General features: G+C 45.5%; 2 protein-coding genes and 1 long non-coding RNA gene across 5 annotated transcripts in view; all 3 read left to right on the top strand.

Moving 5' to 3' along the window:
* The first annotated feature begins 9,993 nt into the window (after nucleotides 1-9,993).
* Nucleotides 9,994-61,799, top strand: csf2rb (colony stimulating factor 2 receptor subunit beta). 3 transcript variants are annotated; one of them, XM_067974578.1, is made up of 15 exons: nucleotides 9,994-10,300; nucleotides 16,718-16,869; nucleotides 28,234-28,393; nucleotides 30,448-30,595; nucleotides 32,979-33,148; nucleotides 33,310-33,467; nucleotides 35,357-35,552; nucleotides 37,653-37,791; nucleotides 40,417-40,574; nucleotides 44,790-44,926; nucleotides 45,719-45,902; nucleotides 47,473-47,557; nucleotides 51,866-51,935; nucleotides 54,263-54,375; nucleotides 56,185-61,799. In XM_067974578.1, the coding sequence occupies exons 3-15, from the start codon at nucleotides 28,315-28,317 to the stop codon at nucleotides 57,416-57,418; spliced, it is 2,871 nt and encodes a 956-aa protein (XP_067830679.1). In that variant the 5' UTR covers nucleotides 9,994-10,300; nucleotides 16,718-16,869; nucleotides 28,234-28,314; the 3' UTR covers nucleotides 57,419-61,799. The 3 variants fall into 3 exon arrangements, with proteins under 3 accessions (XP_067830679.1, XP_067830678.1, XP_067830677.1); XM_067974577.1 differs by lacking the exon at nucleotides 16,718-16,869; XM_067974576.1 differs by lacking the exon at nucleotides 9,994-10,300 and having other exon boundaries at nucleotides 16,471-16,869.
* A 2,622-nt stretch (nucleotides 61,800-64,421) lies between these two features.
* Nucleotides 64,422-90,243, top strand: LOC137305676 (cytochrome P450 2J2-like). The gene is made up of 9 exons (XM_067974579.1): nucleotides 64,422-64,678; nucleotides 67,038-67,200; nucleotides 74,777-74,929; nucleotides 77,024-77,184; nucleotides 81,782-81,955; nucleotides 83,231-83,372; nucleotides 85,645-85,832; nucleotides 86,967-87,108; nucleotides 89,151-90,243. Exons 1-9 carry the CDS (start codon nucleotides 64,463-64,465, stop codon nucleotides 89,348-89,350), a joined length of 1,539 nt encoding a protein of 512 aa, XP_067830680.1. The 5' UTR covers nucleotides 64,422-64,462; the 3' UTR covers nucleotides 89,351-90,243.
* A 10,902-nt stretch (nucleotides 90,244-101,145) lies between these two features.
* Nucleotides 101,146-144,179, top strand: part of LOC137305436 (uncharacterized) — a 46,465-nt gene continuing 3,431 nt past the window's right edge. The window contains exons 1-3 of the long non-coding RNA XR_010958712.1: nucleotides 101,146-101,222; nucleotides 110,027-110,101; nucleotides 114,531-114,561. This is a non-coding gene — a long non-coding RNA (uncharacterized lncRNA). The remainder of the gene's footprint in view (nucleotides 101,223-110,026; nucleotides 110,102-114,530; nucleotides 114,562-144,179) is intronic.

Here is a 144,179-nt window from a genome sequence, read left to right on the forward strand (position 1 = left end):
ATGCAAGTTGTTGTTGGTTGTCCAATCCAGGGCCCAAGTCTATAATCTAAACCAGGTATCCACTTTGGAGCTGATAAAAACAAATGGAATATTGTCTAAATGGTGTGAATCTAGAAGCTGTGGAGGAGCAAAGGGGGATTTAGATGTCCATGTACACAAATCACTAGAAGCTAGTGCACAGGTACAAATAGTAATCAAAAAGGCTATTGGAATTTTGGCCTCTATCGCATAGGAACTGAAATACAAAAATGTGGAAGTGATGCTTCAGTTGTACAGAGCCTTGGTCAGGCCCCATCTGGAGTATTGTGTTCAGTTCTGGACAAAGGACTTGAGGAAGGATATGTTGGCCTTGGAGGGAGTGCAGCACAGATTCACCAGAATGATACCAAAGCATAAAGGGTTGAATTGTCAGTATAGATTGCATAAACTTGATTTTGGAAGGTTAAAGGGTGATCTAATTGAAGTGTTTAAAATGACAAAGCGATTTGATAAAGTAGATTATATTAAAAAAATCAGCAGTAATTATACTCTTAATGGAAGTAATGGTGTTTGGGAAGAGGAGAGCAATTTGGGGATACAAGTTCAAGGGACATTAAAGGCAGCATCTCAGATTGATAAGACAGCAACCACAACTTGCATTTATATAGCGCCTTTAACACAGTAAAACGTCCCAAGGCGCTTCACAGGAGAGAATTTCAAACAAAATTTGACCCCGAGCCACATAAGGAGATATTAGGACAGGTGACCAAAAGCTTGGTCAAAGAGGTAGGTTTTAAGAAGCATCTTAAAGGAGGAGAGAGAGGCAGAGAGGTTTAGGAAGGGAATTCCAGAGCTTAGGGCCGAGGCAGCTGAAGACATGGCCGCCAATGGTGGAACAATGAAAATCGGGGACGCACAAGAGGCAAGAATTGGAGGAGAGCAGAGATCTCAGAGGGTTGTAGGGCTGGAGGAGGTTACAGAGATCGGGAGGGACGAGGCCATGGAGGGATTTGAAAGCAAGAATGAGAATTTTAAAGTTGAGCTGTTCCCGGACTGGGAGCCATTGCAGGTCAGCGAGCACAGGGGGTGATGGGTGAATGGGACTCGGTGCGATTTAGGATACGGGCAGCAGAGTTTTGGATGAACTCAAGTTTATGGAGGGTGGAAGGTGGGAGGTCGGCCAGGAGAGCATTGGAATAGTCAAGACCAGAAAAAAACTGATGGAATTCAAGGTTTCAGAGTACTGTGTGTGCTACTGGGATCCACAGTGGTGGAAGGATATCGAGGCTTTGGAGAGGGTGCAATGCAGACTCGCGAGGATGCTGCCTGGTATGAGGAAATACAAATACAAAGGAAGATTTGGAAAATTGTTTCTTTTCGTTCGGGCAACACAGATCACGGAACAATCTGATAGAACTGCTCAAAATTCTGAAAGGATCATAGAATCATAGAAAGGTTACAGCACGGAAGGAGGCCATTCGGCCCATTGAGTCCGTGCTGGCTCTATGCAAGAGCAATCCAGCTAGTCCCACTCCCCCGCCCTTTCCCCGTAGCCCTGCAAATTTTTTCCTTTCCAGTACTTATCCAGTTCCCTTTTGAAGGCCATGATTGAATCTGCCTCCACCACCCCCTCGGGCAGTGCATTCCAGATCCTAACCACTCGCTGTGTAAAAAAAAAAAGTTTTCCCTCATGTCACCTTTGGTTCTTTTGCCAATCGCCTTAAATCTACGTCCTCTGGTCCTTGACCCTTCCGCCAATGGGAACAGTTTCTCTCTATCTACTCTGTCTAGACCCTTCATGATTTTGAATGGGATGGGGTGGATAGAAGCAGACTGTTTCCAGGAGTTGAAGGGTCCAGAACGAGGGGCCACGGATTCAAGGTCAAATGTAAGAGATTTCGATCAGAGGGCAGGAGAGACGTCTTGGCAGAGGGTTGTGAGGCCGTGGAATTAATTTCCAGGGTTAGTGACCGATGCAGAAATGTCAACATTCAAGATTAGAATTGAAAAGGGGAGAAAGGGATGTGGGAACAGACTGGGTAAATGTGATTTGGAGAATTTGGAGAGAAAATGTCAACATGGACTGATTGGGTTGATTGGCCTGTTTCCATGGTGAAACTTCTATAAATTTCTATCATTTAATTTTCCCTTTTCTTGATATGTATTCCACTCTTGTGGGAATACAGGAACAAATATAGCAAAACCATGTACAGTGCACAGGAAAATAGAATTGTTATCTGCAGGAAAAGCCTGCCCATGGTCTGACAGCACTAGAACTGCACAGCAGTTATGGCCCCAGGTCTTCTGAATGGTAAGAACTGCATCCTGCTCTGCAGCAGAGAGATACAGGAAGAAGGTTTCAGCTGCATTTTCGTCCCGAACAGGGGTCGAGAGAAATGGTGCAGAAGAGGACAAGGAAATGCCAAAAACTGCCTTAAAGTCGCAACTTTGTCAAAAATTATTTTGGGGTAGAAATTGGTATGGCCTTCAGCCCATTTTTCAGATGTAAATTTAGCAGTGGGACAGCGTATGCCCAATTTGTGCAGTCTTTAGGCCCCAGGCTTACATATAAAAAGGGGCTTTCAGCAACAAAGATTGTTGAAGGAACCCTTTGACAAAATTAGTCACCCTTGAGCAGGGTAGGCCTTGGGCCTTCCCCACTCAGGCTTATTCAGCGGCCCCTCCGGCCGCTAACCACAGGTAGGTTTCTTTTTAATTTTTCCGTGCCCCACTTGACTCCGCAGTCTGAGCGGTGGTCGCCCCCCGCCCCCCGCCCCCCCGGTTGCTTCGCTCCAAACCTCCTCCTGGGACTTACCGGCGGGCACCGCTGCCGGCGAGGGCAAGCTGGCCAAGGTTCAATCCCGGAGAAGGTGCGAGAGGCACCGGCAATGCACTCGGAGTTACTTCAGATGTGGCCTGAGACCAATTTTCAGCCAGCCTCGGGCCTCTCTGTTCGGGCTGTGTCCGGGCCCGAAAATGGGCCCAGGCTGATTTCCACCCCTTTGTTTTGAAGAAAGATTTTGTAGAAATCCCAGGAATCCCTTTTTTTTTCCCAAATAAATTTTCTGTCCTCTGCTGTTGCCCCCAACCTCCTTGTTTAAATCATATTCCCACTTTCTGGAAAGTACTTTTTGCACAGATTGATAACAGCTCCGTCGGGTGACAGGGTGTGTAACTGTACCGCCCGGTGTGGTACCGAACTGCCTTTGATTCCCACTCTGTGCTGATTTACCTGATCTCCGCTGGAGCAGTAGTCGACATGTTACAAGACGCTGCAGTGCTCCCGGGCCGGAAAAGGGGGGCAAAATAAAAATCGTTCGCAGTTCCTGCTCCTGATCGATAGCTGGTGGTTGTCGTTCCACAGTGGGCTTTGATTTCAGGTGGGATTGGGCCTGCCTGTGATTGCCAGCAGGGTGGGTTAGCCCGCTGATAAGTATCTAGGCTCACACTTAGATGGAACACTTAGAATCACAGAGAGGTTACAGCACGGAAGGAGGCCATTTGGCCCATCGAGTCCGTGCTGGCTCCGTGCAAGAGCAATCCAGCTAGTTTCCCACTCCCCCGCCCTATCCCCGTAGCCCTGCAAATTTTTTCCTTTCAAGTTCTTATCCAGTTCCCTTTTGAAGGCCATGATTGAATCTGCCTCCACCACCCCCTCGGGCAGTGCATTCCAGATCCCAACCACTCGCTGTGTAAAAAAGTTTCTCCTCATGTCACCTTTGGCCCTTTTGCCAATCACCTTAAATCTATGTCCTCTGGTCCTTGACCCTTCCGCCAATGGGAACAGTTTCTCTCTATCTACTTTGTCTAGACCCTTCGTGATTTTGAATACCTCTATCAAATCTCCTCGCAACTGTTTCTGTTCCAAGGAGAACAACCCCAGCTTCTCCAGTCTATCCACGTAACTAAAGTCCCTCATCCCTGGAATCATTCTAGTAAATCTTTTCTGCACCCTCTCTAAGGCCTTCACATCTTTTCTAAAGTGCGGTGCCCAGAACTGGACACAATGTTCCAGTTGTGGCCGAATCAGTGTTTTATAAAGGTTCATCATAACTTCCATACTTTTGTACTCTACGCCTCTATATATAAAGCCCAGGATCCCGTATGCTTTTTTAACCGCTTTCTCAACCTGCCCTACCATCTTCAACCATTGTGCACATAGACCCCCTTGGTGTGGTGCGGTGGTGGAGTGATAATTGTGCCTGTTGAACTGTGTACTCGTGTCAGTCAGGAAAGGGGGATGGAAAACATGACCTCAACCACCTAGAAGGACAAGGGCAGCGGACGCAAGGGAACACCATCACCTGCAAGTTCCCCTCCAATTCACACACCATCCCGACTTGGACATACATCGGCCGTTCCTTCATCGTCACTGGCTTCAAAATCCTGGAACTCCCAACCTAACAGTGTCGCGGGAGCCCCTTCACCTCACGGATTGCAGCGGTTCAAGAAGAAGACCCACCACCGCCTTCTCAAGGGTGGGATGGGCAATAAATGCCGGCCTTGCCAGCGATGCCCGCATCCCAAGAATGAATCGGATAAAAAAAGGAGGAAAGATTGAGAGAGATGAGAGTTGTCATCCTGTGTTGGCCTTCAAGCAATGGAGGGTTAACTTATGGTGTGTTTATCTTTTCATGTTGGACCTTCACCAAACTTCTCACACCTCAGTGTCTGAGTTGTTTGGGACTTTACAGTGGTTGACAAGAAGGGTTACCTCTTGTTAGATTTTGTCCCGATTATAACCATATATTTACATATCTCTGACAAGGAGTGTGAACTGTCATTACCATTAACCACTTCCTCAAAACAGTCTTAATACCCTTCAATGTTCTTCTCCACTTATTTAGTCTCTTTTTTTTCCCTCTCCAATCTCTCTAGATTGTCCCGCCCATTGCCAAATGGGTAACTAATCCCTTTGCCGAAGCTTCTACCAGCTACTACGTAACACGCTGGACCAATAGGCTGCTCTCCCAATTTGTCATTCGTCTTGCCGCCTTATTACATTAAAAAAAAGAAAATCTTGGAAGTTACACATTGTCTTATCACGTGCCTCAAAGCACTTCACCTGCGATGAATTACTTTCAAGCGTGGTGACTACTGTTGTGCAGGCAAATATGGTGGCCATTTCGCACGCAGCAAGATCCCATAATAAAATGGAAGTAGGCTTCTTGCTGAGTTTCACAGGAACAGGAGTAGGCCATTCAGCCCCTCGAGCCTGTTCCACCATTCATGGCTGATCTGTATCAATCCAAGGTTGGGTTACTACATCTGGCCTCACTGTGTTGGCTTGAAATGGGAATGTACACACATTTATTGCCGTGTTTCCTACGTTACAGCAGCGACTTGAAAAGTACTTCATTGGCTGTAAAGCACTCTGGGACGTCCTGAGGTCATGAAAGGCGCTATATAAATGCAGGTCTTTCTTTCTATCTTTATAGATGGCATCACAGCCCAGCCCTATCCTATCCTCATACACAGAGTTCCCAGAAGACACCTCTTGAGGACAAGACACAGGCTCATGTTCGTCACGAGTAGCCGAAACCTGACTGATCTCCCCCACCCTCCCGCCCACCAAACCCAGGATTGCTGAGGGAGATACCAGCACTCCCAACTGCTGCTCTGGTTAAGTTCCGCCAACTCAGCATAGACCAAAAATTGCTAGAGGACTCTTTGAAAAATTGGGTCCACGAGTCTGCCCGTGCGGAAAATAGGAGTCGGAATGACTTCCAGGCAGACTCGTGGACCCAATTTTTTGTGTCGCTATTCCCAGCCAGTGCTGAACGTCTCCGCCACTGGCCAGCTGATTCATAATTAACAAAACTATTCTCTGTTTCTCTGTCGTGACAGGGCTGCACCCCAACCATTAATGTTGCTCCCATGTGCTGACTTCCCGTTTCGCTGGCCCTGCCTACAAGTTTCTTGCTCTGCGCTCTTGTTAAATGCTCTCGCGTCCATGCATTGCTAACAACAGTAACCACAACTTGCATTTATCTAGCGCTTTTCAGGTAGCGAAACGTCCCAAGGTGCTTCACGAGAGCGATTATCAAACAAAATTTGGACAGGTGACCAAAAGCTTGGTCAAAGAGGTAGGTTTTGAAGAGTCAGCAGCGAGTTATTCATAATACAGCAGCTTTCTGTTAATAGGAAAATGAAAAATATTAAACTTTACTTTTCGTTTCCAGTTCTGTCACCTAGGAGGCAACTTTTTATTCCTGTTCCTTTCATTTTTACGGTCTCTCGATCTGTCCTTTCATTTTGTTTCATTGTTACTCTTGTTCTATTGTGCGTTATTTCAGGGTTGTTGGAACTTTTTGTTATTATGGGTCATAGTTCATACCATGGAGCCTCAGAAGATTCCAAAAAACTTTGTCTACGCTTCCATTAATTTCTCTCAAGCTGTGGATATCAACAGATCTTGATATCCTGATTTAAGATATATCTACCAATATATATCCTGATTTAAGATATATCTACCAATGAGGCAACTTCCTGAAGAACGCCCCTTCCCAAACCTCCAGGCCCACATAATTCAAGGAAAACAAACCAGCGAATAAGGAATATGGGAGCAAACAGGAACTCTGTGTTCCTCCGACTCTGGCCTCTTGCGCCCCCCCACCTACTCCCTGCACCCCACCATTGGTGGCCGTGCCTTCGGCCGTCGAGGCCCTAAGCTCTGGAATTTCCTTTTTAAACCTCTCCGACTCTCCACCACCCTCTCCTCCTCTAAGACGCTCCATTTTGACCAAGTTTTTTAATCACCCCTCTTAAAATCTCTTCCTTTAGCTCGGCATCCATTTTGTCCGGTTACGCTTTTGTGAAGCTCCTTGGGACGCATTTCCATGTTAAAAGGTGCTATATAAATGCAAGTTATTGGTGTAGGACTGAGTTGCCAGGGCTCTGAGAGCTGGTTGCCATGGCTACAGCGGGCCTACGGTCTGCGGTTTGGATGTTCCTGCTCTGTGCTACCATTTGAATCTTTATTTTCTAATTTGGGTTTTGAACATAATTGGCCATGAGCTCCCTTGCGATTCCTCCGGTCTTGCATTGTAACTTCGGCCCGACAGGTCCATGCCAACGATTATGCTCCACACGAGCCTTCTCCCCTTTTTAATGTAGTATTACATCCCAAGGTGCTTCACAGAAGCGATTATCAAACAAAATTTGACATAAGGAGATATTAGGACAGGTGACCAAAAGCTTGGTCAAAGAGGTAGGTTTTAAGGAGCATCTTAAAGGAGGAGAGAGAGGCGGAGAGGTTTAGGGAGGGACTTCCAGGACTTAGGGCCCAGGCAGCTGAGACCCAGCATAGTAGTGGTAGCCGGTACTCCCACTAAGATGAGGCCTAGAGTAGACGACATTTTTAAAGAAAAATTCGGCCTGATCAGCCCCTTGGTCAGGGCCAATCGGGGGCCAGAGTCGGAGCTGAAGGACACGGCACTGTCAACCAAGCCTGAAATATGCGTTAGGGCCCCCCGATCTGCATAGCCAATGGGCCTAAGGTCTGTTTCTGCCCCAGACAACTATAGGGAGCCCTAACCAATATGGCATGCGGCGGACTGAGCACGTGCACGCCATATTGGACCCTTCACTGCCCGTTTTTCACGTTTTCTCGGCATGTAAGCTTGTCCAGGACAGACAAAGATTTAAAACGTAATTCAAGTTTAGAATAAGTAATCACTTTTAATTAAAATTTTGAATTTAATTAATTCGCAATCTGTGATTCTCTGATTCACTGCAGCTCTGATGGAAAAATCAATTCATTCATATTCTATCTCTTTTTTATTTCCCTCACTTTCTCAATTTTTCCCTTTGGTTTTGTTACTTTTCCTAACTCTTCCTTTTGGCATGTCACTCCATTCTTGTATCTCAATCACTCTCAGTGTCACTTTTTATCTCCTTCACCTTTGCCTGTCTGGGTTCCTTTTCATCTCTTTCTCCCCAGTACCAATTCTTCAAATATCATTCCCTCTCCCTCTGCCTCTATTTCTTTCTTTCAAACCTTTTCTCCTCCACATCAAGTCTCGTCAGCCGTGGCTCTGTGGGTAGCATCTCGCCTCTGAGTCAGAAAGTCATGGGTTTGAGTCCCACTCCGGAGACCTGACCACAAAATCTAGGCTAACACTTCAGTGCGGTACTGAGGGAGTGCCGTCTTTTGGATGAGACGTTAAACCAAGGCCCCATCTGCCCTCTCAGGTGGACTTAAGAGATACTTGAGCACAAAATCTAGGCTGATACTCCAGTGCAGTTCTGAGAGAGTGCTGCACTGTCAGAGGCGCCATCTTTCAGATGAGGCCCCATCTGCCCTCTCAGGTGGACTTAAAACATCCTACGGCACCAAGAGGAGCAGAGGAGTTATCCCCGGTGTCCTGGCCAATATTTATCCCTCAACCAACATCACATTGCTTTGTGGGGGACCTTACTGTTTGCAACTTTGCTGCCGTGCTTCCTGCACTTAAAAAGTACTTCATTACCTGGTCGTCCTGAGGTCGTGAAAGGCGCTATATAAATGCAAATCTTTCTTTCTTTTTGTTCTTTTCCTCCTTCTTTGTCTCTCTGTCCACAATTACTCCTGCTCCCTGCCTGGTTATGTGTATCTGTGTCTCTGTCTCTTTGCATGTGTCTCTCTCTGTGTCCTATGTCTCTCTCCGTCTCTCTCTGTCTGGCAACCAGTAGCCAGTGGTGTTCCGCAGGGATCGGTGCTGGGTCCCCAACTCTTTACAATCTATATTAATGATTTGGAGGAGGGGACCGAGTGTAACGTATCAAAGTTTGCAGATGATACAAAGATGGGAGGGAAAGTAGAGAGTGAGGAGGACATAAAAAACCTACAAGGGGATATAGACAGGCTGGGTGAGTGGGCGGAGATTTGGCAGATGCAATACAATATTGGAAAATGTGAGGTTATGCACTTTGGCAGGAAAAAACAAAGAGCAGGTTTTTATCTTAATGGCGAGAGACTGGAAAGTACTGCAGTACAAAGGGATCTGGGGGTCCTAGTGCAAGAAGATCAAAAGGTTAGTTTGCAGGTGCAGCAGGTGATCAAGAAGGCCAACGAAATGTTGGCTTTTATTGCTAGGGGGATAGAATATAAAAACAGGGAGGTATTGCTGCAGTTATATAAGGTATTGGTGAGACCGCACCTGGAATACTGCATACAGTTTTGGTCTCCATACTTAAGAAAAGACATACTTGCTCTCGAGGCAGTACAAAGAAGGTTCACTCGGTTAATCCCGGGGATGAGGGGGTGGACATATGAGGAGAGGTTGAGTAGATTGGGACTCTACTCATTGGAGTTCAGAAGATTGACAGGCGATCTTATTGAAACATAAGATTGTGAAGGGGCTTGATCGGGTGGATGCGGTAAGGATGTTCCCAAGGATGGGTGAAACTAGAACGAGGGGGCATAATCTTAGAATAAGGGGCTGCTCTTTCAAAACTGAGATGAGGAGAAACTTCTTCACTCAGAGGGTAGTAGGTCTGTGGAATTTGCTGCCCCAGGAAGCTGTGGAAGCTACATCATTAAATAAATTCAAAACAGAAATAGACAGTTTCCTAGAAGTAAAGGGAATTAGGGGTTATGGGGAGCGGGCAGGAAATTGGACATGAATTTAAATTTGAGGTTAGGATCAGATCAACCGTGATCTTATTGAATGGCGGAGCAGGCTCGAGGGGCCGATTGGCCTACTCCTGCTTCTATTTCTTATGTTCTTATGTTCCCTATGTCTCCATTTCTCTGGCTGTTCCTCAACCCACATTTGATCCTATTCCCTGACTGGTGAAGTGTCTTTGGCTCTGTCTCTCTCTCTCTCTGTCTTTCCCTCCATCTGTGTCTCTCCCTATGTCTCTGAGCCTCTGCCTCTCTTGCATTTCTCATCTGTTCCAGCCTCTACGACACTGCCTGTCACTCCACCCACATTCAGGGAACACCCTTTGGTCATATGTCACTGGTGTTTCTGCCAAACCCTTTCCTTGGAATTTCCCAACTTCTCAAAAAGTACAGTCAGTCCGTCTTATTTCCAGTAAGTCACATTGGCTTCATGTTTTTAATTAATTTTCTTCAGGAGAATTTTAAACTTCCCTACGAAGCCAGGGCTTTCAGACAAACCTAGTGAAAATCTACAGCCAAAACAAACTTCTAGCAAAACACACTTTCCAGTGTACAGGGAAAGGTTTTTATCTGCAAAAAGGCAAATTGGAGAACGCTGACAAAACTTCCAGCCACTCAGTGACATACAGAGGCGGAATTAAAGAGAAATCAGTCGTCTGGCTGATCACCACAAACACATTTGTAGAAGTAAAAGCCCCAAAGTGAGACTGGAAGGTAAGCATTTTTCGATTTGTTTCAGCTTTCAACTTGAAGAGTTTTAACATTAAAGAGAAATCTGTTTTGTTCGCTTATGTTTGGTTTCCTCGTTTAAACTCTGTACAGTATCACTAGCTGACCAGATTTCTTTCGAGTATTTTCAGAGCATAATGTGCCAATAACAGTGCATTGGTTAAAGAATAATGTTTAAATTTAAATAATAGAACCGAGGGGTGAAAGGGGCAACAGAGTGGCTGCATATGTTTTTTAATGTTTAATAGTGTAGGGGCTAATAAATGAAATTATAATAAACTAGGGGCCAAAAATACATGATAGAGACCAAAAAATCCAATAGGGAATTCAGGAGAAACTTCTTTACCCAGAGAGAGGTGAGAATGTGAATAACATAGATGCATTTAAGGGGAAGCTGGATAGGTACATGAGGGAGAAAGGAATAGAAGGATATGCTGATAGGGTTAGATGAAGAGGGATGGGAGGAGGCTCGTGTGGAGCATAAACACCAGCATAGACCAGTTGGGCCGAATGGCCTGTTTCTGTGCTGTAAATTCGATGTAATGTTACAATAATAAACCTATTCCTGATGTATCTGTGGTTTTATTATTGTAAAATGAGTGCTTTTAGTGCTGCAGTGCTTATTTTTGAATTGTTTCGAAAATAATTCAATTTACGTGGCAACTGATTTTGAAACGCTTACTGTGATTATCATGAGCAAAGTAGACATAATGAAAGAGAGACTCTGTATTCATATAACGTCTGTCCCATGCTCAGGATGTCCAAAGTGCTTCGCAGCCAATGAATTACTGGTGATTATGTAGTGACTGTTGTTTTGTAGGCAAATGAGGCAGCCGATTTGCACACAGCAAGATCCCACAAACAGCCAGCTAATCTGTTCTTGGTGGATTTGGTTGAGGGATACATGTTGGCTAGATAGGTATAAACGCCGGCATAGACCAGTTGGGCCGAATGGCCTGTTTCTGTGCTGTAAATTCCCCAGCTGTCAGGAACATCCTCCCTGCATCCAGTCTGTCTAGTCCTGTTAGAATTTTAGATGTTTCGATGAGATCACCTCTCATTCTTCTAAACTCTAGTGAATATAGGCCTAGTCGACCCAATCTCTCCTCATACATCAGTCCTGCCATCCCAGGAATCAGTCTGGTAAATTCGATGGAATTCTATGTAATATTACAATAATAAAGCTACTCCTGATGTATCTTCCTGCAGTTATACATCTTACTGCAGTTATACAGGGCCTTGGTGAGACCACATCAGGAGTATTGTGTGCAGTTTTGGTCTCCTTATCTGAGGAAGGATGTCCTTGCCATGGAGGGAGTGCAACGAAGGTTTACCAGACTGATTCCTGGGATGGCAGGACTGACGTATGAGGAGAGATTGGGTCGACTAGGCCTATATTCACTAGAGTTTAGAAGAATGAGAGGTGATCTCATCGAAACATATAAAATTCTAACAGGACTAGACAGACTAAATGCAGGGAGGATGTTCCCAGTGGCTGGGGAGTCCAGAACCAGGGGTCACAGTCTCAGGATACGGGGTATGCCATTTAGAACTGAGATGAGGAGAAATTTCTTCACTCAGAGGGTGGTGAACCTGTGGAATTCTCTACCACAGAAGACAGTGGAGGCCAAGTCATTAGATGTACTCAAGAAGGAGATGGATATATTTCTTAATGCTGAAGGGATCAAAGGATATGGGGAAAAAGTGGGAACAGGGTACTGAGTTAGACGATCTGCCATGATCATTTTGAATGGCGGAGCAGGCCCGAAGGGCCGAATGGCCTACTCTTGCTCCTATTTTCTATGTTTCTATGTTTCTATCTGTGGCTTTATCATTGTAAAATTAGTCTTTTTTAGTGCTGCAGGTAGGTAGGGGTTGGATGCCTGATGGGCGGCCTTTCAATCAAGAGCTAATGGCATCATTGTCACATTATAAAAGTCTGCGGAACGCCAAGAATGAGAACCAGATAAACCGAGAGAAACTGCGGGTCATTCAGAACTTGAAAGAGAACCGTAGGCAGAGACCATTGATCCAGAGAGGGCTGGATGAATTTTGCAAGATGAATCCTATCTCCTCACTGGAATAGGTTCCCCACACAAGGAAAACCAGCGCAGGGAGCCGAGCCAATCGCATGACTATTCCGGGGGGGAGTGGTGGGAAATCTATTGAAGGGCTGCTACTGATCGTGAAAAGGGAGCAGATATTTTTGTTCTGGATTCTGTTCCGCAGGAAAAGTTGGCAGCGCCATGGCGGAAGACACTGGGGTCGATCTTGACTAAGTGTAAAATGGATGGCAGCGAGTCGACATTTCGTTTTACATCGCTCCCCGATTTTTACTTCCATTGTGGAATGTAATGTCAAACGGGCCGCTGACTCGCCATCACCCGTTTTACACTCTCACACCAAGTCAAGATCGATCCCGCCGTGTACAGCAACAAAAAAAAACAACTTGCATTTATATAGCGCCTTTAATTTGGTAAAATGTCCCAAGGTGCTTCACAGGAGCGATTACCAAACAAAATTTGACACCGAGCCACATGAGGTATTAGGACAGGTGACCAAAAGCTTGGTCAAAAGAGGTAGGTTTTAAGGAGCGTCTTAAAGGAGGAGAGAGAGGCGGAGAGGTTCAGGGAGGGAATTCCAGAGCTTAGGGCCTAGGCAGCTGAAAGCACGGCCGCCAATGGTGGAACGATGAAAATCGGGGATGCTCAAGAGGCCAGAATTGGAGGAGCGCAGAGATCAGAGGGGGGATTGTGGGGCTAGAAGGGGTTACAGAGATCGGGAGGGGTGAGGCCGTGGAGGGATTTGAAAAGGATGAGAATTTTAAAATCGAGATGTTGCCTGTAATTGTGGAAAACGCCATGTGGATGCCTTGAAGGTCCTGCTGCATGAGGTGCAGTAAAGGAGAATGGCTCTCGTTTGGAGCTGAATGCCATCCTACTCTGAGAGCAGAGGTTCGAGCTCCTTGGACCGAGGTTAAGCTGAGAGAGAACGAAGTAGTTCAGGTCCATAGGACCTGAGAGTGGGGGACGTCTTGTGGCATCAGGAGGAGTGCTAGTGTAAGCGGACCCACCTTTTACATGTATTCACATGTTTTGGGCCATAGCTTTGCCCATAAGCCAAAACAAAAAACTGTGAGCAGCAGCAACGTCAAGGGGGAAAAAAATGCAAGATATGCTGGCAAGCTTGGCCTCTGCTCTCCTCACTCTTTTATTTCATGAAGCGACTTTCCTATAGGGCAAATGAGTAACTTTCACTGTAACACAACATTGCTGAGAACCAATACTGCCTCCAAACCTGTTACAGAGTCTACAGCACAGAAACAGGCCATCCGGCCCAACTGGTCAATGCTGGCGTTTATGCTCCACACGAGCCTCCTCCCACCTTACTTCATCTAACCCTATCAGCATAACCTTCTATTCCTTTCTCCCTCGTGCTTATCTAATTTGCCCTTAAATGCATCTATGCTATTCACCTCAACCACTCCATGTGGTAGCAAGTTCCACATTCTTACCACTCTCTTAAAAACTGGTCAAGAAGTTTCTCCTGAATGGCCTATTGGATTTATTAGTGACTATGTTATATTTATGACCCCTAGTTTTGGATTACTGACTATTTTATATTTCTCCCACGATTTTATATCTTGTATTTATATTGTGGGAGCACAAGTCAGCCTCCTTCCTACTCTGAGAGGCTCAAAGTGACTGAAAGTAGCCAGTGCTATCTTATTCCTACCCAGTCCAAAGCAATACTGATTTATTTTTCTAGTTGTTTGGGTGCTCTGTCCATTGGCCATTCTTATGTGTGCTTCCAAGAAAAGACTGCTCATAGCCGCCATGCGGGATGTGCACTGTCAAGGGACCACCCGATGTCAAAGAGTTGTCAGGATTTGAGGAGACAGCCCAGATCATTTCTCATCCAGAGTCTGTTGAGCACCTGAGGACAGAGGGACCAACTCCAGATACAACTTTCCTCATAAACTGTAGCTGCTGAGATTTTAGGCCTCCAGCTCATGTCGGTGCCGGTCTGGGCAGGCTGAGGGATTGGCTCGAGAGGTCCATGTTGGCGGGCTACTCAGTGGAGCCCTTCGGTCTGCCTGTCACGCAGTTGATTAGTGGCATTCATCGCCAAACGAGGACCATTCTCCTTTGCTGCACCTCCTGCAGCAGGGCCTCCAAGAAGTGGTGCACGTCAGGAGAAGGGACAGATGACCATGCGTCTGTCCAGCCCAGCAAGCACCTCAAGGGATTGGAGGAGTGCCAGTTAGCGGGCAGATGAAGCCTTGGAACTTCAAGCCTACTGCCTTAAACTCATTGCTAGACACTTTTTTTTAAACATTATTATATAGTCTCCAGTTATACTTTGAGGTTTTAGATAAAGAAAAACTTTCAAGATCTCAGGACATCCCAAAGCGCTTTACAGCCAATGAAGTATTTTTGAAGTCACTGTTGTAATGTAGGAAACGCAGCAGCCAATTTGCGCACAGCAAGCTCCCACAAACAGCAATGCGATAATGATCAGATAATCTGTTTTAGTGATGTTGGCTGAGGGATAAATATTGGCCAGGACACCGGGGAGAACTCCCCTGCTCTTTTAAATAGTGCCGTGGGATCTTTTACGTCCACTCCTGAGAGAGCATACAGGGTCTCAGTTTAACGTCTCATCCGAAAGACGGCACCTCCGACAGTGCAGCACTCCCTCAGTACTGCACCGGGAGTGCCAGCCTCGATTTTGTGCTCAAGTCTCTGGAGTGGGGTTTGAGCACTGTTGCCTCTTCTGACTCACAGGCGAGAGAGCTACCCACTGAGCCAGAGCTGACACTACAATCGTGCAATTTGCTGTTCGAGATTTTCTGAGACAACAGCTGAAGGGATTTCACATCACCCGAAAACTGAGAAGAGGTCGTATCCTGCTTTTTAAAATGCTGAGGGGAATGAATTGTATAAACGCCAGTCGATTATTTAAATTGAAATACAATGAGAGAAGCTAAAATATTGTAGGATCCTGCATGACCCCATGATTTACTCATAAGAAATAAAGAAGGAAAAGACCTCGCCTTTATATAGCACTTTATTAAGTCTTCAAACACCTCAGAGTGCCTCACATACCTTTTGGAGTGCAGTGACGTGTCGGCAAAAAATGATAAATTAAACAAATATATGGATGAATATCAAAGGATAAGTACTTTCTGCTGTAATGTATAATATAATCTGCATTACATAATGTCCTTTTCAGATGTAGTGCAATGACCGTCCTCTCTACCTCCCTCTCCTCCTTTAAGACGCTCTTCTTTGACTAAGCTTTTGCTCCCCTTATGTGGCTCAGTCTCAAATTTTGTTTGATAATCGCTCCTGTGAAGCGCCTTGAATCTTCTTCATTAAAGTCGCTATATAAATGCAAGTTATGATCCGGCCAGCATGTTGTGGGGCTTGATGGACAGGCTGGCCTTTTCCTGCCTGTCAACTTTGTACGTTCAATGTAAAAAATATTCTATTTATTTGACTTCTAAAATCACGTTACTGTTGTCCTTGGATTTCCAGCCTCACTTTTATTTCTGTATTGTTTCTGCAGACACCCAACCACAGTTAAAAAATGTGGGGTTCCCAGTAGCAGAATAGTCTGTGACCTGTTAGATGATTTCAAACTGGATGGTGGGGGTGGAATTGTTACTAGTATCCCTGGATTTTGGAGGAGATAAAAAAAAATTAATTTCCTGCTCCTGGTTGCTGACCAATTAGAGAGTGTCCATGTGTGTAGCCAGGAGAAGATGGGGGTGAGGCTTCTACAGTGGAATACCCTATCCGGGCTCACAATCGTAAGAGAACCACTTGGGAAAGGCACTGGAGGCCCATTGGATTCCGTGTTTCAACACGAGTTCCAACTTGGAAATATATCGCCGTTCCTTCATCGTCACTGGGTCAAAATCCTGGAACTCCCTTCCTAACAGCACTGTGGGAGAACCTTCACCACACGGACTGCAGCGGTTCAAGAAGGCGGCTCACCACCGCCTTCTCAGGGGCAATTAGGGACGGGCGTTAAATGCCGGCCTCGCCAGCAACGCCCACATCCCATGAACGAATAAAAAAAAAATGAGTCGATATGTAAATCAGAGCAGGTGAGAGCAGCCAACAAAAATTCTCAGGTCACACATGCAGTAGTGGAAACTGTCAAAGAGGGGGAAAGAGAGAGAAGTGGGATAGTCTCGGAGCAATTGTGTGCTGGATCACTGCCAGCTTTCCAGGAGGATGGTGTTGTAATATTTGCCTCACCCAATGGCCCTCCCCTTCCCTGAGGTTCATTTATTTATACAGTCAAAGCTTAGGCTGTGTTAGCAAAGTGGAGAAGGATGTTGTACAAGGGACTGTTTTAATTGCTCGTTCCAGGAAATCTTTTTCGTCCTAGCTGTCGTCGATATGTCGATGAATTTGTGCAGTAATTCACTTTGAGAAAACCTGATGCAAAGTCTGATGTACCTCAAGTCCTACATCATAACAGCAATGTTATCCTGCATCTGCATCTTAAAGTGATTGTAAAATCAACACGGCATCAGAATGGTAAGAAAACACGCAATCGTATGTTTGTGTTAGGAATAGAAATGGATAGGGGTGATCCCACAATCTCCGACTCCCAGCGGGCAGCAGGAACTGTGGGGTCGGGGCTACATATGTTGTAACCTTATCTCTAGCCCGTTCTCCCTGTCAGCTTGCTTTCCCTACTGGTAACGCAGGAACCAGAATCGCCCTTGAAGTCTCTTAGTGCGGTAAGGCGGTGATCGGTCTCGGGATGTGGATACAAACCATCTCAATTAAGCGACTGACTTTTAATTCACTCCATTCTAGCGAGGAGTTCTTAGTCCCAACCCCTAGCCAAGCACTCATATCTTGTGTGACTTTTAAACCAGCGCCTCGGTTGAGACAATAGTATTGTCAGGAACGAGAAAGGAATAGAAGGACACATTGGCAGGGTGAGATGAAGTAAGGTGGGAGGAGGCTCGTGTGGAGCAGAAACACTAGCATGGATCTTGTGGGCCGAGTGGCCTGTTTTTGTGCTGTAAAATTCGATCTAATCCTCAATGTTTGATGCCTCTGTACTCGCGTTCTCTTGTTTGGTCCTTTTAAGGGGTGTGACCAAGAGGCAAGCTTTCCTCTGCTTGCTATATGTCGGTAGTATTAAATATAGCAGAAAGATGTTCATATTTTAGATTGAATAGAAATAATGATAATTGGAGATCTATCCAATGTCCCTAACAATTAGAGGAAAGCATTTTCCTTCCTTCTCAATCAATATCTGAACTAAGGGAATTCAGCTCACGACTAGCCAGTGGCTAAATCTGGAAATCTTTCTCCACAGATGCTGCCTGACTTGCTGAGTGTTTCCAGCATTTTCTGCTTTTATTAGCCAGTGGCTAACTTATGTTCTATTGACAAACCTAGACAAAAAAAGGGACAAAGGCCCGTACCACAGGACTGCACCAAAGCTGAACAGTCAGAGAGAAGATGAGGCGAGAGGGGATGATAAAAAATAACAGTTAAAAAAAGAACGAGACGGAGTGAGAATGTTGAGAATGTCTGGCGTCCGCCTCAGGACCATAGAACATCTCTGTGGGACTTGGGCTGTCTAAGAAATGTCGTTGTGTAGTGTCCCAAGCAACCTACCCCTGGTTACTACTTTCCAGTGTTAGCTGAACTGAGAGAACAAAGGAGAGTCATTTTGAAAATAACATAATTGTGTAACACTTGACTTCAGTGATAGCGCAAAAGGGACGATGGTGAATGGCTCTCCGCCCCGCTCTCTTTTCCACTCATGTCAATTTCACCCCCTCTGCCTCTCTCTAAATCCAATTATTCCTTGTTCCTCTCTCAGATTTCCCACTGGATCTGACCCTATTGCAGTTCTCACCACCCTCCACTGACCAGCAGCTCATCTCATACCAAAAAGTGAATTTTGTCTTATCTCTCTATTAAAGGTGGACTTTATTATTTTTTTTTGTGTGATTCACGTCCTCTGGTTGAAGGTCGAGTGAACATTGTTGCAGAGTGAGGAATTGTCCACGTCCCAACCTTTGGACCAAGCGCAGTGCAGACCCGGTGTAGCTGAATTTCCTCGGAGCTTCTCCTGATGTAACTTTGGCAGAATTGCGGTGCAAACCCCATTGATGCGCTTAAGTGGGATTTTCGCCGAATTGCTGCAAGGCTTAGCAGAAGGGAATTCAGCCCCAGTGTGTTTGCCTAACGTCACCAAGTCGATAAGTTTCCTGTCAGTTAACTGGTATATGTGCGTTTAACCCCAAGTTTACTGAACTAGTCAACGGCAGAGAGCAGTTTACTTGCTACTTAATCATGATGATTAACAAATTACAATCATACAGCACAGAAGGAGGCCATCCATCTCTTTGAAAGAGCTCTCCAATTAATCCCACTCCCCTGCCCCTTCCCCATAGCCCTGCAATTTTTTCTCCTTCAAATATTTATACAATTCCCTTTTGAAAGTTACTATTGAAAATTAGTTGCTAAACTAACCAATTATAAAGCAGGACGGAGCAGCCTGATCGCACAGTGTAAAACAAAAGCAGATGCTGGAAATCTGAAATAAAAGCAGAAAATGCAGGAAATACTCAGCGGGTCAGGCAGCATCCGTGGAGAGAGAAACCAGAGTTAAAGTTTCAGGTCGATGACCCTTCATCAGAACTGGAAGATGTTCGAGATGAGCAGTTTTTAAGCAAGTGGCAGAGTCGGGGAAATGGGGGGGAATGGCGGGAAAAGTTACATCGAAACTACAGCAGAGAAACAGGCCATTCGGCCCAACCGGCGTTTACTCTCCAGACGCGCCTCCTCCCTCCCAACTTCATCTAACCCTATCAGCATACCTTCCAGCCCTTTCTCCCTCATGTGCTTATCCAACGGGAACTGGATAAGTACTTGAAAGGAAAAAATTTGCGGGGCTACGGGGATAGGGCGGGGGAGTGGGACGAGCTGGACTGCTCTTGCATAGAGCCAGGGTGGACTCGATGGGCCGAATGTCCTCCTTCCGTGCTGTAACCTTTCTATGATTCCATGGTCTAGCTTCCCCTTAAATGCATCTGTGTTATTTGCCTCAACTACTCCGTGTGGTAGCAAGCTCCACATTCCAACCACTCTCTGGACAAAGGAGTTTCTCCTGAATTCCCTATGGATTTATTCGCGACTATCTTATATTTATCTTATAAGAGAACAAAAGGGAAAGGGTGGAGGGCAGGAGTGATTATATGATGAAAGGGGATGATGGTGCAAGGACAAAAGGGAGTGATGATGACACAAGCATCGAAACAAAAGTTGGGTTTAGAGCCAGTATAACTGGTTGCAGCAGAATGGCAGAGTGCCAAAGAGGAGAAGGCTCCCGTGAGCCAGGTATGTGAGCGGAAGGAAGGCAGGAGTGCGGACTGTGTGTCGATAGCGGGCCCCCCCCCCAGCCAAGGACCAGCCCCACACCTCCTCCACTCCCAGTAGCTCTGGAGCCACCCTCCATTACCAGCACCTGCCGTCCGAGAGAAAATGGGAGGGTGGTTAAGGTTTAATGTTGTTATGCTCAATGTTAAGGCTGTTAAGTGCCTAGTGGAAGGTAATCTATTGAGTACCTGAGGCATAGGGTTCAGGAAGATCTCGGGTTAAATCCCCACCTGATCTCAACTGGGATGATGGTTAGAGTTGGCCTCTTCATCTCTGGGTTCGGAAACAGAAACACCAGAGATTCACTACTGATTGCTAACCAGTGACCCCTGCTGGATGTGCACGTGTGCATCAGGAAAGGATAGGATCAGACTTGACCTGTTCGTCCCACTCCAGACACTTGAGCACAAAAATCGAGGCTGACACTCCCAGCGCAGTACTGAGGGAGTGCTGCACTGTCGGAGGTGCCGTCTTTCGGATGAGTCGTTGACCCGAGGCCCCGTCCGCCCTCTCAGGTTGACGTAAAAGACTCCATGGCACTTTAGTGAAGAAGAGCAGGGGGGAGTTCACCCCGGTGTCCTGGGCCAATATTTATCCCTCAACCAACATCACTTAAAAAAAAAAAGATTATCTGGTCATTATTTCGTCGCTGTTTGTGGGATCTTGCTGTGCGCAAGTTGGCTGCCGCGTTTCCTACATGACAACAGTGAATACACTTCAAAAACACTTCATTGGCTGTAAAGCGCTTTGGGACGTCCTGAGGTCGTGAAAGACGCTATATAAATGCAAGCTCTTTCTTTCTATAATGTTGGTTAAGGTTGACTGAACTGCTAACACAGTCAATACTCACATTGAACTTAGGAACAGAATCTGCTCATGTGGAGGGTAAACACCGACACGGACTAGTTGGGCCGAATGGCCTGTTTCCACGTTGTAATTTCTATGACTTATAATGTGATACAAAAAAAAAACTAATTACATATCAGACCAAAATTCCTTTGATAAGTATTTGGATTTGTGGGAAAAAAAACGCATTAAATTCATTAGAAGCGCATAAATAATAAGACAAAACTGAAAATATTAGGTTAATCATGGCATAATCATTAATATCCTTATGCAAACAACCTCATTGATTCCGAGGTTAAGGCAGTGTGTGTCCCACACAGGTGAGAGCTGAGAGTTTGGATATAGGCGGAGGTGTCCATGTGACTGCCAGTGATTGATCTATATTTATTTCCTTATTTGCATAACCATTGAGGCTTGAATTTAGAAAGGTCATGAAAGCGCAGGGAAATCCTGTTTAAACTCATTTGTTTATCGGAGTTATGAATAGCAGTCCTTTGCACTCGATTCCAGTTGACGGTGACATCGACTTGCCCAGGGAATGGGTAACCCTGCTGACATCTGGGCCCCGATTTTCAAATGAAATTTTGGGTGCGTTTGGGTGGGTGGGAGGGGGCGGAGTTTGCGAAAATCGGGAAAATCCCAAGCGGGTGACCCGCCGCCTTCCGGGTTTCCCACGGACGCTCCTGTCTGCGCGTGCACTGCGGAGGTCCTGCTGGCAATTAAAGCCATCGGGATGATAGTTAAAGAACCAAATGTACCTCCTTGTTTCTGACATCGTTAAACTGATTTTAAACTAACCTGGGCGGCTGTCCCACCCATTCCGATTCGTGAAGGGCCTGATCAGGCAAACATAAAGTAAATAAATTAAATAAAAAACCCTTGCACAAAGTTTAAAAAAAAACAAAATAAATCTACCTTTCCACCAATGTTACCTGCACCCCCACCCCCGCTCCGATGTCCGATGTCCCCCTCTCTGATGTCCTTCTCTCCCCCCGATGTCTCCCTCTCCGATCTCCCCCCTCGATCTTCCACTCTCCCCCCTCGATCTTTCCATCTCTCCCCTCGATCTTTCCATCTCCCCCCTCGATCTTTCCATCTCCCCCCCTCGATCTTTCCATCTCCCCCCTCAATCTTCCCCTCTCCCCCCCTCGATCTTCCCCTCTCCCCCCCCCCGATCGTCCCCTCTCCCCCCCCCCGATCGTCCCCTCTCCCCCCCCCCGATCGTCCCCTCTCCCCCCCCCCCGATCGTCCCCTCTCCCCCCCCCCGATCGTCCCCTCTCCCCCCCCCCGATCGTCCCCTCTCCCCCCCCCGATCGTCCCCTCTCCCCCCCCCCGATCGTCCCCTCTCCCCCCCCGATCGTCCCCTCTCTCCCCCCCCCCCCGATCGTCCCCTCTCTCCCCCCCCCCCGATCGTCCCCTCTCCCCCCCCCCCGATCGTCCCCTCTCCCCCCCCCGATCGTCCCCTCTCTCCCCCCCCCCCGATCGTCCCCTCTCCCCCCCTCGATCTTCCCCTCTCCCCCCCTCGATCTTCCCCTCTCCCCCCCTCGATCTTCCCCTCTCCCCCCCTCGATCTTCCCCTCTCCCCCCACCCCGATCTTCAGCCCCCCCCCACTCTCTGTTCCAGTGCCGGATGACGTCTCTCCCTCTCTCTTTCTCTCCCCCCTCCCCACCCTCCGCGTTGCAGGACCTGTCAGCAGCCAGCCTGTTAATCTTCCCCCCCCTCCCCACTACCATCCCACCACCATTTTAAAATTGAGCCCCTGGAGTCACTTGAAAAGGAAGGCCCAAATTTCCTTTTCACCTGACCCCAGGTCTGATGCGTGGCCACATATTGGGGACAATTTCCTCCATCCACTAATGTTAACAGGAAAAAAAAGTCAGAAACCCACTTTATTTTCACGCTGACTTTTTCCTGAACAGAGTGAAAACACATTCCACCATTTCCTCCCAAGGCACCTCACAGACAAAATTTGACACTGAGCCACATAAGAAGATATTAGGACAGGTGACCAAGAGGCTTAGTCAAAGAAAGAGGTTTTAAGGGGCAGGAGGAGAGACTCAGAGGTTTAGTGAGGGAATTCCAGAGCTTAGGGCCTAGGCAGCTGAAGGCACGGCCGCCAATGGTAGAGCGAAGAAAATCGGGAGAGAATTACAGAGGTAGCGAGGGGTGAGGCCATGGAAGGAGAATGAGAATTTCTAAATTGATTATTTGTTATTTCAGAAATTCCTTTGTCTAACTTGTCTAAAATAAAGGACTGTGTTAAATGTTGGTACACGATTATCCCACAGCATATGGGACCACTCTTTCCAGTTCCTTCCATTCCTCTCCTGAAGGTGTAGACTCTCGCCGAGGTACAGTTGCAAAGATTGTTATCAACTAGCCAATTCTTGTTGATGGAGCCTGAACAGCGAGTCAGCAGGCTATTGAGGCATGGGGGGGGCGCGGGGAGGGGGGAGTTGAGAGCGTCACGGCCTGAGCCTCTTTGAGGTCCACCGGGAATCACTTTCCAAATCAGGAGTGAAAATCCTGGTTCATTTTTTGTCCGCTCTCTGATTTCGAGAACTTTCAGGCCCAGTTGTGATACCTTCACTGTTGATCTGGCTGCATTCAGCTAACTCAAGGCAGGCAGGGGATTGGCCTGTATGGTGTGGTTTGATGCCACTCCACGGCCATTAAAGCTCTCCTCGGCCTTCTCTTTCTTTGACAGCTGCACCACGCATTCCTACATTTTAACAACACTGCTTTCCGTATCTATTAACTGTCCGATTTCCTCTCCCCCACTCCATCCTCTGTGTTCAGATTCTGTTGTGCACAGTGCTAAATGTAAGTTCTTTCTGATCTCTCAGATGTGCAGTGTATGCTTAAAGCCTTCTCATTGAGCTGTGTATTAAGCATTTAGGCAAGGCCGCTGATATTTCCATAAATTACAATGAGTCCTTCACCACCAGTGTGCTGTGTACTGCCCAGTAGGTTGATGCACTTGGCTTAGATACAAATAATAGTCTCCACGACTATCTACGGCCACCCAATGCATTTAACCAAAGGATACTCAGGGCGAGCTGTAGGTTGATGAGGAAAAAATTCACTCTCTAGGTGAAACTTTGCTCATCTACAAAAGGTGCTTGAATAAATACAATAAACGACTGAAGTGCTGTTGAGAGGATTTAATAAGAAATATCTGAAGTTGGGAAGCTTAGTGCAATAGTAAAACGGGTGATAGCGAGTCAGCAGGCCGTATTACATCTCTCCCCGTTTTTATTTCCATTGCGGGAGAGAGGTAAAACGAGCTGCCGACTCGCCAGCTCCCATTTTACGCCATCGCGCAAACTCAAGGTTGACCCCATTGTTTACATCTTTGGACTGGGAGGGGAATTTTATAAGATCAGAAGTTTGTTTCCTCCGAACAGGGCAGGCCATTCCTTGGACGGAAAAGTCTCAAAGTCCAATTCTTCCTGAGCCAGTGGGAATTTGCCATTAAACCTGGTCAGCACAACAAGAGTCCCAACAAGTGAAAGGTTTCTCAACGGACAGCCAGTGTGTACCCGAGCCACACAGATCAGAGTGGTTCCAGGCTCCAGGTTCTATTCCTGCTCCGTGCTGGATTTAGCTGGCTCCTCTACCAAAACCCCTTATCTCGTCTTCATTCTTGAATTTCATGTTCGGCATGGTCAAGGACAATATGCACCTTAAGAAGAAGCAGCTCAGAGTCCCTTAGCTCAGAGGGGAGAGTTTGGGCTACTCTCCAGAGACAGAGAGTGAGAGACCGGGCTGGCCCCACCCCAATCATAGAGCAGAAACACTTTGTTATTTAATATCAAGTGAACGAAAACTCCCCAAATGCCCATAATAACCAGCATTAACTTCAGAATTATATCAAAATTGACCTCACTATGTTACAAAAATGAGTAAAATCAAGCCTGTGAACTACGGTAACTCTTCAACAACTGGTAATGGCTGGATTAGTTGAATGGGGCCAAAGCACCAATGAAGACATGGAGTAAGGACGCTTGTGAATAGAGAATGCTTAATACAAAATAATTTACAATTCAACCAGATGTTAAACGCACAACAGAAAATACTGAACATGCAGTTTTTGAAAGACAAAGATAGTTTCGTGTTTTGGGTGGAACATTCCAATTGACTTTTGGAACAAAGTACCTCACCAGGCGAGGGTGAGGGTTGGGATTTTGTTTGACTCCTTGCTCCTGTAGATCCTGCGTAGGAAAGATTGAACCTGGAATCATCGCAATCTGCGAGACAGTACCACACATCCATCTAGGAAGCCCTCTGTTTAAATTTGTTAACTTATTATTTCTTTCCCCCTGCTTATTTTCCATCCCCTAAACCACCCACCATTCATAGACTGAGTACTTCTGTGGTCTTTATCTCCTGAGACAAACCATCTGCGGTGGACCAGGGTGGACATTTCTCTCTCCTTCTCTGAAAAAAATATCTCCCCTCCAGTCAGTACCTTCTACTTGCCTAAGAAAGCAACCTCCCTTGTTTTTGTTCGAAGTAATGGTATCATTTTAAGCCTGAGCTTTCATCATGAAAGTTCCCAGAAACGTTAACCTTCCTCTTTCCAATGAGTGACTTAGAATGGTACAATCATAGAATAATACAGCTCAGAAGGAGGCCGTTCGGCCCATCGTGCCTGTGCCGGCTCTTTGAAAGATCTATCCAATTAGTCCAACTCCCCTGCCCCTTCCCCAGAGCTATGTACATTTTTCTTTCTCAAGTATTTATCCAATTCCCTTTTGAAAGTCACTATTGAATCTGCTTCCACCGCCCTTTCAGGCAGTGCGTTCCAGATCGTAACAACTCGCTGCGTTAAAAAAATTCTCCTCATCTCCCCACTCTGGTTCTTTTGCCGATTATCTTAAATCTGTGCATTTCCAGCATTTTCTGTTTTCGTCTCCTGAGAGGTTGTCAGAATGAACAGGGGTAGTTTTCAACTGCCAACCGCCTAGCTCTCACCTCAAAAACGGGTGGCCAGGCAGATGAAAGTTGAGGGGGGGGACAGCTCAGCCATCCTTTGGACACTCGAGGCCCACCCCGATACAATTTTCAGGCCTGTTTCCGACAGGAGGCTGACCAAATGTGCAAAAAGTGGTCCTATGCCCCCTATCTACATATTTGTAATGCAAATGGCTAGAAAGTGCACCAGATTCTCACTGCCCCATGTGTACTAAGCAGTGAGCGGCCTAATCAATGGTCCTTAAAGGGACCACTGGTGGTGCCGACCACACTAAAGGGCCCCAGACCTTTTCTCTGTTCTTTTTGTGGGGCCAGAAGGAGTAAGGGTGCTCTTCTGGGCCCCGCGAAAATGCTGCAGAATGCTGGCAACCCGCGCTCGCCCCTCGACCCCCGACCCTCCCCGATCTGAGACTCTGAGGTACAGATGAACCATGGGTCAGAAGGTCGTGGGTTCAAGACCCACTCCAGAAGCTTGAGCGCGTCCTCCAGGCTGACACTCCCAGTGCACTACCGAGGGAGTGCTGCACTGTGGGAGGTGCCGCCTTTCAGTTGTGACGTTAGACCGCGGCCCCGTCTGCCCCCTCAGGTGGACGTAAAAGATCCCATCACACTATTTCGAAGAACAGCAGGGGAGTTCTCCCTGGCGTCCTGGCCAATATTTACCCCTCAACCAATATCACTAAAAACCAGATTATCTGGTCATTATCACATTCCTGTTTGTGGGAGCTTGCTGTGCGCAAATTGGCTGCCACATTTCCTACATTACAACAGTGACTACACTTCAAAAGTATTTAATTGGTTGTAAAGCGCTTTGGGACGTCCTGAGCTGGTGAAAGGCGCTGCAGAAATGCAAGTCTTTTTTTTGCGATCTAACTGAATGGCGGAACAGGCTCGAGGGGCTGAATGGCCTCCTCCCGTTCCTGTGTCTAATCCGAACAATTTCGTGAGGCTGGCAGCGAAGCAGCAAAGAGGTAGACTTGACAGCTCTGCAGCCATCTGTTATCTTCGCTATAACTGTGTCGGCTTCACTCTGAACCAGGAAGCTTAGCTTCAGCAAGATTACAAGACATTCATCAAAAGATACCGCATCCAATGCGCAACTTTTTATCAGCATTTTACTTCTGTTCATTATCAAGGGTCTTGTCCTAGTAATGCCAACTTATCTCTAATCACAGGTCTCAATCTGCTGTGAGAAGGTTGAAAGTAGTCACAGTCAATATGAACAAAATGCATCTGTTTCCCTATCATTTACATTGCCTTCTTGTGACGACAGATTTTCTGCAATTATTTATTTAGCAATTGCAAACATGTTCATTTAATTTACGGCTGATATGATTCCCAGTTTTACCCGCACAATTATCCCACAAGTGCAGCTCCAACAACGTTCAAGAAGCTCGACACCATCCAGGACAAAGCAGCCCGCTTGATTGGCACCCCATCCACCACCCTAAACATTCACTCCCTTCACCACCAGCTCACTGTGCCTGCAGTGTGTACCATCCACAGGATGCACTGCAGCGACTCGCCAAGGCTTCTTCGACAGCACCTCCCAAACCCGCGACCTCTACCACCTAGAAGGACACGGGCAGCAGGCACATGGGAACAACACCACCTGCACGTTCCCCTCCAAGTCACACCCCATCCCGACTTGGAAATATATCGCCGTTCCTTCATTGTCGCTGGGTCAAAATCCTGGAACTCCCTTCCTAACAGCACTGTTCAGGGCAGGGCTGGAGGACGTTACAGTGGTAGGGAGAGGTGAGGCCATGAAGGGATTTAAACACAAGGGTGAGAATTTCAAATTTGAGGTGTTGAGGCAGCCAACGTAGGTCAGGAGTGAGGGACGAGCGGGTCTTAGTGCAGGATAAGATACGGATACGGAGTTTTTGGATGAGCTGAGGTTTATGACGATGGAGAATGGAAGGCCGGCCAGGAGAGCGTTGCAATATTCGAGTATAGAGCTACCAAAGGCATGGAGGAGCGTTTCAGCGACACATTCGCCGAGGCGGGGCGGAGACGGGCGATGTGGTGGAGGTGGAAGTAGGCGGTCTTTGTGATGGAGCGGTTATGGGGTCGGAAGATTAGCTCAGCGATAGATAGAACACTGAGGCTGCAAACAGTCTGGTTCAGCCTGAGACAGTGGCCAGGAAATGGGATTGAATCGGTGATAAGGATGAGAGTTTATACCGGGGGCTAAAGAGTGTTACTTCTGTCTTCCCGGTGTTTAAATGGAGAAAACTGCAGCTCATCCAAGATTGGATGTCGGACAAACTGTCTGTCAGTGCAGAAGGGTTGAGAGAGGTGATGGAGAGGTGCAGTTAGTGTCGTCAGCGTACATATGGAAGCAGATCCCTTTTCTGCGGATGATGCCCAAGAGACAGCCTGTAGATGAGGAAATGGAGGGGATCAAGGACTCGAGGTGTGGTGTAGGGTGGGAAGACAAGCCATTGCTAGAGATGCTCTGGCTACGATTGGACAGGTAACAGAGTGACCAAATGAGGCAAGTCCCATCAAACTGGACGACGGTTGGGGGAGGGCGGTGCAGTCGGCCGTGTCAAAGGCTGCAAAGAGGACAAGAAGGAATAACGCTTCCTGGCCACCATCACACAGACCTTGCTGCTCCCTGGAGTTGTGAATTGAAAGTTTGTTTCTTCTTCTTTCATCACTAGAGACAATGCGGGGGTGAGAACGAGAGGTTTAACGCCCTGAAAGAAAAGATTTGAGAAAAGAAACCTACAGCAACTTTCAACATGTTTGGAAAAGAAAGAACAAGCTTTTTGTGTCTGACTTCTGCTTTGGTTCTTATCACTGTTCACTGTGCTGAAAAGGGTAAGCAAGATTTTATGTTTCGAAGCTGTTCCTTTTTTGCCTGAATGTAAATCGGAGCTGAGATTGCTTGAGAAAGGATGCTACTCAAAATCAATCATATTGGTATGTCACTTATTGGTCCATAATGTCCTGTCAATCAGTTATGGCACCATCTTGTACCGAGCTAGAAAGAACGCCACACTCACCTCAGGGAAATGAGTCTGAGATTGGCTCATATCGATGAGGTGAAACTTTTCTCTGATGATGTTAAGGGTTCCCAGTTGAGTTAGACAGAGTCAATCTAACTGTCTGCGGCCATGTCCACACAGCACACAAACCTCCATCACTGGCATTCTGCCTTAGAAAGGTTACGCAGAGGCATCGGAAATGGAACTGTCAGCCTGGTGTTGTAGTGTGGCTTCTTCTGGAGACCATGAGACAGAGCAGTGCAGAGGCAGCTTTACCTTAATCTCATCTGCATTTGGTAACTGTTACTCTTGTCCAGCACCGACAGCCCATATTTTGATGAATACGCAGTTTCATTCCCTTCTCTCCAGCACATAAAATAAACAAAACTAAGATTCATGATTACTTCACAGAAAGGCCATTAATAATCTCGAGTGTGATGTAAAGTGCCTTTTGTGTTGTCAGACTGCTTGTCCAATTCCAGTCGTGGATGTGCCGCGATTTCCTCCAGCTAAACCTTTGTAAGATCGAAGCCATCGTCTTCAATCCCCGCCACAAACATTGTCCCCTCGTCTCCGATTCTAGCCACTCCCTCGGGTCGAACCAGACTGTTCGCAACCTCGGCGTCCTATTTGACGCCAAGCTGAACTTCCATCACAAAAAATGCCTACTTCCCCCTCTGTAATATCACCAGCTTCCATCTTTGCCTCAGCCCATCTGCTGCTGAAATCTTCATCCATGCTTAGTGGTATAAACTGGGCGACATGGACATGTTGGGCTGAAGGGCCTGTTTCCATGTTGTAAACTTCTATGATTCTATGCCTTTGTCACCTCCAGTCTCGAATATTCCAATGTTCTTCTGGCTGGCCTCCCATCCTCTGCGCTCATAAACTTTAGCTCATCCAAAACTCTGCTGCCCATGTCTTATCCCGCAACAAGTCCAGTTCACCCATCATTCCTGTCCTCGCCGATCGACATTGGCACCTCTAGTCTCCCAAAACCTCAAATCTAAAATTTGCATCCTCTTGTTAAAACTCCTTCGTGATTTGGCTCCTCCCTATATCTGTAACCTCCTCCAGCTCTATAACCCTCCATAACTCTATAGACAGACTGGGACTTTTTTCCCTGGAGAGTAGGAGGTTAAGGGGTGATCTTATAGAAGTCTATAAAATAATGAGGGGCATAGATAAGGTCGATAGTCAAAATCTTTTCCCAAAGGTAGGGGAGTCTATAACGAGGGGGCATAGATTTAAGGTGAGAGGGGAGAGATACAAAAGGGTCCAGAGGGGCAATTTTTTCACTCAAAGGGTGGTGAGTGTCTGGAACGAGCTGCCAGAGGCAGTAGTAGAGGCGGGTACAATTTTGTCTTTTAAAAAGCATTTGGACAGTTACATGGGTAAGATGGGTATAGAGGGATATGGGCCAAGTGCAGGCAATTGGGACTAGCTTAGTGGTATAAACTGGGCGACATGGACATGTTGGGCCGAAGGGCCTGTTTCCATGTTGTAACTTCTATGATTCTATGATTCTAACTCTCCATTCCTCTGGCTCTGGCCTCTTGTGCGTGTCTCCTCCCTTCGCCCCCACCTTTCGTGGCAGTCCCTTCAGCCGTCTAGGCCTCACCCTCTGGAATTCCCTCCCATAACTCCTCTGGCTCTCCACCGCCCCCTCCTCCTTTAAGGTTCTCATGAAAACCCACCTCTTAACCCGCTCCTAATGTCTCCTTCTTTGATTTGGCGTCCATTTTTGTTTGATTACATTTGTGCAAAGTACCTTGGGACATACCTATGGAATGTTATACTTATTAAGGCTTTTAATTAGACAAGAATGCAGCTCAAAGGATTTGTTTATCACTCATTTCTGATACTTGGTTTTCTTTATGACTATAGGACACGACATTACCAGCAGCTTGCAATGCTACACTGACTACATCTCCAAGATAGACTGCCAATGGGCTGAAAACACAATGGCAAGACATTACATTCCAATGGACCTGTATTACGAGAAAGTAGTGCCAACTGCATTGACAAATCACAGGTTAATATTACATGAGATTCTTTTGTGCAAGATATACAAATATTTCAGTTTTGTCCTGAAGTTGCTGACTGCCGCCATGGTGTTTGGTTCCACAAGTGGCTCAGTGGGTAGCACTCTTACCTCTGACTCAGGAGGTTCTGGGTTCAAGTCCCACTCCAGAGATTTGAATCTAGACTAACACTCCCAGTACAATACTGAGGGAATGTTGCACTATTGGAGGTGATGTCTCTCGGGTGAGATGTTAAACTGAGACTGCCCTCTCAGGTAGACGCAGAAGATCCCATGGCACTATTTCGAAGAAGAGTAGGGGAGTTCTCCCTGGTGTCCTTAGCCAATGTTTATCCCTCAACCAACATCACTGAAACTGACTAGCTGGTCTTTAACTCATTGCTGCTTGTGGGATCTTGCTGTGCTCAAATTGGCTGATATGTTTCCCTCCATTGCTGAAGTGACTGCAATGGGAACAGGAGTAGACCTTCCAGCCCCTTCAGCCTGCTCCACCATTAAATTAACTCATGGCTGATCTGTACCTCAACTCCATTTACCCACTTTAGTTCCATTCCCCTTGATACCCTTCCCTAACAAAAATCTATCAATCTCAGCCTTGAAAGCTCTAATTGTCCCAGCATCCACAGACTTTTGGGCAATTCCTTCTACCCTTTGTGTGAAAAAGTGTTTCCTGATTTCACTCCTGAATGGCCTCGCTCTAATTTTAAGATTATGTCCTCTCGTTCTTGATTCCCCCACCAGAGGTAATAGTTTCTCCATATCTACCCTATCAAATCATTTTAAACACCGTGATCAGATCACCCCTCAATCTCCTATACTCAAGGGAACACTAGCCAAGTTTACGCAAGCTTCCACTGGTTCCCCCTGGACCACGCACACCGTCTCAACAGAAATGAAAATTCCAGCGGCCTGGTCTTGGGTGTCTACCAGCACCGCTGTGATTTGGACATAAATTTAACCTCTAACCCCGGTATCATTCTGGTGAATCTGTGCTGCACCCCCTCCCAATATATCCTTCCTGAGGCGGAACGAAGTATTCCAGATGGGGACCAAGGATCTATACAACTGCATAACGTCCTCCCCTTTGTATTCCGGCCCTCTTGAGATAAAGGCCAACATTCCAGTGGCCTTTTTGATCGCCTCTTGTACCTGTCAATCAGCTTTAAATGATTTGTGTACTTCATTGTCTGTGAAGTGCTTTGGGACGTCCTGAGGTTGTGAAAGGCGCTATAGAAATGCAAGATTTTTCTATCTCCCTTTTGGTGTCCAAATCACAGCGGTGCTGGTAGACACCCTAGAACAGGCCGCTGGAATTTTCATTTCAGTTGAGACGGTGTGCATGGTCCAGGGGGCACCAGAGGAGAAAAGTGGAAGGGTGGGAATTAGAAGATAAATACCCTCGAATCAAAGTGGTGCTGAGGCCCCGTTGCCACGTGGGATGTAATCAGTAAAATCAGACCGCAAATCGAGTGTGGGGCCTAGCTGGCTCAGCACCGCACTACAAAGCGCATTCCTCCATTCAGTCATCACGCCCTACCCATTTTGAACAAAATACGTCCCAAAAAAAAAACACCACTTCACGAGCAATAGGACCTCCCCTCCTGTGTCGGTCAGTTCCACTCTGTCATCAGCTGCTGGGAAGTGTCCAGAGACTGGGAGGAACTTTGTAAGCTGATAAACAGTAGGAAGCAGTCTACATTGCCAGCAAGAAAATACAAGGGCTAGAAAATTGAAAGAGTGCACAGGGACTGTCGTACAAAACACATTGAGTTATTATCATCAGTAGTATATAAAAAGGAGATAGAGGCATTGGAGGAGGTGCAAAAAAGATTTACAAGGATGATACCAGAACTGAGAGGTTATAACTATCGGGAAAGACTGAACAGGCTGGGGCTCTTTTCTCTAGAAAAGAGACGGTTGAGGGGTGACCTAATAGAGGCCTTTAAAATTATGAGAGGGTTCGATAGGGTAGATGTAGAGAAGATGTCTCCACTTTTGCAGAAGTCCAAAACCAGGGGCCATAAATATAAGATAGTCACTAATAAATCCAATACGGAATTCAGGAGAAACGTCTTTACCCAGAGAGTGGTGAGAATGTGGAACTCACTACCACATGGAGTAGTTGAGGCGAATAGCACAGATGCATTTAAGGGGAAGCTGGATAAACACACGAGGGAGAAAGGAATAGAAGGGTATGCTGATAGAGTGAGATGAAGTAAGATGGGAGGAGGCTCGTGTGGAGCATAAACACCGGCATAGACCAGTTGGGATGAATAGATTGTTTCTGTGCTGTGAATTCTGTGGATCGAGCCTATAGGGAAGAAATATCAAAACGAAAAATTCTTATTTTTATGCTTTCTACTTTATTTTTCAGCCAAGAGAAATGCATCTTGAGTGGAGCACCAGAGAATGTGTCGAGCTCTTACCTTAATTGGTGGTGCACCATAAAGGAGAACAATTATGTCGTCGCATTTAAATATAATTATACCTTTAAACCAGAAAGACCCGTCAATCTGGGTAAAACCTTCAGACTTTTGGAAAACAGTAAGTTGGTTTTGGAAACGATTAAAGCTTGAAGTTTGTTTTTCCTGGGCAGGTGAGACCCGATGGGCTCCCTCATCTATTAGATCCGAAATGAGATGCAAATCTTGCCCTCCATTACACGTGGCTAACCTACTTTTCTTGTTTGTCACTTCAATTTTCAGTCAAGCCTCAACCTCCGCGGAATCTGAGTCTTACCGTTATGGAGAAAGGGGACTATTTACTCGTATGGCAGACAGTTTATACGAGAGACCCACCCAATATGCTCTTTGGAAAGTTGCAATATGAAATTAACTACAGACGAACCTGGGAATCATGGGAGGTACAGACAAGCTACGCCTTTTCTTAAAGCTTTGTGAATAAACAAAATTGCACAGATCGGGGCATGTGGAGGTTGTCAGTATCGTGACTGTGGAGATGGGGCAGCATTTATACTATGAGGCTGATAATATAACGATGATTTGAATTAAGTAATGATCGAGAAGGTGCAAAAACAATTTACAAAGATGATGCCAGAACTGAGAGGTTGTAAATATCAGGAGAGACGGAACGGGCTGGGGCTCTTTTAGAAAAGAGAAGGCTAAGGGATGACTAATAGAGGTATTTAAAATTATGAAGGGGTTCGATAGGGTAGACATAGAGAAGATATTTCCACTTGTGAGGGAGTCCAAAACTAGGGGTCATAAATATAAGATAATCACTAATAAATCCAAGAAGGAATTCAGGAGAAACTTCTTTACTCAGAGAATGGTGAGAATGTGGAACTCGCTCCCACATGGAGTAGTTGAGGCGAATAGTATAGATGCATTTAAGGAGAAACTAAATCAGTAGATGAGGGAGAGAGGAATAGAAGAATATGCTGATAGGGTGAGATGAAGTAGAGTTGGAAGAAGCTCGTGTGGAGCCAGCATAGACCAGTCGGGCTGAATGGCCTGTTTCTGTGCTGTACATTCTATGTAATTCTATGAATGCCTGATACACCAGCTCCCCATATTACTGGACACCCAAAGCAGATGGCCAGCGCGAAAGGCAAAAAGCTCGGTAGAGGTGCAAAAAAAAGTATTTAAATTCGGGTGCCTCCCCATAGTGCATGCAAGCAGAGCTGAAGGGGAGGACAAGCATATCATTTTTTTTTGACCTAGCTGGCCCTTCCCTTTAAATGGGAGGCCCAGCTTGTTGTACTTCAAAAGGCCAAATTGCTGTGCTGGTGCTGCCACCCTCCCCTAGAAAAATGCCACAGGCAGTCAGCAACCCTTGACTGACCATTTGCTCCTTACCAATAACTAAAACAGCACTCACTTACGACTGAGCTTCTGCTTAAATAACCTTTAAGTTCAGGATTTTTAGTCAGAACCGATCCCCCCGCTGATTGGAATAATGGTACAGTCCTTCCAGGATTTCCCCTCCTTTATTTAAACTTTTTTCTGCCATTTTTTCTGTTTGTGTTTCCCCCTCAGATATACGTAAATAATAGAAACACAGTCCCACCATCCACTGGGAACACACTTTAAAATGAACGCTAAACTGGGGTAAAATTTCAACTGCAGCTTCACAACTCAGATAATATGGAATGATTGAATTTTGGTACCGGTCAGAAGGACTGCAATAATCTTTTCCAGTCCTGCTTTCCAGTCTTTCCCAATTTTCTTAGGGAATGGTTCCATTGCAGTTAGTAATCTTGCAATTCCAAATGTGTGAGCGTTCATAATGTAGGGATGGACTATTCAACTGCGAGGGCATCACAAAGACGCCGGATATTGTCCTCCCTTAACATTCAGAGACCTGTATTTTCCAGCAGAGGCCTCTGGATAATGATTAGGGATGGGAGCCCTCGCTGTTGGCAGTGTCACCCCAGCTTAAATCAGCAAACAAACCAGAGATCAAAAACTATGATTTTTTCTGTCCCTAGGACTCAGTACCACAGCAGATGATACATTTACCTGCCTTGTGTATGCACTAGTGCGATGTCCTTTAATACAATTTGTGCCTGCACATCATGTGCTACAGAAATCTTTGCCAAAACTTATTTTTTCCAATGAAATTGGCGCCTGTTAGCAACTGTGTTGTCCTTTAAAAAACATTAAATAAATACCAGTATAAATATTTACACAGATTTCCCTACTGAATGTTATTAAATTGAGCGCAGTTGCAGACTTTAAACTGACTGTAGTGTATGAGCTGAAGGATTTTTTTTTTGTTGTCTCCCTGCAGAATTCTGTAACGGAAACCGTGTCAGAGGACAATCAGCAGTTTCAAATCCGCAAATCATTTCTGGCGACAATGAATACGTACATTGCACGGGTACGGGCAAAGCCACAGCAGAACAGTAGTTATAGGGGCCACTGGAGTGAGTGGAGCACCGAGATCCAATGGAACACAACCCATGATGCCAATGTCTCTCAAACAGGTAATTAAGACCATAAGACCACATGAGATAGGAGCAGGAGTAGGCCATTCGGCCCCTCGAGCCTGCTCCGCCATTTAATGAGGTCGTGGCTGATCTGATTTTTACCTCAACTCCACTTTCCCGCCCTTTCCCCATATCCTTTGACTCCCTCGCTGATCAAAAATTTGTCTAACTCAGCCTTGAATGTATTCAATGACTCAGCCCCCAAAGCTTTTTGGGGTAAAGAATTCCAAAGATTCACGACCCTCTGGGAGAAGAAATTCCTCCTTATTTCCATCTTAAACAGGCGACCCCTTATTCTGAGACTATACCCCCTAGTTTTAGATTCCCCCATGAGGGGTAACATCCTCTCAGCATCTACCCTATCGAGTCCCCTCAGAATCTTGTATGTTTCAATAAGATCTCCTCTCATTCTTCTAAACTCCAATGAGTATAGACCCAACCTGTTCAATCTTTCCTCATAAGACAACCCTTCCATACCCGGAATCAACCGAGTGAACCTTCTCTGAACAGCCATCCAATGCAAGTATGTCCTTCCTTAAATAAGGGCACCAGAACTGTCCGCAGTACTCCAGGTATGGTCTCACCAGCATCCTGTACAGTTGTAGCATGACTTCCCTGTTTTTATACTCCATCCCCCTTCCGGATTACCTGCTGCACCCCTGTATGTTGACTTTTTGTGTTTCATGTACGAGGACACCCAGATCATGTCATAGAAATGTTTGATAACCTGCAATTGGTGGAGGAAGGCACAGAAGCAGATTTTCATAGACCTGCTGTATTAGTACTGAATATGTAAGCAGCAAAACTGTGACATGGAGATGATGAGAATATAAAAGGATCGTGCCATGATTTTTAAAAATTCATTCTCGGGATGTGGGCGTCGCTGGCAAGGCCGGCATTTATTGCCCATCCCTAACTGCCCTGATTCAGCTGAGTGTCTTGCTAGGCCACTTCACAGGGCAGTTAAGAGTCAACCACAATGGTGTGGGACTGGAGTCACATATAGGCCAGAATGGGTAAGGACGCCAGGTTTCATAGGAACAGGAGTAGGCCATTCAGCCCCTCGTGCCTGCTCCGCCATTTGATAAGATCATGGCTGATCTGTGATCTAACTCCATATACCCGCCTTTGGCCCATATCCCTTAATACCTTTGGTTGCCAAAAAGCTATCTATCTCAGATTTAAATTTAGCAATTGAGCTAGTATCAATTGCCGTTTGCAGAAGAGAGTTCCAAACTTCTACCACCCTTTGTGTGTAGAAATGTTTTCTAATCTCACTCCTGAAAGGTCTGGCTCTAATTTTTAGACTGTGCCCCCTACTCCTAGAATCCCCAACCAGCGGAAATAGTTTCTCTCTATCCACCCTATCTGTTCCCCTTAATATCTTATAAACTTCGATCAGATCACCCCTTAACCTTCGAAACTCTAGAGAATACAACCCCAATTTGTGAAATCACGATTTTTCGATAGAGCTTAGGGGACATCTCAATCTCAATATAACCAATATTTTCAAAATACTCTTCACATATTTGTAAAATTTTGTATAAAACGGGGTTAAACTTTTATTTCGGCAAACTGGGCATTTAAAGCCATGCTCTGCTTGTGAATCTCGAATCTGGGCAGACTCGCAGCGGAATCAATATTCTTACACCACAGAATTTAGTTGGGCTCGATGCAAAGATTAGCCTTGAGGTGCCGCAGAATTCCAGGGGCCTTGGTTAAGGGGAACCTGATGGAATGAGAGAGAATAAAATTTGGGATACAAGTTTCTCCTCAGTGGTCAAATTCCCCACACGTATTATTATAAGCAAACGTCCGGTTGATTATATAAATATCTGGCACTCAACCCCCCCAGTTATACCACCTCACTTGCCAGGTGAGACAGCTAGGTTTTAAATCAGCACAGAAGGAGGCCATTTGGCCCATCGAATGGGTAACTGCTTGGTTTCCACTCGGCTCTTCCCCATGGAGGAACTGTTGAAATTGTGAACTCATGTAGATCAAGGAAGCAAACTCGATGAGCTCCACTCATGGTGCAGTGAACTAAGGTTCCTGCTCTATATTTCGTTTCTAACCGTCTGCCTTGAACTTTCACAGCTAAAACTGAGGTAATGCCTCGAAATCTGCAGTGTGCCTACGATGGTGTCCGAGAGATTGAATGTACTTGGGAAGTAACAAGGGAGTCCAGTCGATATTTTGAATTCAACCTCCACTATGGAAAAGCCAATAGCCCTGAGTAAGTAACGGAAAAGTTCCAAACAAATTAGGAATCAATACTTGAATTAGGACTCTACAGTGTGACTAGAACGTTCAGTTAGATTATTACTGTCCAGTGATTTCATAGGTCAAATATAGTAGGCGTTAATGTATGATATAAACCTACATGTTTAGAACAAGGCAGTGAATCAAAAATATTAACATACCAAATTCCCAAAAGGCACTCGTAGCTCATCATTTGAATAATAGACTATTGGAAAACATGACCAAGGAAAGCAATTGAGGTTAGTGCTATAAATGTGTCCAATGGAAACCAGAAATGATTTTGAAGAGAGAACGGATTGATTAATGTGGTGAAGAAGCTAGTCGGTGGGTTCCAATCAATCATTAAGGGGACGACTTGGCCTAAATAGTCTTTCCTCGCCTAAAAAAAAATCTTAATTTCAAAAAATATAAAGATTTCTAATGAGTCTACGAAGACTCCTGGGTCTTTTTTAACTTCATCCTTTATTATTTAAACACCATTCGTGGAGTCCCTGTGTTGTTTATTTTTTCTTTTCTATGTGCAGTACTTTATATTTCTCTGTTAAAGTTTGGTATCATCTGCAAATTTGACCATTTTGCATTGAGTTTCTGAACTCAGTGTGGTCCCTCTGTGCTCAGTTTTGGGACCACTGGCAGTGGGAGCACAGAGGGACCCCACTCAGTAATTCCTTCCACTTTGACATAACTCCTATAACAAGACTCAATGGGGGTCATTTTGACTTTTGGCGATATTGGAATCCCCCCCACTCCTCTACACTTGACAGGATGTACAACGGGCTGGCATTTTCACCTGTTTAACACGATCGCCAAAAGTTAAAATTAACCCCATTGTTTCCTCCCCTTTGTTAATTGTATTTATGTGATTTATATCAATTAGTGTTAATTGTATCCAGGTGGTGGGTATCAACTGGGGACTCTCTTGTATCCATTTTATAAGGGAGCTGATCTAGGATGTGGTGTGGGTAATGTGGAGCTCTGCGAATAAAGGCTTGGAAGCAACTGAAGATTAGGCTCTAGTATTCTATTGTTCATCGCCTGGCTATCCAATTTATAACACTCTTGAGCCAATTTCTTATTCATTTGCAGAGTTTACCATGAACCCCCACAGCTTTGTGGGTTAACTAAGAGCCTATCACAAGGCACTTTGTCAAATGCCCTCTGGAAGTGGTCACCCAAAGCCTCAGATTTAAGATTCTCATCCTTGGGTTTAAGTTCTTTCATGACCTCACCCCTCCCTATCTCTTTAACCACCTCCAGCCCTACAATGCCCCAGCACTGTGTCTCTGACTCTGACCTCTTGTCCAGCCCCCCCTCCCTTTGACCAACCATTGGCAGCCTTCAGCTGCCTAGGCCCCATACTCTGGAATTCCCTCCCTAAACCCCTTCACCTCCCTCTCCTCCTTTCAGACATCCTTAAAACGCACCTCCTTGACCAAGCTTGTGGTTAGCCCTCCTAATATTTCCTTTCTTGGTTTAGGGTCCATTTTTTGATTACACTTTGGGACATGTTCAAAGGAGCAAGAAGGTTGGTCAGGCAGAATCTTACCCTTCTGAATCCATTTTGACTTCTATTAATTAAATTCTAATTGTACAGTTTATCTTCAAGTTTACACCTGATAATTGATTCCAATATTTTACACAATATTGAAGTAAACTGCCCCTGTCTGATTTGTCGTCTTTTTGAAAGCGGACGTCAAGTTGGCCTACTTTTATTCCCCAGTGTCCAGTGACTCCCTCATGATTGTTAATACCTCACAAATCCCACTCTATAGCTCCTTTAGCCACTGTGGAATAAATACCATCTATCTCAAGAGGTTTATTGGTTTTGAGCCCTATTTTTTTTAAAAAATAATTCTGGGGATACGAGCGTCGCTAGCAAGGCCGGCATTTATTGCCCATCCCTAGCTGCCCTTGAGAAGGTGGTGGTGAGCCGCCTTCCTCTTGAACCGCTGCAGCCCGTGTGGTGAAGGTTCTCCCACAGTGCTGTTAGGAAGGGAGTTCCAGGATTTTGTCCCAGCGACGATGAAGGAACGGCCGATATATTTCCAAGTCGGGATGGGGTGTGACTTGGAGCGGATCTTTGAGGTGATGGTTTTCCCAAGCACCTGCTGATCTCATCCTTCTAGGTGGTAGAGGTCGCAGGTTTGGGAGGTGCTGTCGAAGAAGCCTTGGCGAGTAGATAGAACACACTGTAGCCACGGTGCGCCGGTGGTGGAGGGAGTGAATGTTTAAGGTGGTGGATGGGCTGCTCATCAAGTGGGCTGCTTTGTGTTGGATGGTGTCGAGCTTCTTGAGAGTTGTTGGAGCTGCAACCCATCCACTCTGGAACTTCCAGCTCAAAGTCATATTGAAGTCACTAATTTTGCCTTCCCTTGTGAATATTTGAAGGAAGTAGTCATTCAGAAACTAGTTAATTCAGCACAGACCAGGAATCGAAACTTGTACCTCCATGGTCTATTTGTGCAGCGGGCATCAATGTTGATGATAAATTGAAGAGGCGAAATCGGCATGCTCGTTCCTCCCTTGTCTTGTTCTTGTGTAAGTCTATTCAATAACGGTGACTAGCCTTCCATTAATTTTTACTTTTTTCACTTTTCAGAACCAAAGAATGCAAGCCATCGGTGATAGTCAACACTTTTTCACATCTCACAGTTCATCGCTGCAACATACCTGTGGATGGTCAGGAAGCCCTGGCTGACTATAAAGTGCTCCTGAAGCTCAGCGAGCCAGCAATAACATTTGAACCATTTCGAAACAGTGAGTTAGTTTTAGCACTGTTTTCATATTTATTGCACCAATGAATTTTCACTCGGAGGGTTGAGAATCTTTGGAATTCTCTACCCCAGAGGGCTGTGGATGCTCAGTCGTTGAGTATAGTCAAGGCTGAGATCAATAGATTTTTGGAATCTAACGGAATCAAGGGATATGGGGATCGGGCGGGAAAGTGGACTTGAGGTCGAAGATCAGCCATGATCTGGTTGAATGGCGGAGCAGGCTCGAGGGGCCGTATGGCCTACTCCTGCTCCTATTTCTTACGTTCTTATGTTCTTATCTCAGTTTGTCAAGAAATGTTAACTTTGGATCAGAATTTCTGTTTAAATTTCCTGGGGTGGGTGAGGTTGTAAGATTGCCTCCAGATCTGCCTGGTTTCTGCCCCAGTGATGTTCTGTCCTAAATTCCAATCGGCGGGCCAGTTCTTCTGCCCTCCTCCCCCTACCCGCCCCCCCCCCCCTGCCAACCATGTCCACAGCCAGCTTTTGGGGGATGTCTTGGTCAATGCTGGGTTGTCTTTATAGGTAACATTTGGTCCATGTGATCTCCTGGACTGGTTTCAATCGCCTGAGGGGCTGGGAGGGGAATTTTCCTGAGTATTTTTTCCCTTATTGGCCCTGGGTTTTTTCTCTGTATTTGTTTTGCCTCTCCCAGGAGATTACATGGCTGAGGGCGGAGGGGGCAGAGGGAGGAAGTGTCGAGTGATTATGCACCAGCCATCATGAGTGTGTGGCAGGCTTGATCAACCTGCTGGTCATTTCCTGCCCGTCAATTTCATATGTTCATATGTGTCCTTCTTATGCCCAATCGGTAGTGGTTGTTGGAGGCCAATCATCTCAGCCCCAGGGCATTGCTGCAGGAGTTCCTCAGGGCAGTGTCCAAGGCCCAACCATCTCCAGCTGCTTCATCAATGACCTTCCCTCCATCATAAGGTCAGAAATGGGGATATTCGCTGATGATTTCACAGTGTTCAGTTCCATTCGCAACCCCTCAGACAATGAAGCAGTCCAAGCCCGCATGCAGCAAGACCTGGACAACATCCAGGCTTGGGCTGATAAGTGGCAAGTAACATTCGCGCCAGACAAGGGCCAGGCAATGACCATCTCCAACAAGAGAGAGTGTAATCACCTCCCCTTGACATTCAACGGCATTACCATCGCCGAATCCCCCACCATCAATATCCTGGGGGTCACCATTGACCAGAAATTTAACTGCACCAGCCACATAAATACTGTGGCTACAAGAGCAGGTCAGAGGCTGGGTATTCTGTGGCGAGTGACTCACCTCCTGACTCCCCAAAGCCTTTCCACCATCTACAAGACACAAGTCAGGAGTGTGATGGAATACTCTCCACTTGCCTGGATGAGTGCAGCTCCAACAACACTCAAGAAGCTCGACACCATCCAGAACAAAGCAGCCCATTTGATTGGCACCCCATCCACCACCCTAAACATTCACTCCCTTCACCACTGGCGCACCGTGGGTGCAGTGTGTACCATCCACAGGATGCTCTGCAGCAACTCGCCAAGGCTTCTTCAACAGCACCTCCCAAACCCGTGACCTCTACCACCTAGAAGGACAAGAGCAGCAGGCACATGGGAACAACACCACCTGCACGTTCCCCTCCAAGTCACACACCATCCCAACTTGGAAATATATCGTCGTTCCTTCATCGTCGCTGGGTCAAAATCCTGGAACTCCCTTCCTAACAGCACTGTGGGAGAACCTTCACCACACGGACTGCAGAGGTTCAAGAAGGCGGCTCACCACCACCTTCTCAAGGGCAATTAGGGATGGGCAATAAATGCTGGCCTCGCCAGCGACGCCCACATCCCATGAACGAATAAAAAAAAAATCCAGGTCTGCTGAAAGCAGGTGTGCATTCCATACTGGGCATTAAGAAGACCTCAAACATCTGAACGAGGAAAAGTAATCAATTTCAGAATGGATCGATTGCCTAATAATGGCCGACTTTGTTTCTCTGTGGGAAAGAAACCTTAATCTTTGGCCCGGTGTAAGGACTTCTGGCTTCTCCCCATCGGAGCGATGGAATTCTGCTCCAATTTCCTCCGGGCATTCGAGGCAGGCACCTCTGTAGTGCCTGTACCCCCGGCTCCCAGTGGCTGTACCCATTGGCTCCCAGTCCGGCAACGCCTGATTTTAAAATTCCCATCCTTGTTTACAAATCCCTCCGTGACCTCACTCCCTCCCTATCTCTGTCACCTCCTCCAGCCCTACAACCCTCCGAGATCTCTGCGCTCCTCCAATTCTGGTCTCTTGCGCATCCCCGATTTTCATCGCTCCGCCATTGGCGGCCGTGCCTTCAGCTGGCTCGGCCTTAAGCTTTGGAATTCCCTCCTTAAACCTCTCCGCCCCTCCACCTTTAAGACGTTCCTTAAAGCCTACCTCTTTGACCAAGCACCTGTCCTAATGTCTCCGTATGTGGCTCGGTGTCAAATTTTGTTCGATAATCGCTCCTGTGAAGCGCCTTGGGACGTTTTACTACGTTAAAGGTGCTATATAAATGCAAGTTGTTGATGTTGTTGTTATACAGGCATGGGCCACCTGTTCCTGACAAATTAAAGGACCCCATTCCCACAATTTGGGACATGGTCAACTCTGTGACACAATGGCAGCTGGAAGTCCCACCATGCCACACTTTCAGTGGCAGAGCGGGGACCCCAGAATTTTGGGCCTTAATTTCTTCTCTTCTCTTCACCCCTCTTTTCCTGAAGGTACTGACTTATGGTTCGATGTGGTCTCACAGATGCCAGCAGCCCTCTGTTGTTTTGTAGATTAATTCAGAAGCCATTTTGCAACCAGCAAGATCCCAAATCTGGAAACTAATGATCAGTGAGTCCGATTTTGGTGGTGTTGGTCAAGGGAGATCTCCTCTACTCTTCCTCAAATTGTGCCTTAAGATCTTTAAAATCTATCTGGACTGCTGGAACAATTAGACAAGGCCTTGATTTAACGTCTGATCTGAAGGACGGCACCCTCAGTCCTGCACTGGAGTGTCAGCCTAGATTGTGTGCTCAAGACTCTGGAGTGGGACTTGAACCCACGATCTTTGGACTCAGAGGCAGGAGTGCTACCCACTGAGCCGAAAGAACAATGCGTCGCTCAGTGAGATTGGAGCTTTGAAGGAACAAAAGAAGAAAGCTTAGAGGGGACTGACCATAGTAATATTAACGTTGTCTCCTTTGATTCGTTCTCCCAAGTTACTTTCTCTCCTATGGCGAACTATCTCTCCTTTTGCATATCATATCACCCATGTACAGCAGTAATCAGGGCTGGCATCATCAAAAGACTGAGTTCCTTTGAAGGCTCATTTTGTAAGTGCAGTGTGGAACTGAGCCATTCACTGCAATTATCCTCAGCTTCGCTGGGCTAGAGAGAAGAAAACTCTAAGTCTTGATGGCTGTCCAGCAAACCTAATGGAAAATATGTAGGTGTGGACTTTGGATACATTGGAACAAGGCTTCTTCGACAGCACCTCCCAAACCCGCGACCTCTACCACCTAGAAGGACAAGAGCAGCAGGCACATGGGAACAACACCACCTGCACGTTCCCCTCCAAGTCACACACCATCCCGACTTGGAAATATATCGCCGTTCCTTCGTCGTCGCTGGGTCGAAATCCTGGAACTCCCTTCCTAACAGCACTGTGGGAGAACCGTCACCACACGGACTGCAGCGGTTCAAGAAGGCGGCTCACCACCACCTTCTCAAGGGCAATTAGGGATGGGCAATAAATGCCGGCCTCGCCAGCGACGCCCACATCCCATGAACGAATAAAAAAAAAATAGGAATGTAGGCCATTCAGCCCCTCGAGCCCGAAAGGAAAGGATAAGCATTGGCTGTGATGCTCTCCATGTTTCAAAAGCCTATCAATACTAATTGCCCAGGCTCACACATGAATGAGGTACCAGGAGGTCCCAAGAAAAATCAGTACCTTCCACAGGACAGGAAGGGAGACAAGGGGAGAAAATTATCTGTATTAGTACAAATTAATGTAACAGCCGTGTGGAATTTCCAAGTCACGCAACTGATTTACAGCCCAAATTAGCGCAAGGTGAAACGAGGAGGTGTGGAGAACACAAAAGTTTATTGCCCCCATTATTTATCACAATCAACCCATTAGAAATCAAAGCCGCAGTGCATAGTGAAAATGCTTTCATTTTTGTCTTTTGTTATTAGTTAAAACAAATGCCCCTTTCAACTTGACCATAAAACAGCTTCCTGACAGGAGATATCAACTGAACTGGCTTACCGTGGAAGCTAAATACCAGTCAGAATATGAAATCTATTACAAGAAGGATGAAGATTCTTGGGAGGTAAGTTTTGATCATACATTAGTGACAGCCTTCAGGGCAATCTTTCCTGTGTGTTGGTGTTTGTAAGGTGTGTTTTTTTTATTCATTCATGGGATGTGGGCATCGCTGGCAAGGCTGGCATTTATTGCCCATCCCTAATTGCCCTTGAGAAGGTGGTGGTGAGCCACCTTCTTGATTGTATAACTGAGTGACTTGCTAGGCCATTTCAGAGAGCAGTTAAGAATCAACCACATTGCTGTGGGTCTGGAGTCACATATAGGCCAGACCGGGTAAGGACGGCAAGTTTCCTTCCCTAAAGGGCATTATTGAAGCAGATGGGTTTTTACAACAATCCAGTAGTTTCATGGCCACCATTACTGGTACTAGCATTTTATTTAATGAATTAAATTTAAATTCCCCAGCTGCTATGGTGGGATTTGAACTCATGTCTGTGGATTACTAATCCAGTAACATAACCACTATGCTATTGTACCCCATGTGAGGTGTATGTGTATGTGTGTGCATGAGAGACAGACAGCACTAGAGAGTAAGGCTCACAAAAGCAGGAAGTTGGAAAATACTAATCTGAATCATTGCTGGTTTTGGATTGAATGGGGTTTAAGTTACAGTTAGAATTATTTTGCTATGAAACTTCAAGTGTAATTTTTAAGTTAAGGGCTACCCACAGTTGTAGTCACAGTTAAACTTCAGAAGCCCCATTATTTCTCTGCAAAAAACCCTCACAAGATGACAGACTCAAAGAGCGTTTCATACCAATAGAACATAACGAGGTATTGTATTTCCTCTTGCCAGAATTCCAAAGTGAAGAAGCTTCCCCAGGAAACCAATTCATACTCATTCCCAAAGGATTCAATGGACGCTTCCAGTAGGTATCACATAAGAATGAGAGCAAAGGTGAGATGTCGAGGTGATCCCCATTGCTACCGTGGGCCATGGAGTGACTGGAGCAAGATGGTCACATTGAAAACTGACCCTGGTACGTAGGCAAAATACAACTCAATCCTGATTGAGTTTCTTCTTACACTGGTGATTTTCTTTTCATCAAAGTAAATAAGCAAAGTGAGAATTGATAACTTTCAACGTCTTGAAAGAAGAATGAATTAGGTATCTCATGGCCTTCAAAGTGTATCCTGTTTATACAACAGGTGTAGGATCATTTACTCTGATCTACTGAAAAAAAATTATTAATTTGCATCATTTACTGTGTTCATCTCCAATATCCTCTTTGCACCATCAATATTCCCTATTGTTCATGTGAACTGCCCCCCTCTCCCCTCTCCAAACATAGCTAGCCACCATCTTGGAAATCCCATAACAGGGAATTATGGGTGGTTTGGACTTTAAACATCGTTGTTTTTCTTTTTTAAGGAATCTCTAATTTGTTTCCCCTTCCACCTCTCTCGGTCTTCCACAGCTAAAATGGTAACAGGGAACCTGGTATCAGGCTTCTAGTAATGAAGTCCAATTACAGGCCCCAAAGAGGTGGCCAACAGGAACCTCTCTGAACCGTTCCCTTCCGCTTTCCCCGTGAGAAAGCATACGGTCTGTGCTTGGAGATGTGCCGTGTGCCGTGGCTAAGATCAAAGCTCCCCATGTAAGGAACCATGGCGGGTAATTTTAACGTTTGGCGATAGTGTTAAATAGGTGAAACTGGATCATTGCAGTGGTTCTACCTCAATGGAAATAAAAATTGGGAGAACTGTATAATGACAACACCAACAACTTGCATTTATATAGCGTCTTCAACGTAGTAAAAATGTCCCAAGGTGCTTCACAGGAGCATAGTCAGACAAAATTTGACACCGAGCCACAGAAGGAGATATTAGGACAGGTGACCAAAAGCTTGGTCAAAGAGGTAGATTTTAAGGATCGACTTAAAGGAGGAGAGAGAGGTAGAGAGGCGGAGAGGTTTAGGGAGAGAATTCCAGAGCTTAGGGGCCTAGGCAGCTGAAGGCACGGCCGCCAATGGTGGAGCGATTAAAATCGGGGATGAGCAAAAGGCCAGAATTGGAGGAGTGCCGAGATCTCGGAGGGTTGTAGCGCTGGAGGAGGTAACAGAGATAGGGAGGGGCGAGGCCATGGAGGGATTTGAACACAAGAATGAGAATTTTTAAATCGAGGTGTTGGTGGCCCGGGAGGCAGTGTAGGTCAGCGAGCACAGGGGTGATGGGTGAACGGGACTTGGTGTGTGTTAGGATGCGGGCAGAAGAGTTTTCGATGAGCAGAGTTTGAACGGGCATCCAATCCAATATCGCCAAATGTGAAAATGACCCCCCCCCCATGGATCTAACCCACACTCTACCATTCCATGGCACAGTGTATTCTCCATGTGAAACACATAAATATAAATTGTTCATTTTTTCTACACTATTGTAAGCCATTGTCTAGCCAAGTCTTCCTAAAACATTGCGTACAGTCAAGGCACAGAACCAGATCCCAGAGGGCAGCGTAAACACTACACAAAAGCACAGCTCGCTTATAAAACTGTTTTAAAAAAATGAGTTTAATGAAAGTTTCTTTCCTTACTTTTCTTTGTTTTTTTTTAGATACACAGATGTTCGTGACCTTGATGTACGTTTTTCCGATAATTTTAATCACATTGATTCCACCCCTTTACTGCCTGATAAGAAGGTAAATTGCATTCGTCCAAGCAGAAACTATCTGAGCCCTCGATTAGTGCCATAGTAGGTACAGCACAAGTGAAGGCCATTCTGCCCATCGTGCCGGTGCCGGCTCTTTGAAAGAGCTGTCCAATTAGTCCCATTCTCCTGCTCTTTCCCCATAGCCCTGTAAATTTTTTCCCTTCAAGTATTTATCCAATTCCCTTTTGAAAGTTACTATTGAATCTGCTTCCACCGGCCTTTCAGGCAGTGCATTCCAGATCATTACAACTCGCTACGCCAAAAAATGTTTCCTCATGTCGCCTCTGGCTCTTTTCCCGATCACCTTAAATCTGTGTCCTCTGGTTACCGACCCTTCTGCCACTGGAAATAGTTTCTCCTTATTTATTCTCTCAAAACTATTCATGATTTTGGATACCTCTATTAAATCTCCCCTTAACCTTCTCTGTTTTAGAGAGAACAACCCCAGTTTCTCCAGTCTCTCCACATAACTGAAGTCCCTCATCCCTGGTACCATTCTAATAAATCTCTTCTGCAGCCTCTAAGGACCTTGACATCCTTCCTAAAATGTGGAGCCCAGAATTGAACACAATACTCCAGCTAAGACCTAACCAGTGTTTTATAAAGGTTTAGCATTACTTCCTTGCTTTTGCACTCTATGCCTCTATTAATAAAGCCCAGGATTCCATATATTTTTTTAACAGCCTTCTCAACTTGTCCTGCCACCTTCAAAGATTTGTGTATATGCATCCCCAGGTCTCTCTGTTCCTGTACCCACTTTAAACTTGTACCATTTAGTTTATATTGCCTTTCCTCAGTCTTCCTGCCAAAATGTATCACTTCACACTTCTCTGCATTAAATTTCATCTGCCATGTGTCTGCCCATTTCACCAGCCTCTCTATGTCCCCCTGAAGTCTGTTACTATCCTCCATATTGTTTACTACATTTCCGAGTTTTGTGTCATCTGCAAACTTTGAAATTGTACCCTCTATACTCAAGTCCAGGTCATCAATATATATCAAAAAGAGCAGTGGTCCTAATACTGACCCCTGGGGAACACCACTGTATACTTTCCTCCAGTCTGAAAAACAACCGTTCACCACTACTCTATATTCTGTCCCTTAGCCAATTTTGAATCCAAGCTGCCACTGTCCCTTTAATCCCACGTGCTTTAATTTTGCTAACACTTCTATTATGTGGTACTTTATCGAATGCCTTTTGAACGTCCATATATACATCAACCGCACTACCCTGATCAACCCTCTCCGTTAATTCATCAAAGAACTCAATCAAGTTAGTCAAACACGATTTTCCTTTAACAAATCCCATGCTGACTTTCATTTATTAGCCCATACTTTTCCAAGTGCCAATTAAATTTGTCCCGGATTATTGTCTCTAAAAGATTCCCTAAATTAAAGGATACTCAGATGATTCTCTGACTGGAATTTAGTTGAGGAGCTCGGATGGTTTATGTATAAAATAATGGATACCTCGGAGTGAGTTAGGTTCTGGAACTTAACCGACCACCGACGTTAGGCTGACTGGCCTGTAATTGTCAGGGTTATCCCTCTCCCCTTTTTTGAACAGGTATCCAATATTCGATACATGAAACACCTAAATGCCTTGATTAAGTTCCAGAACCTAACTCACTCTGAGGTATCCATTATTTTATACATAAACCATCTGAGCTCCTCAACTAGATTCCAGTCAGAGAATCAACTGAGTATCCTTTAATTTATAGATAAATACGTGAGCTCCTCAATTAGATTAAATCTGGCAAATTCACGGGTATCCATTATCTTACAAGTGAACCATCTGAAATCCTTGATAAAATGAATGACTTCTAATTATCTTGAGGATGTAAATGTTCTCCAGGTATCCACTGTTGTTGTGTAATCACTTTCAACTATGTATGTAATCCTTAGGTATTCAAAACTAGAGGTCATAAATATAAGATTGTCACTAATAAATCCAATAAGGAATTCAGGAGAAACTTATTCACCTCAACAACTCCATGTGGTAGCAAGTTCCATATTCTCACCACTCTCTGGGTAACATAGGAACATGGGGCTAAAAGGGTTAAGTTATGAGGACAGGTTGCATGGATTAGGCTTGTATTCCCTTGAGTATAGAAGATTAAGGGGTGATCTAATTGAAGTGTTCAAGATGTTTAATGGATTTGATAGGATAAATAGAGAGAAACTATTTCCTCTGGTGGGAGAGTCCAGATCAAGGAAGCGTAACCATAAAATGAGAGCTAGGCCGTTCAGGAGTGATGTCAGGAAACACTTCTTCACACAAAGGGGAATTCTCTCCCCCAAAAAGCTGTTGAGGCTGAGGGTCAATTGAAAATTACAAAACTGAGATTGATCGATTTTTGTGAGGAAAGGGTCACGGAACCAAGGCGGGTAGATGGAGTTAAGATACAGATCAGCCATGATCTAATTGAATGGCGGAACAGGCTCGAGGGGCTGAATGGCCTCCTCCTGTTCCTATGTTCATATGTTCCGATGTTAGCCAAAGAACGGTGAGAATGTGGAACTTGCTACCACATGGAGTAGTTGAGGCAAAATACGTAGATGTATTTAAGGGGAAGCTAGAAAAATACATGAGGGAGAAAGGAATAGAAGGATATGCTGATCGGGTGAGATGAAATAAGGTGGGAGGAGGCTCGTGTGGAGCATAAACACCGGCATAGACCAGTTGGGCCGAATGGCCTGTTTCTGAGCTGTAACTTCGATGTAATTCTGTGCATTCATTCTTTGGTAGCATTTCAATTCATGTCTAATTTTTTGCTTGCATGCTTTTTTTGGCAGACCCAAATCAGGAGCATTAGATTTGAACAGTTAGTACCACAAAAAAAACCTGACCGCCATCGTCGAGTGATATATGTACTCTGTTTGGGGGTAGATTTTGACTTGGTGCCGTAGTGCAAAATGGGTGATAGCGAAACCGGCTGCCAACTCGCTATCTCCCGTTTTACTCTATCGCACAAAGTCACAATCTACCCCTTTCTCGTCCAGTGTGCGGTTCCCACTCTAGATGCTGGTGATCAGTGCACGTCATGCTTTCTATTCTCAGCACATGTGAAATGTATCAGGCCCATATGCTGCTGCTGCTGCAGCAACAACAACAACTTGCCTTTATATAGCGCCTTTAACATAGTAAAACGTTCCAAGGCGCTTCTCAGGAGCGATTATCAAACAAAATGTGACACCGAGCCACAAATAGAGATATTACGACAGGTAATCAAAAGCTTAGTCAAAGAGGTAGGTTTTAAGGAGTGTCTTCAAGGAGTAGAGAGAGAGGGAGAGAGGCGGAGAGGTTTAGGGAGGGAATTCCAGAGTTTAAGGCCTAGACAGCTGAGGGCATGGCCGCCAATGGTAGAGCGATGGAAATCGGGGATACACAAAAGAGGCCAGAATTGGAGGAGTGCAGAATTGGAGATACACCTGCCAGTTCCATCACATCATCTATCAGTGTTCATCTTTGCCTGCTTCTCCATCTCTTACCATCACTTTTTCCAGATAATAACAGTCACGACAACATTCCTGAATAATTTTCCCACCTTTCTTATGGTAATTAGCCTCATCACTTGTTTCTTATCATGTGTTAGTTCAAGTGTCCTCGCCTCAGTCATTCTCCTGGTACTGTTTACCTTCAATGTATGTATTGAATGTTAAACTTGTATCGAACCTTGGTTTGACCACACTTGGAGTACTGTGCACAGTTCTGGTCTCCATATTACATAAAAGGATATAGAGGCACTGGAGAAGATGCAAAAAAGATTTACAAAGATGATACCAGAACTGAGAGGTGATAACTATCAGGAAAGACTGATCAGGCTGGGGCTCTTTTCTCTAGAAAAGATAAGGCTTGATAGAGGTCTGTAAAATTATTAAGGGGTTTGATCAGGTAGACATAGAGAAGATGTTTCCACTTGTGGGAGAGTCTAAAACTAAAACATAGTCACTAATAAATCTGATAAGGCATTCAGAAGAAACCTCTTTACCCAGAGAGTGGTGAGAATTTGGTATTTGCGACCACATGGAGTAGTTGAGGCGAATAGGCATTGATGCATTTAAGGGGAAGCTAGATAAGTATACGAGGGAGAAAGGAATAGAAGGATATGCTGATAGGGTGAGATGAAGTAAAGTGGGAGGAGGCTCGTGTGGAGCATAAACACTGGCATAGACCAGTTGGGCCGAATGGCCTGTTTCTGTGCTATAAATTGGATGTAATTCTATGTATTACAAGAACTCAAGTCTTATTACTTCAATACTGATTTTTTTGTTTGTGTGTTCTATGTGTTAACAGGCAAAAGAGATCCTGGTTGGATAGTATTCCAGACCCAGCAAAGAGCAAACTTTTCCGTAAAGAGTGCCAGGTAATGGTTTCTCATTGCTCTGGTGTGAACTCTACTGGTTGTGTAATGTAAAGGCACTGATTGTGGAGACTGCTACGTTTATCTGTTAAGATAGCGAAAATCCATGTAAAATATAACCTGGTGATATTGCATGACCTGCTTCATGAATTTAACATACTTTCAGGTCCTACATCATTGATACAATACACCCTCAGGCCTTATATCGTACATTTGATAATATCATTTGTCCCATATCAACAACGAGGCCACTAAGACCAATTGTATTATTCCAATTGGTACCAACTGAGATCAGCTAACCAATTTAGCAATGGCAAAGTGAGAACATCCCCTAGTATTCAAGAGACCTCACTTGCACAGTAGGCACGGTCATTCCTGAATATCATGCCAATAGTGAAGCCATATCACGTGTGCTACATCATGACCAATGAATGGTGGTGGACAATTAAACAACTAACGGGAGGAGGAGGCTCCGTGAACATCCCCACCCTCAATGATGGCAGAGCCCACTACGTGAGTGCAAAAGACAAGGCTGAAGCGTTTGCAAGCACCTTCAGCCAGTAGTGCCGAATGAATGATCCATATCGGCCTCCTCCCGAGATACCCACCATCACAGAAGCCAGTCTTCAGCTAATTCGATTCACTCCACGTGATATCAAGAAACGGCTGAGTGCACCGGACACAGCAAAGGCTATGGGCCCCGACAACATCCCGGCTGTAGTGCTGAAGACTTGTGCTCCAGAACTAGCCGCGCCTCTAGCCAAGCTGTTCCAGTACAGCGACAACACTGGCATCTACCCAACAATGTGGAAAATTGCCCAGGTATGTCCTGTCCACAAAAAGCAGGACAAATCCAATCCGGCCAATTACCGCCCCATCAGTCTACTCTCAATCGTCAGCAAAGTGATGGAAGGTGTCGTCAACAGTGCTATCAAGCAGCACTTACTCACCAATAACCTGCTCACCGATGCTCAGTTTGGGTTCTGCCAGGACCACTCGGCTCCAAAGCTCAATACAGCCTTGGTCCAAACATGGACAAAAGAGCTGAATTCCAGAGGTGAGGTGAGAGTGACTGCCCTTGACATCAAGGCAGCATTTGACCGAGTGTGGCACCAAGGAGCCCGAGTAAAATTGAAGTCAATGGGAATCAGGGGGAAAACTCTCCAGTGGCTGCAGTCATACCTAGCACAAAGGAAGATAGTAGTGATTGTTGGAGGCCAATCATCTCAGCCCCAGAACTTTGCTGTAGGAGTTCTTCAAGGCAGTGTCCTCGGCCCAACCATCTTCAGCTGCTTCATCTATGACCTTCCCTCCAACATAAGGTCAGAAATGGGGATGTTCGCTGATGATTGCACAGTGAGCAGCTCCAATCGCAACCCATCAGATAATGAAGCAGTCCGTGCCCGCATGCAGCAAGACCTGGACAACATCCAGGCTTGGGCTGATAATTGGCAAGTAACATTCGCGCCAGACAAGTGCCAGGCAATGACCATCACCAAAAAGAGAGAGTCTAACCACCTCCCCTTGACATTCAACGGCATTACCATCGCCGAATCCCCCACCATCAACATCCTGGGGGTCACCATTGACCAGAAACATAACTGGACCAGCCACATAAATACTGTGGCTACAAGAGCAGGTCAGAGGCTGGGTATTCTGCGGCGAGTGACTCACCTCCTGACTCCCCAAAGCCTTTCCACTATCTACAAGGCACAAGTCAGGAGTGTGATGGAATACTCTCCACTTGCCTGGATGAGTGCAGCTCCAACAACACTCAAGAAGCTCGACACCATCCAGAACATAGCAGCCCGCTTGATTGGCACCCCATCCACCACCCTAAACATTCACTCCCTCCACCACTGGCGCACAGTGGCTGCAGTGTGTACCATCCACAGGATGCACTGCAGCAACTCGCCAAGGCTTCTTCAACAGCACCTCCCAAACCCGCGACCTCTACCACCTAGAAGGACAAGGGCAGCAGGCACATGGGAACAACACCCCCTGCATTTTCCCCACTTTCCTGACTTGGAAATATATCGCCGTTCCTTCATCGTCGCTGGGTCAAAATCCTGGAACTCCCTTCCTAACAGCACTGTGGGAGAACCTTCACCACACGGACTGCAGCGATTCAAGGCGGCGGCTCACCACCACCTTCTCAAGGGCAATTAGCGATGGGCAATAAATGCTGGCCTTGCCAGCGACGCCCGCATCCCATGAATGAATAAAAAAATTAACTGCAGACACTGCATGCGACACATGACATGTTAGCTGTACCTTTCCAATTCAGTCTTTACTCCTTGTTGACTTGCATGTGATTCTTTATCCTTTAGGAAGGGCTTCTCGGACAGTCAGCACTTGTGGAAATCATAGTTTTTGATGAAGGCAATATCTGTCAAGTTGTGACCAATGAGTCAGCTGATGCACTTTTGCAGGTCATTTCAAAGTAAGTCCTTTTACTTTCCCCAGGTTCCTGACAATGTTTCTTGGTAATTACTTCACTACAAAGTGCATGAGAGAGATTGAGTTTGACTTGCCCCTCAATGTTTCTTCTCCCCCATGCTGCTATTCCAGGGTGTGGTAGGGACATCATACACTGGAGGTTGATGACCATGAACCATAACATGTCACACTACACCATGGTGCAACACAATGGAAATTAATGCCTAGCACAGCTAGGTCACCTCGCCCCTCCTTTCTCTATAACCTCCTCCAGCTCTACAACTCTCCGAGAACTCTGCGTTCCTCCAACACTGGCTTCCTGTCTTCCCTCCCCCACCCCTTCCTTCATACCAACCGTTGGCGGCCACTCATTCAGCTGTCTCAGCCCTAACCTCTGGAATTCCCTCCGTAAACCTCTCGTCCTCTCCAAATCTGTCTCCTCCTTTAAGACCCTCCTTAAAACCTACCTCTTTTTTACCAAACTTTTGGTCACCTGTCCTAATGTCTCCTTCTTTGTCGCGTTGTCAATTTTTGTCTGATTACACTCCTGTGAAGTGCCTTGGGCCGTTTTACTATGTTATCTGATTTTGCATTTATGTTGCAGATTAATAGAATGAAGCTCTCAGTCTCTCTCTGCCGCTTTGTAGGATCCTCAGTGCAATGGGTTTGTGTAGTCACAATTCCAGTACACACCTCAAAACTGGCCATCATTCAGTAATAGATTGGTACTAGTTTGGTAATCTTACTCATGGAAGCCTCAAAATCAGCAAGCAGAGGAAACAAAAAATTCTGGAGGGTGCAGTAGTGGATATTCTTTTGAGCCTAGGATCAATGCACGTTTCTAGAGCAGGTTAGACCCTGGTTAGACCGCACCTGGAGTACTGTGAGCAGTTCTGGGCACCGCACCTTCGGAAGGACATATTGGCCTTGGAGGGAGTGCAGCGTAGGTTTACTAGAATGATACCCGGACTTCAAGGGTTGAGTTACGAGGAGAGAATACACAAATTGGGGTTGTATTCTCTAGAGTTTCGAAGGTTAAGGGATGATCTAATCGAAGTTTATAAGATATTAAGGGGAACGGATAGGGTGGATAGAGAGAAACTATTTCCGCTGGTTGGGGATTCTAGGAGTAGGGGGCACAGTCTAAAAATTAGAGCCAGACCTTTCAGGAGCGAGATTAGAAAACATTTCTACACACAAAGGGTGGTAGAACTTTGGAACTCCCTTCTGCAAACGGCAATTGATACTAGCTCAATTGCTAAATTTAAATCTGAGATAGATAGCTTTTTGGCAACCAAAGGTATTAAGGGATATGGGCCAAAGGCAGGTATATGGAGTTAGATCACAGATCAGCCATGATCTTATCAAATGGCGGAGCAGGCACGAGGGGCTGAATGGCCTACTCCTATGTTCCTAGTGTGGGTGTGAGCTTTGCTCTGCTAATAAGCTATGCTGCATCTGACCTCGGGGCTCCCTCCCGCTGATATCCCTCACAATTCACCAACAGCTGCAGACATTAACGAACCACAAGAGCAAAGCTTGAGCAGGTACAACTGCCGTATACAACCCACAACTCTGCAAAAGGTAAATTTGACAAGGGCGCACTCCCGGGGCAGGGCTTGGTCCTCCCAGAGCACATATCAGGAATTTGAGTGAGTGGGCGTCCCGCAATTGTCCGTCCGGTAAAATTAACGGACAGAAAATGATGGAGAGTGTGCATTTGTAAAATTTACCCTTTATGTCTCAGAAATAAATGGAACTTGATGGCTGAGGTATTTTATGACTAATATGTCTTGTGACATTCCTACAACAGGGAGAAAGCAGAATTCAACCAGGAAGAGGAGAAACTGGATATTTTTTCCCTGCTGATGACGAGAGATAGCATTGATCAAAAGCAACCAAATCAGGAGGTTGTAACAACAACAGAAACAGAAGCACCTTCTGGAGAAGTATTTCCTAACTTTCAGAATGAGCCAGCTGATTACAATGGTCCATATCTGTTCAACTTTCAAGATTTACCTTCTGTGCCAAATTCCCTTTCAGAATCAAAGAAGGGATTCAACAAAAATGAATGTTATAGCAAACATGGCCAAGAGGCTCCAGGATATGTGAAACTCCCACAGGACTCATCTGAAAGTCTACAAGAGTTGAATCAGACAAACAGTGAACAATCACCGTCTTTGCCTACTTCTGCCTACGTTCTGAGTCCTCCGCAGGCTATGTTCAGTTCACCATTGCCATCAAGTGCAACTGGTTATCATATTCACACTGACAATACTGCAAGAGCTTCTTTAAGCCAATCAGTATTGGAACAACCTTTCACTTCCAGTTATGTCTTGTGCCCCCCGCATACAAATTCAGTTCCAACATCTTTACCGGAGGTTTTCACTGGCTATGTTCACACAAAAGACACAGATATCCCCTGTTCAAGCCAACCAGTTCGAGGTTCAGACACATTTGCAACCCCTACAGTTAGCCAACAATCAGCAGTTTCCGATTGTGGGGCCGACCCGTTGCTGGAGTGCATTATTCCAAAGGTGAATGATAAAAATACGCAAGACTCACCAAGCTTCTGCAATGTCTCACGAGAAGATCCCGCAGGCATGCCAGGTTGCAGTGGTTACGTGTTAACTCCACCTGGAGAAGAAGTGGTCTATTCAAGCATTCCTCCCGAGGTGCCTAAATCGAGCAAACATGAAGACCAAAGCCTTTTAGCTGATCAGCAGCAGATCATAAGCCCTGAGGCTTTGATTCGGAAGATGACCACAGAATTACCTTACCTTTCTAAGCTTCAAGTGGACACCCAGAAACCTACAACTAAAGAACAGGACCTATCACTTGCAGATATTATGCAGAATGAAGCCCCAAATGTAATCCTGTACCAGCAAGGAGCAAAGCCAATTCTGCTGCAGCAAGTCGGAGATTATTGCTTCATTCCTGGATCCCATTCTTCAAATATAAATGGATTCACAAAATGGCATCTCTCACCGTCATTGAAATATAATCAGCCAGCTAATAAGCAGTCAGTCATCCATTGCATAGCATAGGAGAAGGAACAGCAACTGATGGACTTTTTTGCTGGTGGTTGGTAACTAGCCCCCTTCCTCAGATCCTGACGCCATTTTGACTTTAGCGAGGCATCCTGCCATTCTAAGCTACTTGGCGGTTAGGATCTCCTGCACTTGTTTATCTTCCTTCTACCAGATGGCGGACCAGACTTGGCCCTGCCAACCATGAAAGCCTTGCATGCAATTGGCTTGATGCCCAGATTATTGGTCCATTGCCCTGGTCCAAGAGCTTGGACAGTTCATTGACCCAATTGCTGACATTCTGCCAATGGTATAACTGGAGCACTGCTTTTCATTGTTTTTTCTTTCTTATGAGCCAAACCAGAATTCAGAATCTCTTCCCCCAAATGAACAGTTGAGGCTGGGGCTCAGTTGAAAATTTCAAAACTCGCTAGGCAAGTGTATTAAGGGTTAGGGAGCCAAGGCGGGTAAATAGTGTTAAGATACAGATCAGCCATGATCTCATTGAATAGCGGAACAGGCCCAAGGGATTGAATGGCCTGCCCCTGTTCCTATGTTCCTACAGCAATGAAACACAGCTTGGCTCCAAGCGTCTTTAATGGTTTATTTCGGAAATTGCAGAGTGATATTTGTTTTTGCAAGCTTTTAATTCACAGAATATGTTGAATAGTCACCATAGAAAAGATACAGCACAGAACGGGGGCCATTCAGCCCATCGTGTCCGCGCCGGCTCGAAGAACAACCAGGTGCCCATTCCAATCCCACCTTCCAGCACCCGGTCCGTAGCCCTGCAGCTTACAGCACTTCAGGTGCAGGTCCAGGTACTTTTTAAAAGAGTTGAGGGTCCCTGCCTCTACCACCAATTCGGGCAGCAAATTCCATACACCCACCACCCTCTGGGTAAAAAAGTTTTTCCTCATGTCCCCTTTAATCCTTCGCCAATCAGCTTAAATCTATGTCCTCTAGTTCTTAAACTCTCCGCTAGGGGAAACAGGTACTTTCTGTCACGATGCCAGTTAAAGCTAATGATATATTTTTTTGGAACTTTTATCATTTGTAGATGCAAAGGTTTCAGTATTTTAAAACCATTGCAATATACTATTGGAAATTTATATTTTGCAAGCTGTAAAAACATATTTATAAAAGGCCTTTTGCTTGACTACAATGCCCTATATTTATACCTTTCGCCTAACAAAGCAGCTGAAATCAAGAATTCACCATTCACCAATTGAAAATTAAAGGGCATGAGCCCATGTCGTGCCCGACAGTGTTTAAGGCAGCTGGACTTCTCCATCTGATGCCATTGTTAAATGTTTTAAAATTGTTATTGTCTCTATATCCTTCTGACCCGTTCATCTTGCTGAGAGGCAAGCCTGCCGATCGAAGAAATCTCCATGGGTTTCAACATCACCCTCTGTAGGTGGTGGTGGGAGGAGGAGACATTGAAGAAAGAGATGATTTTGCAACTCCTCCCAAAGTTGAATCGGAGGAGGCAGCTAAGAAACTACAAAATGTGGTAGACAAACTATGTAAGTGGGTAGATCGACTTGCAGACAAGTGTAAAAGAAAGACTTGCATTTCTACAGTGCCTTTCATGACCTCAGGACATCCCAAAGCGTTTACACCCAATGAATTACTTTTTGAAGTGCAGTCACTGTTGTAATGTGGGAAATGGGGCTGTCAATTTGCACACAGCAAGCTCCCACAAACAGCAATGTGTTAACGACCAGATTATCTGTTTTAGTGAACTTGGTTGAGGGATAAATATTGGCCAGGTCACCGAGGAAAACTCCTCTGCTCTTCCTCGAAATAGTGCCAAGGGATCTTTTATGTCCACCTGAGAGGGCAGACGGGGCCTCGGTTTAACGTCTCATCCAAAAGACAGCACCTCCGACAATGCAGCACTCCCTCAGTACTGCACTGGAGCATCAGCCTAGATTTTGTGCTCAAGTTTCTAGAGTGGGACTCAAACCCATAAACCTTTTTACTCAGAGGCGAGAGTATATAGGAAGGAAACAGGGTGATGTAAGGGTTCCTCAAATGGTCTTGAAATAGCTTAAGGATAAAGTTGGGAGAGATCTAGCAGTTTTAGCAGTCAGGGCACTAACAGCAATTAACAAATCAAACACGATGGTGAATTATTTAGCCAAAATAGTTCAGTACAATTTGCAGGAATTCATGCTGAAATCTATAGCACTCTGATTAGCTCACACTTTGAGTACTGTATCCAGTTATGGTCTCCGAAGCACAAGGAATTGTTTTTTAAGTCATGGAGCGATCCCGAGACGAGCCACTAGACTGATCCCGAGCATCGTAGAACTAAGCTATGAGGAAAGACTGGAGAAACATTGGCTGTTGAGCCTTAAAAGGAAGCGACTGAGAGCTGATCTTAGAGTTTTATAAGATAGTAAACGGAATAGAAAAGGTAATACAAGGGGACGCAGTTTCAAAATTAGAACTGATATCAGGAATCACTTAAGAAACAATTGGATTTCATGATGGGGAAATTGCAAGGTCCTGCTGGATGGATGAGGCAAGATGGGCCTTCCTCATCTGTAAATATCCTGTCCTTCCCTCTGGTCCTCATTGTTCCTCATTGCCACGCTTACGTATTGGGGATAATTTTGACTTTGGACAATAGTGCAAAACGGGCAATATCAATTCAGCCCGTTATACATCTCTCCCCATTTTCATTTCGATTGAACTCAATGGAGAGAGATGTACAATGGGCTGCCGACTCGCTACCACCCGTTGCACAAAGTCAAAATTTGCCCCTGTGAGATCAAATCCCACCGTGGCAAGTTGTGAAATTGAAATCAAATAAATCTGGTAATTTGTGGATCGGCACCAGAAAGTGACCATGAAATCTGGGGGATTGTTGTAAAAATCCAACTGGTTCACTAATGTCCTTCAGGTAAGGGAAACTTACTGCCTCTACCTGGTCTGATCTATATGTGATTCCAGTCACACCATATTACGTGGCTGACTCTTAGGGAAAATAAGGATGGGCAATAAATACTGCCTTCCCCAGCACTGGTCACATCCCCAGCCCAAATGTGTGGCAGAGGTTAAAACTCCTTAAACGTGAAGGTATCTAACCCACAAAAATTGCCTCTGCTTCCCACGGAATGGTTTGTCTCTATCGGCTTTTACTCAGCAAAACAGACCAAAGGAAAGGATCAGTAAAAGGAATAACATGTTTGCCGGTACAGATGAGGAATTACTTATCTGGACCAAGAGAAACTGCTGTGGAGCAAAAAGGAACAGAGGAAACGAGAACCCAAAGAAGCCGAGATTAAGGGTCAAAGGTTGAGTTATTTTCCAAGCAGAGTGTTTTGTTTTTTAGCAAGTCAAAGCTGAAACTGCTTTGCCCTCGATTAGTCAATGAATGGGATGTTTTTGCCATGCTTTGAATCTATGAAGGCAGCCTCTCTTCATCGTTGCCACTGCCAATGTTACTTTTGAACTGGCATTGTAAGAGAGAGGCAGACAGACAATCAGCCACCAGATTATGCTCTTTCGCTCCTTGGGGGGACCTGTTTAACTCCTTCCAGCATCTTTTCTGACAGCCTGACTGATAGTTTTTTTAATTTATTCTTGGGCTGTGGGTATCACTGGCAAGGCCGGCATTTATTGCCCATCCCTAATTGCCCTTGAGAAGGTGGTGGTGAGCCGCCTTCTTGAACCGCTGCAGTCCGTGTGGTGAAGGTTCTCCCACAGTGCTGTTAGGAAGGGAGTTCCAGGATTTTGACCCAGCGACGATGAAGGAACGGCGATATATTTCCAAGTCGGGATGGTGTGTGACTTGGACGGGAACGTGCAGGTGGTGTTGTTCCCATGTGCCTGCTGCCCTTGTCCTTCTAGGTAGTGGAGGTCACGGGTTTGGGAGGTGCTGTCGAAGAAGCCTTGGCGAGTTGCTGCAGTGCATCCTGTAGACAGTACACACTGCAGCCACTGTGCGCCGGTGGTGGGGGGAGTGAATGTTTAGGGTGGTGGATGGGGTGCCAATCAAGAGGGCTGCTTTGTCCTGGATGGTATCGAGTTTCTTGAGCATTGTTGCAGCTGCACTCATGCAGGCAAGTGGAGATTCCATATATTGGGAATGAAGATGGAGACAGGCCACAACTGACCTCTTCATAGCATCATAGTACGGTACAGCACAGAAGGAAACCATTCGGCCCATCGTGCCTGTGCCAACTCTTTGAAGCATAACATGTAATTGTTAGAATATCCTCGGAGCAAGCTGGACCACTCATTTATCTCGAGGTCATTCAGGGTCTGATCAAACAGAAGCCTTGCTCTTTTGCCAGTTTGTGTTGTTTAACACTTAATGTATTAAAATTGTACTATTCTATCCTGTATTGTAACTCTTAAATAAACCTTTTATACTTTGAACAAACCCACCTGCATGTCTTTTGATTAAAGGCCGGACCATAGAGTAAGAACTTACAAGCTTTGTTGGACAATCATAAAAAGATCTCTGCGCTCCTCCAATTCTGGCCTCTTGCTCATCCCCGATTTTCATCGCTCCTCAATTGACAGCCGTGCCTTCAGCTACCTAGGCCCTAAGCTCTGGAATTTCCTCCCTAAATCTCTCCGCCTCTCTACCTCCCCTTCTTTAAGATACTCCTTAAAACCTACCTCTTTGACCAAGCTTTTGCTCACCTGTCCTAATGTCTCCTTATGTGGCTCGGTGTCAAATTTTGTTTGATAATCGCTCCTGTGAAGCGCCTTGGGACATTTTATTAAGTTAAAGGTGCTATATAAATGCAAGTTGTTGTATGCTTTTTCTTTTCTAATAAAATATATTTATTACAGAGGAATGCGTGATACTGTCAAGGAAGGCAGTCATGTGTTGCTAGAACTCTTGATACCTCACTTCTTAATTTATTGGCATTTAAGTTTTAACCAGCTCTAACAGCCTGTTGGTTGTGGATAATTCAAGGATATTTGCTTCGCTCCTGGATTTTGCATGTCTTTTTACAGGTGGCAACGCATTTATTCCCTCATACTGCAGCCTCCCCACCTGGAAAAACATCCCAATAGCTTCCCCGCCTAAACCCACCGTGGTGCTGGCAGTGTGGCCCATCACCAAATCACTTCTTGGTCTCTCCCACCACTTCACCGACACGTGGAGCGCCAGTCTCTGCGCTGGTGCCTGGGAGGGATGTAGCGCAAGGGAGTGGATCCTCAGAAGCGACGGCTTCCTCCGAGGTGCCTTCTTCCTCAAGAGGCAGCGTTGAGAAGAAGGGCCTGGAGAGAAGAAGAAACGGAGAAGAGGTGGGATGGTAAGAGAAGCTGGATGGCTTGACCATTCTAGTTGACGTCTTGAATTTGGTTGAAGGTGCAGTTGCTTGCGATAAATTCCTGACCAGGAGTAAAGACCTATCCCTTATTCTGGGATAAGTAACAAATTCCTCTGGCTAAACATGGAAGACCAAAGCCATCGACTTTGGCTCCCCCATAAACTCCGTGCACTCCAAACAATTCCATTCCCCCTTCCTGGCCGTTACCTCAGGCTGAAAAAGACTTTTTACAATCTCGGTGCCCTACCGGACCCTGAACTGAGCTTACAATCCCATATCCTCTTCATTACAAAGACCACCTATTTCCACCTCCGAAACATCGCCTGCCTCAGCCCATCTGTCGCTGAAACCCTCATCCATGCCTTTGCCAACTCCAGACTCAATGACCCATTCACCCATCACCCCTGACCTTGCTGACTGCTTTGTCTCCAAGATCCCACAAAGCCTCGAACTTATGCTTAAATTCCTTCACGGCCTTGCCCATCTCTATCTCTGTAGCCTCCTCCAGCCTCATTCCCCATCCCGCCGCCCTCGCTAAACTCCGTTCTTCCGACTCGTCCATTTCTCCCCCTTTTGCCCAACTATTGGCGGCTGTTCCATCAGCTGTTTGGGCCCCACACTTCGGAATTCGTTCCTGATGCTCCACATCCCTCTTCCCCCTTTAGGACCCTCTTTAAAGCCCAGCTCTTTGACCAAGCTTCTGGTCATCCCTCCCAAACATTTCCCTCTTTGGCTCAGTGTCCATTTGTTTTAATGACACCTCCGCAAAGTATCTCAGGACATTTTTCTAGATTAAAGGTGCTGTAGAAATGTACGTTGTTGCCATGCCATGAACTTAAAGGCAGTGCTGTGATATATAATTCGGCACAGAATACTACCTCAGGGTCCAAGTGTTGCCTAAACTTATCTCTCAGCATGCGTGTAGACTCCACGCATGTAGACCCATGTAGTTTCTACATCATCAGCCTTTGTGGATCTTACACTGACATTCAACAACAACTTGCATTTATAAAGTGTCTTTAATGTAGTAAAACGCCCCGAGGCTCTTCACAGGAGCGATTACCAAACAAAATTTGACACCGAGCCACATAAGGAGATATTAGGACAGGTGACCAAAAGCTTGGTCAAAGAGGTAGGTTTTAAGGAGCATCTTAAAAGGAGGAGAGAGAGGTGGAGAGGTTCAGGGAGGGAATTCCAGACCTTAGGGCCTGGGCAGCTGAAGGCACAGCCGCCAATGGTGGAGCGATTAAAATCGGGGATGCGCAAGAGGCCAGAATTCAGCAGGGAATATCTGTAGCCAAAATGGCAAAGTCACAAGCACTCATTTTAGTGTTGTCATTGGTTTCTAAGTTTGCTCTGCGGTATAAACGGGACAATCTTGGAATACCAGTAACCAAATCCTGTTGTATTACACATTCCGAAATATCGAAGAGGCATGAAAGAGAGACTGCCACCTTAGAATTCTGCCAAAGGCTGTTGGCAAACGACAGCAACCCGACTACAAATAAACACAATGCAAGCAAAGTCTCTCCCTGCCGTGCGTCCGGAGGGTCTGGCAGCCGCTCCTCATTGAGCAATCCGTCAATACGTAAAGCAGGGAAACTGGACCCTAGACTCGTCTGATTACAGGAGCTGGCTTTTGAAAACAAGTCTGATCCAGCCTTTTAAAGGACAAGTAACCTTACATGATTGATAAACATTGATTCGTTTCTGAAACATAAAATAATAAGTGCTGGACGCTTCTTGGAAGTTGAGAATGGAAAGCATAAAGCTGTTGTTCGAGACGGCCCCTTTTCGCTGGCTCCGGTATCTCGATCCGCAAACACTCCTGATTTTCTTGGCGGTGGTCTTATTGCTGAAGTCTGTAATGAAGGCGAGGAAAGCTAGCTGTCTACCTCTGGGACCACCCATGTGGTCACTTGCTTGGAACACCTTTGTCCAGAACCAACCACCCGATCTTGCTCTAATCGAGGTAAACGGCTGCGTTATCTGCAATCTTTCTCCGGCTGTTATTTGAACTAAAAGCCTAATTCTTGATTTGTGGTTTTTTTTTTTGGTTTGGCTTCTACATTAAGAAAGGAACATTGATTCCCAAGCACGTCGCCAGCAAAAATGAAATTTTGCACATCTGACACTCTGTTGCTGCCTCTCGAGCCTCATTGCTCTGTTTGGGGAGGGATTAATGATTTGCTACTTCTGCAGAGGATGTTCACACAATATTAGATGGGAGGCTTTAATTATGGGCAAAGACTAGAGAAACTGGGGCATTTTTTTATCGGAACAGATTGAGCCAAGAGGAGATCTGACAGAGGTGAAATGAAGGGCTTTTGATAAGTTGGGAAAACTATTTCCACTGGTCACACTAGATGATCAACGGGAGAGGTCATAGAATGATACAGCACAGAAGGAGGCCATTCGGCCCATTGTGCCTGTGCTGGCTCTTTGAAAGAGCAATCCAATTAGTCCCACTTCCCCTGCTCATTCCCCATAGCCCCGCAAATTTTTCCCCTTCAAGTATTTATCCAATTCCCTTTTGAAAGTTACGATTGAATCCCTTTCAGGCAGTGCATTCTACATCATAACAGCTCGCTGTGTTAAAAAAAAATTCTCCTCATCTCCCCCCCTCTGGTTCTTTTGCCAATTACCATAAATCTGTGTCCTCTGGTTACCGACCCTTCTGCCACTGGAGACAGTTTCTCCTGATTTGTTATTAAAAAAACCCCTTCGCGATCTTGAACACCTCGGTCATTTTTTAAACAGAGGCCTAGGAGTTGGTTCGCGCTTTTAATGGGTAGGCCCGAGGCCCCCCTGATATCGGGCCTCGGGCCTCAGTTGCTGGGCGTCACCAGATAGCCTGTCGGCAATGAGGATTTACATTTCGGGCCACTTATTTTGTTGCGAGAGTTTCTCGTGGAACAGGAGGAGGCGGGAGTGCTCCTCTGGGCCCCGCAAGGAATCCTCAGCCTTTCCCTTCCCTTTCGTTCCCATCACCGGCAGCTGTTTGCAGACAACCCTCCCCTTCGTCCCAAGACTAACCTAAAGCTTATGCCGGGGACTGTTCTTTGGGTCAGTGGCGGATTTCAGCCTCCCGCCCAATTTCCTGTCCCCCCCCCCACCGGCTCTTATGTCATTCCCGTCACCTTTGGGCGGGAGACAGCGCGGAGAAATGTAAATGAGTCCCGGGAGTTAAAATGGCCCGGGTCTCGTGATGTGGAGTCCACGGGGTATGGGGGGGGGTTTTTCCCTCCCTCCCCGCATCCCGCCCACCCCCAAGGCATCCCCGAGTTAAAATCGAGGGTGGGGTGGGTAGCTATGAAGCTGACAACCACACTCAACGTTATATGGCGCAGGCTAACTTTAGGCAGCCATGGGGCATCTCCGTAATATCAGCCAAGGTGCAGTACGGGAACGCATTTCTCAGGCAGCTGGTCCACTTTACAAGACAACTGGGCAATTGATCAGTCCTGAGGTTGTGAAAGGCGCTATATAAATGCGAATTCTTTCTTTCCAACCTCACAGATAGTTCCTTATTTTCTTCAGTCTTCCTTTACTCATGCAATCTTCAGGCATTTCAAACCCAATCTCGGTATCGTCTACTAATGATTGACCATATCTTCTCTTCTCTTTTCAATCTGGGCCGTGTTTTTTGCACCACAGGCCTCAGGCCTTCGTCTGGGTTGTTCGATGGAAATCGGAGTGCATCTCAACAGTAACGTGCAACGATTAACCTCTTTCTACCTAACACGCTGTAAAATGGTGAATGAGCCAGAGGATGCAAGGAATATTTAAGCGAATGTTCAGTTCTTTGGACAGAGGTCTTTAAAATTATGAAAGGGGGTTGATAAGGTAGACGTAGAGAAGATATTTCCACTTGTGGGGCTAGTCCAAAACTAGGGGCCATAATTATAAGATAATCACTAATGCATCCAATAGGGAATTCAGGAGAAACTTCTTTACTCAGAGAGTGGTTAGAATGTGGAACTCGCTACCACATGGAGTGGTTGAGGCGAATAGAGTAGATGCATTTAAGGGGAAGCCAGATAAACACATGAGGAAGAAAGGAACAGAAGGATATGTTGATAGGATGAGATGAAGTCAGGCGGGAAGAGGCTCATGTGGAGCATTAACTTGTTGGGCCGAATGGCCTGTTTCTGTGCTGTAGAATTCTATGTAATTTTGGAATAAGAAAGTTCCTAAAGTAGTCTGCTTTGAAAGTTCATCATGAAGCAACATTTGTTTTCAAACTTTTTTTAAGTTGGTAAATTGCGGAGCAGCGTACAGGAGTGCACCTCACCTTTTTCTTTTCCTTTCCTTCCCGATCCTGAAAAAAGCTTTCCAAAAAGCATGGGAACATTTTGACGTGCTACATGTTCTGGATACCTATCGTTATCATCAGTGGGTTTCAGGCAGTGCAAGAAGCCCTCGTGCACCAGGGTAGAGAATTTGCTGGACGGCCAGATGTACGCCTATTTGAAGATTTGACCAAATATCAAGGTAATGAGCTATTACAAGTTTATTTCATTTTCCTGCAATGCCCTGGAAACTTACTGGAAGAACAACAACTTGCATTTATATAGCGCCTTTAACATTGTAAAACATCCCGAAGGCCTTTCACAGGAGCGATTATCAAACAAAATTTGACACCGAGCCACATAAGGAGATATTAGGACAGGTGACCAAAACCTTGGTCCAAGAGGTAGGTTTTAAGGAGCGCCTTAAAGAAGGAGAGAGTAGTAGAGAGGCAGAGAGGTTTAGGGAGGGAATTCCAGAGCTTAGGGCCTAGGCAGCTGAAGGCACGGCCGCCAATGATGGAGTGACGGTCGTGTGATATGGATAAGAGTTCAGAATTGGAGGAGCGCCGAGATCTCGGAGCGCCATATAACGTTGAGTGTGGTTGTCAGCTTCACAGCTAGCCCCCCACCCTCGATTTTAACTCAGGATGTGTTGGGGGTGGGCGGGATGCGGGGAGGGAGGGAAAATCCCCCCCCTCCACCGTGGACTCCTCATCACGAGACCCAGGCCATTTTAACTCCCGGGGCTGGAGGAGGTCACAGAGATAGGGAGGGACGAGGCCATGGACGGATTTGAACACGAAGTTGAGAAGTTTAAATTTGAGGCCTTGCTGAACCGGGACCCAACGTAAGTCAGCGATCACAGGGGAGATGGGTGAACGGGACTTGGTGTGAATTAGGATACAGGCAGCAGAGTTTTGGATGAGCTCAAGTTTACGGAGGATGGATGATGGGGATACCCTCAGTGTGGAAGAACAATGACTGGTGTGGAACTCAGCCACAGAATGAAGATCCCAGATTTAAACTAAAAAGGGTGGGGGGAGGGTCAGGTGAGGGGAAAATTTAGAAATCTAATGAGAAACGTCAAGGCAACAGAGCAGTGTGGTGATTTGGGTAAAGATAAGCAGAGTGTGGCAGGAAGGGCCAGAGAGTAATAGGGCATCAACAAGCAAGGTCAAAGAAGGCAAAAATGGTAAAAAGTCAAAACTAAAGGCTCTTTATCTGAATGCACGGAGCATTCGTAACAAGATAGATGAATTAGTTGCACAAATAGAGATAAAGCGGTTTGATCTAATAACCATTACAGAGATGTGGTTGCCAAGTGACCAAGATTGGGAACTAAATATTCCAGGGTACATGACGTTTAGAAAAGACAGGCAGAATGGAAAAGGAGGGGGTGTAGCCCTGATAATAAAGGATGAGATAAGGACAGTAGTGAGAAAGGATCTTGGCTCCGAGGATCAGGAAGTAGAATCAGTATGGGTGGAGTTAAGAAATAAGGGGCAGAAAACACTGGTGGGAGTAGTTTATAGGCCCCCTAACTGTGTATTAATCATTAGCTCATATTAGGAGCTCGTAACAAAGGTAATGCCGTAATCGTGGGGGACTTTAATCTTCATATAGACTGGACAAATCAAATCAGCAAAGGTAGTTTGGAGGACGAATTCATGGAATGTATTCGAGACGGTTTCCTAGAGCAATACGTCATGGAACCAACCAGGGAACAGGCTATTTTAGATCTTGTATTGTGTAATGAGATAGGGTTAAATTAGTAATCTCATAGTAAAGGATCCTCTGGGGAAGAGTGATCATAATATGATAGAATATCACATTGAGTTTGAGAGTGATGTACTTAAGTCCGAAACTAGAGTCTTAAACTTAAATAAAGCCAATTACATAGGAAAGTGGGACGAGTTGGCTAAAGTAGATTGGGAAATTAAATTAAAGGGTATAACGGTTGAAAAGCAATGGAAAACATTTAAAGAAATATTTCAATATTCTCAACAAACATACATTCCATTGAGAAATAAAAACTCCACGAGAAAAGTGATCCACCCTTGGCTAACTAAAGAAGTTAAGGATAGTATTAGATTAAACGAAGAGGCTTATAATGTTGCAAAGAAGAGTAATAAGCCTGAGGATTGGGAGAGTTTTAGAAACCAAAAGCTTGATAAAAATGAAGAAAATAGAATATGAAAGTAAACTAGCAAGAAATATAAAAACGGATTGTAAGAGCTTCTACAAGTATGTAAAAAGGAAGAGAGTAACAAAAGTAAATGTGGGTCCCCTGGAGGCTGAGACAGGAGAAATTATAATGGGGAATCAGGAAATGGAAGATACGTTAAACAAATATTCACATTAGAAGACACAAAAAGCATACCAGAAATATTGGGGAACCAAGGGTCTAATGAAAGTGAGGAACCTAAAGTAATTATTATCAGTAGAGAAAAAGTACTTGAGAAACTAATGGGATTAAAAGCCAATAAATCCCCTGGACCTGATGGCCTACATGCAAGGGTTCTAAAAGAGGTGGCTCTCGAAATATTGGGTGCATTGGTTGTGATCTTCCAAAATTCCTTAGATTCTAGAATAGTCCCAGCGGATTAGAAGGTAGCAAATGTAACCCCGATATTCAAGAAAGGAGGGAGAGAGAAAACAGGAAACTACAGGCCAGTTAGCCTGGCATCAATAGCCAGGAAAATGCTGGAATTCACTATTAAAGAAGTGGTAACAGGGCACTTAGAAAATCATAATATGATTAGGCAGAGTCAACATGGTTTTATGAAAGGGAAATTGTGTTTAATAAATTTATTAGAGTTTTTTGAGGATGTAACTAGCAGGATGGATAAAGGGGAACCAATGGATGTAGTCTAGTTGGATTTTCAAAAGGCATTCGATAAGGTAACACACAAAAGGTTATTACACAAGATAAGGGCTCATGGGGTTGGGGGTAACATATTAGCATGGATAGAGGATTGGTTAACGGACAGAAAACAGAGAGTAGGGATAAACGGGTCATTTTCAGGCTGGCAGGCTGTAACTAGTGGGGTGCTGCAGGGATCAGTGCTCGGGCCTCAGCTATTCACAATCTATATTAATGACTTAGACGAAGGGGCTGAGTGTAATGTATCCAAGTTTGCTGACGATACAAAGCTAGGTGGGAAAGTAAGCTGTGAGGAGGACACTCTGGGGGAAAAATTGGATAATGGTCCGTTTTGGGCGGGGATAGCGCAATGCACTAGTACCCCGTGCCCGATGGACCCTTGCAGGCAGGATGCAAGTTTGGACCCACCCGAGGACTTATCTGCAATCAGCCTTTCTTTGCGGGCCTTACATGTGGAATCAATGCAATTCGCACATTCCACCACCAGAGGGAGCGCAATCTCTTAAAGGGAGTATGTTTCTAAGAAATCTCTTAAAGGTAGCTGGTACCTGTTATTTGCTGAAAATAACAGTCTACTGTCTGCACAGAGTCTGAACGGAGATCAGACATCGCACACGTAAAACACAGGTACAGATCTCATCCCTATGTTTACACACTGATGAGTTATGTTAAAACATTGAATAAAGGTTGCGCACTACTAAATCCCACATCCTCCAATCTGCACACCAGACCTCACCAATCTGCCGATCTGAGTTTGTACCAGGCCTGCGAGAGTGTGTGCACCAAGGTTCTCTGCTGATGCACGAGAGACCTTGGTGCAAGAGGTGGACAGAAGGAGGGACATCCTATATCCGCAGGGGGGGGTGCAAGAGGCCCTCCAGATATATACTCAAAAGGCAGTGGGAGGCAGTGGGGGACGAAGTCAATGCCAGACGCACAGCATCATGACCATGGATGCAGTGCAGGAAGAAGTTCAATGCTTTGACATGAGTGGTCAAGGTGAGTGAGGTCAACTGTCAATTGGCGTCTCCTACCAACTGCACCATGCACTACACCGCCCATCACCCACACAACAACAAACTCTTTCCATCAGTACTCAACTCTTCCAATTAGATGCTTCCTCTCACCTTTACACATTACCATTGTTTCAAGCCGCCCACCCACAACTCACAGGTCACACACACTGGCAGCTATTCAACCATGACAGGGACATCACCCAGACACACGTCCCGCTTTCTTGCAGGAGAAGGTGACGCATATCAAGATGCAGCAAGTGGCAGTGGCATTTAGCCCCTCGAGCCTGTTCCGCCATTCAATGAAATGATGGTGGATCTGTGACCTAACTCCATATACCTGCCTTAGCCCCATATCCCTTAATACCCTTGGTTCACAGAAATCTATCAATCTCAGATTTAGACTTCACAATTGAGCTAGCATCAACTGCCATCTGCAGAAGACCGTTCCAAACGGCTCCCACCCTTTGCGTGTAGAAGCATTTCCTAACTTCACTCCTGCACGTCCTGGCTCTAAATGTTAGGCTATGTCCCTGCGTCCTGGTATTGAAGTCTAGGAGACCTCCAAAAATAGCGACAAATGTCTCGGCAGCCAGAAGCGATAATCCAGCCACTAACCTGTAAATCCTGCATGGTCCCTTTAAATAGCGCTGGAGGGGGATCCTCCAGGCACTCTAAGACACGTTCAGATGGTCGTGGTTAAGACTGTGTGTTGAATTGAGCGTTAAGTCCCAAAATAGTGTCCATCACTTTAAATCAGCGTTGCACACTGATTCAAGCCATTTTCTCCCTACTTTACATGATTCCAGCGTTCAGTATTTGCGCCTGCGCTAACTCCTATACCAAGATGGCGTCTGGCGCACGCCACGCTGGAAATGTGTGTGCGCGTCCAAGGCGCCATCTTGGATGTCGGAGAGGCTGTGTAGCACCAAAACAACGGGTGCTACACGGCCCAATTTAGTGCCAAAAGAGTCTGCAAAGGAATATAGACAGGCTAAGTGAGTGGGCAAGAAGGTGGCAGATGGAGTATAATGTGGGGAAATGTGAGCTTATTCACTTTGGTAGAAAGAATATTTTTTAAATGGTGAGAAACTATTAAATGTTGGTGTCCAGAAAGACTTGGGTGTCCTGGTACAAGAAACACAAAAAGTTAGCATGCAGGTACAGCAGGCAATTAGGAAAGCAAATGGCCTTTATTGCAAGGGGGGTTGGAGTACAAGAGTAAGGAAGTCTTACTACAATTGTACAGGGCTTTGGTGAGACCTCACCTGGATTACTGTGTACAGTTTTGGTCTCCTTATCTATGGAAGGATATACTTGCCTTGGAGGCGGTGCAACAAAGGTTCACTAGAGTAATTCCTGGGAAGAGAGGGTCGTCTTATGAGAGGTTGAGTAGAATGGGCCTATACTCTCTGGAGTTTAGAAGAATGAGAGGTGATCTCATTGAAACATATAAGATTCTGAGGGGGCTTGACAGGGTAGATGTTTCCCCTAGTTGGAGGGTCTACAAGAGGGCATAGTCGCAGGATAAGAGGTCGGCCATTTAAGACTGAGATGAGGAGGAATTTCTTCACTCAGAGGGTTGTGAATCGCTGGAATTGTCTACCCCAGAGGGCTGAGGATGCTGAGTCATTGAGTATATTCAAGGCTGAGATGGATAGATTTTTGGACTCTAGGGGAATCAAGGGACATGGGGATTGGGCAGGAAAGTGGAGTTGAGGTTGAAGATCAGCCATGATCTTATTGAATGGTGGAGCAGCCTCAAGGGGCCATATGACCTACTCCTGCTCCTATTTCTTACGTTCTTATGATCGCTGATTTGTGCTGAGTTACGTGCCCTCAGCTAAAGTGGCAGTGATTTGTTACAGTTGACATCACCGTAGGCTCTGAAGGGAGCTTGGCTAGAGTTCCTGTTCTTGATTGCTGACCTCGGAGTCAGGCTTGACTCAGTGGGAAGCACTCTCGCCTCTAAGCTCAAGCTCAGCTCCAGAGGCTTGAGCGCATAATCCGGGCTGAAACTTCAATGCAGTACTGAAGGAGTGCCGGGTTCCTGCTCCCAAGAGGGTGCCCAACACTGCCCTGGCCACCAATGCCCCAGCGGTGCTGCAGTACCAGAAGAGGCAGCCTGGCACTTAAAAGGGGCAGAGGAGCCCCGACTGGGGGTGGGGGGAGGAAGGGTCGGCCAACGGCAGCCCATCACGGACAGGGAGGCAAATGGAAGCCAGGGCCGAGTGGCTGGTGTGGGCCTCATTCTCCGCACCCAGCCCGCCCTGTTTTTGGCTGGGGTCGCAGAGGACAATCTAACCCATGAATTTGTGTCTGACTGTATTGCTGCATGGACCTGTGTGTAAACATATATATTTAAAGGGGACCATCAAGCTGAGGGGAAGTCCTTTCAATGTCCCTCACGCATTGGAGAAAACAGTTCATTATCCTAGCTGTTGGTATTTTTCGTCTCTGCTCCACAACCTGTTGGAGACCTGGGCCCCAATACTTACCGGAAGGCAGGGAGGGAGCGGGGGGTGAGGGAGTGGGTTTGGAGGGGGTAACGATGCGGAGGTCCCGCCGAATTCAATGGCAGGACCTCCTTGTCATTTTTTTTTATCTGCAGCCAGATCGAGAGGCCGACTGGCCAGCTGGCGGGAGGGAAAGCCTGCGGTAGAAGGCCGCAGCGGGGGTCCGATGGGGAGGGACCCCGACAATCGGGAAAGATCGGGGGGTTGATGGCAGGGTTCGGAACACGGCAATCGAGGAGGGGAGGATGCAAGAGATCACGAGCCAGTAGCCTCGGGATCGCGAGTTTGGAAGGGGGGGGGTCTGCCGATCGCGGCAAGTTTTGCTTGAGGCACTGGGGGGGGGGGTGCAGTCCTGCTCCTCCTGGCCCACAAGGAGTGCTCCAAAAAAAAGCCTCTGGAGCCAGCAGCTCCAGCCTCCCTTTGGCTGCCTGGGAAACCTGGCCGGCAGCCATTAAATTTAAATCAGGTCGCGTTTCGCGATTTTACATTTTTAACCCCCCAACCCCCGACCCTCTCCCGCCCATCATGAGAGAGTTAATGTCGACCCCTTCTTTTCAGATGTGGCTCAGTGTGGTAGCACTCTTGCATAATGAGTCAAAAGTTCATGGGTTCAAGTCCCACTCCAAAGACCTGAGTGCAAAAATCTAAGCTAGCACTCTAGTGAGGGAGTGCTGCACTGTCAGATATGCCATCTTTCAGATGAGATGTTAAACCAAGGCTCTGTCTGTCCTCTCAAGTTGACGTAAAAGATCCCATGGCACTATTTCGAAGAAGAGTGGGGGAGTTCTCCCTGGTGTCTTGGGCCAGTGAGCCGGTGTTTATCCCTCAACCAACATCACTAATAAACAGTTGATCTGGTCATTGTCACATTGCTGTTTGGGGGATCTTGCTGCGCGCAAATTGGCTACTAAATTACAACAGTGACTATACTTCAAAAAGTACTTAATTAGCTGTGAAGCATCTTGAGGTTGTGAAAGGTGCTATATAAATGCCAATCTTTTTTTTTAAGTTCTGTCAGGTGTATTTGCCAAAGCAGAGTCTCTCCGTTGATGAGGCAGCGGGCCTGTTTTGAAATGGTTGTCATTGTGGGAGCACAAATCAGCCTTCTTTCTACTCAGAGAGGCTCAAAGTGACTGATGGTAGCCAGTGCTATCTTATTCCTACCCAGTCTCGACCAGTACTGATCAATATTTTTCTCGTTGGAGTGCGAGACCTCAGAATGTAAGATAACTATTTAAACATTTTAAATAGATCAGTTTTGCTATTGGGTCACGGATGTGCTGTGAACTTTCTCTTATTCCTCAAAATGCAGCTAGAGGTAACTGGTTATTATCATTTATCCACTGTTTTCCCCCTTTCTGTTAGGTATTATCATGGCCCCTTACGGGAGGTCCTGGAAACAGCAACGCAGATTTACACTGACAGTTTTAAGAAACTTTGGTATGGGCAAAATCGCCTTTGAGGATAAAATTCAAGAAGAAGTCCGATATTTGATTGAAGTCTTTAAAACTTCAAATGGTAAGAATCTACACACAGTCTGTGTTTCCTCTCCTTAATTTATCATGACAAAGGGTCACAAAGATATGGCAGTACTCTGCATTAGGATTCTTCACTTGAATTTGCTATGTGTCTCATCCTGAAGCCTTGCTGTGCATCCAAACTCTTCCTATAACCCTAATCAAGAGTTACTCTTGAATCCATTATCCACTGCTTTCTTCTTTCTGATTGACCTATTGTGCATTTCCAGCATTTTCTGTGGTTACTTAACATAAGAACATAAGACAAGAACATAAGAAATGGGAGTACATGGCCCCTCGAGCCTGCTCCGCCATTTTTTCCCAATTCTTCCCACTGTTTGCTGTATTTTCCATTTTCGAGGGAAATGCTCCCTGGTGAATGTTTCGAAGAAACGCTAGAACTTTGCAGACAGGGCCAGCAGAGCTTCAAAGCCTTTGCCAGCCTTGGATTTGAGAGAAGGGCCTTATCACCAGGGCTCTTCACAGTTTCCTGAGATGCCCAAGCAGAGATCTCAGCAAACTTTATCTCATAGCCATTAAGATCAGTGACCATCTTAAGCATCTTTTGACACAGTTCTCCATATAAATATATATACATGGGTTGCTTGACCAGTGCAGATCTGACAGATGTACCTCTGACAGAGGTACTTGCTACCACAAAGAGTAGTTGAGGCAAATGTTGAGGAGTAGTTGTGCAATTGTCTTGTCTCCATAGTGGAAACGCTTCCCCAAAACCACTAAGCAAATCACGTTGGATACAGCGCCGGTGATTTTAGAATTGGGATCAAAGAGTTGACCTGTACGAAAGAAAGAAAAGTGCGTGAATGTGAAGGCGCAAAGCAAGACTCCATCATTATGAAGAGGTGGACCAGATGACGTAAGATGCCTTTTAGGGGAAGCTAGATAAGCACATCAGAGAGGAAGGAATAGAAGGATATGCTGAGAGCATGAGAGGAAGTAGGCAGGAGGAGACTCATGTGGAGCATCTATCAGTTGTGCTGAATGGCCTGTTTCTCTGCTGTAAATTCTATGTAATTCTAAGAACATAAGAAATAGGAGCAGGAGTAGGCCATATGGCCCCTTGAGCCTGCTTTGCCATTCAATAAGATCATGGCTGATCTTCAACCTAAATGCCACTTTCCAGCCTGATCCCCATATCCCTTGATTCCTCTAGAGTCCAAAAATCTATCGATCTCAGCCTTGAATATATTCATGATGTGGAGATGCCGATGATGGACTGGGGTGGACAAATGTAAGGAATCTTACAACACCAGGTTATAGTCCAACAAATTTATTTTAAAATCACAAGCTTTCGGAGATTATCCCCTTCGTCAGGTGAATTAGTATAAGATATGCGATTTGAGAACCTTTTCACTCATTCACCTGACGAAGGGGATAATCTCCGAAAGCTTGTGATTTTAAAATAAATTTGTTGGACTATAACCTGGTGTTGTAAGATTCCTTACATTTGAATATATTCAACAGCTGAGTATCCACAATCCTCCTGGATAGAGAATTCCAAAGATTCGCAACCCTCTGAGTGAAGAAATTCCTCCTCACCTCAGTCCGAAATGGCCAAACCCTTATGATGAGACTATGTCCTCTCGTTCTAGACTCTCCAGCCAGGGGAAACAACCTCTCAGAATCTACCGTGTCAAGCCCTCTCAGAATCTTATATGTTTCAATGAGATCACCTCTCATTCTTCAGAGAGTACAAGCCCATTCGACTCAATCTCTCTTCATCTAGAATTTCCCTCAACTGTGACACAATTCTGGCTTTTTGCATTACATGTCCCTCCTCCACTCACAGCTCCACTTAACGGTTTCTGTTTCTCTATACAGTAGGATGTAAATCCACTAATTAGTGTATAACTTGAAAATATTGAACGTAATTATATATTGAAGACACTGTTGATCAACAGCCAACCCCAAACATCAGCTGGTTCTCATGAGTTGGGGGAAGAAACTGCTGCTGAATGACCTTGAGAGTGGACCATTGAATGTCAAACTCTTACGTCATCTGGTCCACCTCTTCATAATGACGGAGTCTTGCTTTGCGCCTTCACATTCACGCACTTTTCTTTCTTTCGTACAGGTCAACCCTTTGATCCCAATTCTAAAATCACCGGCGCTGTATCCAACGTGATTTGCTCAGTGGTTTTGGGGAAGCGTTTCCACTATGGAGACAAGACAATCGCACAACTGAAAGAACTGATTGCCGAGAACATGAGGCTTCAGACAACAATGTGGGCGCAGGTAAAAAAAATATTTCCTTTCCTTAAGGACAAGAGAACAACCGTATTACAATAGAGATACAGATGTTAAAATTTTGGTTCGTAGAAACTGGAACACAGGATCAGGAGGAGGCCATTCAGCCCCTCGAGCCTGTTCCATCATTCAATTTGATCATGGCTGATCTGTATCTTAACTCCATCTACCCACCTTGTTTTCGTAACCCTTAATACCCTTACCTAACAAAAATCCATCAATCTCAGATCTGAAGTTTTCAGTGCTTCTAGCCAAGCTGTTCCAGTACAGCTACAACACTGGCATCTACCCGACAATGTGGAAAATTGCCCAGGTATGTCCTGTCCACAAAAAGCAGGACAAATCCAATCCGGCCAATTACCGCCCCATCAGTCTACTCTCAATCAACAGCAAAGTGATGGAAGGTGTCGTCAACAGTGCTATCAAGCAGCACTTACTCACCAATAACCTGCTCACCGATGCTCAGTTTGGGTTCCGCCAGGACCACTCGGCTCCAGACCTCATTACAGCCTTGGTCCAAACATGGACAAAAGAGCTGAATTCCAGAGGTGAGGTGAGAGTGACTGCCCTTGACATCAAGGCAGCATTTGACAGAGTGTGGCACCAAGGAGCCCTAGTAAAATTGAAGTCAATAGGAATCAGGGGGAAAACACTCCAGTGGCTGGAGTCATACCTAGCACAAAGGAAGATGGTAGTGGTTGTTGGAGGCCAATCATCTCAGTCCCAAGACATTGCTGCAGGAGTTCCTCAGGGCAGTGTCCAAGGCCCAACCATCTTCAGCTGCTTCATCAATGACCTTCCCTCCATCATAAGGTCAGAAATGGGGATGTTCGCTGATGATTGCACAGTGTTCAGTTCCATTCGCAACCCCTCAAATAATGAAGCAGTCCGAGCCCGCATGCAGCAAGACCTGGACAACATCCAGGCTTGGGCTGATAAGTGGCAAGTAACATTCACGCCAGACAAGTGCCAGGCAATGACCATCTCCAACAAGAGAGAGTCTAACAACCTCCCCTTGACATTCAACGGCATTACCATCGCCGAATCCCCCACCATCAACATCCTGGGGGTCACCATTGACCAGAAACTTAACTGGACCAGCCATATAAATACTGTGGCTACAAGAGCAGGTCAGAGGCTGGGTATTCTGCGGCGAGTGACTCACCTCCTGACTCCCCAAAGCCTTTCCACCATCTACAAGGCACAAGTCAGGAGTGTGATGGAATACTCTCCACTTGCCTGGATGAGTGCAGCTCCAACAACACTCAAGAAGCTCGACACCATCCACGACAAAGCAGCCCGCTTGATTGGCACCCCATCCATCACCCTAAACATTCACTCCCTTCACCACCGGCGCACTGTGACTGCAGTGTGCACCATCCACAGGATGCACTGCAGCAACTCGCCAAGGCTTCTTCGACAGCACCTCCCAAACCCGCGACCTCTACCACCTAGAAGGACAAGAGCAGCAGGCACATGGGAACACCACCACCTGCACGTTCCCCTCCAAGTCACACACCATCCCGACTTGGAAATATATCGCCGTTCCTTCATCGTTGCTGGGTTAAAATCCTGGAACTCCCTTCCTAACAGCACTGTGGGAGAACCTTCACTACACGGACTACAGTGGTTCAAGAAGGCGGCTCATCACCACCTTCTCAAGGGCAATTAGGGATGGGCAATAAATGCCGGCCTTGCCAGCGACGCCCACATCCCATGAATGAATTTTTAAAAAATTGGCCCGACTTGCAATTAAATCAGTGCTCAGATGACACACTGCGATAACCACCTGCCGTCTAGACAGGGTAGGTGGCAGAGAGCGTGAAATAAAAGGTTTATTGAAGACTCAAGCTGATTTGTTTTCCCCCAGGAACTGGGGAATCAACGGCTACAAACACTCAGCATATTTTTGAGTGCAGAGAGATTCCCCTGCTGGCACACATCCAGCCATCAAGAAAAGAAAAATGAATAGCAAATGATCTCGCTATACCTGTGCATTTGAAAGAGTTTTTTTTTAATCAGTTATGAGTACGCTTAAAAAATACTCCTACAAAGCTCACAACAGACCAATTTCTGAGTTGAACACATTAACTAATGTACAGTTTTATTTTCAAATACACAGGTGTACATTGACATGATGTTCCATATTCAAGAAGGGCAATAGAGTTTTCACTGGCAAGAACAGACCCATTACCTGACCAAACTAACAAAAAACAAAATGGAAGCCTACATGTGTAGAAATAACCTAATAAATGATGGCCAACATGGCCCTAGCAGTGATGGATCTTGCCTGACCAACATCAGACTTTCTCGAGGAAGCAAAATGCAAAATTGATGAGAAAGAAAGGCTTGCATGTGTATCGCAGCTTTCAAGACCTCAGGGCATCCCAAAGCGCTTTACAGCCAATTAAGTATTTTTGAAGTGTAGTCACTGTTGTAACGTAGGAAATACAAAAGCCAATTTGCACGCAGCAAGGTCCCACAAACAGCAATGAGATAATGGCCAGATAATCTGTTCTAGTGATGTTAGTTGAGGGGTAAATATTGGCCAGGACCCCAGGGAGAACTCCCCTGCTCTTCTTCAAATAAAATGTGATCTTTTACATCCATCTGAGAGGGCAGATGGTGCCTTGCTTTAACGTCTCATCCAAAAGATGACACCTCCGACAGGGCAGCACTCCCTCAGTATTGCACTGGGAGTGTCAGCCTGGATTGAGTGCTCAAGTCCCTATGAGCAGAACTTGGACCCACAACCTCTTGACTCACAGGTAAGAATGCTACTCACTGAGACACAGCTAACACCATTAGAGGAGGTTATAGTATACCTAGACTTTGATAATGTACCACATGAGCGACTCCTTTATAAACTAAAGTCAGTGAGTATCAAGGCAGAGTCAAGATTAGTAACTGATTAAAGGGAAGGAAGCAGAGGGCAGTCAGAAGTGCCATTGTAGGTCGGTACCGAGTCCAAAGGGTTTACTGGAAACCCACCCGTTCCTAGCAGAAATAACTGATCTGGAATCCATCTCAATGTAAATTATCTAGCAGAGCTAGAGATGGCAGCCAAGATTTTACAATGGGAGCTCGACAGGTCTTGCACCCGTGCTGATCAATGTCAAATAATAGATCATTACAGAGAAAATGCAAGGAACTGCCTATTGGAAGTAAAAATAGGAAGCAATGGGTGGGAGAGAACTTGCCAAGAGAGAAGCTGAAAGAGACCTTGCTTGTGTTGGTTGGCTCCTCACTTACTATATGGAAATAATGTGAAAAGGCAATTAAGATGCTGCATTATACCGTCAAACCTGTTGAGTTCAAATCTCTTCAAGCCATGTCGAAGCTGTACGGACTGTACATAGTACCATCCAGCCTTTAGAGGTAGTCCAGAGGAGAACAACTAGGCTGACCCTAATAGAAGAGAGAAGAGCTATAAGGAACTACTTGTTAGTGTGCTATATCTTCAAAAAGAGGGAGGACTCCTTAGAGATCTATAAGTTACTTAGAGTGATCCAAGGTAATACTAATAGGTACACCACAACAATAGGATACAACTTCAAGATTGTGAAAGAAAACTTTAGGACACAACAGGAAATATTTCTTTACACAGAGGGTGAGCAATGAATTACCAGGAAGGGGTGGTTGAGACAAACAATCGATGCTGCAACACAAGATGGTCAGGTCGATATTCTGAAAGGATGCGATCAAATGTCCTGAAGGGTCTTCTTCACCCAAACCTATCTTGCAATGCAGCAGCAACCGAAGATGCCAGTGCTCTGTGCCACCATGTAGGGCACTAATAACTTGCTTATGTGACTCCTCATTTAACGAGATGCCAATCTTTGGAAGGTTTCTCAGGAAGAAGAGAATTGGCAAAAGGAACTTGCTAGGCAACTAGCACACGCCTCCTAGGAGCTGGCTGCAGAGTAGTGTTGGCAGAGGCTTATAAGTACATCACTGGCCTGTGTAAGCTGGACAAAGTTCGGTTGTGATTTGGCTCAACCCCAATACCCAATCCTTTTTCCAGTCAAATTCCACATTGTACCAAGCTGCATCTGCAAGAGTGGAAGCATTCTCACCTATTAAAATAGGGTTCAAGTCTCACTCTGGAGACTTGAGCACAAAATTTAGGCTGACACTACAGTGCAGTACTGAGGAAGTGCTGCACTGTCTGAGGGGCCGTCTTTCGGATGAGACGTTAAACCGAGGCCCTCTCAGGTGGATGTAAAAGATCCTGTGGCATTATTTCGAAGAAGAGCAGGGGAGTTCTCCCTGGTGTCCTGGCCAATATTTATTCCTCAACCAACATCACTAAAAACAGATGATCTGGTCATTATCTCATTGCTGTTTGTGGGATCTTGCTGTGTGCAAATTCGCTGCCCAGTTTCCTGCATTACAACAGTGACTACACTTCAAAAGTATTTTGTTGGCTGTAAAGCACTTTGTGACGTCCTGAGGTCATGAGAGACTCTATATAAATGCAAGTTCTTTCTATCTGTTTCTTAAAATGAAGTTTCAAAGCCTTGTGACTCACTGTGTAATGGAGATCCAAAATCGTCCATTGTAATGTTCTTGTGCTTTCTGCTAGATATATTCCATGGTTCCCATCATTCGCCATTTCCCAGGGCCTCATCAGAGGGTATTTGAAAACCAGGCCGAAATTGAAGCCTTGCTTCAGGATTTCATCGACCAGCACAAAGACACTCTGAACGGTGGAGAGATCCGGGATTTCATTGATGCCTATTTACTGGAAATGGAAAAAGTGAGCACAGGGCTCAATGGCGTATTTTACTTTGTTGGTGGGGCTGAACGTTGCAATGGGTTAGAACATTGTTCTGTGACCTTTCACCTCTGAGAGCCTGGTTTTAGCCCAGATCAGACCAACGGCCTGAAATGCTTAGTAAGTCAACCAGGGTCCTAAGTAAAATAGCAGACTCAGCCCAATTCCTAGTTGGTGGGAAACTAAGCATAAGCTGTCTGCAATGTAGTAGGAAAACAGTGGATAATGAAGGAAAATCCGAACGGTAAGAATTCACTGCCTGACCCCTGTTTCGCTCCCTCAACCTCTGGTGCCGAGACCGCCTCTGCCTTCTCATCTCCCACCCTCCGCATGTAAATGGAGAGGGAGGGGTGACAACCCCTGGTAGATTTCCATTCATCTGCCTGGTACAATTTTAAAGGGGGTGCAGGAATAGAGAGACCTGGGGGTGTATGTACACAAATCTTTGAAGGTGGCAGGACAGGTTGAGAAGGCTGTTAAAAAAGCAAATGGGATCCTTAGCTTTATTAAAAGGCATATAGAGTACAAAAGCAAGGAAGTTATGCTAAACCTTTATAAATCACTGGTTAGGCCTCAGCTGGGGTATTGTGCCCAATTCTGGGCACTACACTTTAGAAAGGATGTCAAGGCCTTAGAGAGGGTGCAGAGAAGATTTACCAGACTGTTACCAGGGTTGAGGGACTTCAGTTATGTGGAGAGACTGGAGAAGCTGGGGTTGTTCTCCTTAGAGCCGAGGAGGTTAAGGGGAGATTTGATAGAGGGGTTCAAAATTTTGAGGGGTTTTGATAGAGTAAATAAGGAGAAACTGTTTCCACTGGCAGGAGGGGTAACCAGAGGACTCAGATTTAAGGTAATTGGCAAAAGAACCAGAAGGGGAGACGAGGAGGACTGGAAGTGGGGGGGTGGGGGAGGGGGCAGGGACTGGAGGTGATGGGATTGCTATTGCATGAGTACAAGCTGCTCCCATTACAGTGAATTAAACTTGATCGTGAAACAGAGCCTGGAATTTACCAATAATTTTGTAAATATAGGAAATATTTTACCAGATAAGGCAGTGGAGTCATAGACATTAAGGGGAGTTTGAAATCCTTTATACCAATAGGTCGAGCTTCCATGGGTTGAATTATCCTTGGTTTTTCCTACGTTCTAACCCAATGCATCGCTTTCTCCCTTTGGTGTGCAGCTGGGAGCAAGGGTTCCCTGCTAGAATATTGGTGTTGTTAAGTATTTGAAAGAAAGATGGGATTTATTTTTCAGGAACAGGACTCTCCTGATTCTTGCTTGACTGAGGGAAACCTGCTCTTTAATGTTTATGATCTCTTCCTTGCTGGAACTGAAACCATGACAACTACTCTCCAATGGGGCATTCTATACATGATGGCTTATCCGGATGTACAAGGTAAAAACAGACCTCTGTGTTATAAGTTGGAGAGCCAAATGATGAAAGATAGAATTCTAGAGCCCGGTCTTCAGTTGCTTCCAAGCCTTTATTCACAGAAATTCCCCCTTACACACACACCACACCCTAGAAAAGCCCTCATATAAAAAAGGTACAAGAGAGTCCCCAATTGATACACACCACCTGTGTATACAATTAACACTGATTAATACCAATGACTGAAAGAGCGTAGCTGCCTTGCTAAATTGTCCATAATTGTAAGTGTAATAAAGGGATGCATTTGTCTGCTTTTCAGTGAGCCTCGGTCATCTCATGTTGCTATGTTTTATGCTTTAGAACTGCTGTTTAGAGAGACTTTGGGAAAAGACATTTTCTGTACACTGTGTCCTACAGCATCAAAACCCTCCGGCCACTGACATCCTGAATTTTATACATTATAATTTCCCATTGATAATATCAGTGCACAGAATGACTACATAAGGGGAGATGAGGAGACATTGTTTTATGCAGCGAGCTGTTATGGTCTGGAACGCGCTGCCTGAAAGGGCGGTGGAAGCAGATTCAATGGTAACTTTCGAAAGGGAATTGGATAAATACTTGAAGGGGGGAAAAGCAAGGCATTGGGACTAATTGGATAGCTCTTTCAAAGAGCCAGCAGAGGCTCGATGGGCCGAATGGCCTCCTTCTGTGCTGTCTGATTCTGCTTCTAGGGAAATGTCTGCTTCTAAATAAACATGAAAATAAGATGAAGAAACAAAATCTGCTTTCCATGGTCTATAAGAATCCTAAAGTGAAAGGCATTTGGACAATTTCAACCCAGTTCCTATAGTCGTGAATCCCCAGCAAAAATAATTACCATAATTCAATGCAAATCAGTGTCAAATTAGCAATCTTAGTGAGAAAGATCCAGAATGGCTATTTTGGGCAATGGAAATGTCCAGCACTGTATATTCTGAACTATTGTAAACAATTTTACAACACCAAGTTATAGTCCAACAAATTTATTTTAAATTCCACAAGCTTTCGGAGGCTTCCTCCTTCCTCAGGTGAACGGTGTGGATTTCCACAAGCCTCCGAAAGCTTGTGGAATTTAAAATAAATTTGTTGGACTATAACTTGGTGTTGTAAAATTGTTTACAATTGTCAACCCCAGTCCATCACCGGCATCTCCACATCATATTCTGAACTAGATTGAGGCTATCCAAATGGATAAGTGCCTTAGGCAATAAAACAGAAAAGACTTTCATCCCATTTAAAAAAATAAGCCATGAAATATTTGGTGTGATTTTAACAGTTACATGGATATTGCAGTGAGTTAGACATTGGCCTTTCATCTCTAAGCTAAACGGGTAGATGAAAGACTTCTTTGTTAGCTGGTCCTTATCAGTATGGGTGCCTGGTAAGATTGGGCTCACAATCCAAACTAGCAGTAGACCGGTAATCTCACTCGGTCCAAGAACACTGGAAATGAAAAAGTCATATTGGTGCACTAGGGACTGCTCTTTTGAAAATCACTGATGTTATTTTGTTGGTTGAGGATAGAAGGAGCATTGGCAACAAACTATACGTGACCTGGGAATGGTTAATGTTGATTCTGGAGAGTCCGAAATGAAAAGTGTTCCATTCCACATTGCTCCCGGGGGGGGGCAGGAGGATGGTAGGAGGAAGGGTGGAATTAATGAGGCGGAAAAAAAACATAGATTCATAGAATCATACAGCGCGGAAGGAGGCCATTTGGCCCATCGTGCCTGTGCCGGCTCTTTGAAAGAGCTATCCAATTAGTCCCACTCCATTGCTCTTTCCCCATAGCCCTGCAAATTTTTCCTTTCCAAGTATTTATCTAATTCCCTTTTGAAAGTTACTACTGAATCTACTTCCACCACCCTTTCAGGCAGCGCATTCCAGATCATAACAACTCGCTGTGTAAAAAAATTTCTCCTCATCTCCCCTCTGGTTCTTCTCCCAATTATCTTAAATCTGTGTCCTCTGGTTACCAACCCTCCTGCCAGTGGAAACAATTTCTCCTTATTTACTGTATCAAAACCCCTCATAATTTTGAACACCTCTATCAAATCTCCCCTCAACCTTCCCTGTTCTTAACAACCCCAACTCTCTCAAGGATTTGACCTTGACAAAATCATTAATGTATACCTGGACAATTCAAATTTTGGAAAATAACTTGACTGAACATGTAATTATCAGTTTGAGGCACAGATTGAGCACAGACATCAACTGCTTATTCTTTTTGACTTTTCTCTCTTTTACTTTATAGAAAAGTGTTGGAAGGAGATAGACAAAGTGATCGGCCACTCCCGGGCCCCATCCATGGAAGATAGACCCAACATGCCATATGTCAATGCTGTTGTTCATGAGATTCAAAGATTTGGGAACATTATTCCTCTTTCAGTGAGCCACTCGACAACACAAGACACACACTTTATGGGCTACACAATCAAAAAGGTGATTCATTCTTTCCTAATTCTCTTTTTGTAATTTGTCAGTGTTTATGTCCCTCTCAGTTCCTCAGTCCTTCCCTCAGCTGAGATAACTGCCACTGATAGGCTCCTCAGATCTACCAACACTATCAAAGTACACACAAAGACAGCAGTGAGTAACAACTCCTTCCGTTCCTCAGGTAAAACACCAACTGAGAAGACAGTCTTATGGAGGGACACCTTCAAAGATTTTGCCTCCTATACCCAAGTCCAGATCGTTAATATATGTTAAAAAGAGCTGTGGCCCCAATACTGACCCCTAGGGAACACCACTGTATACTTCCCTCCAGTCTGATAAACAACTATTCACCACTATTCTCAGTTTTCTGTCTCTTAGCCAATTTTATATCCATGTTGCCACTGCCCCTTTCATCTCCGGGCTTTGATTTTGCCAACAAGTCTATTACGCGGCACTTTATCAAACGCCTTTTCAAAGTCCGTAAGTCTATCAACTGCACCACCTTCATCAATCCTCTCCGTTATTTCATCAAAGAACTCAATCAAGTTTGTCAGACACTTTTTGCCTTTGAAAAATGCCTGTTGGCTGTACTTTACTAACCCACGTCCTTTCAAATGACATTGTCTCGGATTATATGGCCTCTAGAAGTCTCCCCACCACCAATATTAGGCTGACTGGCCTGTACTTACCAGGTTTATCCTTCTGGCCTTTTTGGAACAGGGGTGTAACATATACAACCCTCTGCAACCATTCCCAAATCCAAGGAGGATTGAAAGATTGTGGCCAGAGCCTCCGTTCTTTCCAACCTTACTTCCCTCAGCAATCTAGGATTCCATGACCCGATTCCCACTAAACTGATGACCACCCAACCTCCCTTCCTGGTCCCCATACTAGCTGATATTGTAAATGGTCCCTCTTCTTAGGTACTGTCCCTCTCCCTTTCAAAACCACCGCCATCACCCTCTACTTTGATAACATGAGGTGCAAAGCTTTTCAACTTTTTTCTTCATTACAGTATAGGAAGTGGTTGTCCCTCCAGGAATGGGAGTGGAACAAGTTAACATTCCAGTCTTTCTGCCTTTCCATGAATACCGATGATGATGTGTGACTCAATGAAGATGATTTGTTCTATTTTTCCAGGGAACCATTATCATAGTGAACCTGTCATCAGTTTTGTCTGAGGAGACACAATGGAAGTACCCGAAACAATTTAATCCAGAAAATTTTCTGAATGAAAATGGGGAATTCTTTAAACCAGACGCATTCATTCCATTTTCAATGGGTGAGCAGGCACTTCAAGCTGCCAAATTTCTCATTTACAATCAGTTCTAGATTTATTTAATCTTTGCCCTGCCATCAAGCAGGAACAGAAAGTAGTTAACGCAACTTTATCCTTCCTTAAGATAGAGGTGGGTGGGGGGGGCTTTCTTACATTGCAACAGTGACTACACTTCAAAAGTACGTCATTGGTTGTAAAGTGCTTTGGGAGGGTCCTGGGGTTGTGAAAGGTGCTATATAAATGCAAGTTCTTTCTTTCTTTATCAGGAGCAGGAATCCTATTTAGCTCAGGGATGCCGAGGGCAATTGTAGCACTCCACTGGTACCAGAACTGAGATCAGTGGAATCAGCACCGACCTGCCTCTTCCTGGTTTATTAATGCTGGTTCCCTAAAATGGTGGTTTTATGTTTAGGACTATACCAGACCCATTGGTGTTTTGTTTTTATTCGTTCATGGGATGTGGGCGTTGCTGGCGAGGCCATCCCTAATTGCCCTTGAGAAGGTGGTGGTGAGCTGCCTTCTTGAACCGCTGCAGTCCGTGTGGTGAAGGTTCTCCCACAGTGCTGTTAGGAAGGGAGTTGCAGGATTTTGACCCAGCGACGATGAAGGAACGGCGATATATTTCCAAGTCGGGATGGTGTGTGACTTGGAGGGGAACGTGCAGGTGGTGTTGTTCCCATGTGCCTGCTGCCCTTGTCCTTCTAGGTGGTAGAGGTCGCGGGTTTGGGAGGTGCTGTCAGAGAAGCCTTGGTGAGTTGCTGCAGTGCATCCTGTGGATGGTGCACACTGCAGCCACTGTGCGCCGGTGGTGAAGGGAGTGAATGTTTAGGGTGGTGGATGGGGTGCCAATCAAGCGGGCTGCTTTGCCCTGGACGGTGTCGAGCTTCTTGAGTGTTGTTGGAGCTGCACTCATCCAGGCAAGTGGAGAATATTCCATCACACTCCTGACTTGTGCCTTGTAGATGGTGGAAAGGCTTTGGGGAGTCAGGAGGTGAGTCACTCACCGCAGAATACCCAGCCTCTGACCTGCTCTTGTAGCCACAGTATTTATATGGTTGGTCCAGTTAAGTTTCTGGTCAATGGTGACCCCCAGGATATTGATGGTGGGGGATTTGGCGATGGTAATGCCATTGAACGTCAAGTGGAGGTGGTTAGACTTTCTCTTGTTGGAGATGGTCATTGCCTGGCACTTGTCTGGCGCGAATGTTACTTGCCACTTATCAGCCCAAGCCTGGATGTTGTCCAGGTCTTGCTGCATGCAGGCACGGACTGCTTCATTATCTGAGGGGTTGCAAATGGAACTGAACACTGTGCAATCATCAGCGAACATCCCCATTTCTGACCTTATGATGGAGGGAAGGTCATTGATGAAGCAGCTGAAGATGGTTGGGACTTGGACACTGCCCTGAGGAACTCCTGCAGCAATGTCCTGAGGCTGAGATGATTGGCCTCCAACAACCACTACCATCTCCCTTTGTGCTAGGTATGACTCCAGCCACTGGAGAATTTTCCCCCTGATTCCCATTGACTTCAATTTTACTAGGGCTCCTTGGTGCTACATTGGGTCAAATGCTGCCTTGATGTCAAGGGCAGTCACTCTCACCTCACCTCTGGAATTCAGCTCTTTTGTCCATGTTTGGACCAAGGCTGCAATGAAGTCTGGAGCCGAGTGGTCCTGGCGGAACCAAACTGAGCATCGGTGAGCAGGTTATTGGTGTTCCATGAAATGTTCTCAATGATTAAGTTGTTGCCGCAACAATCCAAATATGGGCATGTACAATAATCTCGGTGAAACACAGCGGTCTGTTCCAATCTTAATTGCACATCAATAATGCCACCATCATTAAAGGCCCTACCATTAAATCTGACTCCCCAGCACCTTTGCCATTTTATGTGTCACTGGCAGCCTTCTGTACTCCTGCCGCTGACAGCACATGATTTGCAATGTAGTCTGCACATTTGAACCCTCTCTGAATTGGTTCGACCTTGGGTTTGTTTTTCATCCCAAATCACTAACGTGTTCAACGTTGCATTGGATCTTTCAGGTCTGCGAGCGTGCCTCGGAGAAAAACTGGCCAAAATGGAGCACTTTCTGTTTTTCACTTCTCTCCTTCAGAGCTTCGAGTTTTACTGGCCCGACGAAACCTCTTCTCCAGACCTGCAAGGTGACTATAAAGTAACATTAATGCCGCAGCCGTACAAGTTGGGGCTAAGGTGCAGAAAAGCACCAGATGATGAACTGTGATTTCAGAGTCAATCAACTTGATGGTGGCGGACAGCAGAGTTAACTTCAAGGAAATATGGGATTTGTTTGATAGGAATAGAGGGATACCAGAGTAAAACTTCCTCTTCCCCGCACCTGGGGAATGTTGATTGCCCAGATACAGCAAACAAGCAAAAAGGGGCAAATATCCATTATATTAAGTTTCCACCATCAATGCGCTGCCCCAGGATTTCCTGGAATTCCCTCTAGGTATATCACTGGGCCTGCGCCTGTAGTAGACGCAAGCTCAGTGCTAGGATTTTAATGAGGCAGGAGGGGGGCGTTCTTGGCGTCCCACCTCAGTTCCCTCATCACTCTTCCCTCTGAGTGAGAAGGTTGAGGGTTCAAGTCCTCATTCCAGAGACTTGAGCACATAACCTAGGCTGACATCTCAATGTAGTACTGAGGCAGCGCTGCACTGTCAGAGGTGCCGTCTTTCAGATGATCATTAAGCCGAGGCTCTGTCTGACCCCTCAGGAGACATAAAAGACCCCATGGCACTATGACAGGGGAGTTCTCCCCAGTGTCGAGGCCAATATTTATCTCTCAACCAACATTACTAAAAACAGATTATCTGGTCATTATTTCATTGCTGATTCTGGGATCTTGCCGTGTACTCCATTGGCTGTGAAGTGCTTTGGGTTATCATGAGGCTGTGAAAGGCTTTCCTTCTAGTGGGCAAACATGAGTTCATCCACTTTGGACCCAAGAAAGATAAATCGGAATATTTTCTAAATGGTGAAAAACTAGGGACTATAGAGGAGCAGAGAGATTATGGAGTCCCAGTACACAAATCATTAAAAGCCAGCAGAAGGTACAAAAAGCAATCAAAAAAGCTAATGGAATGTTGATCTTTATCTCAATTAAAAATTGTGGCACTATGTAAATTATGAACTTTCGTGTGTTTTATGAGATTATCTTTGTTTGTTCCAGAGAAACTTCTGCTTTTAATGACTTTGCCCTCGAATTTCCACAGGCTGCAATCCCGGTATAAGAGCCAGGATTCCCCCCACCAGTGCTCCTCCAGCACTGACCCCCACCAGCGCACGTAGGGTCAGGGAAAGGGCATCTAATTGGCATGAGGCCAACATCTCCAGTGCCTGCCAGCCCCAAACTGCTGAGAAATCCAACCTCGCTACCAGGTCCAGGGTGAATCAGGACGACCCCCCCCCAACCAACCAAAGATCATAAAATGAGCCCCAAGCAGTCCTCATTGTAAAGTGATTGCCGTTTCTTAAGTAAAAAATCATCTTCCATCTTTGGGGTCCAGGCCACGACCTTGGCCTGAACACCCTCCCTCCCCCCACCCCCCCACACGCCCAGTGGGGCCCACTTCCACCCTTCAGTAGGTCACTACTGCCCTCCAATCTTACACTGGATCTCTACGATGCCATGGACATGTGAACTCCCGATGTAGGGACTCTCTGCATTCGGCCCAGCCTCTTCTGATACTGGTGCCCCTATAGAGGGCAGAGATAAATTCCATCCCATGCCAGGCTTCACGGAAGCCCCCAATGTATGCCCAGAGTATTGGGGTCCAGGCAGATTTTGCAGCCGTTCCAGTGGACTCTGACCAAAGGCGCTTCACAGGAGTGTTACCGGACAAAATTTGATACCAAGCCACATAAGGAGATATTGGGATAGGTCTTGGTCAAAGAGGTAGGTTTTAAGGAGCTTGATGGCAGATTGTAAAGACAGGAAACGGCTGACAACAAAGAAAACAGTGGGGGTTGGGACCTAAGGGCCTGAAAGGAACTAAGGGCAGTCCAGGTTCCATTGCCCTGCCCCGTTCACTGCTAGACCTTGTGCCCAATGCTGCCAGATCTCAACAACCCCCCCAGTTCTACCAGACTTTGCTCCACCAAAGTTGCTAAACCCCTTCCTTATCTATCACCAGTCTTCTCTCGCACTCCTAGATCCTGGGAACCCCCCGCACATCTCAATGCTTATAAACCTTTGACCACATTCCCAGTGCTTCCTGATCCCAGAACAGCCCGCATTTGTTCCAAGCCCCTGGAAACTCCCTCCCCAATGCTCTTACATTCCCCTCCACAATATTCCCAGAACCAAGGGATCAGTGCTCACGGATCCTCTCAAAGTACTACTAGACCGTAATATCCTATCCCATCATTTCCAGACTCAAGAACACCCCCAATATGGATCAATCAGTGTTCCTTATAATATTACTTTGCATAATATAAACCTCCAAATTCAATGAGCCACATCACAGAAAATTTGTTCGTGTCGATTAAATGTTTGTTTCTTCTTTCTTATGTGATTTGGCGACCTGTAGCATATCCCGGTGTTAGTTTTGTCCTTTTCCAAATTGAATTTGCCTAAGCTGGAGTGGACGACCCCACCCAGTGTACTGAGCTCCTGAACTCCGAGCAGCTCTGGGAGTGAGCCCACTGATGAACACAGGCCGGAGCCAATTTGGAGTTCAGCCACAAGACTGAATCTGCATCGCTTGGTATTCGAAAACAACAGTAGATTTGCACGCTGACTTCCTGAATACGCTTACTGAATATTAAACACAGCATTCATTAGCATTGAAAGAATTACAGGAACAACATGGGGTCTGTTCTATCCAGCACACTGCCACTTTACCAGATATTGTACATGTCAAGTCAGAGGGAATGAGGGCTTACATATTGGGGCACTCCCTGGTGCTGAGCAGCGGAAAAATGGCTGGCCCGTAAAGGGTTAATGGAGCTGTGCCAAGGATACCTCATGACTCACCCATTATATGCTTATATCACAACTACAACCACTAGCATTCAAATAGCACCCCACTGTAGAACGATGTCTCCTAGTATTTTACAAGGCTATTTACAGTGGGTTAAAGGGAGGAGGGAACTAAAGGCATTGAATGAAGAGCTAGATTTTTAGAAGACTTTTCAGAAGGCTGAGCATTAATCATAAGCCTGAGGAGCAGGGGATGAGCCTGGAGAAGGTTACTGAGGTGAAGCAAAACCAGGAATGGATTTGAAAACATGACTAAGGATCTTGAAGTCAATACACCAGGGAACCGAGAGCCAGTGGGGGGTTGGTGAGGAGAAAGACCACAGACAGCAGGAGAATCAGAATTATACGCCCAATGCTTTATGGCTAGGCACTGCCAAGTATTATGTTAAGAGAATGTCTTTAATTGTTTTTAATTCCGTAGTGTATTAGTACTGCTGGAATAATCAAACACTGGTAAGGAACAAACACTGTATGTTGTAACTACAACACACAGTAACATCACGCGTGCAATGGCCATAGTAGAACTGAGCTTTGACTGTAGACGTCACCCATTTAGAAGCACTTTCTAGAACGTTCCACGCATCCTGTTTACACTCATTCCTACAGTACTCCACATCCCTCCCTTTTTGCTTCACTCCATCATCACGAGTCCTCGAAGTGACAAGGCAGCTTTCGTGACCGTAATGGCCGCCCGTCCGCATGAGAGCTGAGACCCTTCCTGACGACTCGCCTCCAGTCTCCCGCGCGTCTCTCCTTCAGTTCCTTGTCAGAGGAGGCATTTTATTTATAATTAGGTGTTCTATTTAGCTGCCCCTCATAATCAATAAGGTTCTTGGAACATTAGAGCCAGGCGTTCACAGAATTATTAAGTATTACATAGAATTGTACAGCACAGAAACAGGCCATTCGGCCCAACTGGCCCATGCTGGTGTTTATGCTCCAATCGAGCCTCCTCCCACCCGTCTTCATCTAACCCTGTCAGCATAATCTTCTATTCCTTTCTCCATCAAGTGTTTATATAGTACATGCCATAGTACGTAAGCATATACTTAAAAGAGTGCTCGAAACCACATCAGCTGATGAAGGTGAAGGTTGGGGAATCTATATGTTCCTAGTTCTGAACTCAATATTCAAGCCTTCGACTCCAAATTCCAGTTACTATTCACCACTTTTATACCTTTCTCTCACCGTTGCTACGTGACAACCAACATATCTCCTATGTTACATAGTTGTGAAAAAAAAATACCTCCCTATATTTGTTATCTTATCCTTTTGTACTTAATCGCTGTTTGAGCTTTCCATAACTACAAATTTCTAATCCAAATGTACTTTCACGTCTCTAAACTTTGAAATTGTGCCCCCTATACCTAAATGCAGGTCATTCATATATATCAAAAAGAGCTTTGGTCCTAAAACTGACCCCTGGGGGACACCACTTCCCACCAGTCTGAAAAACAACCGTTCCCAATTACTCTCTGCTTTCTGTCTCTTAGCCAATTTCGTACCCAGGCTGCCACAGCAGGGCGAGAATTCCATATAAATCTCTTGTCTCCATTTACGACGCTAGGGAGGGCTGAGAGACAGCAGCAAGTTTGTGGTTATCTCTGCTTTAAAATATTTAGCTTTGAAGTGTTCCCCTTTTCTTACTGAATTCCTAATTATTTTATGAAGCATTGTACATTTGATCACGCAGGATGATCACATTCATTTTGCCATTGGTTATACCTGTGCTGGGAGCAACGCAAGTTTCAGGATAGAAGCAATTTGTTCTTGGCATCGGGGTTGATTTGGGTCAATGGTGGTTGGAGTACCTCTGTGCTCCAGATGATGGTGATGTTGAGCTGTTAAAACCCAATCATTCCAACAGTGCCAGGAACCTTATAGGTGCTGCGTCTGGCTATAATGAGGGAACAGTATTGATCTAAAGCATCACATAATGCTAAATACTCCAGAAAGATAACTGGACGCTTGCAATTAATGCTCCTTTGGTACGGTATTCCCTTGTTGTGTTGTATCTGGAGACTCTGTGCTCATTACTTTCAATTCAAGAACTTTCATTTATATAGCACTTTTAACATGGTAAAACATCCCAAGGCACTTCCCAGGAGCAATTATCAGACAAAATTTGACACCAAGCCATATAAGGAGATATTAGGACAGGTGACCAAAAGCTTGGTCAGAGAGGTAGGTTTTAAGGAACGACTTCAAGAAGAAGAGAGAGGCGGAGAGGTTCATGGAGGGAATTCCAGAGCTTAGGGCCCAGGCAGCCAATGGTGGAGTGATGAAAAGCGGGGATGCACAAGAGGCCAGGATTGGAGGAGCGCAGAGATCTCGGAAGGTTGTAGAGCTGGAGGAGGTTACAGAGATAGGGAAGGACGAGGCCATGGAGGGATTTGAAAACAAGGATAAGCATTTTAAGAATGAGGTGTTGCTGACCGGGAGCCAATGGAGGTCAGTGAGCACAGGGGGTGATGGGTGAACGGGAATCGGTGCGAGTTAGGATACGGGCAGCAGAGTTTTGGATGAGCTCAAGTTTACGGAGGGTGGAAGGTGGGAGGCAGGCCAGGAGAGCATTGGAACAGTTGAGTCAGGAGAACAAGACCTGGACAACATCCAGGCTTGGGCTGATAAGTGGCAAGTAACATTCGCGCCAGATAAGTGCCAGGCAATGACCATCTCCAACAAGAGAGAGTCTAACCACCTCCACTTGACATTCAACGGCATTACCATTGCCGAATCCCCCGCCATCAACATCCTGGGGGTCACCATTGACCAGAAACTTAACTGGACCAGCCATATAAATACTGTGGCTACAAGAGCAGGTCAGAGGCTGGGTATTCTGCAGCGAGTGACTCACCTCCTGACTCCCCAAAGCCTTTCCACCATCTACAAGGCACAAGTGATCTTATAGAAGTCTATAAAATAATGAGGGGCATAGATAAGGTCGATAGTCAAAATCTTTTCCCAAAGGTAGGGGAGTCTATAACGAGGGGGCACAGATTTAAGGTGAGAGGGGAGAGATACAAAAGGATCCAGAGGGGCAATTTTTTCACTCAAAGGGTGGTGAGTGTCTGGAACGAGCTGCCAGAGGCAGTAGTAGAGGCGGGTACAATTTTGTCTTTTAAAAAGCATTTGGACAGTTACATGGGGAAGATGGGTATCGAGGGATATGGGCCAAGTGCAGGCAATTGGGACTAGCTTAGTGGTATAAACTGGGCGACATGGACATGTTGGGCCGAAGGGCCTGTTTCCATGTTGTAACTTCTATGATTCTATGATTCTATAAGTCAGGAGTGTGATGGAATATTCTCCACTTGCTTGGATGAGTGCAGCTCCAACAACACTCAAGAAGCTCGACACCATCCAAGATAAAGCAGCCCGCTTGATTGGCACCCTATCCACCACCCTAAACATTCACTCCCTTCACCACCGGCGCACTGTGGCTGCAGTGTGTACCATCTACAGGATGCACTGCAGCAACTCGCCAAGGCTTCTTCGACAGAACCTCCCAAACCCGCGACCTCTACCACCTAGAAGGACAAGGGCAGCAGGCACATGGGAACACCACCACCTGCACGTTCCCCTCCAAGTCACACACCATCCCGACTTGGAAATATATCGCCGTTACTTCATTGTCGCTGGATCAAAATCCTGGAACTCCCTTCCTAACAGCTCTGTGGGAGAACCGTCACCACACGGACTGCAGCGGTTCAAGAAGGCGGCTCACCACCACCTTCTCAAGGGCAATTAGGGATGGGCAATAAATGCTGGCCTCGCCAGCGACGCCCACATCCCGTGAACGAATTTTTAAAAAGGTAACTGTACGTGGGGACATGCTCTGCACATTCAGATCTCCTCAGGACATTGATGATGTTCGTAAAGAGATTGTTGGCCTTTACCAACATTGAGTCCCGGCAGAGGGTCCAGCATCGCAATTAAGTCCAATTCCGTCCTGGGACCACTTGAGAACTTTTAGAACGTTTGAAAGCATGGCTATGCAATGATACACCTCCCACCACTGCCCAGAACTTAGAAGCCGCTCAGTGACCTTATTCCACAGTTATATTGCTAGTTTTTGTGGACTTAGCATTGAATTCCCAACATTTGGGCCATGAGTGACTATAGAAAATAAACAGTTGAGCAGTATAGGTACATAACTGTGTAAATGTCACTGGAGCGAGTAGGATTTGTCATCTCATCAGTGGCCATTGACTGACACCCATCATCATCCTGATGCGTGTTGAATTGGTCTCTCGGTCCGATGAACCTGAACTTTTCTGGGTTGGAGTTACAGTAGAAAAGGACCTTAAGAACATAAGAAATAGGAGCAGGAGTAGGCCATACAGCCCCTCGAGCCTGCTCCACCATTCAATAAGATCATGGCTGATCTTCGACCTCAACTCCACTTTCCTGCCCGATTCCCATGCCCCTTGATTCCCTTAGAGTCCAAAAATCCATCGCTCTCATTCTTGAATATACTCAACGACTCAGCATCCACAGCCCTCTGGGGTAGAGAATTCCAAAGACCTTAGCCATGAGTCCGCACATGTCAGCGAGACTGTTGGGCGGAGAGAGATGGGAGGGGGCTTGGTTAGTTCAGAGGGAGAGTCAACCTGGCCTGATGTTTTTGCACTTCTCACATAAAGTGGGACTGAAGGAGGTGAGAGAATAGATCAGAAGCTTGTCCTCTTATCTAAGAAATGTCATGTGTGGCGGGGAGGCGAGAGGGAATGTGTATATTATGAAAGGGGTAAACCACTTTCAGTTTTGTTGGGAGATAGGCCTGCCCAGGCCACATTAGAACACGGGGAATAATGTGAGTGCATCGTCTATGTATAGTACGGCTGATCAAACAGAAAAATCACCTGATCTCATAAGAACATAAGAACATAAGAAATAGGAGCAGGAGCAGGCCAATCGGCCCTTCGAGCCTGCTCCGCCATTTAATAAGATCATGGCTGATCTGATCCTAACCTCAAATCTAAATTCATGTCCAATTTCCTGCCCGCTCCCCGTAACCCCTAATTCCCTTTACTTCTAGGAAACTGTCTATTTCTGCTTTGAATTTATTCAATGATGTAGCTTCCACAGCTTCATCAGAAATTACTTGCACTGATTATTATTTTCAGAGAACTGAAATTCATATTGTGTCCACGGAGATTTTGGTGACCTATCGCTATATGAAAATACTAAACTTATTTATACTAAAGGTAACTGAGAGCTGCCAGCCGGGGCTCAGTTGTTAGCACTCTCGCCCCTGAGTCTAAATGGTTATAGGTTCAAGTCCTGCTTCCAGAGATTTGAGCACATCATCTTGGCTGATACTCCCAGTGCAGTACTGAGGGAGTGCTGCACTGTCAGAGGTGCTGTCTTTTGGATGAGTTGTTAAACCAAGACCCCATCTGCCCTCTCAGGTGGGCATAAAAGATTTCATGGTGCTATTTTTCGTAGTAGAGCAGGGGAGTTCTCCCTAGTATCCTGGCCAATATTTATCTCTCAACGAACACCTGAAACCGATTATCTGGTCGTTATCTCATTGCTGTTTGTGGGATCTTGCTGTGCGCAAATCGGCTTCCGGGTTTCCTACTTTACAACAGTGACTACACTTCAAAAGTACTTCATTGGCTGTAAAGTGCTTTGGGATTTCCTGAGGCTGTGAAAGGCGCTATATAAATGCAAGTTCTTTTTTGAATTTGCGTGTAGATGCCTTTGTGTGATTGAGCAGTGCTCTGGGACTTGTGGTTAGCCAGTCAGAAAATGTACTGATAAAAGCATATTTCAGATTGACAGATTAGGAGATTTGGTTTTGCCTTCAATCTATTACAGCAATAATGATTCACATTATGATCTGTCTGGAGCATTGTGCTGGCAACAGGATGAAGTGGAAATGAGAAGGATCAATTTTTTTTAAATATCCACCATTTTACCAGAAAAAAAGTTTATTATATTGATATTAAGCTTCCTCCTAAATGATTACTGGGTCACAATTGGGACATGGTGGGTCATGGTTCGTGAGTTGGTGGCACCAAGAAAATGTTATGCTGAGAAAGGCAATGGGCACGGACATGATGGCCTGAATGGCCTCCTTCTGTGTGGTATGATTCTATGGTTCTATGGGTCAAGGGCGCATAACGTAGATATAAGGTGAGATAGATACTTGTAAAGCTTTGCTTCAGTTATCTTTGGAGGCGGCTCAACTTTTGTAGCAGGTTTCCGCAGAAAAATAAATGAGGGGAATCAGACTGATGTGCAATGGAAGCGGCAGTTCCTTTAAGGATGACTACCTTGGCCGCTCAACGCCCGTACACGCGAGCAGATTGCAACCGGGGTCCTCACTGCGTCATCTGGACACCCAACTTGCGTGGGTAGGAGGACGAGCACCTGTTTCAGGCGGGCACTGCGGCCGCCTAGGGGTAGGCCCCTTTCAAAATGGCGGCAGCCGGAGCGTCGTCGCTACCGGAGAGGTAAGCCTACCGAGCCCACTTCGAGGCCCTTACCGCCCCGTTAATGGTTTCGGAGAGTTAACATCGACCTCAGTCTGTGCAAGAAAGCGCAATTCTAAGTATCACTTGTGTACAAAATTATGAGGGGCCTCGATAGAGTGGATAGGAAGAACCTATTTCCCTTAGCAAAGAGGTCAATAACCAGGACGCATAGATTTAAAGCGATTGGTAGAAGGATTAGAGGGGAGCTGAGGAACAACTGAGGGACTAGGCTGGGTGGCTCATTTTCGGCCAGCAAGGACACGATGGGCCGAATGGCAAATTTACTATGATTCTAAGCACAGCGCTCAGCGAGCAGAAAATGTGCAAATATAGTCACTCACAAAATTCCTGCCGATGTAAACTAACAGACTTATAAGGCCAACAGTTCTATTTTAACAGAGATCTATTAATATTAATATTGAAAGGGTTAAGTTATGAGGACAGCTTGAATAGGCTCGTGTTTCCTCGAGTGGAGAAGATTAAGAGGTGATCTAATTGAGGTGTTTAAGATGATTAAAGGATTTGATTGTCTGGATAGAGAGAAACTATTTCCTCCGGTGGGGGGAGTCCAGAACAAGGGGGGCATAACCTTAAAATTAGAGCTAGGCCGTTCAGGGGTGATGTCAGGAAGCACTTCTTCACACAAAGGGTAGTGGGAATCTGGAACTCTCTCCCCCAAAAAGCTGTTGAGGCTGGGGGTCAATTGAAAATTTCAAAACTGAGATTGATCGATTTTTGTTAGGCAAGGGGATTAAGGGTTATGGAGTTAAGATACAGATCAGCCATGACGGAACAGGCTCAAGGGGCTGAATGGCCTCCTCCTGTTCCTATGTTCCTGAATTACTTGCTCAAGAGCAGCTGGGATAACCTTGGCCACTGGAGAGAGAGACAATGAAATGACGCTGAATTTCAGATTGGCCAACATCTCACGTCGAGACTGGCCATGATTGGTGGATCCAGAAGCACTAGCATAATCTACCAGGGGTCAACGGTAAAGGTCAGGCATTCTGCAATGGGCCCTCTATTACGAGCACCACTATAGTACGAATGAAAAGAAACAATCATCAAATGTGCAAACAAAAGATTTCTTTGTGACGAACCAGAGGGGAGTTGAGGAGAATTTTTTTTTATGCAGAGAGTTGTTATGATCTGGAACGCACTGCCTGAAAGGGCGGTGGAAGCAGATTCAATAGTAACTTTAAATAGTTTCCTACATAACGACAGTGACTACCCTTCAAAAGTACTTCATTGGCTATAAAGCGCTTTGGGACATCTGGAGGTCATGAAAGGCGTTATATAAATGCAAGTCTTTTTTCTTTCAAAAGGGACTTGAAGGGGAAAAAAATGCAGGGTTTACGGGGAAAGAGCAGGGGAGTGGGACTAATTGGATAGCTCTTCCAAAGAGCCATCACAGGCCGATGGGCCGAGTAGCCTCCTTCTGTGCTGCACGATTCGATGATTCCATGGCCTGTTTGCAGATTAGATACCTTGGAAAATAGACAATCTAGGCGAGTGACCTGAGAAGATCGTTCCTGTGACCTAATTCTCGGCCACGGATTCCTAAGAACATAAGAAATAGGAGCAGGAGTAGGCTATGATGGGTACGGTAGCATAGTGGTTATGTTACTGGACTAGTAATCTGGAGTCATGAGTTCAAATCCCACCATGGCAGCTGGGGAATTTAAATTCAATTAATTAAATCAAATCTGGAATTTAAAAAAAACTAGTATCAGTGGTGGCCTCAAAACTACTGGATTGTCACAACAAACCCATCTGGATCACTAATGCCCTTTAGGGAAGGAAACCTGCCATCCTTACCCAGTCTGGCCTGTATGTGACTCCAGACCCACAGCAATGTGGTTGATTCTTAAATTACCCTTTGAAATGGCCTAGCAAAGCCATTCAGTCAAGAAGATGGCTCACTGCCACCTTCTTAAGAATAATTAGGGATGGGCAATAAATGCTGGCCTTGCCAGTGATGCCCACATCCCATGAATGAATAAAAAAATACAGCCCCTTGAGCCTGCTGCGCCATTCGATCAGATGATGGCTGATCTTAGACCTCAAGCTCCTCTTTCTTGCAGACTTAGGGTGTACCCAGGATCAGGACAAAGTGAAAAAATTATCGCAGTTCTGTTAGGCAAACAGCACCTTTTATAGTGGATGAGGCTGTTTAAAGGGGCAGTGCCTTGTTTGGAAACTCTGTTTTTCTCTTTGCCAAATCCTGCAACATGAACCTGCAAAACATGTCATGGCAAAAGCATCTTTTGGATGATAGTGTGAACAGGACCGTGTATTCCAGCCTCCTCCTTCCTGATAACACAGAACCACCTTAAAGGCTTTTCTGCCGCAGAGCATTTTTATCTGTTTTATTTTCCATTTCCCCTTTGACCAACCGCCTTAACAGCATATCTTTGTCATAAAAAAAGCCACAGAGCTACCGACTTCATCTCAGAACACACCACACGATGAAATCCTACACAGCACTTGTCATCCTGTCGAATCAGCGTCCCTGGCTTCTTCGTCTCGGTCTCAGTCTTGAATGCCAATGACTCATTTCAAGTCTCCTCAGTCTTGTGCTCCTCGCAGAACCTCTTTTGGATCCAGCTGCTAGATATCAAAAGGTGACTATATATTTTTCTTTTCTCTCTATTTTACTTTACTCTTCGAATCTCGTTTCTGAAAACCCCGTCACAATTTCTCAAGGGTGCAGTTTGATCGTCACTTTTACGGAGGTAAATGTACTGCTGTCTGCAGTTAGACATCTCGCATAATCAATCATCAGTGGCCTGCGTTAGTACAAGTTAAGGTGCAGTAAAAAAGAAAGGTTATTGCACATAAGGAGGCCATTTGGCCCATCGAGTCCATGCCGGCTCTATGCAAGAGCAATCCAGTTAGTCCCACTCCCCCGCCCTTTCCCTGTAACCCTGCAATTTTTTTCCTTTGAAGTACTTATCCAATTCCCTTTTGAAGGCCATGATTGAATCTGCCTCCACCACCCCCTCAGGCCGTGCATTCCACTCGCTGTGTAAAAAAGTATTTGATTAAGGGAAGTACTGTTTGTGTCGATAACGATAATACAACTTACAACTGGTATTGAGCCCCAGAATCGATTATTTACCTAACACTTGCACACACAAAGCAATATTGACATTTATTGACCATTGCACAGATGCACAGACACACACATACACACACACACACCCCCATACATATACACACACACATTCACACCCACACACATACACCATACACACAGATACATACACACCCAAACATATACACACCCACACATATACACACAAATAGTGTAATATTTACTGAACTCCTGTATGCAGAGTGTTATATTTGCCTCTCTTTCACACACACAGTCACTCACAGGGGGACACACACACAAACACACACGCACACACACATGGACACACACGCGAACACACACACATCCACTGGGAGCCTGTTCAGGATGGGCAGGGCTGTGGGCTGGGAGGGAAGCCGCCCCGGGGAGCTGAGCGTGAAATCAGGTCCATTTCAACTCCCGGGTCTCGTTTAAATAAAGCAGGACGGTCATCTGCCCGAAATTGGTGCGAGTAACGTCAGGGCCAGCGGGCAGGGGCAAGAATCGGGTCGAGAGCCAACTCCTGCTGGCAGCTCAAATGAATAAACTTTCAGCTAATAAGTCAGCCCGTCTTCATAGGATGGCAAGTCAGCCACAAGTTTATCCATTTCATTCTCTCAGTATTTTACTTACTACGACTACTAACATTGCGAGCTTGTTAAGGGTGGCACAGGGTTTGTAATTCTCACATCCTTTTTTATAGAATCATAGAATCATAGAAAGGTTAACAGGAGGCCATTTGGCCCATCCAGTCCACGCCAGCTCTATGCAAGAGCAATCCAGCGAGCCCCAATCCCCCGCCCTATCCCTTGTGTTGGATAGTCTGGAATTCACAACCGTCTATGCTGACGGCTGACCGTTGGGCTCAGTTGACTCTGGTTGAGGTGTTTTCTCTGTGCCTGGACGTTGTCACGATCAATGTCAGGCGTACAGACAGTGCCGTATTGCAAATATACTGGGGTGGGTTCCTCTATCAGCAGTGATGGGATAGTCCTTGCCTTCTGCAGGTATTTCTGTTGGAAGGTGTTAACATAGAAACATAGAAAATATTTATGGGCATATTTATGCTGTTTATTTATTTCAGCCCATGTCTTTAAGAAAAAAGCAAACAATTAGAGCTTTATATACGTCTGGCCTGAGTAGCTGACTTGTCATCTGTAGGCTCTTTGGTTTGGCAGCTGCTCTTGAGCAAGTAATTCAGGAACATAGGAACAGGAGGAGGCCATTCAGCCCCTCGAGCCTGTTCCGCCATTCAATTAGATCATGGCTGATCTGTATCTTAACTCCATCTACCCGCCTTGCTTCCGTGACCCTTAACACCCAGGCCGAACAAAAACTATCAATTTCTTTTTTGACATTTTCAATTGACTCCCTGGCCTCAGCAGCTTTTTGGAGGGGAGAGAGTTCCAGATTTCCACTACCCTTTGTGTGAAGAAATGCTTCCCGACATCACCCTAGCTCTAATTATAAGGTTAGGCAACAAACTGGGCTAGTATTGCCGCTGGCTCCAGAGTTGAAAGGTCATCGTGCTCTACACTGCACCATCCCAAGACTCTTTTTTTTTAAACCTTCATTGAAAAGAAATGAATGACCCAACAAAATAAAAGGGACTTCCCAGCAGCCTCACAAGAGTTAAGTTGCCGACAAGGAGCGAGTTTCGCTACAATATAGCTGGTTAACGGTAGTGGCAGGGAGAGGGAGTGAAATTCCTCCTTTGATGAATAAACAAGAGAATGCCTGGATTTTATTCCCTGTTTAACAACATTTGGGCATCGTCAGGAATGACATGTTCCTGCGATTTCATTAGTGGCGGTCTCCCATTTTATTTTGACAAAAGAGGATTGTCACCCTCCGTTAGGGGGTTGCCAACCCTCCAGGATTGTCCCGGAGGCTCCGGCAATTAAAGAGTAATCTCCAGGACCCTACTGCGAGCAACACCCGGGTGAAAAATCATAGGGGCGTTAAAAAGAAAAATTGGGATTTTTTTCCCGTTTTCTATGCTCACTTTCCTTTATTAGTTATGGAAGTATTGGAGATGGGGAGGTGGGAAAAGCTGTTCGACTGAGTGAAGAATTACCCAAATGGCTAACTAAGAGTCTATCCGCTTTCCAATTGGCCATGGGAAGGCAGTGCGCCGCAAGGGTGAACATGTTGGGCGACCAATGGCGGGAGCATGGGGTGAGAGTTGATGTGATGACACTTCCGGGAATACGTCCAACTAGAGTTGGCCACCCAACCCCTCTATACAACAAGACTAATGTTTCCACTTTAGTTGTCAGTGTATCTTTAAAGCTCTGCCCTCCCTCAAGCCTTCCCAGAGTATTGGAGGAAAACCACATCCCCAGATACCAGCTCTCAAAGGGAAATAGGTTTCAGTCTTACTGCCAGGTAATGCGTCATTGATGTAATCTGTACCTCAGCAGTTCTGTAGTTTCACGTCAGGATTACCAGTAACTCAAGCAAAAAAAAATAGAAAAGGCTGGAAAGACGCAATAGGTCCATCAGCATCTGAGAACAGAAAGGCTTTGACGGACACTTCAAATGTTTATAGTTCCTTTTATGCATTTCCAGTAGTTTTTATTTTTACTTCAGATTTCCAGCATCCACAATGATGCTTTAATCTCTTCCCAGCGATGCAAGAGAATTAAATCGTTGATTTAATTGGCACTCTTTGCCTCAGCATTAGAAGTTGGCGTCAGTTGTGGCTCAGTGGGTAGCATTCTCACCTCTCAGTCTGACAGTTGTGGGTTTCAAGTCCCACTCCAAAAGACTTCAGCCACAAGATTCAGGCTGACACTCCCAGTGCAGTACGGAGGGAGTGCTGCACTGTCGGAGGGTGCTGTCTCCCCCAGATGAGATGTTAAACCGAGGCCCCGTCTGCTCTCTTAGATCCCAAAGGGCTATCTTGAAGAAGAGCAGGGGAGTTCTCCCCAGTGTCTTGGCCAATATATATTCCTCAACCAACACCACTAAAACAGATTATCTCATTGCTGTTTGCGGGATCTTGCTGTGTGCAAAATGGTTGCCAGATTTCCTACATTACAACAGTGACTTTGCTTCAGAAGTACTTTGGGACATCCTGAGGTCACGAAAGACGCTATATAAATGCAAGTCCTTCCTCTTTAGAGGGAACCTCCCCGTTCCCATCGCCCCAGTCGCCGACCGACCCCCACTGCCTCCGATTCGTGATTGGCTATTTGCAAACCCTTGATCCCAGTGTAGTCTGGCGGCTGCACGCAGTGCACGAGTCTGGAGGGGAAATATGAAGTAAGAGAGTCAGCAGTTACTTTGAAGAAGGCACAATATCGAAAGCCTCTGTCAACCTGACTGATGTTTGCATCAATGAGGCCAAATGTAGCATTTTGCAACACACCACTCGCTGAGATCAATTAACTCAGTACAGATCGACCTGACCTTCATTTTCCAGCATTGCGCCACACTGCACAGTGTTTTGCCCATTCAGCCATCTAGGCGGCTGCACCAAATATCTTTCTGTGCAACATCTCGTCATGCAATTGCAAGTCAATAATTCCTCTAACATTTCAAAATTCTTTCCTTCAGAAAATAATTGCTTTTTAAAAATTCTTTTTCCATTCGTCCACCAAATCCGCCCCCCCACCCACCACCCCTTCCTTCCTTCCTTCTGCAGGCGACGATGTCTTATGCTGGGGTACAATTCCACAGGTACCAGGGGTCTCCCAGTCCAACAGTGGTCACTGGATAGCGATTAGAAGTAGGAACCTTGGCTTTTCTATTTCTTCGTTCATGGGATGTGGGCGTCGCTGGCGAGGCCGGCATTTATTGCCCATCCGCAATTGCCCTTGAGAAGGTGGTGGTGAGCCGCCTTCTTGAACCGCTGCAGTCCGTGTGGTGACGGTTCTCCCACAGTGCTGTTAGGAAGGGAGTTCCAGGATTTTGACCCAGCGACGATGAAGGAACGGCCGATATATTTCCAAGTCTTCTGCGTGACTTGGAGGGGAACGTGCAGGTGGTGCTGTTCCCATATAACCTGCTGCTCTTGTCCTTCTAGGTGGTAGAGGTCGCGGGTTTGGGAGGTGCTGTCGAAGAAGCCTTGGCGAGTTGCTGCAGTGCATCCTGTGGATGGTACACACTGCACCCACGGTGCGCTGGTGGTGAAGGGAGTGAATGTTTAGGGTGGTGGATGGGGTGCCAATCAAGCGGGTTGCTTTGTCCTAGATGGTGTCGAGCTTCATGAGTGTTGTTGGAGCTGCACTCATCCAGGCAAGTGGAGAGTATTCCATCACACTCCTGACTTGTGCCTTGTAGATGGGGGAAAGACTTTGGGGAGTCAGGAAGTGAGTCACTCGCCGCAGAATACCCAGCCTCTGACCTGCTCTTGTAGCCACAGTATTTATGTGGCTGGTCCAGTTAAGTTTCTGGTCAATGGTGACCCCCAGGATATTGATGGTGGGGGATTCGATGATGGTAATGCCATTGAATGTCAATGGGAGGTGGTTAGACTCTCTCTTGTTGGAGATGGTCATTGCCTGGTACTTGTCTGGCGCGAATGTTACTTGCCACTTATCAGCCCAAAGCTGGATGTTGTCCAGATCTTGTTGCATGCGGGCACGGACTGCTTCATTGTCTGAGGGGTTGCGAATGGAACTGAATGCAATCATCAGTGAACATCCCCATTTCTGACCTTATGATGGAGGGAAGGTCATTGATGAAGCAGCTGAAGATGGTTGGGCCTAGGACACTGCCCTGAGGAACTCCTGCAGCAATGTCCTGGGGCTGAGATGATTGGCCTCCAACAACCACTACCATCTTCCTTTGTGCTAGGTATGACTCCAGCCACTGGAGAATTTTCCCCCTGATTCCCATTGACTTCAATTTTACTCGGGCTCCTTGGTGCCACACTTGGTCAAATGCTGCCTTGATGTCAAGGGCAGTCACTCTCACCTCACCTCTGGAATTCAGCTCTTTTGTCCATGTTTGGACCAAGACTGTAACGAGGTCTGGAGCCGAGTGGTCCTGGCGGAACCCAAACTAAGCATCGGTGAGCAGGTTATTGGTGAGTAAGTGTCGCTTGATAGCACTGTCGACGACACCTTCCATCACTTTGCTGATGATTGAGAGTAGACTGATGGGGCAGTAATTGGCCGGATTGGATTTGTCCTGCTTTTTGTGGACAGGACATACCTGGGCAATTTTCCACATTGTCGGGTAGATGCCAGTGTTGTAGTTGTACTGGAATGGTTTGGCTAGAGGCGTGGCTTGTTCTGGAGCACAAGTCTTCAGCACTACAGCCGGGATGTTGTCGGGGCCCATAGCCTTTGTTGTATGCAGTACACTCAGCCGTTTCTTGATATCACGTGGAGTGAATCGAATTGGTTGAAGACTGGCTTCTGTGATGGTGGGGATATCGGGAGGAGGCCGAGATGGATCATCCACTCGGCACTTCTGGCTGAAGATAGTTGCAAACGCTTCAGCCTTGTCTTTTGCACTCACGTGCTGGACTCCACCATCATTGAGAAGGGGGATGTTTGCAGAGCCTCCTCCTCCCGTTAGTTGTTTAATTGTCCACCACCATTCACGACTGGATGTGGCAGGACTGCAGAGCTTTGATCTGATCCAATGGTTGTGGAATCGCTTCGCTCTGTCTATAGCACATTGCTTCCGCTGTTTAGCATGCATGTAGTCCTGAGTTGTAGCTTCACCAGGTTGGCACCTCATTTTTAGGTACGCCTGGTGCTGCTCCTGGAATGCTCTTCTACACTCCACATTGAATCAGGGTTGATCCCCTGGCTTGTTGGTAATGGTAGAGTGAGGAATATGCCAGGCCATGAGGTTACAGATTGTGCTGGAATACAATTCCGCTGCTGCTGATGGCCCACAGCGCCTCATGGATGCCCAGTTTTGAGCTGCTCGATCTGTACTGAATCTATCCCATTTAGCACGGTGGTAGTGCCACACAACACGTTGGATGGTGTCCTCAGTGCGAAGACGGGACTTCATCTCCACAAGGACTGTGCGATGGTCACTCCAAATAATACTGTCATGGACAGATGCATCTACGACAGGTAGATTGGTGAGGACAAAGTCAAGTAGGTTTTTCCCTCGTGTTGGTTCGTTCACCACCTTCTGCAGGCCCAATCTCTTAGCTGTGTACTTCAGGACTTGGCCAGCTCAGTCAGTAGTGGTGCTACCGAGCCACTCTTGGTGATGGACATTGAAATCCCCCACCCAGAGTATATTCTGTGCCCTTGCTACCCTCAGTGCTTCCTCCAATGATGCTCAACATGGAGGAGGACTGATTCACCAGCTAGGGGAGGGCAGTAGGTGGTAATCAGCAGGAGGTTTCCTTGCCCATGTTTGACCTGATGCCATGAGATTTCATGGGGTCCGGAGTCAATGTTGAGGACTCCCAGGGCCACTCCCTCCTGACTGTATATCACTGTACCGCCACCTCTGGTGGGTCTGTCCTGCCGGTGGGACAGGACATACCAAGGGATGGTGATGGAAGAGTCTGGGACTTTGGCTGAAAGATATGATTCTGTGAGTATGGCTATGTCAGGCTGTTGCTTGATTAGTCTGTGGGACAGCTCTCCCAATTTTGGCACAAGTCCCCAGATGTTAGTGAGGAGGACTTTGGAGGGTCGACTGGGCTTGGTTTGCCTTTGTCGTGTCCGGTGCCTAGTGGTCCGATGCCGGGTGGTCTGTCCGGTTTTATTCTTATCATGACTTTTTGTAGTGAGATTGTACAACTGAGTGTCTTGCTAGGCCATTTCAGAGGGCAATTAAGAATCAACTACATTGCTGTGGGTCTGGAGTCACATATAGGCCAGACCGGGTAAGGACGGCAGGTTTCCTTCCCTAAAGGACATTAGTGAACCAGATGGGGGGGTTCCACTCCCTAATATGGGGAGGAAGTGGGGGGAGGGCTGTCAGAGGCCAGATGGGACCAACCAACTCACCACAGGCCAGCGATTGAACCTGTCACAATTCTTAAAACATCAGCATTGGGCATTCGTAACATTAGGACATAACTGTGGTAATCTGGACTCTAAATCTGGACAGTCTGAATGACATTTAGTGTGTGTGTGTCATCTGGAGATCATATACCACAAAATGAGTCAGTATTTTCAAGAGAGGAAGGCAAAAACTATAGCCAATCCACTGCGCTGCCCAAACCCCAGGATTTCTGGATGTTCACTCGACCCATGACAAACATGTTGAAATGTAGCAGAGGTACTTTTTTGTTACTGAGAAAATCAGGGCACTTCTTTACTTATTTTAAGAAACCTCGGCCTTAAAGTTCCGGGCACTCAAATAAGTAGCAGAGAAGGTGAGATGGATCAAGTAATGCTGAGGTGATCTGGTTAAGAATGAAGGAGTCAGAGCCAGTGTGTTGAGGCTTGATCTTAACATTGAGGATGCAAGAAAATAATTTGGGGTTTATGAGGAAGAATATAAAACTAAGCTTATTGCACACAGCAAAGAATGACAAGTATTTGTTTTCTATATTTTGGGTAAGTTCCAATGCAGAAGAAAGAACTTGCATTTATATAGCGCCTTTCACAACCCCAGGATGTCCCAAAGTGCTTTGCAACCAATGAAGTACTTTTCTGATGTAGTCACTGTTGTAATGTGGGAATCGTCGCTGAGTCAAAATCCTGGAACTCCCTAACTAACGGCACTGTGGGAGAACCTTCACCGTATGGACTGCAGCAGTTCAAGAAGGCGGCTCATCACCACCTTCTCAAGGGCAATTAGGGATGGGCAATAAATGCCGGCCTCGCCAGCGACGCCCACATCCCACGAACGAATAAAAAAAAAGAAACACAGCAAGGTCCCACAAACAGTAAAGTGATAATGACCAGATAATCTGTTTTAGTGACGTTGTTTGAGGGATAAATATTGGCCAGGGCATTGCTTTTCTTCAAAATGGTGCAGTGAGATCTTTTACGTCCGCCTGAGAGGGCAGACTGGGCCTCGGTTTAACGTCTCAACCGAAAGGCGGCACCTCCAACACTGCAGCATTCCCTCAGTACTGCACTGGAGCGTCAGCCTGGATTTTGTGCTCAAGTCTCTGGAGTGGGACCTGAACCAACAGCCTTCTGACACAGGCGAGAGTGCTACCCACCGAACCAAGGCTGACACTTGGAAGAAGAAGAACCAATCCAGTTTGTGGAAGTAAGGGCATTAGGAATCTGCATTAGGAATTTCCCTAATAACTTTCGAACAGCAGCTCACAGCCACAACACTTCCACTTGGAGCTTTAACGTTGAACATTGTAAACTGGAATTGTTGCTTTTTCTACCTTCTAATTTTCATCCTATGCCCCTAAAGGTACTGCTCGGCCCTGGGGAACAGTTGTACAGGTACTTGGCAGACCCTGCTAGTGGCCCTACACAGTGATTGCAGGTAGGCTATTCAAACACTGCCAAGCCTATTCTTATCGTCATCTGAAGTCCAAACACACACACAGATGGTGGTCACTGGATAGCGATCAGGACCGAAACCCTGGCCAAATTGTAACCCCCCCCCCCGACCCCGACCCTCACCCCAAATGAGGGTTGCCAACTCTGGTTGGATATATTCCTGAAGGTGTCATCACATGACCAACCACCCCGCCCCCACACTCGTGCCATTGGTCGCCCAACATGTCCACACTCGTGACGCACCGCAAATAGACACGTCATTACCCGATTGGATGATTCGTCACTGTCGTTCAGACATGTCCAATATTTTTTCTAACGAATGAACAAAAGCGGCCTGGAGGTTTGTCTTTAGTTCCTGGAGACTCCAGGGCAATCCTGGAGGGTTGGCAACCCCTAACCACCCACCCACCCCCACCGAACCCCCCCGGCAAATGTCACTGCAGTCGGGGATCAACGAGCTAAACACAAGTCAACGATCGAACCAGACCGTGAGACAGCACTTTCAGGAGAGGAGGGGCTGTGGCATGAAAACCATTGAGCAGGAGGAAAATAATTGTTCGTTTCGAATTATTCCGAGAGTGAAACTCTTATCGGGCTGACTGTCTGTTCAACATAATTGTCAATTTTTTTTTTTGGCTGACAAAGCAAACTGAAACTGACACAGGAATCTACAGTGTTGCAAAATAATAAAAATGGTATCACTGAAAAAAAAGCCCCATTGAGAGTATCTCCAACCACAGCACTTACCCTCACTAACTGCTCAGTCTGCACTAGCAGATCCGGTAAAATCTTTTTTTATATTTATTTAATATGTGTTTCTTTTTTAACTGTTTGGTGATTGAATGTCACTGCGACCCACTTCTGGGTACTTTTTTTTTGGGTCGTTTCGAAAGCACAGCTCTGAAACTAGCTCCTGTCATTAACCCAACACTACATTCGCTGACTCGAAACGTTGCTTGTACCACAGCAAAGCATCAGTCCGAGAGGTGAAGGTCTCCTCTGGTGCATGTTTCTTTAAAAACAGTTGCGTTTTTGCTTGAAATAGTAAGCTTAAGGAATCTTCCCGCTGTGCTTATTGCAGAGAATTACATAGAATTTACAGCACAGAAACAGGCCATTCGGCCCAACTGGTCTATGTCGGTGTTTATGCTCCACACGGGCCTCCTCCCACCCCTCTTCATCTAACTTTATCAGCATATCCTTCTATTCCTTTCACCCTCATGTGCTTATCTAGCTGCCCCTTCGATGCATATTTGCCTTGTGGTAGCGAATTCCACATTCTAACCACTCTCCGGGTAAAGAAGCTTCTCCTGAATTACTGATTGGATTTATTAGTGACTATCTTATATTTATGACCCCTAGTTTTGGTCTCCCCCACAACTGGGAACACTTTCTTTACATCTACCCTATCAAACCCTTTCATAATCTTAAAGACCTCTATCAGGTCACCCCTTGGCCTTCTCAGTCTTTCCTGATAGGTATAACCTCTCAGTTCTGATACCACCCTTGTAATTTTTTTTTGCATCTTCTCCAGTGCCTCTATATCCTTTTTATGATGTGGAGAACATACAAACATACGAATTAAGAGCAGGAGTAGGCCATTCGGCCCCTCGAGCCTGCTCTGCCATTTGATAAGATCATGGCTGATCTGATTGTGTCACAGTACTCTAAGTGTGGTCTAATACGGTATTGTTAATACGGAGCAACCAGAGGAAATCTACCCCCATAATCTTTTCTAGAAACTATTTCTGGATCTCAGTACATCTGATAAACACAAAGCACATTCATTTCATAAAGCACGAGAGCCAACTTTAGGCTACACTGAAGACAAAAGCTCAGTCCTATTTGCACTGCCTATTTTTATCTTTCCTGTTGTAAGATGACTACTGCGTGCACTTTTACATCACTCAGCTTATTATTCTCACATTTAACAACCAAAACTTACATTTATATAGCGCCTTTAACTTAGGAAAACGTCCCAAGGTGCTTCATAAGAGCATTATTAAACAAAATCTGACACCGAACATCATAAGGAGGTATTAAGACAGGTGACCAAAAGATTGGTCAAAGAGATAGGTTTTTAAGAAGCGTCTTAAAGGAGGGGAGAGAGCTGGAGAGGTGAAGAGGTTTGGGGGGGGGGGCGGGGATTTCCAGAGCCTAGGGCCTAGGTAGCTGAAGGCATGGCCGCGATGGAAATTGGGGATGTGCAAGAGGCCAGAATTGGAGGAGCGCAAAGATCTCAGAGGGTTTTGCAAACAAGGATGAGAATTTTAAAATCGAGGCGTTGCCAGATCGGGAGCCGATGTAGGTCAGTGAGCACAGGGGGTGATGGGTGAACGGGACTTGGGTGCGAGTTAGGATGTGGGCAACAGAGTTCTGGACGAGCTCAAATTCACATTGTGTATCCACCGTGAATTTTGAAGGAATGACTCTGCACTCGGTCACTGTAAGTACTGGGCATCACTCTTTATTCCCCACCCACCAGTGGTCTTCCCTAATGTCATGAGGGAGCTGATTGCAGCCACAGTGCGCCGGTGGTGAAGGGAGTGAATGTTTAGGGTGATGGATGGGGTGCCAATCAAGCGGGCTGCTTTGTCCTGGATGGTGTCGAGCTTCATGAGTGTTGTTGGAGTTGCACTCATCCAGGCAAGTGGAGAGTATTCCATCACACTCCTGACTTGTGCCTTGTAGATGGTGGAAAGGCCTTGGGGAGTCAGGAGGTGAGTCACTCACCGCAGAATACCCAGCCACTGACCTGCTCTTGTAGCAACAGTATTTATATGGCTGGTCCAGTTAAGTTTCTGGTCAATGGTGACCCCCAGGATGTTGATGGTGGGGGATTCGGCGATGGTAATGCCGTTGAATGTCAAGGGGAGGTGGTGAGACTCTCTCTTGTTGGAGATGGTCATTGCCTGGCACTTGTCTGGCGCGAATGTTACTTGCCACTTATCAGCCCAAGCCTGGTTGTTGTCCAGGTCTTGTTGCATGCGGGCTCGGACTGCTTCATTATCTGAGGGGTTGCAAATGGAACTGAACACTGTGCAATCATCAGTGAACATCCCCATTTCTGACCTTATGATGGAGGGAAGGTCATTGATGAAGCAGCTGAAGATGGTTGGGCCTAGGACACTGCCCTGAGGAACTCCTGCAGCAATGTCCTGGGGCTGAGATGATTGGCCTCCAACAACCACTACCATCTTCCTTTGTGCTCGGTATGACTCCAGCCACTGGAGAGTTTTCCCCCTGATTCCCATTGATTTCAGTTTTACTAGTGCTCCTTGGTGCCACACTCGGTCAAATGCTGCCTTGATATCAAGGGCAGTCACTCTCACCTCACCTCTGGAATTCAGCTCTTTTGTCCATGTTTGGACCAAGGCTGTAATGAGGTCTGGAGCCGAGTGGTCCTGGCGGAACCCAAACTGAGCATCGGTGAGCAGGTTATTGGTGAGTAAGTGCCGCTTGATAGCACTGTCGACGACACCTTCCATCACTTTGCTGATGATTGAGAGTAGACTGATGGGGCGGTAATTGGCCGGATTGGATTTGTCCTGCTTTTTGTGGACAGGACATACCTGGGCAATTTTCCACTTTGTCGGGTAGATGCCAGTGTTGTAGCTGCACTGGAACAGCTTAGCTAGAGGCACAGCTAGTTCTGGAGCACAAGTCTTCAGCACTACAGCCGGGATGTTGTCGGGGCCCATAGTCTTTGCTGTATCAAGTGCACTCAGCCGTTTCTTGATATCACATGGAGTGAATCGAATTGGCTGAAGACTGGCTTCTGTGATGGTGGGGATATCGGGAGGAGGCCGAGATGGATCATCCACTCGGCACTTCTGGCTGAAGATGGTTACAAATGCTTCAGCCTTGTCTTTTGCACTCACGTGCTGGACTCCGCCATCATTGAGGATGGGGACGTTCACACAGCCTCCTCCTCCCATTATCACTTCCCCCCCCCCCCCACCCCAGTTAAGAAGAAAGAAAGAACCTGCATTTATGTAGCGCCTTTCACGACCTCAGGACATCCTAAAATGCTTCATAACCAATGAAGGGATTTTGAAGTGTAGTCATTTTAATGTAGGAAACGCAGCAGCCAATTTGTGCACTGCATGGTCGCACAAACAGCAATGACCAGATCATCTGTTTTATGTTGGATAAATATTGGCCAGAACCTCAGGGAGAATTCCCTCTGCTCTTCCTAAATTATGTGCTCAGGACTCTGGATTGAAGCATCATTCTACAAACTTCTCATTCAGAGACAAGAGTGCGACCAATCAATCCAGGCTGATAATTGTGTAATTCTTTGAATGAAAATACAGAACACAAAATTCTGATTATCACCAGAAATGCGATCACAGAATTCCACTCAGGTGGTTTTAGCAATTAACAAAAATACATCTTTATTTGTTTTACAGGATTGATTTGAACGGTAGATGAGCCCAATTGGTGAGTGTGTTTTGTTCCCCTTATTTCTACGTGAGGATAGAAACAATTAAATAACAATCTCTTTCATCCGATAGTGGTTATCAAAACCTAGGCTGTAAGATCTGGGAATGAACCGTTACCTACACGTCATAACTGTGTGTCCCACATTCTCTGTTACGGAGAAGTTTCCTTTCCCTTTTCCCTGCTTTTCTTTGCTCCTTCTCTCATGGTGGCATTGACTGGAGTGGAGGAGGTTACAGAGATAGGGAGGGGAGAGGCCTTGGAGGGATTTGAAAACAAGGATGAGAATTTTAAAATGGAAGCAGTGCAAAATAGCCCGCTGACACTCCGGCCTCGATTCTAACTGGGAGCTGGGTCAGTGCGTAAGGGATTTAGGTCAAATGATAAGCTCACAGGCAAAGGCCTCATTTCCATATTAAGGATCGGGCTCCCGCCTGAACCCGGCAGCGCAGACTGTGGGGTCCGTATCTGCGATTGTTCTGCTCCAACCGGCTCAGTTGACAAATTCACCGAGCCACCAGGAAGCTAGCTCGTAATCTGTGTTACCCAGTTCTCCGTTCTCTGAAGGTGGCACTATTGTCACCACTAAGGTGGTGAGCAAATTCCAATCAAATATAATCATGCCCGTCCCTAGTGTGTCTCTGGTTGTCAGATATTTAGAATCAGGTTGCAGGGTTGAAAGTAACGCGTCCTAACTCACTTCATCCACGAATCATCTAAAAATTCAGATTTTACAAATGACCTTTCTTAGTGGAAATTACTCTGAGTGATAATTCAAACAATGTTAGCCACTTCCTTCCCCCAAATTGCGTAAGTTCTGACGCAACTAATTTCTGCCTCTTTTGCCTCACCTGAAGGTCAATAATGCACGAGAAATATTCGGTATTGGTGGTGAGCAAATTCCAATCAAATGTGATCACGCCCATCCCTAGTGTGGCTGACATTTCTGACCGCAAGATTACGTGGAACTAAGTTTAAATTGGGTGTCAATTAGTGTGAAGGCATCAGAACAGGAGCAAGAAATGTAAAATGGCTAAAGTTGCCTTAAAGGATGTGCAACACTGTCCTGTACCTTTCACATTTGGCTTGTTCCCTTAAAGAGACACTTCTTTGATTTTACAATCCCACAATGTAAGTAGAGTTGCCAACCCTCCAGGATTATCCCAGAGTCTCCAGGAATTAGAGATTCATCTCCTGGACAGTTCTGCGCCCAATCGGGGAGAAACATCATACGGGCACTAAAAGAAATTATGCAACGTTTTTTCAATTTCTTTGAACAATTTTGTTTATTAGTTATATATTTTTTTTCCTCCACATCATTCTTTGGGGATGTAGACATCACTGGCAAGGCAGACATTTATTGCCCCTAGTTGCCCCTGGGGAAGGTGGTGGTGAGCCACCTTCTTGAACCACTGCAGTCCGTGTGGTGAAGGTTCTCCCACGGTGCTGTTAGGTAGGCAGTTCCAGGATATTGTCCCAGTGACAATGAAGGAATGGCCATATATGTCAAGGAGACAGGAAAAATGGCTGTTTGACTGGGCATGGTGAGTGGAGGCGGGAGGTCATGTGATGAAACCTTTCGGAATACGTCCAACCAGAGTTGACACACCTCGGTGTAAGTGCTTTCATTGGTGTAACAGTCCCTTGAACTTGGCTGTTTTTCCTGAAACTCAGCTTTGTGGTATTTTTAGGTCAAATTTGTCAGCCATTCCCTTCAACCAAAGTTCCCCCTCCCCTCGATCCACCACCTCATAACCTGCAATCACAATAACTTCAATAACACGATGAGCATCTCTGAGCCGCACAGACCAAGGAGGTTCCAGATTCAACTTGCAGTCTGCGCCAAGACCATGGTTGGGGTTGTTTAGTTGGCCTGACGTCGCTGGGTTAGGGAAAAGAAAAACTGGTTAGGTCCTGATTGCTAAGCAGCGACCCCCAAACTGGAAGTGTGCATGTATGGATATCGGGTGTGGACAGGATCAGCGTTGGGTTTAACAACCTCCACAGTTGAACAGTTTTCCAACACTCACTCACATGTGGATAGCAGCCGCTGGTAGTGGAGGGGAGCTATGAAACCGTACCTGGAGGAACACCTTGGGGAGAGGAAGGGTGGAGGAGAAAATTGGAGAGAGAAACAAAATATGCGCACAGAGTAAAAGCTGATATTTTACTTACATTTGGGCTCATGTATAATGGATATGAACACTGCAGACTGGGGAATTGATATGGTAAAGAATGTCAGAACGTATGGAATGAGAAAAGACATTTAGCCCAGCAATTCTGATACTTCCAGTAGGTTGGAGTGTTCCCAACACTTCTAATCTCCTATGAGGGTGAATAACCACAAATAATGGGTTGAAATTGAGCTTGTTTTTAGAACAAATACTGGGACGAACTTCTCACTCAAAGAGTGATAAAAGTTTGGAATCTATCTAGCAAGGCATTGGAAACAAAAGCATTGGGGACTTCTCAGTACAATTAGATGCCATGATGGGTGACTTAATGTCCAAGTTTTTGGACTCTAAGGGATATGTGGATAGGGCGGGAACGTGGAGTTGAGGTAGAAGGTCAGCCATGATCTTATTGACTCGAGGGGCCACATGGCCTACTCCTGCTCCTATTTCTTATGTTCTTAAGAGGGATGGGCTTTGATGGGCTGAATGGCCTCTACCTTATGTCCTCCTCTCTTTCCGTTATCTAGATGTTCACACTAATTAAGAGTTCAAAAACTAGGAAACATAATTTAAAAATTAGGGCCTTGAAATGACTTTGTGTGATAATAGTTTGCAAACGTTTAGCGCAGTCGTATGAAATTAACTGAACTGTTTAACATAAAACAGGTCAACGGATCTGTTAAAATAGCAAAGTCACTGCATATGAATGTATTAATAGAATACAAATTAATTTCAAGAACTAGGAGGATTATTCAAGCAGAATTATTTCACATAATTAATTCCATATGTCTGTTATATGTCTTGAACACATTCATATGTTAATATCATATAGCGCAATTTTACCCCAAATGTCATATTTACCCATTGTAGAGTACTCAAAAAATGAGCTCACAGAATGGCCCTTGTTTCAGTCCGTCCCCATTAATCTCACCTGGAATCGTGGAGCTGAGCATTTCTAAGCTAAAGTGAGCAGTTTTATTCAGGATTTCCATCTCTGTGTAATGACCACTGGATGCAAACACAACCAGAGTTTTACACCTTCTTGGGTGCTTGGTGGAGATGGGACCCCCGTTGTGTCTTTTGGTTGTACAACAACAACTTGCATTTATATAGCGCCTTTAACGTGGTAAAATGTCCCAAGGCGCTTCACAGGAGCGATCATCAAACTAATTTGACACCGAGCCACATAAGGAGATATTAGGACAGGTGACCAAAAGCTTGGTCAAAGTGGTAGGTTTTAAGGAGCGTCTTAAAGGAGGAGAGAGAGGTAGAGAGGTTTAGGGAGGGAATTCCAGAGCTTAGGGCCCAGGCAGCTGAAGGCACGGCCACCAATGGTGGAGAGTTGAAAATCGGGGATGCTCAAGAGGCCAGAATTGGAGGAGCGCAGAGATCTCGGAGTGCTGTAGGGCTGGAAGAGATTACAGAGATAGGGAAGGGCGAGGCCATGGAGGGATTTAAATACAAGGATGGGGAAGGGTCCAATGGCATTAAACTAGATGGGGATTTAAAGATGACTTTGAAGGTGTTCTCTACGGAGTGATCAGTGAGAATGTGAAGGCCACTAAAGCATGGATTCCATTTAGGTTGCCTGCAAACCCTCTCAAACAAAGATATGGAAATCAAAGCAAGAAAATTAAAATGAAAGTGGACAGGTACCCTCATCCAAAAAGAGACCTTTTTTTTTAATCCATGCACAGGAATCTATCAAGAAGTAATGATTAAGAGCTGGCAGCCTTGGAGATCTATATATATACATATACACACTGCACTCTGAAGTGAAAATAACCTGTTTAGATGTCCAGTTTCAAATTAGTGAAGAATAGAAACAGGCTGGTTGTACTAACCACACAGTCTACTTCATTTCCCTGAATGACCAAGGATGTGGCTTCTCATCATACTCTGCTTCTAAAACCCAGAGAACCCACACTCCCGTATTAGCTCGAACATAGCCTGAAACCTCAGCTATAGATCTTGTTGATTCCACCCATGTGGCCACTTTTTATGTTAAAATTTAGACAATGAAGAGCTGAAATTCCGAAATTAAGGCAGGAGAACGACCGGTCTAACTCTGTAACTCAGGTGGGAGAACGACCGGTCTAACTCTGTAACTCAGGAGGGAGAACGACTGGTCTAACTCCATAACTCAGGAGGGAGAATGACCGGTCTAACTCCATAACTCAGGAGGGAGAACGACCGGTCTAACTCTGTAACTCAGGTGGGAGAACGATTGGTCTAACTCTGTAACTCAGGTGGGAGAACGATTGGTCTAACTCTGTAACTCAGGTGGGAGAACGACCAGTCTAACTCCATAACTCAGGTGGGAGAACGACCGGTCTAACTCCATAGCTCAGGTGGGAGAACGACCAGTCTAACTCCATAGCTCAGGTGGGAGAACGACCGGTCTAACTCCATAGCTCAGGTGGGAGAACGACCGGTCTAACTCTGTAACTCAGGTGGGAGAACGACCGGTCTAACTCTGTAACTCAGGTGGGAGAACGACCAGTCTAACTCCATAGCTCAGGTGGGAGAACGACCGGTCTAACTCCATAACTGAGGTGGGAGAACGACCGGTCTAACTCTGTAACTCAGGTGGGAGAACGACCGGTCTAACTCTGTAACTCAGGTGGGAGAACGACCAGTCTAACTCCATAGCTCAGGTGGGAGAACGACCGGTCTAACTCCATAACTGAGGTGGGAGAACGACCGGTCTAACTCTGTAACTCAGGTGGGAGAACGACCGGTCTAACTCTGTAACTCAGGTGGGAGAACGATTGGTCTACCTCCATAACTCAGGCAGGAGAACAACAGGTCTAATTCTGTAACTCAGGCCGGAGAACGACAAGTCTAACTCCATAACTCAGGCGGGAGAATGACCAGTCTCCTGACCGGTCTCCTGACAAATCCCCAGGGCCTGATAATCTACATCCCAGAGTACTAAAGGAAGTGGCCCTGGAAATAGTGGATGCATTGGTGATCATCTTCCAAAATTCTATAGACTCTGGAACAGTTCCGAAAGATTGGAGGGTGGCAAATGTAACCCCACTATTTAAAAAAGGAGGGAGAGAAAAAACAGGGAATTACAGACCAGTTAGCCTAACATCTGTAATGGGGAAAATGCCAGAGTCTATTATAAAAGATGTGATAACAGAACACTTGGAGGGCATTAACAGGATTGGACAAAGTCAGCATGGGTTTATGAAAGGGAAATCATGCTAAACAAATCTACTGGAGTTTTTTGAGGATGTAACTAGTAGAATAGATAGGGGAGAACCAGTGGATGTGGTGTATTTGGATTTTCAGAAGGCTTTTGATAAGGTCCCACACAAGAGGTTAGTGTGCAAAATTAAAGCACATGGGATTGGGGGGAATATACTGGCATGGATTGAGAATTGATTGACAGACAGGAAACAGAGAGTAGGAATAAACGGGTCTTTTTGCGGGTGGCAGGCAGTGACTAGTGGGGTACCGCAGGGATCAGTGCTTGGGCCCCAGCTATTCACAATATATATCAATGATTTGGGTGAGGGAACTAAATGTAACATTTCCAAGTTTGCAGACGACACAAAGCTGGGGTGGAATGTGAGCTGTGAGGAGGATGCAAAGAGGCTCCAATGTGATTTAGACAAGTTGGGTGAGTGGGCAAGAACATGGCAGATGCAGTATAACGTGGATAAATGTGAGGTTATCCACTTTGGTTGTAAAAACAGAAAGGCAGATTATTATCTGAATGGTGATAGATTGGGAAAAGGGGAGATGCAACGAGACCTGGGTGTCCTTGTACACCAGTCGCTGAAAGCGAGCATTCAGGTGCAGCAAGCAGTTAGGAAGGTGAATGGTATGTTGGCCTTCATTGCAAGAGGATTTGAGTACAGGAGCAGGGATGTCTTACTGCAGTTATACAGGGCCTCGGTGAGACCACATCTGGAGTATTGTGTGCAGTTTTGGTCTCCTTATCTGAGGAAGGATGTCCTTGCCATGGAGGGAGTGCAACAAAGGTTTACCAGACTGATTCCTGGGATGGCAGGACTGATGTATGAAGAGAGATTGGGTCGACTAGGCCTATATTCACTAGAGTTTAGAAGAATGAGAGATGATCTCATCAAAACATACAAAATTCTAACAGGACCAGACAGACTAGATGCAGGGAGGATGTTCCCGATAGCTGGGGAGTCCAGAACCAGGGGTCACAGTCTCAGGATACGGGGTATGCCATTTAGAACCAAGATGAGGGGAAATTTCTTCACTCAGAGGGTGGTGAACCTGTGGAATTCTCTACCACATAAGGCAGTGGAGGCCAAGTCATTAGATGTATTCAAGAAGGAGATGGATATATTTCTTAATGCTAAAGGGATAAAGGGATTTAAGGAAAAAGCAGGAACAGGGCACTGAGTTAGACGATCAGCCATGATCATTTTGAATGGTGGAGCAGGCCCGAAGGGCCGAATGGCCTACTCTTGCTCCTATTTTCTATGTTTCTAACTCCGTAACTCAGGCGGGAGAACGACCGGTCTAACTCTGTAACTCAGGCAGGAGACCAGCAGAGCCCTCGCTGAAACAGTGGAGACTTGGTTATGCTGAGGCTCTGCCATTTCTTGGAGTTTCCTCATTGACTTATGAGGGACAGAACTTCCATCCGCCTCTTACTAGAGACAGACATGGGGCGGGACTGGGACTGGGGCTTCCTAAACTGGAAGTTCCCACTCCTGCTCCATTGTCAAGTGTTAATTGTATCATGTGATTTGTATCAATGAGTGTTAATTGTATTCAGGTGGTGGGTGTCAATTGGGGACTCTCTTGTATCCTTTTTATATGAGAGCTTATCGAGGGTGTGGTGTGTGTGTAAGGGGGAATCTCTGTGAATAAAGGCTTGGAAGCAACTGAAGACCGGGCTCTAGTATTCTATCTTTCACCACCTGGCTCTCCAGTTTATAACATCAAGACCCAATGTTTGTGTGGCAGTCGATATGTCAAGCAAGCGAAAGCATAGCGTCTTTCACAAGGGCATATGTGGGCCCCACCAGTGAGTGAACACAATACTGCAGATGGGATCTAACCAGAGCTTTATATGAATGTAACATAACTTCCATCCCTTTGTATCCCAGCCTCCTTGAGATAAAGGCCAACATTCCATTAGCCCTTTTAACTATTTTTTTGTCCTCTAGCTTTTAGTGATTTCTGCACTTGGACCCTTAAGTCTCTCTCCCCTCCACAGTTCCTCACTTCTTGCCATTTCAAAAATACCCTGATCGAACCTACTCAGATTCTGTAAGAAATCAAGGAGGGAGGGAGGGAGGGAGAGGCAGAAGGGTTGAACTCAACTGCTCCCCCACCCTACAGCATTGAGTATCACTCCACAAACTGTGGTCTCTTCAAAAGTTCTTGTCGGTGCAGAGAAATGGAACAGGATAATAACATCAGTTCAGGGCTCCAGACAGGACACTATCTCCGTGAGGTTTGATGATCCTTTGAACAGTTGGGCATCTCTCATAAACAAAAGAAATACATAGTTGACTTTTATCTGACCCTAGTTTTAATCGCGGTTGATCTGATAATCTGATAGCTAATGATTTGGTATGAGTTGACTGAATATTAGACTCTTTAGTACTTTAGACTAGTTTCGGTCAGCCACACCGGACCAAACCACAGAGCAACTTCCACTTCAAGGCTACAACGATCCCCATAAACAAATGAGAGAATTTGTTCTGTGTGTTCCTCAGCTACAGAAAGCCTCAAACTCGCTGGCCTAGAACTCAAGTGAGATGTCAGTGTACCCTGTCGCACAGTTAGGACAAAACAGACGCTATTTTTTCAAATGATGCTACATGAATTGCGTATTTTTCCCCAAAGTGTTATTTACAGCATCTTATTCTTGGTAAAATAATTTTCCAGTATTGTCAGACAGATGCATTCCTATTCTACATAGCTGAGAAGTCAGAACTGATCATCATAGAATCATACAGCGCAGAAGGAGGCCATTCAGCCCATTGGGCCTGTGCCGGATCTTTGAAAGAGCTATCCAATTAGTCCCACTTCTTGCTCTTTCCCCAAAGCCCTGCAAATTTTTCCTTTTCAAGTATTTATCCAATTCCCTTTTGAAAGTTACTATTGAATCTGCTTCCACCGCCCTTTCAGGCAGCGCATTCCAGATCACAACAACTCACTGCGTAAAAAAAATTCTCCTCATCTCCCCTCTGGTTCTTTTGCCAGGAGGAACAGAGGTGCATAAAGTAACCTTGGGCCTCCACTGCTCCGGGCTTTCCCCCTTCCCAAGACCGCGATTCCCTGCCGAGCTCCTCCGAACCCCACTCCCCTCGTGCCGGGGACCGTTCCCATGGGTCCCTGGCAGCGGCCACTGAGCCATTTGATTTCAATGGCCAGGCAGACGCTTCCCGCAATTTCCAGGCCCCCTTGACCATAATGAAGTCCAGACATTAAAATTGTCCGAGCCTCCCTACTCCCGCTCCCGGACAGGCCGGACAATCGTTAGTCCCTGTTACCCCCCTCCCCAGGATTAAAAACGATGTAAGCAGGCCATCGAGCCTAGAGGGTAATGAGTCAAAGTCAACCCTGTGCAAAGGGCTAGTGATCAGGAGAGGGAACCCTGTCTAATTCTTCACCTCTCTAGCTCAGGTTAGGTCACTTCTTCACACAAAGGGTCGTGGAAATCTGGAACTCTCTCCCCCAAAAAGTTATTGAGGCTGGGGGTCAATTGGCAATTTCAAAACTGAGTTTGATCGATTTTTGTTAGGCAAGGGTATTAAGGGTTATGGAACCAAGGCGGGTAGATAGAGTTAAGATGAAGATTAGTCATTATCTCATTGAATGGCGGAACAGGCTCAAGGGGCAGAATGGCCTCCTCCTGTTCCTAGGTTGCCGAGTCCAATTCTAGCATCCCAACACAGACTGGGAATCCAAGCTGAGGGAAGGCAGAGGGGCTGAAAGGATTACGTGGTCACCTACCTACGATATCGGTGTGTAAGATACTGGTGCGATCGCAGCAAAGGAACGGAGCTGAGGTGGGCTGGGCCGAGCTGGGGGTGTGGTGTGTGAGAGGGGGAAGTGTATCGGGGGGGGTGGGGGGGGGGGAGTGGATGGACGATACCAATAGGAAGATTCTCTCTTCCTCCTATTGTAGCCCGACTAGCGTAGAGAGTGTCTGGGGTGCATGAGTGTGAGATTGCGGAGGGCTTGTGTTGCACATGAGATTGCCACGGACAAGTGATCCATTGGAGCAGAGGGAGCAAGAGGAACATGGGAAGGTCAGGCTGAAAATGGCCAGAAAACTTTAGATGCATTTAAGGAGAAGCTAGATAAACTCTTGAAGGAGAAAGGACCAGAAGGTTATGGTGATGGGATTCGATGTAGAGGGGTGGGAAGAGACTTATTTGGAGCATAAAAGCCGGCATATACCAGTTGGGCTGAAATGCCTGTTTCAGTGCTGGACATTTATGTAATTTATGTAGTTCTATGTAACCAGAGACCTTTCGGGACTGTAAGACTCAGTATCATGCCAAGTGATGCATTCACCACGTGAACTACCGTATTTTGGCCAAATTACGCACAGTTCCCATTGGATGGCATCTTTTATTTCGACAATCTAGCCAATGTGAATAAGAATAACTGTCTGACACACATCTCCAACAGTCTCCCATCTCACTTTCAAAGCTGACATCCAACTATGCAACAGAAAGTCACTCTTTGAATCCCTGGTCTGTTCTGAATGACCTGATCTCAGCGAGGGCCACTGCAATTGATTTCAGTATCCCTGGGATAGGGGTGGGTAAAACCAGCCAAGGTTTCCACCTGTAATTCCTCGTAGAAAATGAATGCGAGGGGACGTTGGGTGAGGACAGTTTCAGGCTTGGCCGTCACGCTCTGCCCACTCTCACTGTCATACAGTAACAAAAAAAGACTTGAACCGCAGGACGTCCCAAAGCACTTTGCAGCTGATGAAGTGTAGTCACGGTGGCTATGTATGAAACTATGTAACGCCATTAGATGAAGAGGGGTGGGAGGAGGCCCGTATGCAGCATTAACGCCGGCATAGACAAGTTGGCCTTTTTCTGTGCTGTAGACTCTATATAACTATGTAAAACGCGGCAGCCAATTTGCACCCAGTGCTTGCCCCCACTAACAGGGGACAGGGTCGGGGAATGCGACCAGCTGGATTACTCTTGCATAGAGCCGGTGCGGACTCGATGGGCTGAATGGCCTCCTTCCGTGCTGTAACCTTTCTATGATTCTAACAGCAATGTGATAATGACCAGATAATCTGTTTCTTTTGTGAAGCAGGCTGAGGGATAAATTTTGGCCAGGACACCGGGGAGAACTCCCCTGCTCTTCTGAGGGGGCGGACTTGGTTTAACCGAAAGGCGGCACCTCCAACAGTGCAGCATTCCCTCTTAGACCCTAAAGCTCCTGAATCTCAGACGAGAGTGCCACCCACTGAGCCGCGGCTGACACCGTGAAGAATGGTCACTTCGGAGAGCTACCTGAGAAGAGCTAGCACCAGTGAAACCTTACCCCAGCTTAGGTCAGTGCCTCCAGGAGACCGGGGGGTTAGGGGGGGGTGGCTGGAGAGAGGAGAGGGGACCATGAAAGAACTTGCTAGCGTTTGACTGACAAATTCAGCACAGTATTGTGGAACATTTTCTGTACAGAAGTTGACTGTATCGAATTTGTATATTGGGTGAAGCTGTGCTCTTATTGACATTTCCATCCTGATGTGGGTAGGTGACCTTTTATTTTTTTTCATGTACTTGCACAGTGCCCATGACCACAGGTTCTATTTTTTGCAGCTTAATGTTAAGGCCAGCAACATCGTGCAAATTCAAGTGGCCATTCTTCACAGGCAAGGCTAGGTATCCGGTGTTGGCAGACCATTGAACTCAGAGGGTAGCAAAGTCAAGGCCAATCCTGACCAAAGGGTTACTGGATAAGAGGGAACCCTGGCTAATTCTTCCCCTCCCTAGCCCAGGTTACTGAGGCCATTTATCTCATTGCTGTTTGTGGGACCTTGCTGTGCGCAAAATTGGCTGCCGTGTTTGCCTACAAAACAACAGTGACTACACCCCAATAGTAATTCATTGGCTGTGAAGGACCTTGGGATGTCCTGAGGATATGAAAGGTACTAAATGTGGAGCATAAACACTGGCATGGACCTGTTGGGCCGAATGGACTGTTTCTGTGTAAAAAAAAATGTAGTTTATTTCTTCTTCTTCTCCTACTGCTGCTACTATTACTAATACTACTACTGTTACAACCAATGTTACTACTAATACTACTACTGTTACTACTACTACTGTTACTACTAATACTGCTACTGTTACTACTACTGTTACTACTAATACTACTACTGTTACTACTACTAATACTACTGTTACTGTTACTACTACTGTTACTACTAATACTACTACTGTTACTACTACTACTGTTACTACTAATACTGCTACTGTTACTACTACTGTTACTACTAATACTACTACTGTTACTACTACTAATACTACTGTTACTGTTACTACTACTGTTACTACTAATACTACTACTGTTACTACTACTACTGTAACTACTAATACTGCTACTATTACTACTACTACTGTTACCACTAATACTACTACTGCTACTACTACTAATATTGCTACTATTACTACTGCTACTTCTGCTATTACTATTACTACTACTGCTACTACTACTATTACGACTACTGCTACTACTACTTCTGCTACTATTATTATTACTATTACTGCTACTTCTACTAACAGGAGTCTCTGATAATGTTTAGAAAAGGGACCGTGCCTGATTTTTTTAACCCTTTCTGGCCCAGACCCTTGAGGCAAATTGTAGCTCCCCATTCACTCCCCTCACGGCGATCAGTTAATTGAGGATCTAGAACCTACCTGGTTCAGTCTGACACCGGGCAGGTCCCTTACCCACTGAAGCCGAGGTCTATTTTACTTTCGGCATCAGAACAAAACTCACGGTAATTCGTTCTGATTACTAATGGCGTTGAGCGCAGTGCCCCTCCCGAGCAAAATACTTTTTTTATTAAAGGGGACACAGTTTCAGAGCTTGATCACCAGGTAGAAATAACCTTTCCTAAATGGACCGTGCTCGAGATACAAGTTCCAGTAATCTTCAAAATAGGAACACCTAAGTTTAGCATCAATGCTTTAAATAAAACTACACAACTCTTTCTTGCCTGTAAGTCATACCAACAACAACAACTTGCATTTATATAGCGCCTTTAACATAATAAAATTATCCCAAGGTGCTTCACAGGAGCGATTATCAAACAAAATTTGACACCGAGCCACATAAGGAGATATTAGGACAGGTGACCAAAAGCTTGGTCAAAGAGGTAGGTTTTAAGGAGTATCTTAAAGGAGAGAGAGGCAGAGAGGTTTAAGGAGGAAATTCCAGAGCTTAGGGCCTAGGCAGCTGAGGGGAGGGAGAAAAAGGGAGAGGGGGGAACCTCGAGTTCAAACTTTGTGATTTATAAAATGTGTGGGGGTTTTCTTTGGAGAGTGTTTATTTTTTATTCACAAAACATCATGAGTAGAACTTCTTAATCGTCAATCTATGCTCTATGCGTTATTTTTACATAGTCATTAACTCGTCTACAGATCAGCACTTCAATGATACAGTGCACACAGGGGAATGTAGAACAACCATTCGAATATTCATATGTGGACGTCCCCAATCATAAATTCCACCCTCGAACTCTTTGAGATTCCAGTAAAATTCGTTCTCACCACCAAAGATTGGTTTCTATCTGTCCGGAGGGTGGAACTGTCAATGCAGTAGGTTAGAAGCACTGTACTTTCACATATCAGTTTGAATACCCACTGGTTGAAAGTTTCTCCGCAGCCAATTGGCAGAACCCCAAGTGAACTAAGTTTGAGAGGTCCTGACACTAATTCACTAGTCCTAATAGGTGCAAGACCACAACAGGCACTAACTTGTCTCACTTTAGGGAGGTGACAGGTAAGGCTGATGTGAGCAATAAAAGAAAGAAAGAATGTGCATTTATATAGCCCCTTTCACGACCTCAGGACATCCCAAAGCCCTTTTCAGCCTATGAAGTACTTTTGAAGTGTAGTCACTGTTGTAATGTAGGAAACAGGGCTTCGAATTTGCGCACAGCAAGATCTCACAAACAGCAATGTGATAATGACCAGATAATCCGTTTTAGTGATTGAAGGATAAATATTGGTCAGGTCTCCGGGGAGAACTCCTGCTCTTCTTCAAAATAGTGCCTTGGGACCTCTTACCTCTGCCTGAGAGGGCAGACGGGGCCTCGGTTTAACGTCTCATCCAAAAGACGGTACCTCTAACAGTGCAGCACTCCCTCAGTATTGCACTGCAGTGTCAGCCTAGATTTTTGTGCTGAAAACTCTGGAGTGGGACTTAAAACCACAAACTTCTGACTCAGAGGCGAGAATGTTACCCACTGAGCCAGGGCAATAGCAAATGATAACAAGCTTTGCTCTGTATCAAAGCTGTGCTGATAATAGTATAGGACGCAGAAAGTGGCAAAGTATCTTCGTGCCTAATTATGGCCCTGAATTTCCTTGCAGTTGCTTGCATATTGTTGCTGCAGAAAGTTACAGGGGTTTAATATTGGCCGGCTACCCCTTCCAGCGACGAGGAGACCACCCACGATTTTGAGGCATCCGGCCCCAGGCATCAGATATTTATATCAGCTCACCCTTTACTACAGATGTGGTCTTTCATCTCTTGGCCTCTCTACTCCAGGCCTCCGCGAGCAATGGACACCAAACTGGGGTCCTGATGCAGCTCACTGCTCTTTGACTGTCGGTCGGCAGAGACCCGTGGGTAGGCGCTCGGCGGGGCAGGGGGAGGGTAAGAGGCCGGTGGGTAGTGCTCGGGGGGGGAGGGGCACAGGCCTGTGGGTAGGTGCTCAGGCAGGGGATGGTCGCGATTACGAGGCAGGGCGAGGCTGGGCCTGTAACGGCTGCGGTATTTTTGTGGCGCCAGGAGGATTAATTCTGCTCGACAACCGTTTCTGCCCGTTTCCCGATCGGATGCCAGTAAACATTGGCGGGTGCGCCTCGTGTCACAAGTTCCGCCCTAACTGGGACCCTGATTGATGTGGGAAAGAGGCCGACCGCTCATTTTGAGGCCAGGGCTTTGGTCACCCAGTGATAGGGCCCTTGTGAATGGTGCAGCAGGCCGGTCATTGGAGTTAACAGAGCGGTAGGACCTACCCCCATTGCTAGGCCCTAACCGCCCCAAAATGGTCACGTAGACACAGTGCCAGGGGATGTCTGGTGTCCGTGGAAACATACCCCAGCAAACTACGCCACCTTCAGAAGAGGAAGGGAGGAAATCTGGGGCGCAGGAGGAGAACAGTAAAAAGGAACAGTGTCATTGCCTTAGCAAACACATTAATCTTTGTAAACTGGCACTTAGCTAGTATTTGATAGCACCCTGGTGAAATAGCTAAATAAAGCCAGTGTAAGTCACCCTGTGGATCTATAAACTGCATTTGAGTCAAAACTGATAAGGAACAACCACTTCCTGCCTGTTTAGTATGACCATATTTGGGGCTATCAGTCTTTCTTATCAGTATGTGCAAGATTCAACATCTCAACATGGGGGCATCAGATAACACTTAGTATTTATATCTGCTCACCCTGTACAATAGATGTGGTCTTTCATCTCTTGGCCTTTCCACTCCAGGTCTATACATAGCACAGGCAAGCACTAGAAGCAGCTAGCACCTAAACATTTATAATCTCGCACTTCAATGCAGCGTTGTTAACCAGTGTTTCTGATAGCTGCACACACTACACGTAAGAGGTAGGGACTCATGTACAGTCCCAGTGATGGGGGATGCCATTACATTAATCAAACAATGCAAAGCAAGACAACAATGGGCTGCATTCGGATAAATAAGTGAGCTTTATAAACAGAGGCATAGAGTACAAAAGCAACAATGTTATGCTAAACCTTTATAAATCACTAGTTAGACCCCAGCTGAAGTATGTGGCCAATTCTGGGCACCACACTTTAGGGAGGATGTCATGGCCTTGGAGAGGGTGCAGAGGAGATTTTCTAGAACGGTACCAGGGATGAGGGACTTCAGTTACCTGGAGAGACTGGAGATGCTGGGATTGTTCTCCTTTGAGCAGAGAAGGTTAAGGGAAGATTTAATAGAGGGGTTCAAAATTATGAAGGGTTTTGGTAGATTAAATAAGGAGAAATTGTTTCCAGCGGCAGAGGGTCGGTAACCAGAGGACATAGACTTAATTGACAAAAGAACCAGAGGCGAGACGAAGATAATTTTTTTCACGCAGAGAGTTATTACGATCTGGAACGCGCCGCCTGAAAGGGAGGTGGAAGCAGATTCAATAATAACTTTCAAAAGGGAATTGGATAAATACCTGAAGGGGAAAAAATTGCAGGGCTGAGGGGAAAGAGCAAGGGGGAATGAGACTAATTGGATAGCTCTTTCAAGGAGCCGGCACAGGCACGATGGGCTGAATGGCCTCCTTCTGTGCTGTATTATTCTATTCTATTCTATGAAAACAAATTTATTGGTATTCACTTCAGAATAGGACCTGTGGTTAGAACAAAAGGGGAGAAAGGTGATGTCGGCAGAAAATCAGCCATTACGCTCACCTTCAGTTCAAGAGCCTGACTCTACTGATCCATATTACCCAATAAATATTTCCTGAACGCTAAATAGCACTACAGCCTGTGTAGTCCTATTAAATCCAGTACCTTTCAATTCCTGATGTGAATCGATCACTATGGTCAGTGAAAGTCAAAGGCAAATACAGTTTGTTCCTCACAGCTAAAATATGCTCAATCCCTTCAGATATCATTGTTCCATAACATTCTTCCACTGCCAGAACCGAGACAACTCCACATATGGTCCTGGCCTGCTCCAGTACAATCCTTTTTAAGCAGTCTGGCTGGGCTCAGCAGGGTCTGCTCAGACTAGATCACGGGGGGTTGTAGGGCTGGAGGAGGTTACAGAGATAGGGAAGGGGCGAGGGCCATGGAGGGGCTTGAACACAAGGATGAGAATTTTAAAATCGAGGTGTTGCTGGACCGGGAGCCAATGTAGGTCAGCGAGCACAGGGGTGATGGGTGAACGGGACTTGGTGCGAGTTAGGATACGGGCAGCAGAGTTTTGGATGAGCTCAAATTTACGGAGGGTGGAACCAGAAGAGTATTGGAATAGTCAAGTCTGGAGATAACAAAAATAATCCTTAATTTACCTTTTACTAATTTGGATCTGTATCCCTTTGTCCTACTGGACCTACTTAAGAGGAGATTTCTCACCTTAGTGCACCTGGCAAGTGCAAATTATGCCCTCCCATCTCTCAATCTTCCACCTGTTACGTTTTATTGGACAAAGAATCAAAGGTCGGGGTACGCAATTTCCCACTTTGAGTTCCCAGCGAGCGCTGGTTAGACGATCTGCTATGATCATTTTGAATGGCGGAGCAGGCCCGAAGGGCCAAATGGCCTACTCTTGCTCCTATTTTCTATGTTTCTGAGGCAGAAAATCTCCCTATTAAGTTCAAAGTAAGTTACCGGATCTACCCTTTCCAACTGTTTTATACCTGTGTAATATGACCTCTTTCCAAAGGTGAAAAGCTTAAGTTCCACCAGTCTTTCCTCATAATTCAGACCTCTGGCACCAGAGATTAGTCTCATGGCTTCATTAGCTTTCTGACTCTTCATTATCTTGCATAAATATCTTCTTGTATTATCATCTTATTTCGATATCATAGATTCTCAGGATGTGGGCATCGCTGGCCATTTATTGCCCATCCCTAGTTGCACTGGTTGATAGTTTTGATACAACTGAGTGGCTTGCTAGGCCGCTTGTGATGGTAGTTAAGAGTTAACCACGTTTGTGTGGGACTGGAGTCACAAATAGGCCAGACCGTGTAAGGAACAGCAGGTTTCCTTCCCTAAAGGGGATTAGTGAACCAGTTGGGTTTTTATGACAATCCGACAGTTTCATGGTCACTTTTCCTGAGACCAGTTTTTTTTTATTTCCAGATTTTTTTTCAAAATGGCGTTCAAATTCTCAAACTGCCATAGTGGGATTTGAACTCACGTTCTCTGGATTATTAGTCGAGGCCCTCTGCATCGCTAGTCCAGTAACATAATCGCTACTTCCATCCCTGGGGATTCCTTTGTTTTGAGCTCTTTTGGGCCTGTCTATGACTTGCATCTAATTTCTATCAAAATCAATAAGAAATAAGAGCAGGAGTAGGCCAATCGGCCCCTCGAGCCTGCCATTCAATAAGATCATGGCTGATCTGATCCTAACCTCAAATCTAAAGAACAATAATTCCACTAAAGCTTTTAACATATTTATGAATGTTCATACATCCATCCCAGTGAACCCCTTAAACATTCTCCCTGTGAGAAATGTCGACATAATTGTTCCTTTTTCATTTCACTCCTGATTCATTTATTTAAGGTCCAGCTTGTTTAGACAACAGCTCTTAGCCCTGGCAATGTATTTATCTTGCAATGTCAGCATTTAGAGGTGTTCGGTTTGTCCCCTACTGAAGTGTTTTTGAACAAGGATATGTTGATAGGGTGAGATAAAGTCGGGTGGGAGGAGGTTTGTGTGCAGCATAAACACGGGCATAGCCCAGTTGGGCCGAATGGCCTGTTTTTGTGCTGTGAATTCTATGTAATTCTATGTAAGTCTATGTAATAAATGGCCCCATGTTTAAGCCGTTCCCACATTTCTTTGAAGTGAGTCCTTTTAAAGTTATGTATCTGGGTATTTCTCAGTCCCATAGTAGGTTCAGTTTCATCAGTCGCTGGTTGCTATCAAGAAACAATGGCATGACTTTCATTTCCATTATGCTGTCTGAGTCACTTACTACCATCGAGTCAAGAAATGCATTGCTTGTCATAGCTGCCCTTACAAGTTAGATCATGAAACAATCAGCTCAGACTCCATAAACACTTGGGTTCTCCCAATTTATATTTAATTGATTAAAGTCTCTCTTTCATATAAATTTCCTGTTTTCTCATATCCTTCTTATCTCTTCGTGGAGCAAATTGTCATCTTTCTTTTGTTCACCTGGCACTCTGCTTTTCGTTCAAGTGTTAGGAACATAGGAACAGGAGGAGGCCATTCAGCCCCTCGAGCCTGTTCCGCCATTCAGTTAGATCATGCCTGATCTGTACCTTAACTCCATTTACCCGCCTTGGTTCCATAACCTTTAATACGCTCACCTAGCAAAAATCTATCAATCTCAGTTTTCAAATGTTCAATTAACCCCCAGTCTCAACAGCTTTTTGGGGGAGGAGAGTTCCAGATTTCCACTACCCTTTGTGTGAAGAAATGCTTCCTGACATCACTCCTGAACGGCCTAGCTCTAATTTTAAGGTTGTTTAGACGGCAGATGTTCTGGACTCCCCCCACCAGAGGAAATAGTTTCTCTCTATCAACCCTATCAACTCATCTTAAACACCTCAATTAGATCACCCCTTCATCCTTCATATTCAAGGAAATAACTTTAGCCTTTTTGGATTAATAATGTCGAACCAAAGCAATTTAATGTGTAACATGGCACCTCCCATAGAATCCACTGCTCTAACCTCCCAGGTATCTCTGACATATACGGGTTGGGTTTGAACTTTTGGTCGGCCGCCCACCCGTTTTCGGAGCCACTTAGTATAATCCCGCTCTCCTTCTCACTCCCCATACCTTTTTTTCGAGCAACTAATTCCCTCGGAAAATAGTTTATTCACCGGGCTTCAAGAACAGTTTGCAGCAGAAAGTTCCACATTGTAATCACAAGTATTAAGTAGCCTCCATCCTATATTTCGTGTGGACGTTCCTGTTTTGCTTCTGCTTCCTTCACTGACTCCTTTCATTACCATTAGGTGCCCTTTTTTCCATTTTACCTCGATTGGGTGCTTCCATTGACTTTACTGGCTTTCTTAATGACGTTGGCATTGGTTTAATTCTGTGAGTTTCTGATAGTAAACCTAGGTACCAATTAGAGATGACTAATAAAGCAAACTGCTTGTGGTGATATCAGCATTTAAGCCTTCATTGGGTTACTATTCCATGACTAGCTATTATAGAGATAATAACAAGGCATGAGTTGTCCTCAACCACAGCTACTAAGGGCCGTGAAGTTAAAAAAAAACTAGGCTGTTGCCACCAAACAGATATATATATATGTCCAGCGGCAATTTAATTTAAACTAAATCACAGTCAAATGTTCAACGTTTGCTTTTGTTCTCAATCGAAACAAGTACCTCAATCATCTTGCCGAGAACAATGGAAGGTTAATGAGCCATCCAATCATGTGTTTGTTTATCAGTTTGTCGACTGAATACCATTAACCCTCCGAGTACTGAAGGAGTGTCTCTCTGCACGCTCTGTGTGTGCAGCGATGTGAAAACAGTTAGCAGCTCTCTGAAGTCTTGTGGCAGGATCCCATCTGTTTGCTGCAGCAATGCAAAGGGGTTTGATTTTGTGTACTCAGTGCAATGATTCACAAGGTCTGTTGCGATCATTTTTTTTTAAGCATTGAGATTGCGAGATTGTAAAATGGTTGATGTGCTAGGCGGAGCAACAGGAGAAAAGGGTGAAACTTTCCTTTCATTTACTAACTGAGCCATCGTGGGTGACTCCCGCCCAGTTTGAACCAATATTAATTGACCCCTGACCCCTTTAAATTGATCCTTCAAATTCCTATCAGCAAACGTTACCCCGATGAAAGCTCCCAGTTTTATTCATCCACTGTATATTGAAGGGCACTGTGCTATGGTGAAGGATGTAGAAGTCAAGCATGCTATACATGGGGCATCGTTGAATATTTGATTAAAGCTCTATTATGCATTTAACAGAACAGAATTGTAAAGAAATGAACGGGGAGAAAAAGTTTAACTTGCGCATTACCGATTTTCATCGCTCCACCATTGGCAGTCGTGCCTTCAGCTGTCTAGGCCCTGAGCTCTGGAATTTCCTCCCTAGGTCTCTCCACCTCTCCACCTCTCTCTCCTCCTTTAAATCGCTCCTTAAAAACTACCTCTTTGACCAAGCTTTTGGTCACAAGTCCTAATATCCTCTTACGTGGCTCAGTGTCAAATTTTGTCTGATAACGCTCCTGTGAAGCGCCTTGGGACGTTTTGCTATGTTAAAATGCAAGCTGTTGTTGTTTATAGAATCTGCAGAGTTAATTGAGAGAGGGATAATATATACTTTGGTGAATAAGCAAATAAAACTGATCAGATTGTGTTAGCAATCTTGGCACTGAAAAGATCAAATGATACTATGGTTTATTAGTCACTTGCTGTTACCACGTTTCAGTTTATAAAAAATGGTTGTACAACTGTTGTGGTTGCACAGACTCCAAGCAACGTAAATAAATTCAACAATGTCAAATTGGTTCACCTTCTGCGGTCGGGAAAACAAATTTACATACTGCAAATCCGAGGTTAAAGCTAAATGCTGGGGGCTGGCCTGGAGTCAAATTTGGGCCAGCCAAAATAAGAGCGTGTTTATTAACACCTATATATTTGTTCTCGACTTGCTGCTGCAATGTCCTGTCCATTTGTCCATCTTCCTGTGCGTAGGCGTCTGTGTGGGTCTATCTACATTCACCATCAAAAAGGTGGCTGCCTGTTTATCGTGTGCCCTGCAGTGTCAAACTTCTTCCACCTGTAAACACACACACACACATACACACACAAACACACACTAGGGTTGCCAACCCTCCAGGATTGTCCTGGAGCCTCCAGGGATTAATTTCCAGGACACTGCTCCAAGCAACACCTGGGAGAAAAATCATAGCGGCATTTTTTAAAAATTGTCCTTTTCTTTTTACATTTTCTTTGAATGCTTTCGTCAGCCGTGGCTCAGTGGGTAGAGCTCTTGCCTTCTGAGTCAGTAGGTTGTGGGCTCAGGTCCCACTCTAGAGACTTAAGCAAAATCCAGGCTGACACTCCCGGTGCAGTACTGAGAGAATGCTGCACTGTTGGAGGTGCCAAGTTTCGGATGAGATGTTGAACTGCGAGCAATCCCCAAGGCATTATTTAGACGAAGAGCAGGGGAGTTCTCCCCAGTGTCCTGGCCAACATTCACAGATTATTCTAGATTCTAGAATGATACCAGTGGATTGGAAGGTAGCAAATGTAACCCTGCTATTCAAGAAGTGGAGGGAGAAAACAAGGAACTACAGGCCAGTTAGCCTGACATCAGTAGTAGGGAAAATGCTAGAATCTATTATTAAGGACGTAGTAACAGGGTGCTTAGAAAATCACAATATGACTAAGCTGAGTCAACATGGTTTTATGAAAGGGAAATCAGGTTTAACAAATCTATTCGAGTTTCTTGAGGGTTTAACTAGCAGTGTAGATAAGGGGGACCAGTGGATGTAGTATATTTGGATTTTCAAAAGGCATTCGATAAGGTGCCACACAAGAGGTTGTTACACAAGATTAGAGCTTTCGGGTTGGGGGTAAACCAGACTGATTCCTTGGATGGCAGAACTGTCGTATGAGGAGTGATTGGGTCGACTCGGTCTGTATCCACTCGAGTTTCGAAGAATGAGAGGGGATCTCATTGAAACATATAAAATTCGGACAGGGCTAGACAGACTGGATGCAGGGAGGATGTTTCCCAGGGCTGGGGTGTTCCAGAACGAGGTGTCACAGTCTCAGGATACGGGGTAGGACATTTAGGACTGAGATGAGGGGAAATTTCTTCACTCAGAGAGTGGTGAACCTGTGGAATTCTCTACCACAGAAGGCTGTGGAGGCCAAGTCACTGAATATATTCAAGATAGATTTCTAGACACAAAAGGCGTCAAAGGGTATGGGGAGAGAGCGGGAATATGGTATTGAGATAGAGGATCAGCCATGATCATATTGAATGGCGGAGCAGGCTCGAAGGGCCGAATGGCCTACTCCTGCTCCGATTTTCTATGTTTCTATGTTTCTAATATATTAGCATGGATTGAGGATTGGTTAATGGACAGAAAACAGAGAGTAGGAATGAATGGGTCATTTTCAGGTTGGCAGGCTGTAACTAGTGGGGTGCTGCAAGGATCAGTGCTTGGGCCTCAGCTGTTCACCATAGATATGAATGTCTTAGATGAGGGGACTGAGTGTAATGTATCCAAGTTTGCTGATGATATAAAGCTAGGTGGGAAAGTAAGCTGTGAGGAGGACACAAAGAGGCTGCAAAGGGATATAGACAGGTTGAGTGAGTGGGCAAGAAGGTGGCAGATGGAGTATAATGTGGGGAAATGTTTAAATTACCAACTTTGGTAGGAAGAATAGAAAAACAGAATATTTTTTTTAAAGGTGAGAGACTAAGAAATGTTGGTAGTCAGAGGGATTTGGGTGTCCTTGTACATGAATCACAGAAAGTTAACATGCAGGTACAGCAAGCAATTAGGAAGGCAAATAGTATATTAGCCTTTATTGCACGGGGTTGGAGTATAAGAGTAAAGAGGCCTTTCTGCAATTATATAGGGCTCTGGTGAGACCACACCTGGAATACTGTGTACAATTTTGGTCTCCTTACCTAAGGATATACTTGCCTTAGAGGTGGTGCAATGAAGGTTCACTAGACTCATTCCTGGGATGCGGGGGTTGTCCTATGAGGAGAGATTGAGTAAAATGGGCCTATATTCTCTGGAGTTTAGAAGGAAGAGAAGTGATCTCACTGAAATTTATAAAATTCTTAGAGGGTTTTACAGGGTAGATGCTGAGAAGTTGTTTCTCCTGGCTGAAGAATGTAGAACTAGATGGTCATAGTCGCAGGATAAGGGGTCGGCCATTTAGGACCAAGATAAGGAGAAATTTCTTCACTCAGAGGGTTGTGAATATTTGGAATTCTCTACCCCAGAGGGCTGTGGATGCTCAGTCGTTGAGTATATTCAAGGCTGAGATCGATAGATTTTTGGACACTATGGGAATCAAGGGATATGGCAATCAGGCGGGAAAGTGGAGTTGAGGTAGAAGATCATGACCTTATTGAATGATGGAGCAGGTTCGAGGGGTTAAATGGCCTACTCCTGCTCCCATTTCTCATGTTCTTATGTTCATTATCACATCGCTGTTTGTGGGGCTTCGCTGTGTGCAAATTGGCTGCTGCGTTTTCCACATTTCAAAAGTACTTCATTGGCTGTAAAGCGCTTAGGGATGTCCTGAGGTTGTGAAAGGCGCTATATAAACGCAGGTCTTTCTTTCTTTGATCTCAGCTGAGGCCACAGTAGGGGCATTACAATTGGCTACAGCCAGAGTTCCCACTCCTGATCGCGAACCCAATGCAAAGTGTGGATGTTGGTAAGGACAGGATCAGGATTTGCTATGGTACTCCATTAAAAAATGGTCAACTGATACTTAAAAGGGTCAATTTCAACCTAACCCGCCCGTCGGGAAACGAACGGGATCAGGTGCGACGCTGGTTTTACATCCCGCCCGATTTCACTCCCCGTTGAGGTCAACGGAGATTAATATTTGGCGGGGTGCAAAACCGACATTGCACCCGATTCCCGCCCAGCCAGTTAGGTTAAAATTGACTGCTATTACTGTCTAGGCTCATACCTCAAAAAGGACCACTTTGATGGAGCGCTGGAGGGCGTCAGCGTCCGTACGACCATGAAGCCCGCATGAGTCAGCACCTTCGGGAGCAGCACACAGGGAAGAAAAACTGGGCCAGAAAGAAAAGCATTTTAGAACGTAACGCTGAATATACACTGTAAAATGGCTTAATATGATGTACACGCATGTAAATGTGTGAAAGTAAAACGTCTTCACACCCACAGAGTACAGGCAGTAAACAGTGAGGCGGTATATGAACTGGGTTCGTCCCACTGTTCCCGACCGTTCCATCTCTTCCCATGTCCTTTGGCCCTGTTCTCTGGAACTCCTTCCCTATAAGCCCCCTCCCCACCTCCCCTCATTGTTTCCCACCAATACGAGTGAAAGGAGTATAGGGGTAACTGCACACACCCAGCTGAGGACCACAGCGTTGTTGTCCTGCCTTAGACCCGCCCTTCCTGCAAGTTGAGCTCCCCACTGGGAGTGTTGGAGCTTGGAATGATCCCATTAGGGCGTAGCTACAGCTTAAGTTGCAGGCCCGTGTAACTACTTCTTGACATATTTATAGGACTGCAATCAGGGCCGTTGTGCAGTTTTTAGAATTTTAGGGCAATGTTAGTTTCCTTGGTAGCTGTTGGTAAGCATTTGCTAGCTTTCTAGGTTGACGTGTATGTTTACTGTGCCTACCTATCCACCTCCCTGCCTTCAAAAACCGTCTTAAAATCCCATCTCTCCTATTATGGCTTTGGTCTCCTCAAAATTCCTCCTTTACCTGTTCGCCACCCTCTGCTGCCCTTCAAGGTTCTTTATTGGCAAAAGAACCAGAGGTGACGTGAGGAGGAATTTTTTTTTTACGCAGAGTGTTGTTACGATCTGGAATGCGCTGCCTGAAAGGGCGGTGGAAGCAGTAACTTTCAAAAGGGAATTGGAAAAATACTTGAAGGGAAAAAATTTACAGGGGTATGGGGAAAGAGCTGGGGAGTGGGACTAATTGGATAGCTCATTCGATGTGGCGAATGGCCTCCTTCTGCACTGTATCATTCTATGATTCAATGCTTCTAGTTATTTTCATGTAAGGAGCACCACATAAATGTAGTTTACTGATGTTATTATTGTTGATGTAGGCCCTTTAGGCAGCAGACAGAGGAAACCTTTATCCCATCAGTCCGGGCTGGACTTAAACCCAGGTGTCAGAGGTGAGAGGGTAGTGTGCTTCGATGCTCAGAGGTTGTTTCCCCTGGCTGGAGAGTCTAGAACTAGGGGATATAGTCTCAGGATAAGGGGTCGGACATTTAGGACTGAGATGAGGAGAAATTTCTTCACTCAGAGGGTTGTGAATCTTTGGAATTCTCTACTCCAGAGGGCTGTGGATGCTCAGTCGTTGAGTATATTCCAAGCTGAGATCGATAGAGTTTTGGACTCTGAGGGAATGAAGGGATATGGGGATAGGGCGGGAAAGTGGAGTTGAGGTCGAAGATCAGCCATGATCTCATTGAATGGCGGAGCAGGCTCGAGGGGCCGTATGGCCTACTCCTGCTCCTATTTCTTATGTTTTTATCTTAACCCACTGTGCCATCCAGCACCCTGGGCATGAAGTTTTTCTTTCTCAACCTGGTAAAGGAACCACAGTACCAACAGAATAAGGAAATAAATGTTGACCTCAAGACATCTACCTGCCAGCAACCAGATCAGGGAGTGACACCAACGGCGAAATGATTGCTTTGGAGATCTTGCAGTACAGACAGAAGAAGGAAGGGTGAAGCATAGGGTTATGTCGTTAAGAGTATAAGCTGATGTTATGTATAATATAGGAAAAGACCAAAGTGGTGCGGAGTGTGAATGGAGGGGGAGCCAGTGCAAATCAGAGGAAAATGGTAGTTAGACCAGAGCAGAATGGAGAGAAAAGTAGAAGAGCAGCTCAGAACAAAGTCCTGTTGTTAAGTCTATCCTAACATGACAACACCAAACATGAGCTTCCCTCTTGTATCATAGAATCATAGAATGGTTACAGCACAGAAGGAGGCCCTGCGGCCCATCGAGCCTGTGCTGGCTCTTTGCAAGAGCAATCCAGTTAATCGCATTCCCCCCGATCATGATAAAATGTCTACAAGGCCCTAAAGCTGAGGAAGAGTTAAGTATTTCTTTGCTCAGATGCATGTAGAACGCTCAGTGGAAATGTCATTCTTTAATGAGGTAAATTGAATATTTTTGTGGTTTTGTGGTAACTTGATGGTAAGAAAACAGGAAATAATAAGTGTTGATTGGAAGCAGCCTGCCTGTAAATTAAATGCCCTGCTTCTCTCAGCAACACTTCTCTTGTACCTCCATTTTTTTTTTGTTCATTCCTTTTACCAGAAATAGTCGGCAGAGAAACTGAACAATTAGAATATTTCATGACCGCAAATAACGGAGCCGGGATTTTCCATTCTCCCCTCCCTTGTTTCGCGTCTGACTGGTACATGTGCAATCTGGCTCCTCTTCACATGAAATTGCTTGGTTAAATTCTGCAGGGAGGAGCTACAAATTCCAGCCTTGCCTGGCGTATGCACTTCTTTCACGAGTTCACGCGTGCACTGGAGCGGGTGTAGAGTGCAACGAGAATGATCCCCGACTTAAAGGACAGCAACAAAAGATACATAGTATTTACAGCACAGAAACAGGCCTTTCGGCCCATCTGGTCCATGCCAGCGTTTATGCTCCACACGAGCCTCCTCCCACTTTATTTCATCTAACCCAATCAACGTATCCTTCTATTCCTTTCTCCCTCATGTACTTATCTAGATTCCCTTTAAATGCATCTATGCTTCAACTACTCCATGTGGTAGCAAGTTCCACATTCTATCTTCTCTAAGTAATTAAGTTTCTCTTGCATTCCACATTGGATTTATTAGTGACTATCTTATATTTACTACCCCTAGTTTTGGTCTCCCCCACAAGTGGAAGCATCTTCTCTATGTCTACCCTATTAAACCCTATCATTACCTTAAAGACTCTATCAGGTCACCCTCCAGCCTTCTCTTTTCTACAGAAAAGAGCCCCAGCCTGTTCAAGTAACAGTTTCAGGCAGGAGAAGACCTACAGCCCATCTAGCCCACCTATCCCCAGTATCCCCTGAGTACATTTCTAATAACCCTGAGTTTAATTTGTTGACAAGAACCTCTCTAGTTCCTCTTGAAACCCATTAAGGTTTCTTGCTCCACCACCCGTGCTGGTAATCTGTTGCAGGTACTATACTACTAGTACAAAAGATTCTCCTGCATTTCCTATTTTCTCATGTTGCCCTTAATTTGTAAATATGACCCCTTGAGCTTAAATTCTGTACACGGCAGAAAAGCTTACTTGAATCCAATTTGTCCGAACCTTTCATAATTTTAAAAACCTCTATCATATTCCGTCTCAGTCTTCTCTTCCTAGAAAAGACCTATGGTAATCAATCTTTCCCTTAAGTTCTGGGGTCAATGAGTAGCCCTTCTCTGTACCCCCAGCAATAACCCAATATCCTTTTCGAAATAGGGAGACCAACACTGCACACAGTACTCCAGATGTGGTCTCACCAGGGCCAACTACAGTTTTAAAATGACCTCTCTAGATTTCTATGCTATACCCCTTGCTATGCATCCCAACATTCTGTTTGCTTTCTTAACAGCCTGGGATATTTCTGCTGATGGTTTTAGTACCCAATAAAACCCCAAGATCCTGAACCTGTGTAGATGCAGTAAACAAAATATTGAAACAAGGTAGCAGAACCAGTTTAAATTAGTGGAAAGTAAATTTAAAATAGATTTCAGGAAGAACTTTTTTATTCAAAGGTAGTAAATATTTGAAATAATCTGCCAGGTAAGTTAGTTCAACAACAAGTTGCATTTATATAGCATCTTTAACATAGTAAAACGTCCCAAGGCGTTTAGCAGAAACAAAGGCCTAGAAATTAGACCATAGGGATACTCGAGTCCAAATGCTTGATGCATCCTTCCTCTGTTATTGGAGGTGTTAACCAGTTTACTTTAAATGCAGTTGGATCTGGATTAAGAGAGTTCCCAGCAGAATGAACTTTGATGGACTGAATGGCCTTTTCTCATCCTTGACTGTTAGGAACATAGGAAGATAGGAACAAGAGTAGGCCATTTAGCCCCTCGAGCCTGTTCTGCCATTCAATGAGATCATTGCTGATCTGTGACCTAACTCCATATACCCACCTTAGGCCCATATCCCTTCATACCTTTGATTAACAAGAATCTATCAATCCCAGATTTAAAATTAACAATTGAGCTAGCATCAATTGCCATTTGCGGAAGAGAGTTCCAAACTTCTACCTTTGCGTGTAGAAGTGTTTCCTAACTTCACTCCTGAATGTCCTGGCTCTAATTTTTAGGCTATGTCCCCTAGTCCTAGACTCTCCAACCAGCGGAAATAGTTTCTCTCTATCTACCCTATCAGTTCCCCTTAATATCTTGAAAACTTCGATCAAATCACTTCTTAATCTTCTTAAATTCCAGGGAATACAACCCTAGTTTGTGTAATCTCTCCTCATAATTTAACCCTTGGAATCCAGGTATCATTCTAGTAAATCTACGCTGCACTCCCTCCAAGGCCAATATATCCTTCCTAAGGTGCGGTGCCCAGAGTACTGAACACAGTACTCCAGGTGTGGTCTAACCAGGGCTTTGTATAGCTGTAGCATAACTTCTACCCCCTTGTATTTTAGTCCTCTAGATATAAAGGCCAGCATTCCATTAGCCTTTTTGATCATTTTCTGTACCTGTCCATGACATTTTAATAGGAACATAGGAACAGGAGTAGGCCATTCAGCCCCTCGTGCCTGCTCCGCCATTTGATAAGATCATAGCTGATCTGTGATCTAACTCCATATACCCGCCTTTGGCCCATATCCCTTAATACCTTTGGTTGCCAAAAAGCTATCTATCTCACATTTAAATTTAGCAATTGAGCTAGTATCAATTGCTGTTTGCGGAAGAGAGTTCCAAACTTCTACAACCCTTTGTGCGTAGAAATGTTTTCTAATCTCGCTCCTGAAAGGTCTGGCTCTAATTTTTAAACTGTGCCCCCTACTCCTAGAATCCCCAACCAGCGGAAATAGTTTCTCTCTATCCACCCTATCTGTTCCCCTTAATATCTTATAAACTTCGATCAGATCACCCCTTAACACTCGAAACTCTAGAGAATACAACCCCAATTTGTGTAATCTCTCCTCGTAACTTAACCCATGAAGTCCAGGTATCATTCTAGTAAACCTACGCTGCACTCCCTCCAAGGCCAATATGTCCTTCCGAAGGTGCGGTGCCCAGAACTGCTCACAGTACTCCAGGTGCGGTCTAACCAGGGTTTTGTATAGCTGCAGCATAACTTCTGCCCCCTTGTACTCTAGTCCTCTAGATATAAAGGCCAGCATTCCATTAGCCTTATTGATTATTTTCTGCACCTGTTCATGACACTTCAATGATCGATGTACCTGAACCCCGAAGTCCCTTTGGACATCCATTGTTTTTAACTTTTTACCATTTAGAAAGTACCCTGTTCTATCCTTTTTTGATCCAAAGTGGATGACCTCACATTTGTCTACATTGAATTCCATTTGCCACAGCTTTGCCCATTCACCTAATCTATCAATATCCCTTTGTAATTTTATGTTTTCATCTGCACTGCTTACAATGATCTATGTAAATGGAGCCCTAAGTCTCTTTGGACCTCCACTGTTTCGAGCTTTTCACCGTTTAGAAAGTACTCTGATCTGTCCATTTTAGGTCCAAAGTGGATGACCTCACACTTGCCTACATTAAAATCCATTTGCCACAGTTTTGCCCATTCACTTAATCTATTAATAGCTCTCTGTAATTTTATGCTTCCATC

Source organism: Heptranchias perlo, chromosome 40, assembly GCF_035084215.1.
Source record: "Heptranchias perlo isolate sHepPer1 chromosome 40, sHepPer1.hap1, whole genome shotgun sequence".
NCBI lineage: Eukaryota > Metazoa > Chordata > Chondrichthyes > Hexanchiformes > Hexanchidae > Heptranchias > Heptranchias perlo.

Coding starts and splice junctions, on each gene's coding strand:
- LOC137305676 (XM_067974579.1), top strand. CDS start 64,463: ATGGAAAGCATAAAGCTGTTGTTCGAGACGGCCCCTTTTCGCTGGCTC. Junction 74,930..77,023: donor AGTCTTTAAAACTTCAAATG/GTAAGAATCTAC, acceptor TCTTTCGTACAG/GTCAACCCTTTGATCCCAAT. Junction 87,109..89,150: donor ATTCATTCCATTTTCAATGG/GTGAGCAGGCAC, acceptor TGGATCTTTCAG/GTCTGCGAGCGTGCCTCGGA.
- csf2rb (XM_067974578.1), top strand. CDS start 28,315: ATGTTTGGAAAAGAAAGAACAAGCTTTTTGTGTCTGACTTCTGCTTTG. Junction 51,936..54,262: donor TTTTCCGTAAAGAGTGCCAG/GTAATGGTTTCT, acceptor TTTATCCTTTAG/GAAGGGCTTCTCGGACAGTC. Junction 54,376..56,184: donor CTTTTGCAGGTCATTTCAAA/GTAAGTCCTTTT, acceptor TTCCTACAACAG/GGAGAAAGCAGAATTCAACC.